Source organism: Nelumbo lutea, chromosome 1 (assembly GCF_056320005.1).
Source record: "Nelumbo lutea isolate HS-2025 chromosome 1, American lotus-T2T, whole genome shotgun sequence".
Classification (NCBI taxonomy): domain Eukaryota; kingdom Viridiplantae; phylum Streptophyta; class Magnoliopsida; order Proteales; family Nelumbonaceae; genus Nelumbo; species Nelumbo lutea.
In genome coordinates this window covers 159,020,852-159,165,030 of record NC_142684.1, presented here as the reverse complement: position 1 = coordinate 159,165,030, position 144,179 = coordinate 159,020,852, and the positions used below count along the sequence as shown (strand labels likewise).

General features: G+C 40.0%; 3 protein-coding genes, 2 long non-coding RNA genes and 2 pseudogenes across 6 annotated transcripts; 4 read left to right on the top strand and 3 right to left on the bottom strand.

Annotated features, from left to right (window-relative positions):
• Positions 1-33,035: 33,035 nt before the first annotated feature.
• On the top strand, positions 33,036-38,045 carry LOC148878674 (hypothetical protein At1g04090-like). The gene is made up of 2 exons (XM_088958412.1): positions 33,036-33,647; positions 35,708-38,045. Exons 1-2 carry the CDS (start codon positions 33,545-33,547, stop codon positions 37,306-37,308), a joined length of 1,704 nt encoding a protein of 567 aa, XP_088814538.1. The 5' UTR covers positions 33,036-33,544; the 3' UTR covers positions 37,309-38,045.
• A 44,157-nt stretch (positions 38,046-82,202) lies between these two features.
• LOC148878673 (uncharacterized) lies at positions 82,203-108,018 on the bottom strand. Its single transcript, XR_016099578.1, has 3 exons — positions 107,957-108,018; positions 107,782-107,866; positions 82,203-82,796 (listed from the first exon to the last, which is right to left on the bottom strand). It is a non-coding gene; the product is annotated as an uncharacterized LOC148878673 (long non-coding RNA).
• A 2,982-nt stretch (positions 108,019-111,000) lies between these two features.
• LOC148878672 (cytochrome P450 71A1-like) lies at positions 111,001-112,995 on the bottom strand. The gene is made up of 2 exons (XM_088965578.1): positions 111,874-112,995; positions 111,001-111,704 (listed from the first exon to the last, which is right to left on the bottom strand). Exons 1-2 carry the CDS (start codon positions 112,783-112,785, stop codon positions 111,090-111,092), a joined length of 1,527 nt encoding a protein of 508 aa, XP_088821704.1. The 5' UTR covers positions 112,786-112,995; the 3' UTR covers positions 111,001-111,089.
• A 6,382-nt stretch (positions 112,996-119,377) lies between these two features.
• LOC148878671 (cytochrome P450 71A1 pseudogene) lies at positions 119,378-129,088 on the top strand (annotated as a pseudogene).
• On the top strand, positions 128,983-129,955 carry LOC148878670 (cytochrome P450 71A1 pseudogene; annotated as a pseudogene). The gene has a single exon (XR_016103372.1). The product of XR_016103372.1 is annotated as a cytochrome P450 71A1 pseudogene (transcript).
• Positions 129,956-131,130: 1,175 nt separating this feature from the next.
• Positions 131,131-133,393, top strand: LOC148878669 (uncharacterized). The gene is made up of 2 exons (XR_016103375.1): positions 131,131-131,902; positions 132,932-133,393. It is a non-coding gene; the product is annotated as an uncharacterized LOC148878669 (long non-coding RNA).
• A 4,353-nt stretch (positions 133,394-137,746) lies between these two features.
• Positions 137,747-143,692, bottom strand: LOC148878668 (cytochrome oxidase complex assembly protein). The gene is made up of 4 exons (XM_088973022.1): positions 143,661-143,692; positions 143,094-143,228; positions 141,364-141,551; positions 137,747-138,155 (listed from the first exon to the last, which is right to left on the bottom strand). Exons 1-4 carry the CDS (start codon positions 143,690-143,692, stop codon positions 137,959-137,961), a joined length of 552 nt encoding a protein of 183 aa, XP_088829148.1. The 3' UTR covers positions 137,747-137,958.
• Between the last annotated feature and the right edge of the window lie 487 nt (positions 143,693-144,179).

Genomic DNA, 144,179 nt, shown 5'->3' with positions numbered 1-144,179 from the left:
CTGGAGATAGAGATGAAAAAGATGGTCCCACATGAAGCAAAGCCGTTGATAGTGGGTGGGTGTCTATTTCCGCTAAATTGAAAATGTTAATTCGACTTTTGAAGGGTATTTTCGTCAAATAACACTTTCTGTTTATCGAGTTAACGGAGAAGGGGAGCTTTGTCATGGTTATAGTACATGGGTCTTTGTCATAGACCATATAGTACACAGGAGGGTCTTTGTAAGTTACCCAAAACAAAATGATGGTGCGCAATCCGGCCGGTCCTATCTGTCAATGACTTTGCCTCTGATTGGAGCAACGGGGAGCCTGAAACGGAGAAGATGAGGGAACTCCGGGGGGAACCTAGTGAGATTGCTCCGAAGCTCAAGTTAGTATTCTCTCAAAGGCAAGATAAAACCAGATGGCGCAAAGTTTGCATACATTGTTGTTGGGGGTACGGGGCCTTTTATAACCACTTTGCGCACCCACTCCGATGCCTCTGTTAGGTCGGGTATGATTACTTCTGTGTTTCTGCCAGTTCGGGTGTCATCCTCTCTGTTGGGACAGAACCGCCACTGCTCCTTGTTGGAGCCGTCTCTGTAACTGGAGATGGTGGTAGCAGGTGGCGGTGGCAGGTGGCCGTTTGAAGTGCGGCTGTCAAGCGTTAGATCCCAAGTCAGTCAGGTGCGTCGCCCCTGGATACAAATTTCCTCGGTGTCAGGCATGGTACGGTTGTTCAGTTTGGTGTCCTGGAGGTGAGTGTTGGAGTGGTGAGCGAGGTGAAGTCTTGAGTTCGGAGGTGTGTCTCGAACTGCCATAGGACAGGGCATTTCGGGTTACTGTCCTTTGAGTTTGGCTCAGGGCTTAAGGGAGAATTCGGGCTCTTAGTAGGGAGTTTGGATTGTTGGTAGGGAGTTCGGACCGCTGGTTCCTCCCTTTGGTGCTCTCGCCTTAGGCACACTGTTGTGCCAAGTTGTTACCTTTGCCACGTGTTGAGTAATTACGAGGTTGGGCCTTAGGCGCACTGCAAATGGTATCTCTTTGTCCTAATCCAAATTCAAATACAATCTGATTAGGTCAATCTGATTTTGATTTATTTATAATTCGATCAAACATGGGTAAAGATTAACTTCAGATTTGGATCAGAACATATCCGATTTGATGTTGCTGTTTGTGAGTGAAAACATTAACTTTTCATGAATGCATTCTTGGTTGTTGCAGATTTTTCAAAATTTTCTCTGTTGGGTCCCAAACATACATTAACATGTAAACAATTTCTGTTTTCGCAAGAAAACTTTTTAGATTTTCCGAAAGTTTCATTTTGTTGTTATTTTCAAAAACCAGGAGTATTATCTATTATGTAAGTGAAGCATCCACAACACCCTAATCTGAAAGCTTGACAACAGAATCTTTAATCCTCAGCATGTTTTCAGTCTTTTTCGGTGCTTCCAATTTTTGAAAATAAAGGTATTTGGAAGATGCATCTTAATGAGATGTTAATTACTCAAAATGTACAAATGGGATAATTCGTGGTGGTTGCAAATAATGGCTGTATTTTCAAAATTAGGGGCCTAGAAACCTCTTTTCTGTACACGTGTATCTTCTCTCTACTGGGTCATGGATCATCATTAAATGGGTCATCACATGGGCTTGCCGACCCGATTGTATTAGTTTTGTGCAGCACTACTGGGGCCCGCCCTTGCATCTTGAGTGTTTGTACACAAAAAGGGAAAATGGAAAAGGGAAGAAACAAGACAATATTTTGTTCTTTGGCACTTAAATAGTTTACTTTCAATAGTTTGTGTTTTAGCTTCATAATGTGGATACTTTTGGCGTCCACTAGTGTCAGTCTAGTGATTTGAAAATTGAACAGGATATTGAATTGAACCCTTTGGACAAGATTCAAATTATGATAAAAGATGAATGCAAAAATACTTTAAACAAATTTATTGGGAAACCTTGGAAGTTACAATTCAAGTAGTTCAATCCAAGTTTTTCTAACCGCTGTTGATCCGGACAGTAGGACAGTTTGGCCTGGGAACCGTTCAGATAATTGGTTCCATTTTTATCCTAAATCTAGTCTTTGGTAAAAAATTGTTGAAAAAGTTAATAATTTGTTGATTTGGACGATCGAATTGTAGATCCGTTGACCCATTCAATAGTTTTGATTTTTTTTTTATTTTTTTAACATATTTATCAGAATGGACTGTCTATTTGAACCGGATGATCGGACTGTCAACTGAAAACCGGTGGCCAAAATGATTCCATTTCCAGGTCATTTTTTAAAATGTTGGTCCAATCTCCTGGTATGCTTGTTTCTTGAATCTTATACATCAGAGTTTGATGCTTAATAGATTTTTGCAAATACACACCTAGGTTGTTTTTGGTATCATTGCCATTTCAGGCTGAAAGGATAGTAGTGTGGGTGGTAAAAGTTTCAATGGTTAGAGAAGAAACCTGTTTGGTTAACAGCAGTGCTGAGTAAGAGTTTATAGTAAATGTGTGTTTGGTATGTCCTGTTTTAGGTTGAAGTGTTTAAAGTAAACATTTTAGTTCTTATGTAACACTAATCACACATTCAATTACTTACTGTTATGCCAATCTAATTGACAAGAATTTTCTAAATCAGATTTTATTTTTCTCCAATGTAACACGAATCACGTTGAAGTGTTGTATGATACGTGATGCACCGTATAAATTCATCACCACGCTACATCGGATGACAGGTGAGTGCCTTATCAGCTAAAACATCGTGAGACGTAATGGCTGTTGGATACCAAACATGCCCCTAGTCATAGTCATTGTAATGCTTAATATATACCCCTAGATATTTGCAAATATACAGCTAGCCATTGTAAGCATGTGTTTCGCCCGGGGCATGAAGGGTATGACGACTTGACATCACCCTCATCTTCCCTCGGCGGTTAGGGTTCCAAACTCAACAATAAAAAATTTCAAATCTAGTAATTCAACTTAATTACAGAAGTATCCCTATTGGCAGTGAATAACAATGCCACATCCATCATGTTTGGAAGAATCTAAAACTTCACATGATAACATGGATGACGTGGCTACGTTTTCCCACCAGTCAAATGGTCCTACAGTTGCCTAATTGAATTAAATATCTCTGCATTTCTAATATTTTTTCCGTCTTCTTTCTTTTCTCTTTTTTTTTTTCCTTCTTACATTGTCCACTTTCTTCTTTTATAAAGCTAAACATCAATCTCTAAATCATAAAAGTACCAAATGTAAATAAAGCATTTTGATGCAAATGGGATGCATGAGTGGGCGCCATGTCTTATCCTTTTGTGTTCTAAGGCCTCATCAACCCTTAAAGGTTACAACTAGTGGCCCAATATCCTAAAAGATGGATTGCATTGTTCTTATTTTCCTTTCAAATCTCTGCTCTACATGAAAACACACCTCTTCTCTTATCTTTTTTTGATAAGTAAACTTAAATAATTAAAACTAAGAGAAGAAAATAACACATCTCTTATCTTATGTCCACTATTAATATCATTGTTTGTACAACAAAAGAAAATCAATGTTGTTATTAGCAAGGGAATATGCGTTTTTGTATTCCCATCAACAGGGGAAAGAAAAAAGAAAAAGAGAATTCTTTTTATTATAAGAAAAAATTGAACATGTTGTACTCTAAAAACGAATAAATAAATTAAATGCAACTCTTATAAAAATAGTATTTATATTTTGGCAAGACAAAAGTTAGGGCTAGGGGATACATCACCCATAACTTGCCATCTGTTAGAATATAATCGAATAATCAGACCCAACTATTCAAATATTAAATTAAATTAGTATCCAATGGGGTTGAAAGTTTTGAATAATATTAAGCATTAATTCTATGTAAATTCTTTTACACATTTCAAATGATGCACAAATCAGATGGTTGAAAGACATAAACCCATTTTTTTGGTAGAACATAACTTATCTTATATATATAAAGCGAAAGGGGTGCTCTCCCCTTTCGCCAAATGCTAGTATTTCCCTTTAATATATATATATTAAATAAGATTCTTCATTGAAATTTTTTAAATTACAAAAAATGAATATATGGAATCTTATATATCTTATCTGCTACATGGTTTTCGGGTCGACGATTTGATCATTCGGTTCAAATAGACGGCTCGTTTTGACAACAAAAATTACAAGCAAAAATTTGAGTGTGCAAGGCCCATTAAGCAGTATCATACGTGTTATGTCATTCAAGCGTGTGACTTATATGACCCGAAAACAGAACCGTTCTGGCCAATGGTTTTTTGGTCGATGGTTCAACCATTCAATTTGAATGGATGGCCTGTTCTAACAAAAAAATATATATATATATATATAAATGGCCAAAAACCATTGAACAAATCAATGATAGCTCGACCGTCCAGTTTGAACGGACGACCTGTTCTGACAACAAAAATTATGGAACTGTTCTAGCTACTGGTTTTTGGGTCGACAATTCAACTGTCTGGTTTGAACTGACAACCCGTTCTGACAATAAAAATTATAGGCAAAAAAATTGAGTGTGTGAGGTCCATTAAGCAATATCATACGTGTTATGCCATTTGAGCGTGTGACTCATATGACAAAAAAATGGAACCATTTTGGCCACCAATTTTTGGATCGACGGTTCGATCATCTGGTTCGAACGGACGGTCTGTTCTGACAACAAAATAAAAAAAAAGATTACCAAAAACCATTGAACGGGTCAACGGGTCAATTGCTTGGGTCAATGGGTCGTTAACTGGTTCAATGGTTTTTGACCATGGATCGGGATTGGGGTAAAACAGAACTGGTTGCCTGGACAATTCCCAATTAAAAAAATAAAAAAATGATGGTTTGACCGTCCGGTTTGAACGGACAACCCGTTCTGACAACAAAAATTACAGGCAAAAAATTGAGTGTGTGAGGTTCATTAAGCAGTATCAGTCGTGTTATGTCATTCGAGCATGTGACTCATATGATCTGGAAATGAAATCGTTATGGCCACCAGTTTTTGGGTCGACGGTTCAACCATTCCGTTTGAACAAATGACCCATTCTGACAACAAAAATTATAAAATGGCCAAAAACCATTGGATGGGTCAACGATTCGACCACCCGGGTCAATGGGTCGTTGACCGATTCAATGGTTTTTGGTCAGGGATTGGGATTGGGGTAAAGCGGAACCAGTTGCCTGGACGGTTCTCGGACCGAAATGTTCGTCCATCCGAGTCAATGATGGTTCAAAAACCATGGCTTTTTATGATTTTGGATTTTCACTATTTAAAGGTTTGTTCTACTATGGACTTTATTCGAGCGTGTGCAGTATATTCCTTTTTTTTTCCTTTTTTGTATTTGGTTTTCTTCTTCAATATCCTCCAAAATGGTCTAAGGTTTACCACCATTTTGTTTATTCCCTTTTGTTTTTTCTTTGGGTTTTCTTGTGCAATGTTTTTATTTTTTATTTTTTATTTTCTTACAAGATGATCTGTTTTGTCTCTTTTTTTGATTGCATGTATGTTTAGCTTCGTTCCAAAGCGGAACTTTGGACTCAATTTTTTGATTTTTTTCGTGGTTTTTATAGTTTGGTGAACTTACCACCATTTTTTTTTGTGTTTAAGGTCACTTTGGATTTATCTTTCAAGGTTTTGGAATCTTTTGCAATGTTCACCCTTCCCATGACTATGACTACAAAATTATTTTGTCTAATTATTGACATCTAGAAAAAATGACTCGAAGCAACGGGTTTTAATATAACAAATAGCAATATTATAATAACAATATCTTTCAAGGTTTTGGAATCCTTTGCAATGTTCACCCTTCCCATTGTCTTTTTTAATATAACAAATAGCAATATTATAATTCCATTTCACCCCCTGCGAAGCAGCGACCCCTCCGTTAATTTTTTCTTATTCTAAATGTCGTGTTTTTTCTTCTGTCATTGTTTAATGTCTCATTTTTTGTATTGGTTTGTAGTACTGTCCATCCAATGGGGTTGAAAAAAGAATCTAAACCCCAAATCTTTCTCTCTCTCTCTCTCTCTCATCTAAATTCTGGAAAATATTTGGTTCTTACCCACTTTGGAGGACAAGCGCCCAACTAAATGCATTTTATTAATTTTTGGGTTAAGGGCTAGGGGATTAGATATGAAAATCAAAGAGATGGTCAGATGAAAGAATCTATCCATGATAGTTGATGCGGCACGATCCGGGCATTCCTAGCAGGCTGCTGATTGGCTCCTTGTTGGCAATGGATGGCACCTGAGAAGATGGAAAGGAAGGATTCCCGGGAATTTTACCTAGTAGGAATACTCCGATGTTTAAGTTAGAATGCAAGAAAGAAGGGAAAGAAGAGTCGGTAGCTAAGAGTGTAGGTCGCGCTTTATCACTATACTCGAGAGATTAGAAGTCTCAAGAAGAAGTTTCTCCTTTGCCCTGAGGGCTTTTATAGGGGCGTTCTTGTTAGATCGGGCATAACCGCCACTGGGCCCCTGCCACAGCCGTTACTTGCCAGGGCTGCGCAAGTGGCCGTTGTGACGTACTCCCCGCCCGGGTGAGTGACACGTCTCCAAAGTGATAGGCACGCCTCCGCCTGCTGAGAGACGTGGGTGTAGACTGTCGAAAGGATAGGGATTGTGCCGTTAGTAAGGGATGTGGTGCAGTCTGATCGGTACGGTCAGTAAAATAGAAGCTTCTTGAGGAATGCTCGTGTGGTCCATTTGCGAGCTACTTTGCAGCGAGCTCGGAATACTTCAAGAGTACCCTTAGTAGAATTGGTCCTCGGGATGACTTGTCTACTTGGGAGCTCGGGCGAGGTGGTTTTCTTAGCTCGCGAGCTAAAGTTGCCTCGGAATATCCCTTTAGAGGTAGCTCGGGGAACCCGGAGCTCGCGTTGAGGCGAGCTCCTCCTTTTGCATGCTACGATGTAGCGAGCTACCTTATGGGCCCGTTACTTGGTTGTACTCGGCCACAATACTTAGCTATCGCTTACGCTGAGTCAGTGTCCATGGGTCGTCGTATCGTAGGTTGAGCCAAATCGTCCTCCATCAATTGCCTCCCACTCCTTGAGCTGAGAGTGTTGCCTTAGCATGAGGAGTTCATGAAGCGTGATGGACTGATTTGATCAAAATTTAAACTTGATTGACTACTCATATTAAATGCATTCGCGAGAATCAAGATATCTTTTGACTTTTCTAACTTTTCAGATTCCGAAAACATGCTGAAGTGGCTCTTAACTCAAGACATCGTGCAACCGCCATTACCTTAATCATGGAAGATGTGCTGCCAATCACCTTTGATTTTCAGAAGGCGTGCGGTTAGTGTGCCTTCGAGCTGTTGGATCTACTTTGATCTGGGCTGTCGATTCGGATACCCGTACCATGTTCGTACCATGTTCGTCACTAGGGCAGTGTCCAGGATGATGATGCTCCCTCAAGCTCGAGGGGAGCTTGGGAGCAGGTCCCGGGGGCCAGGGAGGTCTCTGATGAAGAAGCTTTCATTTCGCGGGGAAGGTAGCTCGATTCTTTCGGCCCTTCCTCCATGACAGAGGGGAGGCTTAGGTCTCTAATTAGCTATTTCCACCTTCCTAGGGACCTCCTCTACTGCATCCCCACTGGTAACTTTCCGTGGGAGCATGGTCCCAACGATATAGTCATTTACTAGGATCGACTTGAGGCTGGCCTGCGTCTTCCCCTGCACCCCTTGATAGTGGAGGTGCTAAACCACTTCAACGTCACTATTGACCAACTCCATCCCAATGCCATCCAAAACTTGGTTGGGATGATATCTTTGTGCTATGAATACTGTCTTCCCTTGAGTCTGGACATCTTTTCCGCTATCCTATGTATAAAGAATGCCACTCCCGGGGCTTTACCGGAGAGGCGTCTCTACTACTTCTCTCCCCGTCGTGGCTACAAGCTCTTGCCTGAGCTCTTGAAGAAAATCCCCACCTGGAAGCGAGATTATTTTTTGGTCCGCAACCCCAAAGGGTGGCCCTTCCCTACTTCTTGGAGGGGCGCCATCCAGGACTCTGGGGTTGAGCTGGACCCTGAAACTCAGAAAATGATGTTGTCCTGGGCATTAGTAGGCTTCCTCTATTCGGACTACTTGGCTGAGGATAAGCTTGTGCAGGCCAGCCTGAGCCCGGGTAGGTTGTCCTTTTAGGTCGCGTGGTTTTTGTCATGACATTGTGCTCATATGCATATATATCTTGTTCTTACCGAACTAACACTGTGATTTCTTCTTGGCAACCATCATGTCTGGTATCGACTCGCGTCGCCTTCTTTCAAGCAACTAGAGGCGTAAGGTAAAGAGGTTGTGCCCCGACAGGACTCCCACCTCAGGGGCACTGAGTTCGGAACTACCGAGCTGACTTTCTCCTCCCCTCCGCCTAAATTCCCGCTACCTCCATCCGAGGGAGCTAGTGGGGCTGGCCTCGAAGGGGGCGAGCTCCCGCAGCAGGGGTGACTCCCCGTAACCCTCTCCAGCCATCCCCTTACCCTCCGTTCCTAGTGGGGAACTAGGAAGGGGTGAACGACTACACTGTGGCTCGACGGAGGAGCCAGAAGGCGATTTGCAACGATGAGGTCGCCCATTGGGGGAATGTGGAGCCCAGGACCTCGCCGTGTTTGCCTCCTCCCACTGCATGGTGGTAAGTAATTCTTTCCTTTCTTCTCTCATTTTGCTTCCTTTTGCTATCCTCTAATCCTCTTTTGTTGGCAGGTGAATACCGCCATCCATGCTATGGCTCTCCAGACGTGCATCCACCACGTCGATGCCATTGACCAGTGGGCTACCAATCAGAAGCTCCAGGGTGAGCTCGACCGGATTTGAGGCGAGCTCCATCACACTCGCAAGGGGAGTGAATTTCAGGAGTTGCTCGTCCGCGACCAGGAGGCTCAAATTGCCTGACTTTTTGAAGAGAGCACGCGTTACAGGAGGAGTTGTCGACGGTGGCGGTGGAGAGGGAGCTCCTTCGGCAGCAGGTGCAGGACTTGAAGTCCACTCTTCTAGATTGGACTCAAAATTTTGACTAGATGGTGGAGGCCGAACGAGAGAAGGAGGTCTGAGATTTCAAGGACTCCCAGGAATATCACGACCTCCGGGTGGAATATGGCTCGAGTTCGTATCGCTCTGCCAGTGGTTGGTTCGGAAGAAGTTCTCCGGGCTCAACCTCGACAGCATCACTATGAAGGGCCTGTCTCTCGAGACGGTGGACCAAGTGGAGGAAGAGGAGCCTGACTCTCCGGAGGACGAGGATGAGGAGGCGAATCCCTGAGGTGGTGTTTTTCCTGGACTTCTGGTGGCTCCCGGGTGCCAAAACCCGGTCTTTCAAAGATCTTTGGTTGGGCGGTTGTGCCCTATGATTGTCAAACTTTCCCGAGCTGCTTAGCTCCGGTTATTGCCTTGTCATTTTTCTCTTTCTTTCTTCTTTCTTTTTTTTTGAAATGGTAATGAAATTTCTCCCTTTTTCTTCCAAGTATGATGTGCTCTCTTTATCTTTGCTAAGGCGATCTCAACACCCAAGCTATTAGAACTACATACCCAAAGTAGGACCTCTCGATCATCGTTGTCTTGGACTGTCCCTTAAATCATTTAAGGCATCTCTACGGTGCACGACGAAGTGGTTACCACGTGTGCCCGAACTATACACGTCGATTATTCTTTAGTTCGATCATCATACTGGAACAAGCTATGCTTGGAGGGGTTTAGGCCCGAGCTGCTCATGCTTTTCATACTTTACCACCATCGTTGAAATGGCTAAGTCTTTCTTGATGCCGAGGTGTTGGTTAGCTCAGTGCCTTAACACGTAAGCCAGGGTTGACTTGTGGTCTGCCCTTGAAGTTCGCCCATGTCATGGAGATGACTGTGTCTTATTGCGCCGATGTCATGTTAGCTCGGTATTTTGGCCCTTAGGCTCTGGAAGTGACTTATAACCCACTCTTGGAGTTTGCCCATGCCATAGAGGCGACCGGGTCCTATTGTGCCACGGTCATGTTAGATCGGCATTTTGGCCCTTAAGCTCGGGGAGTGGCTCGCAACCTACTCAGTTGTTACAGATAGTATTGTCTTAAGTTGACAATATTCCATGCCCAAGGTACTTGTTTCCCTTCGAGGGTCTCGAGCTCGTATGTTCCTTCCCCGAGCACTCTTTTCATCCAGTAAGGTCCTTCCTAGTTGGACCCGAGCTTGCCAGCACCGGGCTCAGGTACCATAACTTTATGCTGGACCATGTTGCCGATGCGGAGGTTCCGTTCTTGACCCTAGTGTTATAGTTCCAAGCCACTCTCTACTGGTAAGCTGCAGTCCTGATGTACGCGAGGTCCCTTACTTCATTGAGGAGATCGAGGTTGGTTCACAGCTCGTCCTCATTCGTCTTGTCATTGTATGCTTCTAGTTGTAGCGTAGGTACTTCGATTTCTGTCGGGATAACTGCTTCGGTGCCATAGGTGAGGTTGAAGGGAGTTTCTCCTGTGGCGGTCTTTTTAGTGGTTCGGTAAGCCCATAGAACACTAGATAGCTCATCTACACACAACCCTTTAGCTCGGTTCAACCGTGCCTTCAGTCCATGGAGGATGGCTCTATTTGTGACCTTTGCCTGACCGTTTTCTTGAGGGTGTGAAACTAAAGTAAAATTCTGTCAGATTCCCATGTCTTGGCACCAGTTTTGGAATTTGATGTCCTCAAACTACTTGTCATTGTTAGAGATCAGTACCCAAGGTAACCCGAAGCGACACACAATGTTCTTCCAATGTTTCGAGCTATAATCATTACAAGGGGTTCGACTTCTACCCACTTGGTGAAATAATCCACTGCTACCACTAAGAATTTCCTCTGGCCTGTTGCTGGCGGGAACGGTCCAAGCATGTCGATGCCCCATTGTGCGAAAGGCCACGGGCTGGTGAGATACTTGAGGTCGACAGCAGGTTGGTGGTGAATATTGGCGTGCTTCTAGCATTTGTCACATTTTCTAACGAGCTCAATGGCATCTGCTTTCAATGTTGGCCAATAATACCCCGGTCGAAGTGCCTTTTGGGCGAGGGCCCTGCCCCCCAAGTGTTCGCCGCACAGACCCTCATGAGTGTCACAGAATACGAGCTCGGCTTTGGTAGTTCGCAAGCAACACAAGTAGGGGAGCGTGTAGGATCTTCGGTATAGCCGTTTGTTTATCATGACGTATTTGGCTACCTGGCGCTGCACCCTTCTAGCTACATTGCGATCTGCAGGGAGGGTCCTATGTAGCAAGAAGCTCGCGAGCGGGTCAATCCAGCTCGACCCTACTTGAACGACAGGAGTGACCTCCTCTGCCCCCCGAGAATGCTAGGCCGAGGCAGGTCCTCTATGTACACGGTTCTCATGGTGATGTCGCTGGTGCTGGCTAATCTGGACAGGGCATCGGCCTCAACGTTCTCTGACCTAGGGATTTGCCTGATGAAGTGTGACTGGAAGTTGAGTAGGGCCTCTCTGACTTTGGCTAAGTAGGCGACCATGGTTGGCTCACGAGCTTCATACTCGCCAGCTGGTTGACAACGAGCTGGGAGTTCCTATAGATAACAATGTGCTTGGCTTTTACTTCTCTGGCTAAAGCTAGTCTAGCTATCAACACCTCGTATTCTGCTTCATTGTTAGATGCCGCGAACTCGAAGCGTAGCGCGTACTCCAATTTTGTGTCACTTGGGCCGTGTAGAACTATTCCGGCTCCGCTGCCCTATTGGTTCGAGGAGCCATCTACGTGAAGGATCCAGAGCCCCTCATCCTAGCTCGCGCTTGGCCTAACTAGGAGAGATGCCACACTGGCTGCTACCTCACGGGGCTCAAACTGAACCAACCTGGGAGCTTCGGGCTCACCCGAATTGGGGACCTCATGCTCAACTGGCTTGGGAACTTCGGAGCTGAATGTGCACTCGACGATGAAATCTACCAAGGCTTGGGCCTTAATGGCAGTTCGTGGCTTGTACTGAAGGTTGTACTCGCTGATCTCAACGGCCCACTTCGTTAGTTGACCAGAGACCTTGGGCTTAAGTAAGACTTGCCTCAGAGGTTTTTCGGTGAGGACGGTAACAATGTGATCCTAGAAGTACGGGTGGAGCTTCCGAGCTGCAATTACCAGTGCGTATGCTAACTTTTTTTATCTCCGGGTATCTCATCTCTACTCCCTGCAATACTTTACTAACATAATAGATGGGTCGTTGGACTCGATCTACTTCCTTTATTAGTACCGAACTGACTACTTCATCGCTCGCCGAGAGGTACAGTTCTAGAACATCGCCCTCCTCGGGCCGGGTTGAGATCGACACACTAGCGAGGTATTTCTTGAGCTCGTCAAACGCGAGCTGGAAGTCTTGGGTCCACTCGAACCCTCTACTCTTAATTGCCTTAAAAAATGGCAGACAGCGGTCCACCGACTTGGACATGAAGCGGCTCAAAGCGGCTATGCGGTCATTCCACCTTTGAACCTCCTTCAACTTCCGGGGTGGTCTCATATCTAAGATGGCCTTAATCTTATCCGGGTTGGCCTCAATGTTGTGCCGGTTAACGATGTACCCTAGGAATTTACTCGAGGTAACACCGAAGACACACTTGTTCGTATTCAACTTCATATTAAACTTACTCAAAATTTTAGAAACAGAATGCAAATCTTGAATTAATTCATGCGAAAATTGGGTTTTGACGACCATGTCGTAAATATAACATTCTACTTTTCTACCAATTAATGGCTTGAACAATTTATTTACAAGCCTTTGAAAAGTCGCCCTTGCGTTTTTCAACCCGAAGGGCATAACCTTGTAACAGTATAGACCGAACTCTGTGATGAAGGTGGTCTTTTCTTCAACCGCCAGGTCCATCTTGATTTGGTTATAGTTCGAATAGGCATCTAAGAAACTTAGCAACTCATGCCCTGAGATCGCATCTACCAAGCGGTCAATTATGGGGAGTGGGAAACAGTCTTTTGGGTAGGCTCGGTTTAGGTCGGTGTAGTCGATGCACATGCGCCACTTGCCGTTAGCCTTCTTCACCAGAACAGGGTTAGCTACCCAGCTCGGGTAATGGACTTCTCTTATGAAGTCAGTTGTGAGGAGCTTTGCGACCTCCTCATCGATCGCTTTTCACCGCTCTGGGGGTAGGTTGTGTTTCTTTTGTCTAATGAGCCTAACTACAAGACCAGTATTGAGCTTGTGAGTTATAAGGTCAGGGTCTATACTAGGCATCTCTGCCGCAGATCATGCAAAAATATCTAAATTTTGAAGTAAGAAACTTACCAGTTCGGATCGTAGAGTTCTTGGACGGAAGCACCGATCTGAAGCGTTCGAGCTGGATTTGCTGCCGAAGTCAGTACAACGACTACTTCTTCCGTGGGTGCAGCTTGTTCTTCGCCTTGCTCCGTCGGCCGCTCCAGTTCGAGGTCGTCGGCCAGTTTGGTCTTTCCCTTCAGGGCAGCAACATAGCGGGACTCGAGCTGGTCGCCCCGCTCTACCCCCTTACCGAAGTTTGTTGGGAACTTCATTGCCAAATGATAAGTGGAGACCATCGCCCATAGAACATGGGTGATCGGACGACTTATTATGGCGTTGAATGGGGAGGGGGTCACGACCACTAGGAAGTCGTGGTTGAGTCTGACTACGCAGGGCCATGTGCCGACTTCCACAGGTAGTGTCACTTTCCCAAGGGGCCTGACTTCTTATCCGCTGAAGCCCACCAAAGGAGTGTTTGCGGGCCTCAAGTCACTTCCCTGCAACTGAAGGTGGTCGAATGCGGCTTTGAAGAGAATATCTACCGAGCTACCTGAGTCAACGAGGGTGCGCCTGACCTCAAAGTCATTGATCCTTAGCTTTATGACAAGCGCGTCGTCGTGGGGGTAATGGACCCCTCACGCATCATCCTCCGTGAAGAAGATTGGTTCTTCTATCTTTGGCCGCTTCGGAGGAGTTTGTTCTTCCCTGGCAGCTTCGCGAACTGACATCCGAGCTGTTGTTGAGGTACAACCCTCAACAATCGAGCCTCCCACTATCACGTGGATGGTACCCCAAACCGGCCTCTCTTCTAGAGGCTGCCTCTGTGACTGTTCGGCTGGCCTGCTGCTGGACTCGGGAGCATCTTTACCGCGCTCCCCTTGTCGACCTGCCTTATTATTATTATTATTATTATTATTATTATTATTATTATTTTGTAGAAAATTCCTTAAATATCTGCGACGGTTAGGCTCCTCTATCTCGTTGCGGAGGTTCTTACAATTTTCGGTACTGTAACCGTGATCTCTATGAAAACTACAGTACAAGTTCTTATTTCTCTTATTGAGATTCCCTCTCAGACGAGGTGGCCACTTCACATATGGGGCGTCCTTGATCGCCATCAGGATTTCGGCCCGCTTCGCGTTCAGTGAGGTGTAATCAGTTCGGTCCGCTACAGGGGGTCGGAACGACTGACCCGGCTTTGCCCCTCGAGTTGCATCCTTTTTCTTTTGGCTGTCCCCTTGGCTGGAAAGCTCTCCTTCTCTTTTACTCTTCTCGGGCGTGCCCTCATCCTTCTGGTTGATCTCTTTCTCCGTGGCTATAAACCTGTCCGCGAGCTTAAGGAATTCGGTTATGGTCGCCAGTTGGTTGACGACCATGTGCCATTTGAACTCTTTATGTGTCATACCCTTCTTGGCTGCTGCGAGGCGTACGACGGGGTCCAGGCGCGGTATTTGCATGCATGCATTGTTGAACCGCTTGATATAGCCCCATATGGACTCTCCCTCTCTCTGTACTATGTTAAGGAGGCTTTCTTCAGTTCGCGGGCACCGCTTGCTAGTCACGAAGTGGGACATGAAGGCCTGCGCGAACTGCGCCCAACTTCTCATCGATCTGGGTGCCAGGTTCTGGTACCACGTACGGGCCACTCCTCTGAAAGTGGTGGAGAAGGCCACGCACATGCACGACTCACTGGCTCTCGCCAGGTGCATTTACGACTGAAAGGCGTCCCCGTGGTCATTTGGGTCGAGCGACCCGTCATAATTGTCGAGAGAGGGAAGCTTGATGTCTTTAGGCATTGGAACTGCCAGAAGCTCGGGAGATAGAGGGATGGAACTGAAAGGAGGGTGGCCTTGACTTCGCCCGAGCTTACCTCTTCTCTGCCTTCGAGCTCGGGCAGGTTGTGGGTAGCAGATCGACGAGCTCAGTGGCAGCGTCTCTGCTTCTTGGCGGGCTCCACATTTGTGTTGCTCACTTTCGTGCTATCGGGAATGGTTTGTGTAGGAAGTAGCTCGGGCCGCTGGTGATGGCTGCAGACAGAGGGATCCTGCTTGGAGTTAGTAGCCAGGATCTCGAATCGGTTCTCCAGGAGCAGGGTTTCAAACTTCGACTGCCGAGGTGACGTAGACCTGGCGAGTTGGGGTCCTCCCGACCTGACCACCCATGGCGAGACTGGGGTAGCCGGTCTCTCTTGTCTGTCACGGGAGGAGGCCTGGCTCTTAGGAGGGTTTTGGGAGGCTTTTTCTTGGCGAGAAGGGCGTTCATCCTGGCGACCAGTCCTAACTCACTGTGGAGCTGGGTGCCGAGGAGGAAGCTGCGGTTGCTGAAGCTGAGGTTGAGGCAGCTAGGGGAATTGCTGCTGTTAGTGGTATTGGGAGACGTGGTGCAGCACTTGCTGCTGGTAAACCTGGTGTTGCTGGAGCTGCTGCACTTGGGCTTGCATGGCCCGCATGCACTGCATCAGATCGTCGAGTTGGTTCTGGCTGGTCACCAGAGGGATGACAGTCGGTTCAGCAAAGGTCGTTTCAGCAGAGGAAGGAAGGGGAATAGCCACAGGCGCCGTTGCTTTCGGCATGTTCAGGTTGGGGACTCCGTCCACCGAGAGGGGAATGGTAAACTGCCCAATGCAGACCGTGGGAACCTGGGGTTGTTTCCTAGCATTTTCCATCTCCATGCTACGTCTGACATTGCTTGAGGAAGCCATGATTGCCGAGTTTTCAGAGAAGAAAGAACTGTGAAGGTTTAGAGGAAGGCTTTTAGAAGCATTCCCACAGACGACGCCAAATGATGCGGCACGATCCGGGCACTCCTAGCTGGCTGCTGACTGGCTCCTTATTGGTAACGAACGGCACCTGAGAAGATGGAAAGGAAGGATTCCTGGAGATTTTACCCGGTGGGAATACTCCAATGTTTAAGTTAGAATGCAAGAAAGAAGGGAAAGAAGAGTCGGTATTTAAGAGTGTAGGTCGCGCTTTATCACTATACTCGAGAGATTAGAAGTCTCAAGAAGAAGTTTCTCCTTTGCCCTGAGGGCTTTTATAGGGGCGTTCTTGTCAGATCGGGCATAACCGCCACTGGGTCCCTGCCACAGCTGTTACCTGCCAGGGCTGCGCAAGTGGCCGTTGTGACGTACTCCCCTCCTGGGTGAGTGACACGTCTCCAAAGTGATAGGCACGCCTCTGCCTGCTAAGAGATGTGGGTGCAGACTGTCGAAAGGATAGGGATTGTGCCGTCAGTAAGGGATGTGGCGCAGTCTGATCGGTACGGTCAGTCAAATAGAAGCTTCTTGAGGAATGCTCGTGTGGTCCATTTGCGAGCTACTTTGTAGCGAGCTCGGAATACTTCAAGAGTACCCTTAGTAGAATTGGTCCTCGGGATGACTTGTCTACTTGGGAGCTCGGGCGAGCTGGTTTTCTTAGCTCGTGAGGTAAAGTTGCCTCGTAATATCTCTTTAGAGGTAGATCGGGGAACCTGGAGCTCGCGTTTTGTGAGCTCCTCCTTTTGCGTGCTACGATGTAGCGAGCTACCTTATGAGCCCGTTATTTGGTTGTACTCGGCCACAATGCTGAGTTATCACTTACGCTGAGCCAATGTCTACGTGTTGCCGTTTGGTAGGTTAGGTCATCGATAGTATTTGGACTCTTATTGAACTCAACCTATTGAAATTAATCCTTACACTCCACTCTCAGAATGTAGTATTTGGGCCCATACTAGACCGAAAGGTCTAAATTGAATGCTGATTCATAATACATTTTTAGAATATTTAATGTAATTTGCATTTTGGCAAATGCTACCGTGAAGTTTAAGTTTACTTTTAAGTGAACCCAACGTCGGTGAATGGTGAATCACACACCTCATGGATTTAGTAAATTGCCCACTTTTGACATCGGCCCACAGCCCACTTGGATCCAGAGGCTGAGGTTTGGCTTTATCTCTTTCCAATGGAGGTTAACAAATCCTTCACGGTTTTGAAAAATGGACCGGAGATTGAACCGTTTTGACCACCGGTTTCTGGGTCAAATGGTTTGACCATCTAAAGTCTGGTTGAACGGGTTTGGAATATAAAACTGGACCCAAACTCCTGATCGGTTCTTGGGTCAAATCAGTCAGACCATTCAATTTGGTCTGGTTTTCAAAACCATGCTATTCATCAGTGGCGGGGCCAAGTATATTGGTGGAGGGTCCTTGACTTACTTAATTGAGACTGGGTCAAAAATGTAATAAAGTGAGTTTTTGCCACTTTTCCAAGTGGTAAGTCTTGAAGCATTTAGGGTTATTTTGAAAAAAAAGAAATATTTAGGATGAAATTTTTATTATTTTTTAATTTGGAGAATACTGAATTAGCACTTTTTATTTATGCTTGAATCATAATTAAACCCATTTATCTAATAGAATGGATCCATTTCGATGCAACGCCTTGAAAGGATATGAAATACTTTTTTAAAGGGAAAGGGAGGGAAAGTTATATAAGGTTTGTAAAGGTTTTTCTTTCTTTTTTTTCATTTTCTTTGAAACCAAACACATACTTGGAGAATGTTTAATCATTAAAAAGAGTTTAAATACAAGGAAGAGATAATTTTGTTGAAGAAAAAAAAGTCAGCTCATTATTTGTAGAAAGAAAGAATTTTAAGAATTGAAAACAAGTCAAGGAGAGAGGTCAACCTCGTGAGTGGATTCCTGAATTAATCAATTAATTTCTTATAAGAGATCTCCTACACTCAAAGTAAACATGATTGGCTGAATACAAGTGTATGCTTACTAAAAAAAGTCGGAGAAAATATGGATTTGCCCAATGCATAGTTTTGATTTACACCGCAAAGTTATAAACATTCAAAAGGACCATAACCCAGATTCTATGCATCAACGTCCGCCCGTAAATTGGCATCAATTCTGAGATTCAAAAGGACCATAACCCAGATTTTATACATCAACGTCCGCCCGTAAATTGGCATCAATTCTGAGACCCTGGGGTGATTGGTCATTCTTCCAAAAAAAAAATCACTTGGTGGATGGTGACAGAGATCAAACTAAAGCACCCAAATAATTAACAAATCCATTGCTTAATATCACCTTGTGATTAAAAACAATGTTTTATAAATCAATATGGAACCAGAATCCTTTGGACATTTGTTTCTAGCTCAGCGGTTCGACTATCCGGTCTGAATGGATCAGTCTGTGACATTAAAAAAAAAAAAACTTGGCCCAAAAACCATTATTTGAGTTGAAGGGTTGATGATTTGACCATCTGGGTCAATGACTTGTTAAACAATTCAATTATTTTTGAAAAAAATAATGGTTTAGGGCTGAAATGGAATTGATACCCGGGCCAAACAGTCCGACTATCAGGATCAATGACGATTTATAAACCTTGATTAAAAATTTGGTCGCAACAGTTTTTTTTTTTTGTGAAATTCATCTTTAACATCATAGGATGCTTCTCATTATCTGAATTGATCAATTGATACCCAGCCACCAGTTCATATGGGCTTTTGCATTTTGAGTGCACGTTTGGAGGGCTTTTGGATTTGTGAGGTGGGCTCCATCTCAAAGTATATAAGCAGCTCAGTGTTTGGTGAAAAATTCGGAAAGCCCAAATTTGTTTTCATTCAGCCAAACAGACAGCTGTCTACTAAAACCATTTTGATTTTTCAGTAGCAGCAGCTTCGTCCCTCCAAAACGGACCCTAAGATGAGAAAAATTATCCAACCACCCAGCCATGTCAGACTTCACCTTCAATCCCCCTTTACATGATCACCCAGGTAGTTGGAAGCTCATTGAACCCATTAAATTAAAAATGGGTCCACGTGGGTCCAAGAACTTTGAATGTGTTTTAGCTCTATTTGCTTTTCTTGTGGCAGGCAACTACTCTTTAAATGGGAAAGTTCACGGGTTCCCCATGTAAAAGACGCCGTATTTCTTTATTTATTGCTTATTCAGTCCTCCCAAACACTTCCTAAGATATGAATTAATTATCCACACACCCGCGTTTTGTCCTGTTATGTCACCATGACTTGACCTTCAAGCTCCAATCCCCCTCCCAGATTCTTCCACATTGTCACTCAGGTTATTGTTGGAAGCTCATTTAACCATTAAAAGCAATTCGTTAGCCATTTGAGTTTGATTTGTAAAAGTTCAATTTGACTCGATCTAAGTAAAGCTTTGAGCTGAATTTGATCCGGGTGATACTGGCTGCTTCATCAGCGAATGATACGTGGTGCGCCTCAAGGGCGTTGTTGCTGTTGCTGCCAAATATGGGGCAATAAGGTGATTTTTCTAGTATTCGAGGCTGATAGGTCCGATTTATGAATAGGAGAAGAGTACATGCAGGTGTTATTTCAGAGGTGAAGGCTCCAATAGTCAAGTTAGCTGGATGCTTAAAGAGGGTCACACTAGGCAAGAGATAAAAGTTAATAATTTAATCCTTAATAGCCCAATATAGTCATTAGGATTCTTACCTTGAGATGAGTGCTCCTTTTATAGCCAACTTGCCTTGGGAGTTGTTGGAAGTAGTTGGTGATGTGTGGTTAAGATTTGATCTGATGTTATGTGGTGTAATTTGAGGCTCGCCAAATATCCTACATCACTTTTCATCTTGGCCTAATATAAAGGTATCATTGTTATTTCCCGCTAATATTACTGCGAATCGACTTGTTCATGGGCTGGGTAGCCTGATGGCCCGGTCCGCACCCATTAAGGCTGCGTTTGTTTAAAGTGTAAATGAGTACTAGGGTAAATTTTACACCCGATTGGTAGAGCTGTTAATATACCTCATCAATCAGTGTAAAAGTCCATTCTTATCGGAGAATACATCCAAAATTAGCCAAAATTTTACATCAATAAAATTGATGTGAATCTACCTTCCTCTGTCCAATGGTTACCTTGCGCCTCTTCTGTCCAACACTGCATGTCTTCATTCAAACCAAGAGAGAGAACCCGTGCGACGACAGCATCCCCAACCGGCGAGTTCGGCTTCCAAAGCCCAATTCCACTAATACTACTAGTCTGCCATCCATCCACGTCGGTGCTTGCACCGCTGATCGGGGACTGACAAAAATGGGTTCCCACCTCTACCAATTTTGATTCCAAAGCCCAACTCCACTAATAGTACCGGTTTGCCATCCATCCACACCGGTGCTTGGCACCACTGATCGGGGACTGACAGAAATGGGTTCCCACCTCTACTAGTTCCAGTTCCAAAGCCCAACTCCACTAATACTACCAATCTGCCTTCCATCCACACCAGTACTTGGCACCGCCGATCGGTGATTGACAGAAATGGGTTCCCACCTCTACTAGTTCCGCCTTTCTTTACTTGCTTTTTTCTCTCTTGCCCTTTTGGTTCACTCCGGGCTGAATCTCGACCCTTTAGATTTCGATGCTCTCTTTCTTGTCCACAAAGACTTGGGTGGTTTCAATAGTCAATGCTACTTACTAGAGAACCCGTGTTATTCACCTCTGGTATTGATGGAGAGTGATTTGATCCGACCTCCTAAGAAGGTGACACGTGGACGTGACTTAGCATAAGTAACAACTCAGCATGACAGCCTGGCTACGACTGAGTAACGAACTTGTTAAGGTCCTCGCAGGACAGTTCGTTACATTACAGCTCATCGCGGAATGAGCTCGCTATAGCGCGAGCTCATGGACCCCGGTGTGTGGAAAGGGAATACTCCAAGACAAGTCTATCCCAGCTCGAGAGCTGAAGAGAACCAGTTCGCTCCAATACTTAGGCAAGAAGGCTGCCCCAAAGGCAACCTCAGGTCGAATCAACTCAGGACACATCCAGGAGCTCGATGCAAGGCAGCTCGCTACAAAGCAGCTCACCGTTAAGCAATGTGGCGTTCTCAGGAAGCTTCTTATCTGATGAGACTGTACCCGTCAAACTGCATCACGTCTCCAGATTGACGGCGCAGTCCCTGCTAGCCCAACAGACTGCACCCATGTCTCTCGATAGGTGGTGGTGCGTTTGTCCTTTCCGAGTCGTGTCTCTCATCTGATTGGGCAGTACTCTGCAATAGTTACCTGCGCAGTCCTGACAAATAACAGCTGCGACAGAGGGCCATTGGATGTTACGTTCGATTTGACAAGAACATCTGCATTTAAAGGCCCCAGGGTCGAAGGGGCGAAGGTACCTTGAATTAAGTACCGTCCGTCACCAGCTAGGAGTGCCCGGATTGTGCTGCATCATTTGGCGCCGTCCGTGGGAATGCTTCAAAAAGCCTTCATCTAATCTCCAAAACTCCCTCTCAAAAACTTAGCATTCATGGCTTCCTCTAGTAATGCCGGATGTGGTGCTGACCAGAACGCTTCTAGGGAACAACCTCAGCTCCCCACTATCTGCATTGGACAGTTCACCGTCCCCCTCTCCGTGGACGGAGTTCCCAGCTTGAACATGCCTCACACAGTGGCACCTGTGAACGCTCTACTCCCTTCCACGGTTAGAGCAACCTTTACTGAACCTTCTGTTGTTCCCCCATTGAGCAACCAAAATCAGCTTGAAGACCTGGTGCAGTGCATGCGAACCATGCAAGCTCAAATGCAACAATTCCAGCAGTTTCAACTCTACCAGCAGCAAATGCTACATCAAGTTTCTCAGTACCAGTACCAACAGCAGTTCCCTTCACTACCTCAGGCCCAACAGCCGCTTCCCTCTCGGCATCTGGCCTCGAAGCAAGCCAAGCCCTCCTGCCGGAGCAAACGTCCTCGCCGGGGAGAGGCCTCTCAAACCCAAAATCCTTCCAAAAGCCAAGCCTCATTCCACGGTAGGAAGGAGAGACCAGTCACCCCCGCCTCGTAGCTTGTAGGTAGGTCGGGGGCCTCTCAACCGGTTAGGCCCGCATCACCTCAGCACTCTCAGTTTGAGCTCCCGCTCGCAGAAAACCAGTTCGAGGTCCTAGCCGCAGACTACAGGCAGGGCCCTTCGGTTCACAGCTATCATCAGTAGTCCGAGCCCATCGAGCTCGGTAATACTGAAGCCAGCAGCACAAACGCCGAGCTGACGAAGCAACAACAGAGGCGCCGACGAGCTCGTCGAATTACTACCCGCATCCTACCCAAGCTCAAGGGTAAGGAGGAGGTAAGCTCAGATGAAGTAAAAGCTACTCCTCTCCTTTCAGTCCCTTCTCCTCTGTCATAAGAACTTCTTACGGTCCCTATGCCAAAGGACTTCAAGCTTCCTCCCCTGGATAAGTACAACGGATCCTTCGATTCGAACAACCATGTGGACGCCTTCCAGTCCCAGATGCACCTGGCAAGGGCTAGCAAATCCTGTATGTGTGTGGCTTTCTCCACCACCTTCAAAGGGGTGGCCTGCACATGGTACCAAAACCTTGCACCCGGATCGATAAGAAGCTGGGCGCAGTTCATGCAAGTCTTCACCTCTCACTTTGTCACCAGCAAGAGGTGCCCAAAAACTCAAGAAAGCGTCCTTGGCATAGTCCAGAAGGAAGGGGAGTCCATTCGGAGTTATATCAAGCGGTTCAATGACACTTGTTTGCAAATACCCGATCTGGACCCCACAGTTCGTCTCACCACGGCCAAGCGAGGCATTGTTCATAAAGAATTCAAGTGGCATGTGGTAGTTAATCAGCCCAAAACTATGACCAAGTTTCTCAAGCTCGCAGATCAATTTATAGGGATAGAGGAGGAAATCAACCAGAAGAACGCAAGTGCGCCCGAGAAGAGAAAAAGGGAAGGCGAGTCCTTGATTCAGGGGGACGTTAAGAAGAAAAAAGACCCAGTTCAAGGGGCAAGGCCGAGTCAGCCTTTCCGAGTTCCAGTAGTCGAAGGAACGGACTAAACGCCCTTGAACATGAAGCGGGCCGAGATCCTTATGGCAATCAAGGATGCCTCGTATGTGAAGTGGCCACCTCGGTTGAAGGCCGATCCTAGTGTAAGGAATAAAAATTTGTATTGTAGTTTCCATAAAGACCACAATCTTAGCACCGAAAATTGTAAAAACCTCTACAACGAGATAGAGGAGCTCATCCGTCATGGATACTTGAAAAATTTTGTACAAAATAATAATAATAATAGTAAAGCGGGTCGGCAGGGGGAGCGGAATAGAGATGCTCCCGAATCCAGCAGGCAAACAGAGGAACCGCAGAGGCAAGGAAGAGAGACCAGTTCGGGGGACCATCTATGTAATTGTTGGAGGTTCGATTGTCACGGGCTGTACCACAGCTGCAGCTCAGACATCAGCTCACGAGGCCGCTAGGGAAGAACAGAACCCACCAAAGCGGCCAAGGATGGAAGATCCGATCTTCTTCACAGAGGACGATGCGATCGTCATAAAGATAAAGCTTAATGACTTTGAAGTCATGCATATCCTCGTCGACTCGAGCAGTTTGGTAGATATCCTCTTCAAAGCAGCATTCAACTAGCTCCAACTCCAAGAAAGCGACCTAAAGCCCACGAACACTCCCCTGGTAGGCTTCAACAGAGATGAAGTCAGGCCCCTGGGAAGGATTACAGTACTTGTGAAAGTCGGCACCGAGCCTAGCATTGTGAGGCTCAACCACAACTTCTTAGTGGTCGCAACACCCTCCCATACAATGCCATAGTAGGTCAGCCGATCACCCATGCCCTACGTGCAGTGGTCTCCACTTACTACTTGGCAATGAAGTTCCCCACGGACTTTGGAATCGGGATAGCGCGAGGTGACCAGCTTGAGTCTTGCAAGTGCTACGTCACTACCCTTAAAGGGAAAGCCAAGGTGGCCGACGACCTCGAGCTAGAGCGACCTACGGAGCAGTGCGAGGAGCGAGCTGTACCCACAGAAGAGACTGTCTCCATCCCGGCATCGATGAAGGACCTAGCTCGGACACTTTAGATCGACGCTTCTATTGAGGAGCCCTTGCGATCTCAACTGGTACGCTTCTTACTTGAAAATTTAGATGTTTTTGCATGGTTCACGATAGAGAAGCCCGACATAGACCCCAGCATCATAACTCACAAGCTTAATACTGATCATGTAGTTAGGCCCGTTAGACACAAGAAACGCAACTTAGCCCCATAGCGATGGAGGGAAGTTGACGAGGAGGTCTGGAAGCTCCTCACAACCGACTTTATCAGGGAAGTCCACTACTTGAGCTAGGTGGCCAACCCCATTCTGGTAAAAAAGGCTAATGGTAAATGGCGCATGTGCGTTGACTATACCGACCTGAATCGAGCTTGCCCAAAGGACTGCTTCCCACTCCCCAGGATCAACCATCTGGTGGACGCGACCTCAGGGCACGAGTTGCTGAGCTTCCTAGATGCCTATTCGGGCTACAACCAGATCAGGATCGACCCAGCTGAGGAAGAAAAGACTGCCTTCATAACCGAGCTCGGTCTGTACTGTTACAAGGTCATGCCCTTTGGGTTGAAAAATGCTGGGGCAACCTTTTAGAGACTTATGAATAAATTGTTTGAGCCATTGATTGACAGAAAAATAGAATGCTATGTAGACGATATGGTCATCAAGACCCAGTTTTCGCATGATTTAATACAAGACTTGTATTCAGTTTTTGAAATTTTGCATAAATTTAACTTGAAATTGTACCCCGATAAGTGTGTCTTCGGTGTCATCTCGGGTAAATTCCTAGGGTACATCATTAACCGGTGCGACATTGAGGCCACACCGAATTAAATAAAGGTCATCCTAGACATGAGACCACCCCAGAAACTAAGGGAGGTTTGGAGGCTGAATGGCCGAATAGTTGCAAAGGTTTTGAATGGACCGAAGAGTGCCAGCTCGCGTTCGACGAGCTCAAAAAGAACCTCGCTAGTATACTAATCTTAACCCGGCCCAAGGAGGGCGATGTTTTAGAGCTGTACCTCTCGACAAGTAACGAGGTGGTCAGCTTAGTACTGATAAAAGAGGTAGATCAGGTCCAACGAACTATCTACTATGTTAGTTAAGTATTGTAGGGAGCAGAGACGAGATATCCAGAGATTGAAAAGTTGACATATGCACTAGTTATCGCAGCCCAAAAGCTCCGTTCGTACTTCCAAGCTTACACTATCATCGTCCTCACCAATAAACCTCTGAGGCAAGTTTTGCTCAAGTCTGAGGTCTCCGGTAGACTGACGAAGTGGGCTGTTGAGCTCAGCAAGTACGACCTCCAATACAAGCTGCGAACTGCTATCAAGGCGCAAGCCTTAGCAGATTTCGTCAGGGAATGCACTTTTAGCTCCGAAGTCCCTAGGCCGATCGTGCACGAGGCCCCCAGCTCGGGTGATCCTGAAGTTCCCAGGCCGATAGAGCTCGAGCACTGTGAGGTGGCAACCAGCGCGACATCTCTCCTAGTTAGGTCAAGCGCGAACTGGGATGAGGAGCCCTGGATCCTTCACGTAGATGGCTCGTCAAACCAGTAGGGCAGCGAAGCCGAAATCGTTCTGTACAACCCAAGCGGCATAAAATTGGAGTACGCACTAAACTTCGAGTTCATGGCATCCAACAATTAAGCGGAGTACGGGGTGTTAATAGTTAGGCTGGCTCTAGCCAAAGAAGTGAAAGCCAAGCATATCGTCATCTGCAATGATTCCCAGCTCGTGGTCAATCAAGTCACAGGTGAATACGAAGCTCACAAACCAGCCATGATCGCCTACTTAGCCAAAGTAAGAGAGGCCTTGCTCAACTTCTAGTCACACTTCATCAAGTAAATCCTGAGAATGAAGAACGCTAAGGCTGATGCCCGGTCCCAGTTTGCCAGCACCAGTGATAATACCATGAGAATCATGTACATAGAGAACCTGCCTCGACCTAGCATTCTCGAGGGGGGTGGGGGGGAGAGGAGGTCGCTCTTGTCGTTCAAGAAGAGCCGAGCTGGATTGATTCGCTCATGAGCTTTCTGCTAAATGGGACCCTCCTTGTAGACCGCAATGCCACCGGAAGGGTAGAGCGTCAGACGGCCAAATACGTCATAATAGACGAATGGCTGTGCCGAAGATCGTACACGCTCCCCTACTTGCGCTGCTTGCGACCTTCCGAAGCTAAGCTCGTGCTCCGCGACACTCATGAGAGCCTGTGTGGCGGACACTTGGGGGGTAGGGCCCGCATCCAAAAGCGCTACGATAGGGGTATTATTGGCCAACAATGAAAGCAGATGCGATCGAGCTCATCAAAAAGTGTGACAAGTGCCAGAAACACACCAATATCCATCATCAGCCTGCTGCCGAACTGAAGTATCTTACCAGCCCGTGGCCTTTTGCACAATGGGGGATCGATATACTCGGACCGTTTCCACCAGCAACAGGCCAGAGGAGGTTCTTAGTGGTAATAGTTGATTATTTCACTAAGTAGGTAGAAGCCAAACCTCTCGTAACAATCACAGCTTGGAACGTACAAAACATCTTTTGGAAAAGTATAGTGTTCCGTTTCGGGTTACCTCGGGTATTGATCTTTGGCAACGGTAAGCAGTTCGAGGTCACTAAATTCCAAAACTGGTGCCAAGACATGGGAATCCGACAGAACTTTATCTCAGTCGCACACCCTCAAGCAAACAACCAAGCGGAGGTCACGAATAGAGCTATCCTTTGCGGACTGAAGGCATGCCTGGACCAAGCTAAAGGACTATGGGCAGACGAGCTACCCAATGTTCTATGGGCTTATTGGACCACAATGAAGGCTACTATAGATGAGACTCCATTCAACCTCACCTATGGTACTGAAGCAATCATCCCAGTCGAGATCAAGGTTCCCTCACTATGACTAGAAGCATATGATGACAAGGAAAATGAAGATGAGCTACGCACCAACCTCGACCTGCTTGACAAAGTACAAGACCTTGCATATATTAGGACCGCGACCTACCAGCAGAGAGTAGCTCGGTACTATAATGCTAGGGTCAAGAAGCGGAACCTCCATGCCAGTGACCTGGTCCTTCATAAAATTATGGTGCCTGAGCTCAATGTCGGTAAGCTCGGGCCAAATTGGGAGGGACCCTACCGAGTAAAGCGGGTGCTCGGGCAAGGAACATACGAGCTTGATACCCAAGAAGGGAAACAAGTACCTCGGAGATGGAATATTGTCAACTTAAGGCAATATTACCTATAAACTACTGAGTAGGCCACGAGTTACTCCTAGAGCCTAAGGGCCAAAATGCCGAGCTAATGTAGACCTCGGCGCGATAAGACCAAGTCGCCTTTATGGCATGGGCGAACTATTGAGTAGACCACGAGTCACTCCCAGAGCCTAAGGGCCAAAATGCCGAGCTAACATAGACCTCGACTCGATAAGACCCAGTGACCTCCATGGCATGGGAAAACTCCAAGAGTGGACTATAAGTCACTCCCTCAGCCTAAGGGCTAAAATGCAGAGCTAACTAAGACCTCGGCACTATGAAAGACCTAATCGTTTTGTCGGCAAAGGCTAAGTATTAATACCGAAGGCATAGGCAGCTAGGGCATGAGCCCTATGCCAACTTAACCCAAGTACGTACAACTCAGGCTTACTATGATAACCACCTCGGGGTATACCATAAGACTACCCCAAGTATGGAGGAACAGCTCAAGGTAACAACTACCGAAAGATCCTACTTTGTACATGTAGCTCTACCAGCTCGAGTGATAAAATCGCTTCGGCAGGAAGTAAAGAGCACACAATACTTAGTAGAAAAAGACAAAATATTTCATTACTAATTTTTATAAACAAAAAAAAAAAGAAAACCGGGCCTAACAGCTAGGGAGAAGTTCATTAGAACACAAATAAAAAACAGGGCCTAACAGCCCGAGAAAGTTCATCAAGAGAAGAAATATTTAAAACCAGTTCCAAACACTCGAGAACAACCAAAATTCACTAAGAAGAAAGAAAAAGAAGAGCAACAACCGGCCTCAAGGATCCACCACCTCCACATCCTCGTCATCCTTTGGAGAGTCAGGCTCCTCCTCCTCTATCAAGTCCGCCATCTGTAGATCCAGACCCTTCATCGTTATGCCCTCAATGTTGAGCACAAGAACTTCTTTCGGACCAGCCAGCGGCAGAGTTTAAATCCAGAACGGTAGGAGCTTGATCTGTACTCCACCTAGATGTCGTAGTACTCCTGGGAGTCATTGAAGTCCCACACCGCCTTAGCTCTCTTAGCCTCCACCATGGTGTCAAAGTTTCAAGTCTGATCCTGAAGCGTGTACTCCAAGTCCCGGACCTGTTGGCGAAGAAGCATCCTCTCTGTTGCCACCCTCGATGACTCCTCCTGTAGCGAGCACTCCCCTCAAATAGCAGGGCGATTTGTGCCTCTTGGTCCCGGACGAGCAGTTCTTGGGCCTCACTCCCCTTTCGAGCTGGAAGGACTTCACCTCAGGCCTGGTCGAGCTCGCCCCAGAGCTTCTGCATGATCGATCTCTGAGCAAGAGCGTCGCTGGAGTGAATGTTGGTCTGGAGGGCCATGGCGTGGATGGCGGAATTCACCTGCTCGACCAGAAAAGAAAAAAGAAGGAGAAGGAAAAACAAAAGCAGCCACTTACCACCATGCAGTGAGTAGAGGCTAGCATGATGAGCTGCTTGGGGTTCATCCCTCCCCAGTTGGTGACCTCATCGTGGGAGCGAAGCCACGGTGAAGTTGGTGACGCTTTCCCACACTCCGATTGGGAACCGTGGGAAAGCGAAGGGGTGGGACTACTCAGGTGGACGGAACTGCCCTTGCGCTGGGACCTCGTGCTCTTCTACGCCACCTTCTGTGGCTACTCCCTCGAACGGGACCAGTGGGACCTCAGGCGGTGGTGGAACGAAGCTGGATCTGCAGCCTCGAACTCGGCGCTCCCAAAAAATGGAAGCTCGGTCAGGGCACAACCTCTTTTCCCTGTGCTTCTGGTTGCTGGACAGAAGGCGACGTGCGTCTACACTAGACATGTCGACTGCCAAAAATCACAAGGCATTAGTCTAAGCAAAAACAAAAAAAAATTTACAAGGCATTGCATGACCTCAAAGGCAACCTACCGAGGCTCAGGCCGACCTGCGCGAGCTTGTCCTTAGTCAAGTAGTCCGACCAATGGAAGCCAACCACTGCTCAGGATTGCAACGTTTCCCAAACTTTGGGATCCAAGTCAACACCCGAATCCTGGATGGCAGCCCTCCAGTGGGTTGGGAAGGGCTACCCTTCGAGGTTGCGAACTACAAAATAGTCCCGCTTCTAGGCCGGGATCTTATTCGGCAGCTCGTGCAGCAGCTTGAAGCCGGGACGGGGAGAAAAATAATAGGAACGCCTTTCTGGAGGTGCTCCGGGAGAAGCATTCTTGATGGAAAGGATGGTGGAGAAGATGTCAAGGTCAAGAGGAAGACAATATTCAAAAAATAAATAAATTGTCCCAACTACATTTTAGATTGAATTGGGGTGAAGCTGGTCTATAGTAATGTTAAGATGGTTTAATACCTCCATTATCAAAGGGTGCATAGGAAGATGGAGGCCAGCGATGAGCTGCTCCTGGAAGATCACGATCTCATCGTGACTGTGTTCCCAAGGATAGTCATCGGATGAGAGATTATAGATGAGGTTTTTAGGGAGGTTAAATTGGAAGCCCAAGGTCTTGAGTCTCTCCATCGACATGGAGGAAGGACCAAAGCTGTCTGACTCCCTACCTTGGGAAGTAGAAGCCATTTGGCCGGAGGCCTCTTGATCCTTCGAAGCTTGCCCCCAAACTCTCCCTGAGCTCACAGGGGCGTCATCTTGGTTACCACCCTGGGGAATGACGTTGTACGGATACCCAGACATGCTGACAAAGTGATAAGACTCACCAGGGAAAAAGTTGAAACGAAAAGATGGTGTGAACAGGAGAAGAGCTCGAGCAGCTAGGTGAAGGCGCGACCTTAGAATCTGAAGGCATGGCAAGTTGGCGTGAAGGAAATGAGGCCTGGGGCCCTCCTATTTATAGCCATTGTGCCCACAAAACCGATGGCTCAGATTAAGGCAAATCTGACGGTTCACAGTCAAGCTGATCGCACATCTTCTGAAACCGAAATGTGACTGGCTGCACGTTTTCCATGATTAAGGTAATGCCGACTGCATGCCTTTCGGAGGTGAGAGCCGTTTTGGCACGCTTTTTGGCATTCGAAAAGTCCAGAAATCGCCTGACATCCATGTGTGTATTTAATGCGATTAGTCAATCAAGTTTGAATTTCAGGTCAAATCCACCCGTCACACTCCATGAACTCCTCGCGCCAAAGTAGAAACCTTAGCCCGAGGAGTGGGGGGCAATTGATGGAGGGTGATTTGACCCGACCTCTTAAGAAGGTGACACGTGGATGTGACTCAGCATAAGCAACAAGTCAGTACGACAACCTGGCTACACCTGAGTAGCGAGCTCGTTAAGGTCCTTGCAGGACAACTTGCTACATTATAGCTCGCCACAATGCGAGCTCATGGACCCCGGTGTGTGGAAAGGGAATACTCCAAGACAAGTCTATTCCAGCTCGCGAGCTGAAGAGAATTAACTCACTCCAATACTTAGGCAAGAAGATTGCCCCAAAGGCAACCTCAAGCGGAATCACCTCAGGACACATCCACGAGCTCGCTGCAAGGCACCTCGCTATGGGATAGCTCACTTCAAAGCAGCTTGCCGTTAAGCAATCACGTCTCATGACTGACGGCTCAGTCCCTGCTAACCCAGCAGATTGCACCCACGTCTCTCGACAGGTGGTGGCGTGTCTGTCCTTTTCGGGTCGTGTCTCTCATCCGATTGGGCAGTACTCTGCAACAGTTGCTTGCGCAGCCCTCGCAAATAACGGTTGCGATAGAGGGCCAGTGGCGATTACGTCCGATTTGACAAGAACATCTGCATTTAAAGGCCCCAAGGTCGAAGGGGCGAATGTACCTTGAATTAATCTCGAATCTTACTGATCTTGCGCTATGTACAGTCTTATCTCTCTTCGCACCCTTACAACTCTCCCAAGTATTCTAATTTAAGCATCGGAGTATTCCCACTGGACGAGCTCCCCGGGAATCCTCCACCTTCCTCTTCTAAGGTACCGTCCGTCGCCAGATAAAAGCGAAACGTCCGCCAGTTAAAAGTGCCCGGATTGTGCTTCATCAGATATCTTCTGTGAGAGGAGATTCTCTGGTGACTTGCCGGTGCTTCCCATCACAAGAATTGTCTTGGAATCGCAGCAGTTCCATGGATTCTTTTCTCCTGCAACCACTCGTCTCACGGAACTCAAAGAGCTCTTCTCCTAACAATCACCTCGTTGACAAAATTCCTTGACAAATCATCGACTGCCGGAAATTGCAAATCCTAAAGCAGCGATCCCTTGATCGTTGACAAAATTCTTCTCCTCTTGCAAATCGTCTAACGGAACTCAGAGAGCTCTCTCTCCTGCAATCGTTGACAAAATTCTTCTCCTCGCTCGTAAGCGATCCCTTGATTTTCGGGTGATCTGTCCAACGGTGAAAGCATCGGCTATCACTCTCTTGAGACCTGGTTTTTATGCGAAAAGTAGCAGCAATAAATTTTTTTACACCCTAAACAATCAAAGAAAGTAGATGTAAATTTTCAAAATCAATCGGTTTTAATTTCGTAAAATTTGAATTTACACCTCAAACAAAATGCAACGTAATTTAAATGGACTCATGTGAGTCCAAAAAGTTTGAATATGTTTTAGCTTCAATTGCTTGTGGCATGCAAATACTGTTTTCGGGGGGTTCATGAGTTCTCTGTGCAGAAGACAGAAGACGCCATGATTTCATTATTTATTGCTTCATTTGAAACTTGAAAAATGAAAACCTCAAGCTTCCACGCTAGCAGGGGCGGTGGGTGCTGGAATTAAGTTGGTTATTTTCAAATTTCAATGGTCCCCCCTCTTTCTCATTAGTTTACATCATTTTGTTATGAGATTGTTAAATTTTCATTTCTTCATCAAGCCGGCCATCTCGACTTTATCCTTATTCGGTCTCATCTTTGATGCTCCCCCCTCAGGCCTTCATTATCTACCTGATCATATTTTAAGGGCGTGTTTGGTCCGTGGTTGCTTTTGTGTTTCAGTTGGTTTCAGGATAAAAAATCCTATTTTATGCTTTGGCTATGTCATTTTCATTTAAATCATTAAAAAAGTATATTACGCTTAAGCCATAAAGAAAGGGATCAAATCAGCCCCTCCACCTCCATCCACACATACACACATAAAATTGTTCCTCACAACGTCCCACAGCACATTGTCACCAATGTATATTATATTATTGCAAGAAAAACTTATAACAAATCAACTGTCATCAAAATTCATTTGGTTTTGATTGATTCCTACCTTATATCATATATTTTTCTTTTTGATAAATATCATCTCATTGATTATCATTTTTATGATATCGATTGATTGATTACAAAGTTATTTTTTGATATATAGTTGAAAATATTTTGTATGAGTACCCAAAAAAAGGATACATCATTTGTGATTGTGCGTTTTTCAAATTTCATATTTATTTGGAATGACCAAATGGACCCTACAAAAACTGCTATATGCCAAAATGGGGTTGGCAATTCAGAACCGGACCCACCATGAATCAAATTCAACGGTGTCCTAATTGGGGCTTGACCCGGCTCCACCGAATAACCCATGACATCGCCAACCCCACCAACCTTTATAATGGCGGGCCCCATATTTACCACTTCCCTACATTTCCACTTTAACAAAGCAATCTTGCTTCCGAAAAGTTATCAGGACAAGTCCTCTTGAGCAATCATCATCTCATCAACCACAAGATTGTCGAGAAAAAGAAAAAACTTTCTGTTACAACGCAATACACAGAAATACGATGTACGATTTGGATTCCATACGATCAAGATGCAACGAATGAAAATGATCAGGACTTCGCGTGACAAGTACGCGCTCTCCAGTCGTTTCCATCTGGCTCCCAGTTGTTGCAGTTCTTCCACCAACAAATGGGGAGAATTTAGAAGTGACAAATAATATAAGAGTTTGGAGGAAAATGAGGAAACTAGTAGGAAGGAAGGATAAAAGGCTTGACCTTCAAAAGTAACTAATTTAACCAACCAACCTTGGGATCATTTTCTCCTCTCTTCGCCCAAACACCAATTCAGAGGAAAGTAGAAAGCAATCTTCTTTCTCAATTCTCAGAGATCTTCAAACCCTTTAAAGAGCTTTCTGGAAGAATCCGACTTATGCTCTTCTTTCTCTCTCATTTAATTGGTTTCAGTCACAGAGGCAGGGCGGGTTGTTTGGGGGGAGGGAGAGAGAGAGAGAGAGAGGAAGACCTGTAGTTTCTTCCTCTTTTCTCTTTCAGGGCCTCCAGTGGTGACCGTACAATTCCATGGTATTTGGACATATGCTTAGAATAGGAAACGGCTTGCGGACAACGGAGAGAAGACCAAAACCTTGAAAAATCCGGCCAGCTTTGGAGGGTTTGGAATTTTAGATAAAAGATGTTTGTGTGCAAATGTTTTTATTGGACTAGAGTTTCCGATTGCTTTTTGCACGAGCCGGAGCCTCATTCGCTGCCGACGCCGGTCCCGGAATGGCCTGAAGGTATGAATTTGGAGAAAAGTCTCTCTCCCTCTCTCTCTCTCTTGTGAATTAAGGTGTTACATTTGTCTCTTTTTCTGGGTTGTTTTATTTTTTCTTTCTCCTTTGTTGATGGCTGTGGGGTTTGCTTGAATGTGTCTTGCCTGTGTAATTTGCATCAATTGAAGCTGAGGATTCTTTCTCCTTTCTTCTTTCCTGAAAAGAATTGTTTCTAGACTTTTAGTCCATATGGGTATCTGATTTCATTGTTGGTGTTTCTGTGTTGTTGCATGATAACATGCATTAGAGATGGATCGTGGGTTTTGACCTGACATTGTTGCCCTTAATTAGTTCTTTTTGTTCTTGTCCGTGAGAATGGGGATATCTTATGGGATTATTGGGTATTTTCAAATCAAAACTGGGTTTAAATTTATTAGCTTATGTTTGTCTACAAAGAAACTCTGGTTCTGTTGCCAACAAACATCCCCCCGCCCCCCAAACCCAAAACAAGGAAATAATAAGATGATATAAAATAGAGGTTTGTGTGATCGATTTTGATATGGGATCTGAACTCTACTATCTTTTGCAGTCTGGTATTTTGATTATTGTCAGTTTTTTTTATATAGCATGCTGTTCTGTCTCTTTCCGCTTTTCTTTAGATAGTTCGACTGGACAGATTGGGATATGGCGCCATGAGTTAATTAGATAATTTATGTAGGAAATTTGCTTCTTTTCTTTCTTTACTTTTGGGATGTGATAGTGTGGTTCTAGGTAACCATACTGACACACTGAATTCCCTGAACTATATACCAAATCATTCAGACATGAATGTACTGGGATGATGGGTTATAACTCAAAATGTTATAGCAAGCAGACTAGCTACCAAAGGACTAACAACCAACTTTATATAATCATCTTTGACTTATAGAATGAGAGTTCAATTGCTGACCAGGTCGTTCATCTTGTTTGGTTGTCTTTGATTACTCAAGTAGCATACTTTAAAGGTTATGGTCCACTGACAAAGTTGTCTACCAATGGTGGACTCAATTTTGATAGATAAATGCTGCATTTCCATCTTCCATCTTACATAGAAGAGAAAAATTGCATATATTAGCTCTCTTTTCCGATAATCTTTTAGTGGTTAATCTGTTGCGTATGTCACACCTGAATGGAGCATATTCAGGTTTCCTTTTTATCACTGATGAATTCTTAGAACATGCAATGTTGTATATGCTGTACTTTTAGGCTTATCTGTTAGTACGCTAAGTTTGTATATTTTCTCTATCCTATGCTTCTACTGTGGTTCTTCATAGGGGAGAAATGGTGGAATTGGATTCATTTATCTGAGCCCAAATAGTTAGATAAGGCTTTGTTAGGTGAAACATGCATGCCTCTATCTTTGTTAATACTTTTTTCTTTTTTAATGGTTGAGAACTTTAAACCAATTGGTGCTTTTGCGCATCTGCGCCATTGATGGATGTGAGTCAGATTTGTACCATTTAGATTGTTCAAAACTCCTTTTGATATTTTACTTGGTTCTGAATGGGGATTCCTCATGTTATGTTCCCTGTGCTTCAATGATGATTAATATAGGAGCTTTCATAAGTTGATTTTCAGTAGTGTATGTCTTCTTTGTTTTGTTTGGAATATTTAGGTGGATAAAGTACAATTTTTCTAAACAGTCTATCCACATACGTTTCTTCTTTAACTAAATTATGCAAATACATTAGCAATCTGTGCCCTGGTATTAAAACAGTGTTCATTTTATTACGTTCACTTGTTTAAGTCATATTCTGTTGTAGTTATTGGGATTCTATTTTAGGAGATAACTCATCTTACAAAATTTCAGGGATATTCATATGACAGTGGGTGTTGTAGAAAATAGCATTACATCTTCAGTTACATTAATTGCATTTATTTCAAATCAGAGTATATAAAAACTTGGTATTCTGTAGAATGGTTTGACAATGAAAATGTTAAGATATTAAATAATTATAGCAATCCTGGGAAAGTCTTTTAGGAATTTTATGATTGTAAAACAAAGTTAGCTTGAAATTCTGAATCATTATTGGCTATCATTCCAGGCAAAGGTTTTGGTACTGGAAGAATATGTCTAGGAGAAATAGAAGTTCTTAAGGTCACCAAGTTTGAGAGTGTCTGCAGCTGTAATGTTCTGAATAACAGGAAAAAAGGTGTTACATTCTATAAGCCCATAATACCAGATGGATTTTTCAGCCTTGGTGATTACTGCCAATCAAATGACCAACCTTTGCGGGGGTTTGTTCTTGTGGCTAGGGACATGGTTGCTCCTGATACAGAATCTAGTCAAATTAAGTCGTTTAGGGAATTGCCAGCTCTTAGAAAACCTATTGACTATAAATTAGTTTGGAGTACAGATGAATGCAGTGAGGAAAATCATTGTGGTCGTGGTTTCTTTTGGTTTCCAGAACCACCAGTGGGTTACAAAGCTATGGGCCATGTGATTACCAGTAAGCCGGAAAAGCCTGCACTTGAAGAAGTGAGATGTGTTCGAGAAGATCTTACTGAGACTTGTGAGAACTCTTGTTTAATCTTTAATGCAGATTCAAATATTTGCAAGTTCCCACTTCAGGTCTGGAACACAAGACCTTGCAACCGGGGGATGCTGGGAAGAGGTGTTTCTGTTGGGACATTTTTCTGCAGTAGCTGCTCAGGTTCTGACAATGAGCTAGGCATTGCATGCTTGAGGAATTGTGATCCAAATCTACATGCCATGCCAAATATGGAACAGATCCATGCACTCATCGAGCATTATGGGCCCACTCTTTTCTTTCATCCTGATGAGAGTTATTTGCCCTCTTCTGTGCCATGGTTTTTCAAAAATGGAGCTTTGTTGTATCGAAAAGGTGGGCCATTTGGTGAGCCTATTGACTCTAGAGGCTCCAATCTGCCGAGTGGTGGGAGTAATGATGGGGAGTATTGGATAGACTTGCCAAATAATGAACAGAATAGCATCAAGTATGGCAACATAGAGAGTGCAGAACTGTATGTTCACGTGAAACCGGCTCTTGGAGGAACCTTCACTGATATCGTTATGTGGATATTTTGCCCATTCAATGGACCAGCCACAATGAAGTTTGGGGCAGTGAATATTGCACTTGGTAGAATAGGGCAGCATGTGGGTGATTGGGAGCATTTCACACTACGTATAAGTAACTTCACTGGCGATCTCTGGAGCATGTACTTCTCTCAACACAGTGGAGGAGAGTGGGTGGATGCTTGGAACTTGGAATTCATCGAGGGGAACAAGGCGATTGTTTATTCATCAAAAAGCGGTCATGCAAGCTTTCCGCATCCTGGGACCTATCTTCAAGGATCTACAAAGCTGGGTATAGGAGTGAGGAATGATGCTGCACGAAGCAACTTTTGTGTGGATTCTAGCAAAAAATATCAAATTGTTGCAGCAGAGTATCTTGGAGAAGGAATTGTTACTGAACCGTGTTGGTTGCAGTATATGAGAGAGTGGGGTCCGACTATTGTGTATAATTCAAGAACTGAACTGGAAAAAGTAATCAGTTATCTCCCAGTCTTGATCCGGTTTTCAGTGGAAAACATTTTTGATAAGTTCCCAGTAGAGCTTTATGGGGAGGAAGGACCAACTGGACCCAAGGAGAAGAACAATTGGGTGGGGGATGAAAGAGGATGACTAAAAACCCCATCGTCCAGCCTCACCGGAAGTTCCCTTGTATTGTTCTATACATGGAAATTCAACAATAGTCAGTGTTGTAAGAGTGTACATTGTCATTCATGTTAATGTATTTCAGATGATTGAGTTGAGGCAGAGAGAGAGAGAGAGAGAGAGAGAGAGAAATCTGCTTCTTTATGGCCCAAGTTTTCCAAACAAGGAGAAAATTTCTCAAGTCTTGCATGTTTACAAGTGTAGAGAACCTGATAGTCTTGCATGTTTCAGAGACTACATGAGAAAACTGTCTTGCTGGTTCTGGAAAGAGATGCTTTTGATGGTTTATTGGGAAAGCATTTGGCTGCAAATTCTGTTAATGTTTTCCTTGTCCAAGCCCACCATATATCTCTTGTTCTTAACTGAACTAAGTAGCAATGTCAAAGCATCCACAGAGAACCATCGATTTCTTTGCACATCAATCAACAGGACTGGACTGGTTGCTGTTGCTTCATAGTTTATATTAGCCTTACTAAAAACTAATGGCTGAACCATGTCATGTCAGGCTGCGAGGTTTCTTCCACCCCCAACCCAAACGCTTAATTCAAGGTGACGAGATGTGCTCCTTATAAATGGGCGCTTCACAGATACATCCACCGTGCATTGGGAACATCTCCCTTAAATAATAATTTATAAGTGATTATTGTTTATGAATAAGTACTTATTAAATAAGCAGTTTCTGAGATCAATTCAACATCCACCAATCCAGTGTTTATGAATAAGTACTTATTCCTAGTCAATATTTTGTTTTAACAATTTTTTTGGGGTGTTCTTTAGTGTGAATTCTTTTTCTTATTGTGGGTTCTAAAAACAAATTAAAAATAATCTGATTTGGTAATAAATCATTTTTTAAATAAAAAAATTTAAATCATACAATAATATCTCATACATCTTCCATGAATCATACAATATCTGTATTGCAACATTGTTTTTGTTTTAAAAACCATCAATTTGATGGTTTCAAAAATTGAATTGTTTTTTAAAGAAAACCAACTTATTTATTGCTTCTCTAAACAAAAATACTGTTCAGGAATATGTTTTTATATTTTTTTTGCTGATGTGGCAATTTAAAAACAAATACTTGATCCATATATATGCCAGGTCTAATCCCTCTCAAGCCATAAAAGAAGAAAAATGAGAGGTGTAGGTCTATTGCAAATACAGGTGTATATAATAGGCCATGCAACCGATCATGAGTGAACACGATAATGTTCTGTACACGTGGGACCTGGTGTAGAACACTAGTGTTCACTTGTGATTAAGGCTGCATTTGGAAATGATGCAAATGGAGTGTCAATCCCGGTTCATAGTAAATTTACACTCCAGTTCACTTTTGTCTGCGTTTAGTAATATTACATTTATGCATTGACAAATGACAGATCAATGCAAAAGCATGTTTTATTAGAATTCATGTTTGCATCAATTACAGCTAAAAGTCTGCTTGGTAAGAAGATAAATTTGTTAGTGCAAAAGTAATCCAATTTTTACTATTTATATGAACCATTTTACACTACATATTTACTTTCACAGTTACTCTACGTTTGGTTTGAAGGAAAAAATAAGGAAAGAGGAAAAGATAAGTAAATCTATACAAGATTCTTACTTTTTCCTTCAAACCAAACATAGCCTTAAAGTTTAAAGTATGACTAAATTGCTGAAAGCTCCATCCATACCTACATAATTTTGCCAATGGCAGCCAGCTGATCAGCTCCCCTAAAGTTTAATTATAGCAGCATTTGCAACTACACCTCTTTCTTTTTGTTAGCTTAAAAAGACAACAGAAACGATAACAGTGTTTTCTGTTATCTTTTTTATGCAGATGTAACAGTGTGGGGATGATTGGCATTGGTAATTAAAAAGCAAGATATGGATCAGCAATTGTCAGTCAGAAACTCAAGGGAGGTCTCAGCAATTATCCTCAAAGTATATATACATATATTTTCAAGCCTTAAAATCATTGATACTCTCACCCAGGTTTAGAGTCGGTCACCAATTCAGGCGTGCCTCACCAAATACCAAATACCAAATACCAATGAGATGGATTCAGAAATCACAAACCATGAACAGGCCGATTACATTCTAGAAAATGAACTATAATATTTTAGTCCCTCTTAACAAAATTCCACTTAACCCATTCCAAGGAGTAAGCTTCCTGCAATTCTGCAAAATGTCATAAAAAAGAATCATACTTTTGCATGCATGAACCAGTGGGAATGAAGGGTGAAATACAACTTGAGATCTAGTCATTTGGTTTGTGGGATGAGAAAGGGAAATATGGAATATTTTGGAGTATTCTTCCCTTCCCGTGTTTGGTTTGTGGGATGTCATAAAACGAGATGGAAAAAAAGGTGGGATTATGGATCCCAATTATTGGGATGTAGAATCTCACCATTTTGGTGTGAAACATGTGGGAATGGAGGGTGAAACTTATTTAACAATAAAAAACACATACCTTGTAGTGTTTGTAAGAGTAAATAAATATTAGAACCATGACCCATTAAAAATTATTAATAATTTAAAAATATATTTTAAAATAATTAATAAAATATTAACTCATTAAAAATAATTCAATAATTAACTAATGTGTCAGAATAAAATATTAAAATTATTAATTAAGTGATAACTATTAATAAAACAAAATATTAATAATAAGATATAAACTAATAAAATTTAAAATATATAATAATAATCAATATATAATTAAAAAATGATAATAAAATAATAAATCATAAAACTATTATTATTTAATTAATAATTAACAACAAAATTGTCAATAATTAACCAATTAACTAATTGGTGATGAATAAAATAATTATTTTATTATTAATAATCTAAATAAAAATAAAATAATTAAGCATTGAAAACATTATTAATAATTAATATTAAAATATTAATTAATGGATAATAATTAACTAATTAATTAATAGTTTGAAATAATTCATAGTAAAATATTAAATAACAAAAATGTATTATTAAATAATTAATAATTAATCAATATTTAACAATAAATAGTCAATACTTAACTAAATAAGTAGTTAATGAATAAATAATAGAAAATTTTAAATAATTAAAAACAACTAATAATGCAATTAAAAATGTTATTTAAGTAATAATAAATGTTAATAAAATAATTTTCTAAATAAAAATTAAAATATTAGTTCCTAATGAATATTCAAATGACTAATTGTCAATATAATTAATTATAAAAATTAACTAATAAAATATTAATAATTAGTAATTAATTGTAAAATATAAAATCGTAAAACTATTACTAATTACCTAATTAATTAATAATTGCTATTAAGGTTGATTTTCCCACTAGTTTCCCTTTTAGAACCAAATAATGGAACATGAAAATTTTCCACCAATTTTCCTTTTCTCATCCCATCCCACCAAAATCGTCCCTCAAACAAAACTCCGCCTAGCAAAATGTAAATCAATTAATACCTTTGCAACCCTTAAGTGAAGGATAGCAAAAACCTCTGAAAATAACCGAGCTACCAGGAACCTTCCATTACTATCACTAATCCAAATATCATAACTTGGGTATAGAGCTGCACATAAGTCAGATCAAATCCTATTTGAATCCGATTTCGATCAATCCAGTAAGATCGATCTGGATTTGGATACCTCTCTTGGTCCTAACAAATAGTAAAAGTCGATCTATTGATTGTTTAGTTAATGGATCAAATTCGAATATACCCCGATCCAATCTGTTATGAAATTAATTTATATTTTATATTCATATATTATATAATTATATTCTATATACTATTTATATAATGATATTATCAAATTCTTTATTACAATTTAAATTGAATCAGATATCTGATAATATATTCAAATTCGAATCGTAATCATAAAAATCTGATAAATTCTTATTAGATTCGGATCAATCTAATTTTTTATCTAATAGAATTAGAAATACCCTTTACCGAATCCGATTCGAAGCTCTACTTGCACAGGAACTAGGAGAATTACTTCCATCCACCCAAAATTTTCAAAACATATACATGTGAGGGGATGGCTAGTGATCTGCGCGGCTTCCTCAAAGCTGGTTGGTGACATCTATATCTAAGCATGCATTCATCTGATTTTGGATTAACCTGTGATGGAGAGTCAGGTCAAGATTAGAGTTAGTATTTTTAATTAAACAGCTTGTTATATATTATTCCTCATCATCCAAATAAACAAGGCGCGACAATTAATTAATTGATCCTACCGGTTGGGTTGATGGATAAATTGTGAGCCTAAGATTTAAACCAATCTAATAAACTGGTCCAACCTAGGAGGGGGAATTTATTAATCACTTTAGTAGCTGTTTGGCATCGTTGCCGTTTCTTGGAGCAATGGTGCAATATTAGTGTTACATTGGAAAAAATGGTGCTCTAGGAAATGGGCACTTGTTTGGAACCGTTGTGCTCTAAGTCATGTCTTGGAAATCAGGAAGCCATAGGTTGGAGTAACGTTAAATTTGGCGTTTCCTGAAGCTGTAGCTCATTGCTGTCTACAGGGCAGTGATGTGGCACTGGATAATGGGTATCAGTATTGAAAATGTTTCCTGTAGAAATGATACCAAACAAAAAAAGTTACTGTTGCTCTAGAAAATGTTCTACCTGAAAGCAATGACTTCAAATAAAAATAAAAACACCGTTTTTCAAGCCACATCAGCAGCACCGTTTTTTCAACTGTAACTGCAACAGCTGCAACTCCAAGCCACACATCGATGCTGCAACTAATTTGAACCTTGCAGATCTATAGAGTTCACAATAAATTGTTATCATCATTTTCTGTGGCCGATGTTTGTAAACTAAAGCTTGGGCTGATCTAGGTTACGTTGTATTATATCATTGCTATTTCTATTTGAAAAATTTTGGGGTTAATCAATATAGAAATTAATTGACATACAACTGTTATTTTATACAGTTTACAATTGAAATAGGCATACGAAGCCGCAAATTGACCTTAATTGTTATGTGAGATATATCACTCTAACTAAAGTGTCCCTATGAATGATTTGGGGCCGAGGAATCATCAGAATCATTACAAATTTGAGCTACGCTAGACATGTTCATGGGTCAGGCCGGGTTTTGTTTATGAATTAACAGAATACATTCAAGCCTAAACCCGATCTTTGCCTGATCATTGGGCTTAGGTCTTGATCCTAAGCCTGACCCTCATATAAAGTGCGAAGCCCGAGCCTAGATAGAAATTTGAAAACATACATTTTTTTATTTAATAAAAAAATACTTTATTTATATTAAAACCTCCAAAACTCAAAAATAATAAACATTTCACTCCTACTTGAAAGAAAAAAATATTATGTATATATTTCGTATTAAATAAAGTATATTAAAAAATATTTAATATATAGTATCAAGTTAGAATTGGGTTTTTTGAAAAAGCCTGAGTCCGATCCAAAAAAAATCAGACCTAGTACTTTAGGCCTGAGCCGGAGCCCATTGGGCTACTCGGCCCATAAACAGGTCTATCTGTCGTCCTATTATAAACAAAAACATCTCAAAGGTCAACTTACCCCTCCCTATAATCTAAGGAGTAGTGTTGGATTGCTTAGAGTTGAAGGAAAAAATGGGCAGAGGAGTTAGTAATAGGCACATGTGTTTTGGCGAACTGGCTTGGTAATGAGGCTCATTATTTAGATATTGGTTTTGTTTCCCTTGATCTTTGTAATCTTCCCTAGGAATTAGATTTTATTTGTTTGAGTCATTTTTAAGGCCCACCTCATTTAGTCATCCTCTTCTTCTTTGTTTTTCTTTCTTTTATCGCAGTTAATATGGTTTTAGAGCATGATGTGAAGTTCTTTTTTTTTTTTGTTTAATTATTTCTTTGCTCTCTTGGATTGAAACACAAATCACAATTTATAGACTTGATTTGAGAGAATCGTAGGACTTTCCATTCTGTTTTTTCTTCTTGGTTGTGTGCCAAGAAAACCCAGAAGCTTAATTGTTAGATGCTGAGGAGTTTAGCTAGGGACTTTTCGTGGATTGTATAATCTTATTGTGAGGAGTTTAGCTAGGGACAAAGGGGACTGAATAATAACATAGACCATACGAATTTCCCAATGACAATGACTGTGAAACATAGGGCGGATGGTACAGTGTAAAGATACAAGACTCATTTAGTAGCAAAAGGGTTTACATAGGTATATAAAGTTGTAAGTACCTTTGCACCCATGCCCAAAATTAAATTTATTAGAGTTTTACTTTCTTTGATTGCTAACCTAGATTGGGAGATTCATCAATTGGACATTAAGAGTGCTTTCTTGAATAGTGGTTTAGAGGAAGAAGTTCATATGATTCAACCCCTTGGCTTTTGTGCACAAGGTATTGAAAGAAAAATGGGTAAAAGAAATCTTTATATGGTTTGAGGCAGTCACCAAGGATTTAGTTCAATAGGTTTCATTTTTTATGGAGGGTAATTTGACCCGACCTCCTGAGAAGGCGACACGTGGACGCGACTCAATGTAAGCAACAACTAAACATGACAACCTGGCTACAACTAAGTAACGAGCTCATTAAAGCCCTCGTAGGACAGCTCGCTACATTACAGCTCACCACGGAATGACCTTGTTACAGCACGAGCTCAAGGACCCCGGTATGTGGAAAGGGAATATTCCAAGCCAAGTCTATCCCAGCTTGCGAGATGAGAGAATCAGCTCGCTCCAATACTTAGGCAAGAAGACTGCCCCAAAAGCAACCTCAGGTGGAATCACCTCGGGATACATTCAGGAGCTCGCTACAAGGCAGCTCGCTATGGGATAACTCACTACAAGGCAGCTCGCTATGGGATAGCTCACTACAAAGCAGCTCACTGTTAAGCGATGCGGCGTTCTCAGGAAGCTTCTTATCTGACAAGACCATACCCGTCAGAATGCATCACGTCTCCTGACTGACAATGCAGTCCCTGCCAGCCCAGCAGACTGCACCCATGTCTCTCGATAGGTGGTGGCGTGTCCGTCCCTTTCGGGTCGTGTCTCTCATCCGATTGGGCAGTGCTCTGCAACAGTTACCTACGCAGCCCTGGCAAATAACGACTACGATAGAGGGCCAGTGGCGGTTACGCCCGATTTGAAAAGAACATCTGCATTTAAAGGCCCCAGGGTTGAAGGGGCAAAGGTATATTGAATTTAACTGATCTAGCACTATTTGCACTCTTAGCTTTCTTTGCATCCTTTACAGCTCTCTCGAGTGTTCTAACTTAAGCATCGGAGTATTCCCACCGGGCAAGCTCCTCGGGAATCCTTCATTTGCCTCTTCTCAGGTACCGTCCATTGCCAGCTAGGAGCCAGACGTCCGCCAGCTAGGAGTGCCCGGATCGCGCTGCATCATTTGGCACCGCCTGTGGGAACGCTTCAAAAAGCCTTCCTCTAATTTCTACAACTTTCTCTAAGAACTCAACATTCATTGCCTCCTCTAGCAATTCTGGACGTGGTGCCGACCAGAACGCTTTTGGGGAGCAACCCTAGCTCCCCACTGTCTGCATTGGACAGTTCACCATCCCCCTCTCTGTGGATGGAGTTCCCAGCCTGAATGTGCCTTTGACAGTGGCACCTGTGAATGATCCACTCCCTTCCACGGTTGGAGCAACCTTCATTGAACCTTCCGTTGTTCCCCTAGTGATCAACCAAAACCAGCTCGAAGACCTGGTGCAGTGCATGCGAGCCATGCAAGCTCAAATGCAATAGTTCTAGCAGTTTCAACTCTACCAGCAACAAGTGTTGCATCAAGTTTCTTAGTACCAGTATCGACAGTAGTTCCCATCACTGCCTCAGGCCCAGCAGCCGCTTCCCCCTCGACATCCGACCACAAAGAAAGCCAAGCCCTCCCGTCAGAGCGAATGTCCTCGCCAGGGAGAGGCCTCTCAAACCCAAAACCCTTCTAAAAGCCAAGCCTCGTCCCATGGCAGGAAGGAGAGACTAGTCACCCTCGCCTCGCAGCCTATAGGCAGGTCGGGGCCTCCTATCCGGTCAAGCCCGCATCGCCTCAGCACTCTCAATTCAAGCTCCCGCTTGCTGTAAACCAGTATGAGGTCCTAGCTGCAGATTACAGGCAGGGCCCTTCGGTTCACAACTATCATCAGCCATTCGAGCCCATCGTGCTCGATAATACTGAAGCAAGAAGCACCAATGTCGAGACGACGAAGTAGCAGCGGAGGCGCCGACGAGCTCGCCGAACTGCTACCCACATCCTGCCCGAGCTCAAGGGTAAGGAGGAGGTAAGCTCAGATGAAGTAAAAGCTACTCCTTTCCTTTCAGTTCCTTCCCCTCTGTCCCTATGCCAAAGGACTTCAAGCTTCCTCCCCTGGATAAGTATGACGGGTCCTTCAATTTGAACGACCATGTTGATGCCTTCTAGTCCCAGATGCACCTGGCAAGGGCCAGCAAATCCTCTATGTGCGTGGCTTTCTTCACCACCTTCAAAAGAGTGGCCTGCACTTGGTACTAGAATCTCGCACCTAGATCGATAAGAAGCTGGGTGTAGTTCGTGCAAGTCTTCACCTCCCATTTTGTCACCAGCAAGAGGTGCTCAAGAACTTAGGAAAGCTTCCTTGGCATAATCCAGAAGGAAGGGGAGTCCATTCAGAGTTATATCAAGCGATTCAATGATGTTTGTTTGCAAATACCTTACCTGGACCCCACAGTTCGGCTCACCGCGACCAAGTGAGGCATTACCCACTAAGAATTCAAGTGGCATGTGGTTGTTAATCAGCCCAAGACTGTGACCGAGTTCCTTAAGCTCGTGGATCAATTTATAGGGATGAAGGAGGAGATTAACTAGAAAGGTGAACAAGCCCCTGAGAAAAGAAAAAAGAAAATAGAGCCCTTAACTCAGGGTGATAGCAAGAAGAAGAAAGACCAAGCTCGGGGGGCAAGGCCGAGTCAGCCTTTCCGAGCCCCAGTAGCCAAAAGATGGACTACACGCCCCTAAACGTGAAGCGGGACGGGATCTTTATGGCAATCAAGGACACCCTGTATGTGAAGTGGCCACCTCGGCTGAAGGCAGATCCTAGTGTAAGAAATAAAAATTTGTATTGTAGTTTCCATAAAGACCACGGTTATAGCATCGAAAATTGTAAAAACCTCCGCGATGAGATAGAGGAGCTCATCCGTTGCAGATACTTGAGAAATTTTGTACAAAATAATAATAATAATAAAGCAGGTCGGCAGGGGGACCAGAGTAGAGATGCTCCTGAATCCAGTAGGCTGGCAAAGCAACCACAGAGGCAGCTCCCTGAAGAGAGACTAGTTCGGGGGACTATCCACGTGATCGCTGGAGGTTTGATTGTCATAGGCTGCACTTCGGCTACAGCTCGGACGTTAGCTTGCCAGGCCGCTAGGGAAGAGTAGAATCCCTCAAAATGGCCAAGGACGGAAGACCCGGCCTTCTTCATAGAGAATGATGCATGTGGGGTCCATTACCCCCATGATGATGCGCTCATCATAAAGATAAAGATTAATGACTTTGAACTCAGGCATGTCCTCGTTGACTCGGGGCAGCTCGGTGGATATCCTTTTCAAAGCAGCATTCGACCAGCTCCAGCTCCAAGAAAGCGACCTGAAGCCCGCAAATACTAACTTGTGGAAGTCGGCACATGGCCTAGCATTGTGAGGCTCAACCACAACTTCTTAGTGGTCGCAACCCCCTCCCCGTACAATGCCATAGTAGGTCGGCCGATCACCCATGCCCTACGTGTTGTGGTCTCCACTTACTATTTGGGAATGAAGTTCCCCACGGACTTTGGAATCAAGATAGCACGAGGTGACCGGATTGAGTCTTGCAAGTGCTACATCACTGCCCTCAAAGGGAAAGCCAAGGTGGCTAATGACCTCGAGTTTGAGCGACCTACAGAGCAATGCGAGGAGCGAGCTGCACCCACAGAAGAAACTATCTCCATCTTGGCATCGACGGAGAACCCAACTCGTACACTTCAGATCGACGCTTCCATTGAGGAGACCCTGTGATTTCAACTGGTACGCTTCTTACTTAAAAATTTAGATGTTTTTGCATGGTCAGTGGCAGAGATGCTCAACATAGACCCTAGCATCATAACTTACAAGCTTAATACTGATCTTGTAGTTAGGCCCGTTAGACAGAAGAAGCACAACTTATCCCAGAGCGATGGAGGGCAGTCGATGAGGAGGTCGGGAAGCTCCTCGCGGTTGACTTTATTAGGGAAGCCCATTACTCGAGCTGGGTTGCCAACCCCGTTCTGGTAAAAAAGGCTAATGGTAAATGGCGCATGTGTGTCGACTACACCGATCTGAACCCAGTTTGCACAAAGGACTACTTCCCACTCCCCAGGATCGATCGTCTAGTGGACGCAACCTTAGGGCATGAGTTGTTGAGTTTTGTAGACGCCTATTTGGGCTACAACCAGATTAGGATGGACCTAGTTGATGAAGAAAAGACTTCCTTCATAACCGAGCTAGGCCTATATTATTACAAGGTCATGCCCTTTGGGCTAAAGAATGCCAGGGCAACCTTTCAGAGACTTGTAAATAAATTTTTTGAGCCATTGATTGGAAGAAAAATAGAATGTTATGTAGATGACATGGTCGTCAAAACCCAATTTTTGCATGATTTAATACAAGACCTGCATTCAATTTTTGAAATTCTGCATAAATTTAACATGAAATTGAACCCGAATAAGTGTGTCTTCAGTGTCACCTCAGGTAAATTCCTGGGGTACATTGTTAACCGGCATGGGATTGAGGCCAACCTGGATAAAATAAAGGTCATCCTAGACATGAGACCACACCGAAAACTGAAGGAGGTTCAGAGGCTGAATGGCCGAATAGCTACTCTGAGCTGCTTCATGTCCAAGTCAACAGACCGCTACCTGCCTTTCTTTAAAGCAATTAAAAGCAAAGGTTTTGAATGGATCGAAGAGTGCCAGCTCGCATTCGACGAGCTCAAAGAGTACCTCGCTAGTATACCGGTCTTAACCTGGCCTGAGGAGGGCAATATTTTAGAACTATACCTCTCAGCAAGTGACGAGGTGGTCAGCTTGGTACTGGTAAAAGTGGTAAATCGGGTCCAAAGAACTATCTACTATATTAGTAAAGTGTTGCAGGGAGTAGAGACGAGATTTTCAGAGATAGAAAAGTTGGCCTATGCACTAGTTATTGCAGCCCGGAAGCTTCGTCCATACTTCCAAGCTCACACTGTCATCGTCCTCACCAACAAACCTCTGAGGCAAGTTCTGCTCAAGCCCGAGGTCTCCAGTAGGTTGACGAAGTGGGCCGTTGAGCTTAGCGAGTATGACCTTCAATACAAGTTGCGAACTGCTATCAAGGCCCAAGCCTTAGCAGACTTTATCACGGAATGCACTTTCAGCTCCGAAGTCCCCCGGCCAGTCGAGCACGAGGCCCCCAGCTCGGGTGAGCCTAAAGTTCCCAGGCCGGTAGAGCTCGAGCACCGTGAGGTGGCAACCAGCGTGACATCTCTCCTAGTTAGGTCAAGCACGAACTGGGATGAGGAGCCTTGGATCCTTCACGTAGATGGCTCATCAAACCAGTAGGGCAGCGAAGCCGAAATTGTTCTATACGACCCAAGCGACACAAAACTGGAGTACGCACTACGCTTCGAGTTCACGACATTCAACAATGAATCGGAGTACGAGGCGTTAATAGTCAAGCTGGCTCTAGCCAAAGAAGTGAAAGTCAAGCATATCATCATTTGCAATGATTCCCAGCTCCTAGTCAATCAAGTCACAGGAGAACACGAAGCTCGTGAACCAACCATGATTGCCTACTTAACCAAAGTAAGAGAGGCTCTGCTTAACTTCCAGTCACACTGCATCAAGCAAATCCTGAGATCGAAGAATGCTGAGGCCGATGCCCTGTCCCTGTTAGCCAGCACCAATGATAATACCATGAGAACCGTGTACATAGAGAACCTACCTCGGCCTAGCATTCTCGGGGGGGGGGGGGTCATAGGAGGTTGCTCCTATCGTTCAAACAGAGTCGAGCTGGATTGATCTGCTCGCGAGCTTCCTGCTACATGGGACCCTCCTTGCACACCGCAATGCCACTAGAAGGGTAGAGCGTCAGGCGGCCAAATACGTCATACTAGACGAATGGCTGTACCGAAGATCTTACATGCTCTCCTACCTACGCTGTTTGCGACCTTCTGAAGCTGAGTTCATGCTCTGCGACACTCATGAGGGCCTGTGCGGCGGACACTTGGGGGGCAGGGCCCTTGCCCAAAAAGCGCTACGATAGGGGTACTACTGGCCAACAATGAAAGCAGATGCGATCGAGCTCGTCAGAAAGTGTGACAAGTGCCAGAAGCAGGCCAATATCCACCATCAACCTATCGCCAACCTGTAGTATCTCACTAGCCCATGGCCTTTCGCATAGTGGGGGATCGATATACTCAGACCATTTCCACTAGCGACAGGCCAGAAGAGGTTCTTAGTGGTAGCAATTGATTATTTCACTAAGTGGATAGAAGCTAAACCTCTCATAACAATCACAGCTCAGAACGTACAAAACTTCTTTTGGAAAAGTATAGTGTGCCATTTCGGGTTACCTCAGGTACTGATCTCTGACAATGGTAAGCAGTTCGAGGATATTAAATTCCAGAACTAGTGCCAAGACATGGAAATTCAACAGAACTTTACCTCAGTCACACACCCTCAAGCAAACGACTAAGCGGAAGTCATGAACAGAGCTATCCTCCGCGGACTGAAGGCACGTCTAGACCGAGCTAAAGGACTATGGGCAGACAAGCTACCCAGTGTTCTATGGGCTTATCAGACCACAGTGAAGACCGCTACAGGCGAGACCCCCTTCAACCTCAACTATGGCACTGAAGTAGTCATCCCAGCCGAGATCGAGGTTCCCTCGCTATGACTAGAAGCGTATGATGACAAGGCAAATGAAGATGAGGTACACACCAACCTCGACCTACTTGATGAAGTACGGGACCTTGCATACATTAGGATTGTAGCCTACCAACAGAGAGTAGCTCGGTACTATAACTCCATTGTCAAGAAGCGGAACTTCCGCGTCGGTGACCTGTTCCTTCGTAAAGTTATGGTACCTATGCCCGGTGTTGGTAAGCTCGGGCCAAATTGGGAAGGACCCTACCGATTAAAGCAGGTGCTCGGGGAAGGAACATACGAGCTTGAAACCCTAGAAGGGAAACAAGTACCTCGGGCATGGAATATTGTCAACTTAGGGCAATATTACCTATAAATTGTTGAGTAGACCATGAGTCACTCCTAGAGCCTAAGGGCCAAAATGCCGAGCTAACGAAGACCTCGGTGCGATAAGCCCCAGTTGCCTCCATGACATGGGCAGATTCTAAGAGTAGACTATAAGTCACTCCCTCAGCCTAAGGGCCAAAATGCCGAGCTAACGAAGGCCTCGATGCGATAAGACCCAGTCGCTTCCATGGCATGGGCAAACTCCAAGAGTGGATTATAAGTCACTCCCTCAACCTAAGGGCTAAAACGCCAAGCTAACTAAGACCTCGACACTGTGTAAGACCTAATCGTTTCATCGGTAAAGGCTAAGTTTTAATACCAAAGGCATAGGCAGCTCGGGCATGAACCCTATGAAGTATAGCTCACCTCGGTATACTAGTTGAACCCAATAAGGGACAACCTACGTCAACTTAACCCAGGTTCATACAACTCGGGTTTACTATGATAAGGGACAAACCACCCCAAGTACAAGGGAACAGTTCAGGGTAACAATTATTGAGAGGCCTTACTTCGGGTATGTAGCTCTAACAACTTGAGTGATAAAGTCGCTTTGGCAGAAAGGAAAAACATCTCATTACCAGTTCTTAAAAATAAAAAACCGGGCTTAACAGCCCGAGACAAGTTCATCAAAAACAAAAAAAAAAACCGGGCCCAATTGCTCGAGAGAGTTCATCAAAAAAGAAATATTTAAAACCGGGTTCAGACACATGGGAACAACCACTTCAGAATTCATTCAGAAGAAAAAAAAACAAGAGCAGCCAGCCTCAAGGATCCACCGCCTCCACGTCCTAGTCATCCTTCGGAGAGTCAGGCTCCTCCTCCTCAACCATGTCTGCCGTCTTTGGATCCAGGCCCTTCATCGTTATGCCCTCAAGGTTGAGCCCGGAGAACTTCTTCCGGACCAGCCAGCGGAGAGTTTGAATCCAGAATGGTAGGAGCTCAAGCTGTACTCCACCTAGAGGTTGTGGTACTCTTGGGAGTCCTTGAAGTCCCATATTGCCTTAGCTCGCTCAGCCTCCACCATGGTGTTGAAGTTCCAAGTCCGATCTTGAAGTGTGGACTCCAGGTCCTGGACCTGCTGGCGAAGAAGCTCCCTCTCCACTATCACCCTCAACGACTCCTCTCGGTAGCGAGTGCTCTCCTTAGACAGCTGGGCGATCCGTGCTTCCTGGTCTCGGACGAGCAGCTCCTAGGCCTTGCTCCCCTTTCGAGCTTGAAGGACTTCACCTCAGGCCCGGTCGAGCTCGCCCTGGAGCTTCTGCACGCTTGACCTTTGAGCGGGAGCATCGCCGGAGTGAATGTTGGTTTGGAGGGCCATGGCGTGAATGGCGGAGTTCACCTGCCAACAAAAGGCCGAGGTAATAAAAGAAAAAAGAAAGAGAAGAAGGGAAAAGAAGAAAAAAACATTCACTTACCACCATGCAGTGAGCTGAGGTCAGCCTGGTGAGTTGCTTAAGGTTCATCCCTCCCCAGCTGGCGACCTCCTCATGGGTGACCGCCTTCCGACTCCTTCGTGAAGCCACGGTGAAGTCGGTGACGCTTTCCCACTCTTCGATAGGGAACTGCGAGAAGGCGAAGGGGTGGGACTGCTCAGACGGAGGGTATTGCCCTTGCGCCGGGACCTCGCATTCTTCTGTGCCACCATCTGTGGCTACTCCCTTGAACGGGACCAGTGGGACATCAGGCGATGGTGGAACGAAGGCTGGATCAGTAGCCTCGAACTCAGCCCTCCCAGAAGTGGAAGCTCATTCAGGGTGCGACCTCTTCGCCCTGCGCTTTTGGTTGCTTGACAGAAGGTGGCACGCATCTACACTAGACATGTTGGTTGCCAAAAATCACAAGGCATTAGTCCAGCAAAAAAAAATCACAAGGCATTGTGCGACCTAAAAGGCAATCTATCGGGGCTCAGGCCGGCCTGCGCGAGCTTGTCCTCAGTCAAGAAGTCCGACCAATGGAAGCCAACCGCTACCCAGGATTGCAGCGTTTCCTGAACTTTTGGATCCAAGTCAACACCCGAATCCTGGATGGTGGCCCTCTAGTGGGTTGGGAAGGGCCACCCTTCGGGGTTGCGAACTACAAAATAATCCCGACTTCCAAATCAGGATCCTGTTTGGCAGCTCGTGTAGGAGCTTGAAGCCAGGACGAGGAGAGAAGTGATAGGAACGCCTTTCTAGAGGTGCTCCGGGGGAAGCATTCTTGATAGAAAGGATGGTGGAGAAGATGTCGAGGTCAAGAGGAAGAGAATACTCATAAAACAAAGAAATTGTCCCAACTACATTTTGGATTGATTTGGGGTGAAGTTGGTCTATGGTAACGTTAAAATGGTTTAAAACCTCCACTATCAAAGGATGCAGAGGAAGACGAAGGCTAGCGATGAGCTATTCCTCAAAGATCACAATCTCATCGTGACTGTGTTCCCAAGGATAGTCACTGGATGGGAGACTGTAGATGAGGTTTCTGGGAAGGTTGAATTGGAGGACCAAGATCCTGAGTCTCTCCATCGATGAGGAAGGACCAAAGCTGTCTGGCTCCCTACCTCGAGAGGTGGAAGCCATTTCACCGGAGGCCTCTCGAGCCTCCGGAGTCTGCCCCCAAGCTCCCCATGAGCTCGAAGGGGCGTCATCTTGGTTACCGCCCTGGGGAAAGACATTGTACGGGTACCCAGACTTTGCTGACAAAGCGATAAGACTCACCAGGAAAAAGTTGAACTGAAAAGACGACATGAATAGGAGAAAGCTCAAGCAGCTAGGTGAAGGCGCGACCTCAGAATCCAAAAGCAAGGCAAGTTGGCATAAAGGAAATGAGGCCTAGGGCCCTCCTATTTATAGCCATTGTGCCCACAAATCGACAGCTCAGATAAAGGCGAATCTGATAGTCCACAGTCAAGCTGACTGCACATCTAACCCAGGATTAAGGTAACGCTGGTTGCACGACTTCTGGAAATGAGAGCTGTTTTGGCACGTTTTTTGGCATTCAAGAAGTCCAGAAATTGCTTGACATATGCATGTGTATTTAATGCGATTGGTCAATCAAGTTTGAATTTTGGGTCAAATCCACCTGTCACACTCCATGAACTCCTCGTGCTAGGGTAGAACCCTTAGCCCAAGGAGTGGCGAGCAATTGATGGAGGGTGATTTGACCCAACCTCCTAAGAAGGTGACATGTGGATGTGACTCAACGTAAGCAATATCTTATCATGACAGCCTGGCTACAACTGAGTAACGTCCTCATTAAAATCCTCGCAGGACAGCTCACTACATTATAGCTTGCCACAAAATGAGCTCGCTACAGTGCGAGCTCAAGGACCTCGGTATGTGGAAAGGGAATACTCCAAGCCAAGTCTAACCTAGCTCGCGAGCTGAGAGAATCAGCTCGCTCCAATACTTAGGCAAGAAGACTGCCCCAAAGGCAACCTCAGGCGGAATCACCTCGAGATACATACAAGAGCTCGCTACAAGGCAGCTTGCTACAAGGCAACTCACTATGGGATAGCTCGCTACAAGGCAGCTCGCTATGGGATAGCTCACTACAAGACAGCTCACTATGGGATAGCTCGCTGTTAATTGACGCGACGTTCTCAGGAAGCTTCTTATTTGACGAGACCGTACCCATCAGACTGCATCACGTCTTCTGAATGACGGTGCAGTCCCTGGCAGCCCAACAGACTGCACCCACGTCTCTTGACAGGTGGTGGCGTGTCTGTCCTTTCTGGGTTGTGTCTCTCATCCGATTGGGCAGTACTCTGCAATAGTTACCTGCGCAGCCCTAACAAATAATGATTGCGATGGAGGGCTGGTGGCGGTTACGCCCAATTTGACAAGAACATCTGCATTTAAAGGTCCCAGGGTCGAAAGGGTGAAGGTATCTTGAATTTAACTGATCTAGCACTATTTGCACTCTTAGCTTTCTTTGCATCCTTTACAGCTCTCTCGAGTGTTCTAACTTAAGCATCGGAGTATTCCCATCGGGTGAGTTCCCCGAGAATCCTTCATTTTCCTCTTCTCAGTTACCGTCCATTGCCAGATAGAGCCAGACATCTGCCAGGTAGGAGTGCTCGGATCATGGTGCATCAATTTTGCTATTAAAAAAAATAGGATTTAAGTAGTGCCAGCCATATCAAACACTTTTTATGAAGAGAGGGCAAGAAAAGATCACAATGTTGATAGTATATGTTGATTACATAGTAATTATAGGTGACTAAATTTCAGAAGCCTAGACAATTGAAGGATTTCTTAGTTACTCGATTTTAAGTAAAGGATTTAGGGCCTTTTACTATTTCCCCGGAATTGAAGTTGCTCATTGTCAAGAAGGAATCTTCATTTCACAAAGAAAATACATACTAAATCTATTGGAAGACATAAGGAAGTTAGGGCCAAAGCCTATTAACACTCCCATTGACCCAAATCATAACCCAAGTGAGACTAGTAATGATCATATTAAGGATGTCAACTTGTCAAGTAATACTAGAGACTAATTGGAAGACTTTTATACTTATCTATGACTAGGCCATGTATTGCTTATGTTGTGGATGTACTTAGTTTATGCATGCTTGTAAAGTTGCTCACTTAGAAGTTAAGAGAGAGAATCGTTAGATATCTCAATAAGAAGGGCCACTTAAAGGTTGAAGTATACATTCATGTTGACTGGGTTGGATCAATTCATGATAGGAGGTCTACTAGTGGGTATTGTACCTTTGTAGGAAGTAACTTGGTTATTTGGAGGAATAAAAAACAAAGTGTGGTAGTCAAATCTAGTGTAGAAGCTGAGTATAGAGCCATGTCTCATGGAGTTGCAGAGATCTTGTGTACAGAGAATATGTTGGACGAACTAGGCTTTGGTGTCAATAGTCTTATATCACTTAACTGTGATAGCAAATCCACCATTAAAATTATAGTCAGCCTGGTCCTTCATGATAGAACCAAGCACATAGAGGTGGGTAAACATGTTATTGGAGAGAAAATTGAAAGTAAGGGTGTCAATGGACCGGTTTTGTATTGGACCCCATCTAGTCCAAAATCAATTTGGACGGACCAACAAGACATATTGGATTGGACCAATCCGGTCCAAAATATTTATTAGATTGGATTGGACATGGTCCATCTGTAACAAATTTATATTGGATTGGGTTGGATTAAGCCAATATCTGGTCCATTGATATAAGATAAGAATATGTGTCAATGGATTGGGTTTGGGTTGAAACCATTCTAAATCAAAATGAATTTGATCAAATTGGACGGTTTAGATATTGAATTGGACCAGTCTAAATTAGTCCAGAACATTCATTGGATTGGATTCGATCTGGTTCATTTATAATCGACTCACATTGGATTGGATAAGATTGGACCAAATCCAATCCAATTGACACCCCTACTTGAAAGTGAGGAGGTGTATACACTATATTTCAGTTCCAAAGATCAATTAGCAAATGTTTTTACAAGGGGCTTCATCACTTGCGGCATAATGACCTTTGTGACAAGTTAAGCTTAATAAATATCTAATGTCCCAACTTGAGGTGGAGTATTGAGTATTTATTTTTGTATATGTCGTAAGGCATTAAGTCATTTTACTCTATATTTTTTATGTTGTTTTATTGCACTATTATAAAAAAAAAAAAGAGGTGTTGCTAGCCTAAGTTTTTTAAGGCCCTCATTCTCTTATCTTCTTTCCTCTCTTCTCTGTTTTTCTTTCTTTAGTTAATAATAAATATTCAAATAAAAACAAGCAAACAAACCATAATTACTTTACAAACAATACACTAGAAGGCAAATTAAACACATATTATACTAACAATACATTACATATATTCAAAATTTACAACGAGACTCATAGGGTGAGCCCCTATTAAAAGTTGAGCCTGACCGCCTATGGGAGTCGGTTTACAAAACACATGATACATAAATGGACCATGTTGGCCCTCCTAAATACATAACTAAAATTGGTGTTAAAGGTTGGTATAAGGTTGTTTTGGAGGTCATTGAGAGAAATTGATTGATAAGCCCAAGCTTATCAACCCAGCCCCAACCTGAGCTTAGCGCAACACAACTTGAACTGGGCCGGGTTAGTCGAGCTTGGTTGGGTTTGAAAGAATTTATATATATATATATATTGAAAATTTACAAAAATAGATTCATACATAAATATTAAAGATATATTTATTACAAAAATACAATAAATAATTACTGAATATACAATAAATATAAAATTTTAGTATATATAAATATATAATAAATATAGATTCAGATTTTAAAATTATTATTAATAGATATCAATTTTCTGAAAGTTATTTTTTTTATTATTAGTACATTAATAACTGCAATTATTATTCTATTTTTTTAATATCTATTAAAAACAATTTTTTTGAGAGTTCTTACCTATTTTTGTTATTTGAAAGCTTCAATACCTCAATTAATTAATCCATATTTCACTATTTCAATAATATTTAAAAAATTAAATTTATTTATATATTTATTCTTATTATCAAATATTATTAAACCTGTTATAATTGTTTTTGTGTTTTTGATAAAATTTTTAAGGTTATTACATAATTTCTTTATTTAATCTATTTTATTTGTTTTTAAATAATAATTAAAATATGATTTAGTTATTATTTTTTTAATATATAAAATATTTAAAATTAGTTTTTTACAGTATTATATTCATCTATTTAAATAATATCACTATTTAGTTATTTCAATATTACTTATTTATTGAATTTCATAATCCATAAAATTATAAGTTATACTATTATTACATAATTTTTTTATTAATTTTGTAAAATATAAAATTATTATTAATATTTTATAGAAATTTTCTACTTTTAATAATATTTTTAAATTTATTACAATTTTTTTTATTTTAACTATTTAAAATTTCGTTATTTAGGTAATTCAACTATTTAAAATTTATTGCATAATTTTTCTATTTAATTTTTATTTATTTTAAAGTTATTACATAATATTAAATATTTTTAATAATTTATTATTTATAATATTTAGTTATTGAAATTTTTAAATAATATTTTTTTAATTTTAAAATTTTATTTATTTGAAGAATATTTAAAATGAATATTTCATAAAATTATAACTTATATTGTTAGTGCACAATTTTGTTATGATTTCCATAAAAGTATAAAATTATTAATAATATGAATATTATTTAATTTATGATAATTTGTTTTGTTTTTAATAAATATTTTAAAGTTATTATATAATTTTATTTTAATATTTAATTAATTCTTGAAAATTTTAGTTCAATCTTTCTTTTGATAGATATAGATGAAAAGTGGAGGAGATGATGAATAGGAATTAGTGATAATTTATGAGAGAAACTCTACTAAATTAGAGATAATTTAGAAAATAAATAGGAATTATAGATAATTTAGGAGAAATTGGGGGATAGTGGTGCCACTTGACTAGATTATATTAGATTTTGGTAGAGAGAGATTTTAGAAATAGTTTTAGGAAAGGATATCCAAAGGAATAAACATAGAGGAAATAGGGGTGGGCCTGGCAAGATGAGGTGCCATTATGAGAGAAGGAGAAGTGAGTGATGAGGTGGCTTCATGAGGGAGCAAGGAAGGCTAAAATTAGAGGGGCTGAGAGTTCTCTAAGGTAATTAATGGAGAAAGCTTAGGCCATGATGTGGCATCATTCTACTTTAGTATATATTACTAGTCGGAACCGTGCGATGCACAAGATTTTTATCCAAATTGCAAATTAGAGTTAATAGGCTTTTAAAGAACCCTAGATAGTTATAAGCACCTTTTCACAAAATTTCAACACAGATATCCCCCATTTAACCCTTCATCACACTAAGAATTTAATTTAGGCTATCTCATTGGCCAAGATATTTATTTCTTAAATGCCTTTGATCATACCACTTATGGACCAATCAAACCTCACCAAATGATCCAAGAAATCAATCCCTCTAGAAACCCCATTGTAAGCACTTGATTTTTGCTTAATTTACCATCAAAACCCCAATTTAATCTGAACACCTGATCAAACCGTTCCATCCCTTCATCACACTAAGATTTTAATTTAGGCTATCTCATTGGCCAAGATATTCATTTCTTAAATGCCTTTGATCATACCACTTATGGACCAATCAAACCTCACCAAATGATCCAAGAAATCATCCCTATAGAAACCCCATTGTGAACACTTGATTTTTTCTTAATATACCATCAAAACCCCAATTTAACCTAAACACCTGATCAAACTGTTCCAATCCTTCCGAATTACCTAGAAAACCCCAAACACTGTCATTAGAACTATGACGTCCTAAAATATCTACCCGTGAAATTTCAAACCCAAGATTCCCCTCCATTTATTCTTTTATGAAACCAAGATTCCCTTTCAAATCCTTTCGTTTGCTTGAAGCACCCACAACCCAAATCTCCTTGATCCTAACACCTATGAATCAATTAGACCATACAATTAAATCCTAAACACACCAAAAACATCTACCCATAAATATAACGATTTTCTAATTTTAATAAAATTTTTAATTTTATTACATAATTTCATTATTTTAACTATTAAAATTTTGTTATTTAGTTATTTTAACTTTTTAAAATTTATTACATAATTTTGTTATTTAAAATTTTTCATTATTTAAATTTTATTTAAAGTTATTACATAATATTAAATATTTTGTTATATAATATTTTTAATATTTTTATTTTTAATATTTAGTTATTAAAATTTTTAAATAACATTTTTTAGTTTTTAGTTTTTATTATTTGAATAATATTTAAATATTATAATTCGTAAAGTTATAATTTATATTGTTAGCACACAATTTTGTTATGAATTTAATGAAAGTTTAAAATTATTGATAATTTGAATATTATTAAATGTATGATATTTTTTGTTTTAATAAATATTTTAAATTAATTACATAATTTTTTAAATTCAAACTTTTTTGATAAATACAAATGAAAAGTGGGGGAGAGGATAAATAGGAATTAGAGATAATTTAGGAGAAAAACTCTACTAAATTAGAGATAATTTAGGAGATAAATAGGAATTATGGATAATTTAGGAGAAAGTGGGGGATAGTGGTGCCACTTGGCTAGATGTGATTAGATTAGATTAGGCTTTGGTAGAGAGATTTTAGAAATAGTTTTAGGAAGGGATATCCAAAGGGATAAAGATAGAGGAAAGAGGGGTGGGCTCGAGGTGTCAATATGAGAGAGGGAGAAGGAAGTGATGAGGTGGATTCATTTGGGAGCAAGGAAGGCTAAAACGAGAGGGGGAGTTCTCCATTAGGGTAATGGAGAAAGCTCAGGCCATGGTGTGGCATCATTCTATTTTAGTATATACTAGTAGGGACTTGTGTGATGCATGGGCTTTGTTAAAAGAATTTTCAGGCAATAGTGCTAGGGGTGCAAGTTAGGTATACCCAATTCAAGCCCAACCTGATTCAATCGAAGCTTTAGCACATGTTGGGTTTGAGTTTTTGATCTTTAAGATGGGCTTGAGCCAAAAAAAAAGGCCTAAACTAATCTGATTACATTGGGCCTAAGAATTGGCTGGTTGGGTCCAGCCTATTCTTGAAATAAACAACTCGCACACACTCCCTTTCCAAAAAAGAACAGTACACCAAGCACTATACTTAGATTTATTGGATTTGTTGCTAAAATATCAGTATTAAACCTGAAACTCCCAGTGGACAGCTAGTGACCCAAGGAAACGAAAGAATTGGTTACATTTTTCATAGATAGGACTAAGAAACTAAACAAAGTTCTTTTTGTATCACTTCACCCTTTTTCTTTTTCTTTTTCTTTTTGATTGACTTGATTATAATATATATATATATATATATATATATATATATATATAGCTCAATATGCCCAAGTCCTAGCCTAGCCCAAGTAGGGCTGGCAACAAAGTGGGTTTGGAGAGGGTTTTGTAAATTCTAGGCTCTACTCGCCTAGCGGGTTAGATTTTGAGAATCCAAACCCTCCCCGCACATAAAATTGCAAAACCTCCCTGTATTCAAGGGTAGGGGTGGGTTAGGTTTAAAACTCCCATATAATTTCCAATTATATAAAAGCAATAAATAAGTAAAATAACATAAATAAACAACAAAATTTCCAATTATTTCATTAAGGTGTACAAAGAACACATAAGCTATCAATTATCCTTTACATCTATTTCAAAATATTATTAAATTTAATACTTAGTACATAAAGCTTATCTACTTTCCAATAATATGCAGGTTAAGGGTATTGGGTTTAGCATAATATTGTACCCTACCTATAATGTATGGGTTGTAGAATCCCAAAACATAACTTGCCCCAAAATCCACCCTTCAAGTAAAAAAAAAAAACTTTTGAGGTGGGTAGGGTAGAAATTGCCATCCCTAAGCCCGAGATGCTTAGTTAAGGTTGAATTGGGCCTAGGTTGGACCAATCTTGAGCTTAAGGTTTGAGACTTAGGATTGGATTAACCCTTAACTTGACCCAACCCACTCAAGTTGCACCTTGCAGGGGCCCATACAATGCACGGGCATTGTTAAGCGAAAGCTAAACAATAGAAGCATAGAGTAAACAATTATTTTATATTTTAACATTTTAAATGATTAATAATTAGTGATATTTTATATACACTTTAATAATTTTTTTCCAATACAAAAATAAAAATAATTAATTTCAGCTAGGTTGTTCATCAAACCGGTGACACAAACCAACTCCACTACAGTTGGTTGGTTTCCTAGTATTTTTAGTGGGTTCCAGTTAATTTCCCAACCTAAATAGGTCGGGTCAATTTCGATTTGGCCATTTGAAATCGACAAAAGCCAAATCGACTTGACCATATATTATATTATATTATATATATAATATAATTTTTAATATGGGAAGTGAGAAAATTACTATATTCCTTAGTCTAAAATATTTTATATTTTAAATTTTAAAATTTTAATTTATTTTTAATAATACCACTATAATTTTTAAATTTAATTATTTAAGTTTAAATATTTTGAACCAACTAACCAAACCAAAAATTGACCCAAACCAATATAACCCAAGTTGGATATTTTCACCAATGGTTGATTGGTTTCGAATGACCAACTCCCACACCCAACTAGGTCAATTTGGTTGACCAAATAACTTACGACTAAATCGAACCAACCCGTGAACACTCCTAATTTTAACAAAACTAATAGTTTAATCTCTAATAAGTAACAATAGTTTAATCTCCAATAATTATTGAAAAATTTCTATTAAATAACATAACAAAAATATATTTATACTTAATTATTGAAAATATACTTACCACAAAAATAAAATAAATAATTACTATACATACAATAAATATATATTTTAGTATATATTAAATATATGATGAATATAGATTAAGATTTTAAAATTATTATTAATAAATATAAATTATCCGAAAGTTATTTTCTAGAATAATTAATTGATATACATTAAATAATGTTTTATTATTAGTACATTAATAATTGCAATTATTATTCTATTTTTTAAAATCTATTACAAACGTTTTTGAAAGTTATTATCTATTTTTTTATTTGAAAGCTTCAATACCTCTAAATTATTTAATCTATTTTTCATTATTTCAATAATATTTAAAAAAATTAAATTATTTATATTTTATATTCTTAAACCAAATATTGTTAAATCCATTATAATTGTTTTTATGTTTTTGATAAAACATTTAAGGTTAGTACATAATTTATTTATTTATTCTATTTTATTTTTTAAAATGATATTTAAAATATGATTTAGTTATTAATTTTTTAATATTTAAAATATTTAAAATTAATTAGTTATTAATTTCATAAAATATAAAATTATTATTAGTTCAAATATTATAAAATCTATTATAACTATTTTCTACTTTTAATAAAATTTGTAAGTTTATTACATAATTTTGTTATTTTAATTATTTAAAATTTAGTTATGTTAAATATTTCATTATTTAAAATAATTAGTTATTTAATTATTTAAATAAAATGTAAAATATTTAAAACTTTCATTATTTTAATGTTATTACATAATAGTAAATATTTTGTTATATAATATTTATCTATTTTTAATATTTTGTTGTTTATAATAATTAGTTATTGAAGATTTTAAATAATATTTTTTTATTTTAAATTTTTATTATTTGAATAATATTTAAATTGAATAATTCATAAAATTATTGTTAGTACATAATTTCTTTATGAATTTAATAAAAGTATAAAATTATTTATAATATGTATATTATTAAATCTATGATGATTTTTTTTTATTTTTTTAGTAAATATTTTAAAGTTATTTTATAATTTCATTATAACAATTAATTAATTCTTAAATGTTTTAATTCAAACTTTGTTTTGATAGATATAGATGATAAGTGGGGGAGAAGATATATAGAAATTAGAGATAATTTAGGAGGGAAATTCTACTAAATTAGAGATAATTTATGAGATAAAGGAAAATTATATATAATTTAGGAGAAAATGGGGGATAGTGGCACCAGTTGGTTAGATTTGATTAGATTTTGGTAGAGAGATATTTTAGGAAGGGATATCCAAAGGGATAGACATAGAGGAAAGTTGAGTGGGCCAAGCATGATGAGGTGTCATTATGAGAGAAGGAGAAGGGAGTGATGAAGCGGCTTCATGAGGGAGCAAGGAAGGCTAAGATGAGAGGGGGTGAGAGTTCTCTCTTTGGGTAATGGAGAAAGCTCAGCCCATGATGTGACATCATTCTACTTTAGTATATATATAGATATGGGAAAATTCTTGATCAGTACATTGTATATTGGCTCAAGTGACAATTTGGTCATCGAACTTTAAAATGCAAAAATTCAATACCCGAATTTACAAAATGTGACAATCTAGTACTTGCCATTAATCAACCGTTGACAAAAAACTGAACAGTCCCAAATCCTAGCCTCTTCTATTAAAAAAAGTTGGTGATTGTTTAGAAGAATCTAGAATTTGGGACTGTTCATTTTATTGTCAATGTTTGGATGGTTGATAAAGAAAATTAGATGACATTCTTATTGTATTTTTGACTTTTCAAATGCCACTTAATGGTTGATTAACGAACTGATTAACGGTAGATACTGGACTGTCCCATTTTGAAAGTTCGAGTAGTAGATTGTCACATTTTGAAAGTTCAAGTACTGAATAATCGCATTTTAATGTTCGGGGACCTAATTATCACTCAAGCCAAAATACAGGGCTGATCAGGAATTTTCCCTATAGATATAGATAGATAGATTCTTTTGGCTTGAAAGATTAGACATGGAATATAATCCAATCCGTAGTTACTTAAATTTTGGAACTTGGGAATTAAGTACAATCTTTTTTTAGAAAGCCCCTAAAGAAAAATTCATTCATCATGCAACAAAACGAGTTACTGATGGGTCCTGCATGGAACTATTTTATAAAACTGGCACACGTGAGAAAAAGTTATAAAATGAATATTTGGTAAAATTCAAATAAGTATAAATTTTAATTTAATTTAATTATAGTGAAGCACAAATAACCTTTATAAATTGAATAATTGGATAACTTCGCCATGGACATGGAGACCTTACGTGTGTCTCAAGGTCCATTCTCCATAAGATGGACATCAATTGGAAAATTTTAATCTTTCTGCTTTTGTCATGCAGAAGTATATATATATTAACATTATTTCTATATATCCGAATTATATTATTGGTTTTTCCATTTTGATGTATTTGAAAAAGAAGTCATCAACCGACTTCTCCCTCTCTAATCCACACCTTTAATAGGGGTGAGCAAAAAAAACCGAAAAATTGAACTGACTGAAAAAATCGATTGAAATTGAATTGATAAATTGGTTAATTGAATCGGTCTGTTCGATTTCGGTTAACCAATATAGAAAACCGACCGATATACATATATTGCTATATATTTTATATATATTTATGTATATTATATATGTTTTATAAATTATAAATTAATAAATATGTATTACATATAAATATATATTAATTCGGTTACAAAATTAACCTAAAAAAATGACGAACCAAATTCATAGTTAATCGAACCGATTAACCGATTAACCAATTGATTTCGATTCGGTTTCAATCATCCGTTATCCAAAAACCAATAGTAGTAATTCGGTTACAAAAAACAATGCCCCCGTGAGCATTCCTAACCTGTAAGCACTGATTTTAGTTATAGATTTAGGGGGCTCGCGGTCTATTATGATCATTTATGATCTAACCCCATCTGGCCCCTGACTATCCCATGATCATTCATAGTCTAACTACAATCCAAGTTCCACTCTAAGATGGTAGACAAAATAATTATAAATGGGCATCTAATTATTTTTTACTCTCTATTATTTTTAAATATATATCTAATTAGTTAAAGTTAATTTTATTATTTGTATTACTAAAAGTTTAAAACTATTTATAGAGTTGTCTTAAATCTAATTATTATTACATAGAAATTAAATATATGGACTTCAAATTAACAAAAAATAATTTTAAAATTAATAAACTTTTGTTGTCTTCCATTAGTCAAATTAATTTTAATATTTTTTGTTAACTTTTATTATCTTTAACTGAAATTAAAACATATTTTAAATTTACAATTTATTTACTAATAAAACTAATAACTAGTATAAAATTGTATAGTTAATTATAATTATAATGTTTTACATATTTGTTATTATAATGTTAGTAATATTAATTATTCTTATGTTGCTATCTATAATTTTTCTATTATTAGTTTCTTAGATACCATTCTTTTAGTCATCTTATTTTAATAATCAAGTTTCAACTTGAACTTTAGTGTTTTAATACATTTAATTCATTTTTATTTCAATTTATTAATATTAAATTTAGCTATAATTTTTTAACTTACATAATGTAGAACTTTTTTATATTACCTAGGGGTGCAACTTGGGTGGACCTAACCCTAGCTTGACTCATGGTTTTTCATAGGTTGGGCCTAAGCTTTTGGATTGTGGGTTGTGCCTGGGTCAAAAAACTCAGGCTTGACTTGAGTTATGCTTGGGTTAAGGTCTCGGGTAGCCTGGGCCTGATCCAACCCTGTTTGAACATAACCTGGGCCCAACCCAACTCGAACCTGTCCATAGAAATACATACATATGTGTATTATATTTATATAAAACATCTATTTTTCTAATTTTACCTTGGGGTGCAATTTGGGTGGACCTAACCTGAGCTTGACCCATGGTTTTACATAGGTTGGGCCTAAGTTTTTGGATTGTGGGTTGTGCTTGGGTCAGAAAACTCAGGCTTGACTCAGGTTAGGCTAGGATTGAGGTCTCAAGTAGCCCGGGCCTAACCCAAGCCTCTTTGAACACAACCTAGTACCAGCCCAACCCGGAATGGCCCAAAAGAAACACATACATATATGCATTATATTTATAGAAAAACATCTATTTTTCCAATTTTATATTCATGCATAGATTTATAAAATATGTATATGTACATTTGTAAATGAAATTTGTACATGTTTTCAATCAATTTTATTCTTAAATTAGGCCATAAAGCCCAATAAAAACATGAATATATATCTATATATATATATATAATATTTAATAATATTAATATTATTGATAATTCTATATATATATTTTAAAAATCATCATTAAATTATGTAGTAAAAATATAAACTATAATTTTATGAATTATTCAATTTCAATGATATTGAAATGATAACAATTTAACATTAAAAATAAAACATTATTTAAATATTTCAATAACTAAATATCTTAAATAACAAAAAATTAAAAATAGCTAAATAATTATATAAAAATATTTAATATTACGTAATAACATTAACATAAATAAAATTCAAATATTGAAAATTTTTAATTATTTTACATATTAAAATATTTAACATGAATAAATTTTAAAAAGTTTAAATAACGAAATTATGTAATAAATTTAAGAAATTTCTTAAAAGTATAAAAATAATTATAATAGTTTTCATAATATTCATATTAATAATAATTTAATATTTTACAAAATTATTAACGAATTATGTAATAATAGTACTTATTATAAATTTATGGATTATTAAATTCAATAAATAACTAATATTTAAAAATAAATAAATAACAATGTTATTTAAATAACTAAATAATATTGTAAATAACTAATTCCAATTGCATCAATTAATAATTATAGAAAACAACTTTGAAAATAACTAATACTTATTCATAATAATTTTACAATAATAGTGTATATTCATTATATATTTATATGTACTAAAATTAATATTTATTTTATTTTCAGTAATTATTTATTATATTTTTTGATAAATGTATTTTCAATAATTATTTAATAGAAAATTTTCATTTATTATTGGAGATTAAACAACTATTATTTAACTTTTGAAATTTAATTTATTGTATTTTTGTTATAAATTTATTTTTAGTAATTATATATTTTTTATAATTTATATATTAATATTTATTAGAGATTAAACTATTATTTGATATTACACTATTTATTGACTAATTTAATACATTTTCAGTATTTATTGTATTTTTATTAGATATATATTGTATTTTATTATAAATTTATTTTCAATAATTGCGTACTTTGGCTATAAATTTTCAATAATTATTAGACATTAAACTATTGTTATTTATTAGAGATTAAACTATTAATGTAGTTGAAATTTGGAGTGTTCAAAGATTGGTTTAGTCTGTTCAATTGCAGGTTGTTTTGGCAACCAAATCAACCTGGTCAAGTTGGGTGTTTGTCACCCGAATTTGATTGACCATGAGTGAAAACCCACCAACTTAGTTGGTATTGGTTTGGGTCTATTTTTTGTTTGGTTTGTTTGTTCAAAAGATTTAAATTTAAATTTAATAAATTATAGTGATATTATTAAAAAATAAATTAAAAAACTTCAATTTCATGATATAAAATATTTTAGACTAAGAAATATGGGATTTTTTCCACTTTTCCATATTAAAAATATTGGTCGAGTTGGAAAGTCGCTAAACCAAAGCCAACCGGAAATGCTAGAAAACCGACCAACTTGGGTTGAGTTTGATCAGATTGGTTATTAAAATGTTAAAATATAAAACAATTATATACTCTTATGTATTTCTATTGTTAAACTTTTGCATAACAAAGCCCATGCATCGTATGGGTCGCAGCTAGTATGTGTATACACACTAAAGTAGAAACATGCCACATCATGACTTGAGCTTTCTCTCTTATCTCAATTGCAAACTCTTAGGCACTCTTCATCTTAGCCTTTCCTGCTCCCTCATAAAGCCACCTCATCACTCCCTTCTCCCTCTCTTAATGAATATTTAACTTATTTAATTAATTATTTGTATAAGTTAAAATTATTTAATGATATTTCTTTAATTAATTAATAGTATTAGCAACACATTATTTAACAATATTTATTAATTAATTACAATATTTATTTAATTAAATACCATAATTCATAAAAAAATTGTTAATTAATGAATTACTAATTAATTATATCAAAATACCGTTAATTAATTAATAGTATTTTCATAAATATTATTTATTAATTAAATAAATACCATAATTAATAACAAAATAATCATTAAAAATACTATAATTAATTATGGTATTTATTTATTTAATTTATGTATTTTGGTAATTTTGGTAAGCTTGGGGGGTATTTTAGTCAATTTGTTCTAAGGAGGCCAAAACAAAATTCTAATCTAGTGGTGGGTATTTTGGGTAAACAAAATGAAGGGTGGAGATGGATTTGAATATATACAGTGGTTTTGCATATACGGGCCAATGAGATTGGCTAGAACAAAATCTTTTTATATGGAGCCTACTCACATGGATCCCGGGAATTAAAACATTTTGCAAATCTTTTGAAACCGTACATATACATATATGTATATATATTAATTTTGCAAAAAAAAAAATCAACGATTGAAATCAACTGCTGGTAGTTTGGTTTCCATTAGAGAGAGTGCATTCCCGATCATTACCATTGTCCGACAAAGGGGCTGATCCTGTCACTATGACCACTCACTCAGATGAATTCTCAGACTGCCCCAACATGTCCAAGTTTTGACCCCCACTAAGGATCTCACTGATTGACACATCAAAGACAGCCTGATCCGACACCTAGTGATGTGTCATAATCGAGTCTAGGGGTCAGGTGTAACTTTCCAGTTTTGCCCATCTGTCTCCAAGGTCTAGGGCAATACTGGAAATCTGGTCCGGTTCAAGGGTTCAAGCAATCTCATACTGCATGTGCCTTGGGTCTTATCCTGATGGCCGAAACAAGTCATCCCAACACTTGGTGGCACATCAGTATCAGCCTTGGCAGGATAAATCTCCCCAGACTTATCCAATGGTTGTGAACATTTAAACTAACACAAGTTTCTATAAGTGTCCAGTTTTAGGGTCTTACACAAAATTATACCAAACAACATGAATCAAACATGCACTTTTATTTATTTCCACTAAATAACAAAAGTACATAAAATTCGATTGAAGCTAAGGGCATACAAGACTATCTAACAACTCCCACTTGCACTTAGGTCCAATCTAGTACAAGCTGGACTCCCATACTTTCCACGTGTTTCTTGAACACCTTCTGTGTCAATGGCTTAGTCAATGGGCCTGCCACATTATCTGTTAATGCTACCTTCTAAATTAGGACGTCCCCTCTACCAACAATCTCCCGCAGTACTTGATACTTCCTCTCGATGTGCTTTGACTTCGAGTGGGCCCGGGGCTCTTTAGCCTGGGTGATCGCTCCATTGTTGTCACACAACAACGGGATGGATGATGTGCTGGACGGAATCACTCCCAATTCGTGTATGAATTTCTTCATCCACACAGCTTCCTTGGCAGCTTCACTTTTGGCAATGTACTCGGCCTCGGTTGTGGAGTCTACAGTGGACCCCTGTTTGCTGCTTTTCCAATAAACAACACACGATCCTATCGTGAAAACATACCCAGATGTAGACTTTCTATCATCTGGATCCTACTAGAAATCGGCATCGGTATACCCCAGAACTTGTAGTGAACTACCATCGAATACCAGACAAAACTCTTTTGTCCTTCGAATGTATTTAAGTATGTTCTTCACAGCAGTCCAATGCTCCTGCCCTGGGTTAGCCTGGAATCTACTTACCACACTCACCGCCTGAGCTATGTCCGGGCGAGTGCACAGCATGACATACATGATGCTCCCTACGGCTGAGGCATAGGGAACGTCTCTCATGCCCTCAATCTCCTCAGAAGTCTTGGGAGACATCTTCTTGGAGAGAGTTACTCCATGTTTGAAAGGAACATTTCCTTTCTTGGAGTTTTCCATGCTGTACCTTTTGACAATTTTGTCAATGTAAGCAGCCTGGGATAATCCAATTATCCGCTTCGACCTATCTCTATAGAGTCGAAAACCCAGTATGTATGAAGCTTCTCCAAGATCTTTCATGGAGAACTGTTGTGACATCCATACCTTGACCGAAGTCAGCATTCCTACATCATTCCCAATGAGTAGGATATCATCCACGTACAATACTAAAAAAGTAATATTCTCCCCACTGGACTTCCTGTAATCACAGGGCTCATCCGGATTCTGCTCAAAGTCAAACATTTTGACGGCAGAATCAAAACGGATGTTCCAACTCCTAGAAGCCTGCTTAAGTCCATATATGGATTTGTTGAGTTTACATACCATATGTTCCTGACCAACAACAATAAAGCCTTGCGGTTGCTGCATGTAGATATCTTCACTAAGATCTCCATTCAGGAACGCGATTTTGACATCCATTTGCCAAATCTCATAGTTATGGTATGCTGCTACAGCTAGCAGGATCCTAATGGATTTAAGCATGGCCACGGGCGAAAAGGTTTCCTCATAATCGATGCCTTCTTTCTGAGTATACCCTTTCGCCACCAAGCGAGCTTTGTAGGTCTCAATCCTGGCATCGGTATACCCCAGAACTTGTAGTGAACTACCATCGAATACTAGACAAAACTCTTTTGTCCTTTGAAGGTATTTAAGTATGTTCTTCACAGCAGTCCAATGCTCCTGCCCTAGGTTAGCCTGGAATCTACTTACCACACTCACCGCCTGAGCTATGTCCCGGCGAGTGCATAGCATGGCATACATGATGCTCCCTACGGCTGAGGCATAGAGAACGTCTCTCATGCCCTCAAATCTCCTCAGAAGTCTTGGGAGACATCTTCTTGGAGAGAGTTACTCCATGTCTAAAAGGAACATTTCCTTTCTTGGAGTATTCCATGTTGTACCTTTTGACAATTTTGTCAATGTAAGCAGCCTGGGATAATCCAATTATTTGCTTCGATCTATCTCTATAGAGTCGAAGACCCAGTATGTATGAAGCTTCTCCAAGATCTTTCATGGAGAACTACTATGACAGCCATACCTTGACCAAAGTCAACATTCCTACATCAATCCCAATGAGTAGGATATCGTCCACGTACAATACCAAAAAGGTAATCTTATTCCCACTGGACTTCTTATAAACACAAGGCTCATCCGGATTCTGCTCAAAGTCAAACGTTTTGACTGCAGAATCAAAACGGATGTTTCAACTCCTAGAAGCATGCTTAAGTCCATATATGGATTTATTGAGTTTACATACCATGTGTTTCTGACCAGCAGCAATGAAGCCTTGCGGCTGCTGCATGTAGATATCTTCACTAAGATCTCCATTCAGGAACGCGGTTTTGACATCCATTTGCCAAATCTCGTAGTTATGGTATGTTGCTATAGCTAGCAGGATCCTAATGGATTTAAGCATGGCCACGGGCGAAAAAGTTTCCTCATAATCGATGCTTTCTTTTTGAGTATACCCTTCTTCCATCGGGGCCCTTCTTCCTCTTGTAAATCCATTTGCAACCAATTGCTTTTACCCCGGAGGGCGGATCTAATAGAGTCCAGACTCCATTGGTCTCCATCGAGTCCATCTCAGCTCTCATGGCCTCCACCCACTTTTGGGAATCTATGTCTAACAAAGCTTTCGCGTAAGTCACGGGATCCTCTTCACTAGTCAAGGCTTCCACCAAGTAGGTATCTTGGTCATAACCATATCGGACTGGTGGTCTGGATACCCGGCTGGACCTTCTAGGTTGGTCACTACCTGGAACTTGTAGGACATCTCCCACTGCTCCTGAGCTCTCCTCATCAAGAACTATTTCCTGATGGTGAGTGTCCATGATGTATTCGGATTCTAAGAATTGGGCGTTTCGACTGCAGAACACTTTCTGCTCACTTGGGTCATAGAATAGCTAACTCACTGAATCCTTTGGGTAGCTTATAAATAGGCAACGACTGGTTTTGGATTCCAACTTGTCCGCATTTGTTCTTTTAACATGTGTAGGACAACCCCAAATCTTCAAGTGTCTTACACTTGGCTTCCTTCCGGTCCATAGTTTATATGGAGTTTTTGGAACTAATTTGGTTGGAACCCGATTCAGCACGTAGATAACAGTCTCTAATGCATAGCCCCAAAAGGATGTGGGTAAATCTGAGCATACGAGAAGTGACCAGGCCATGTCCAACAAGGTCCTATTCCTCCTCTTGAAACACCATTGAGTTGAGGTGTAGCAGGAGGAGCTAGTTGTGACACTATCCCATTGTCCTTTAAGTAGTCCTTGAATTCGTCAGAGAGATACTCGCCACCTCGATCCGATCGAAGGGCCTTAACTTCTCTCCCTAACTGTTTCTCGACTTCCTGTCTGAATTCTTTGAACTTTTCAAAGGATTCAGACTTGTGTCTCATTAGGTACACGTAATCATATCGTGAAAAATCATTTGTAAAGGTGATGAAATACACGTGTTGATTCCGTGTCCTAACACTCAGGGGACCACATACATCAGTATGTATTAGGTCAAGTGTGCCTCCAGATCTTTCATCGTCAAATGGCCGCTTAGTCATCTTACCTTGAAGGCAAGGCTCACAAGTGGGAAGATTTTCTACGGTTAGAAAATCCAAAGGACCATCCTTTACCAGTCTTGTGATTCGGTCAACACCGGTATGGCCAAGTCGGTAATGCCAGAGGTACGTGGGATTAACTGTATCACAATTCTTTTTCTTGGGATTTTTGATCGACGTAGTTTCGGTTATGTTAGTTTCTAGAGAATGATGTAGAACATAGAGACCATTCTCCAGTTCCCCGGATGCGATGAATTTGTTATTCCGTTTAACAGTAATCATATTACTAAAATAAATAGTATATCCATCAACACACAATTTAGAAACCGAAATTAAATTTCTTCTCAAGTTCTATACATAAACACAATCTTTAAGTACAAGGACTCCTTCTCTAAAAACTAATTCTACAGTTCCTATCGCCATAGCTGCAACACTTGCAGTCGTTCCCAAGAATAGTGTCACTTCGCCATCACTCAATCTTCTGCTAACTTTGAACCCCTGTAGTGAGTTACAAGCATGAGTTGAAGCCCCAGAGTCAACACACCAGGACACAGAAGTAACTAACATATTAGTTTCTATGACACAAGTTTCGATGTTACCTTTCTTAGATTCCAGGTAGGCAGGACAGTTCCTCTTCCAGTGGCCGGTTTATTTGCAGAAGTGACAAACATCAGATGCCTTGTTCTCCTTCTGCTTCTTGGGTTTGGCAGCTTTCTTCTGGGGCTTCTTTAACTTTCTCTTTTTCTTGCCCGATTTGTTAGCTTCAGCAAGCATAACCACAGGCTCATCCTTATTTAAAAGATCCTCAGTCCTCTACAACATATTGCTGAGTTCCTGGACGCTGACATTCAGTTTATTCATATTGTAGTTCATAGTGAACGCATTGAAGGAAGAGGGCAAAGAATTCAGGATGGCATCCACTTGCATGCCAAGATCTAGCCCAGATCCAAGAGCTTCAAGTTCGTTAATGTATCCCATCATCCAAAGACAATGGTCATGAACTTTCTGCCCCTTGGACATCTGCGCGGTCATGAACAATTTCAGGACCTTCTGTCGAGTAGAATGGTTCTGCTCTTCATACATTGTTCTTAGACTGTCCAATATGTCCTTGGCTAGTTCGATCTGATCGAACTGCCTCTGTATTGAGTTGTCTAATGAGGCAATGACAAAGCAGTGGGCTAGGGAGTTCTTATCCTCCCAATCTTGGTAGTCCCTCCTGCGGGCCTTAGAAGCCCTATCACCCAAACATTCCGGTGCAGGATTTTTCACAACCTTAGTTTGATTCATGTTACCTACGTAGATATGGCTTTTAATCTATGTTCCATTCTCATTTATTCATCTTTGAGATTTTCCCTCCCTTCTCAGTGACGGAGACGACGGAATGTCTCTGGAAATGTGGGAAATCACATAGGGTGCGTGAAGCCAACTATTTCAGCTGCATAACCCCACCACCTTTCTGTGACGGATCATATCCACTCATCAGATGAGTTTCCCTTTGGCCTCTGTCAGACAAGGTTCAAAGCCGTTTTCAGGTAAACCTTTTTGTCTAGTGAGTGCATACCCATCATATTCAGGTTACGCCAAGGTACCGTGAGAGAGTTCCCATTTTCTGGTGAAGCCCCTCCCACATCGGTCTATGACGCCCCTATCATCTAATGAAATACTCTAACAGATCCAACAGCAAATGGATAGCCCAATTTTATGGTGTGTTTCCTCATTACTGATGGACCCATCATCGTGCTAATGACAGAAGGCCTTTAGAGAGTCCATCAAATGGATCTCCCTATCACACACACTCATATTTGCTTGGAGGGAACAAAATTACGCCCTAGTTCTAATTTAGGTCAAACCAAAGTGGCTCCCACTGACTTTCATAAAGTCAGATTTCTGGTGGGCCTCAATCAGCTAGGGGTTCCGTACGCATCCCTTTTCAGGGTTGTGGGGCCACCAAGTAGAGAGGGGATCATCCAATGACCTTAAGAGACACCATGGCAATGATGTGCATTCAGCCATGATGTGCGCAAGAGCCACTAACGAGTCAACATGGGCCAAGTGCTTATGGCCCATGGTCGCAGCACATCAAACATCCAAACATCACATGTAAAGGAGGAATGGATCCAATCAATTAACTACTATAAAGCTCATCGAATAGCCCATTTAAAAACTTAAAGCATTAACAATTAATGTCTACTAGGTATATGGGCTGAATAGCAGTTAGCAGTTTGCCCCATACAGCTTTTCTCACAATAATGGGCTTTTGCAGTTTTAACCCTTTAAAACTGGGCTTTACAGGTGGGCCAAACTAATCCCTGTAATTGAACATCAAATTTGGAATAACCAGTGTGAGAAATATGGACTGAAAAACAGCCCCCTTCGAATCTCAGATTCGGTCCAAATAGTTTTGGTCCAATCTAGTCTGAAATGGTCCAAAACTGATTTTCAATTCAAGAATTAATTCATGAGAGATCTGAAATTAATAATTTTTGATTTTAGACAATCACAAATCAAACATGGACTGTTCATACCACCTGCAAAACAGAGGTTAATAAAAAATGTTACAGTTTCATAAACTGTAAACCGCAGTAGGTGATTTCTCCATCTGCAAATCTCCAGCGCCGCCATTTTCTTCCTTCTTCTTTAATCAAGAAAATAAAAAATATAAATCCTATTTCTATTAATTAATTACATTCTTGATCAAATCCTATACATTCAGTCTAGAAAATAAAAAAATTATTTACAGACCGAATTGAATAAAATAAATGAAAAAGGGTGCGCAGACCATTTGCGCCAAAACTACACTGCGATCTCCAGGTTCGAACAGTCCATTAAACCAAAATTAAATAAAGAACAATTCTAAATAAATTTTGGATTTAACAAAATTAATTTCAGATCAATCGTCATTAACCAAAAACCATTTCTTGAAAAAAAGAAAGCAATCTGCGTAGATCTTGGCAGAACATCATCTGTCCATCTGCGCAGGGTCAGATCTGATTTTCTTTTGGTTCAAGATTTGAACCTGTGGCTCCACTGAAAGAATGGTAGGATCCATCTAATGGACGCTGCGTCCTACACACTAGATTATTCACAAGAACCCTCTGGAAACCTTGAACACCGAATCCTTTTGTCTTTCTTGCAAGACTGTAATCAAGAACTAATTTCTTGACTTCCTGTTGCTGCAAAGATCCAATCTTCCAACAGGGAGTGGCAGCGGCTGGAGGAGGAGAAGTCTAGGGATGAAGAGGGCAGAACTGTCTCATCTCTCTAGAGTCTATGAGAGATCTGATCTCAATTCGCAGGATGTGTTTCTTGCTTACTCAAACCCCTAGTTCAAAATATGATATTTTTGCTAGGATTTTCTCATCTTTCTTCTTGATTAAGAAACCTCCCAATATTTTGGGAATTATCCCAATCCAAATCAGTATTTGGATAGGGGTTAATCTTAATCCTATCTGCAGATTAAGTTAGCTAACTCCTGATCTTATCAGGAGGTTACCAGATTCAAATCTAATTTGAATTTGGTCTATTAGAGTGGATAAGGTTAAAGACCCAATCCTTTTACTAACATTAATCTCAGTTTGAAATGGGTTTTTGGCCCATTAAGTGTTTAGTGTTTAACCAGTTTCCAATCTGCTGTCCAGTTGGGATTCTTTGTATGGCGTGGGACCCAAGCATTGATCTACACACCAGCCACATGGGGTCAGCCCAGCCGAATTCACTGAAAGACTCAGTGACCCCCTTGAGCCCATCACATGGACCCTATGGGCCCAACACTTACATTAAGTGGTCCCTGGGCCATGCCATCTTATAAAAACCCAGGGACTGTGGGCAGGTGCAAGATTAGCCCATCAGGTATTATCCTAAATGGTCTTACACTTAACCTCTCAGCCCTTAATGATCAAGCACTGCCCGACAAGAGAAGACCTCTCCCTCGACTGCAAGGAACAGTGTCGCACTCTCTACTCACATGGATCCCGGGAATTAAAACATTTTGCAAATCTTTTGAAACCATACATATACATATATGTATATATATTAATTTTTCAAAAACAAAATTCCAATGATTGAAATCAACTACCGGCAATTTGGTTTCCATCAGAGAGAGTGCATTCCCGATCATTACCATTGTCCGACAAAGGGGCTAATCCTGTCACTATGAGCACTCACTCAGACGAATTCTCAGATTGCCCCAACATGTCCAGGTTTTGACCCCCACTAAGGATTTCACTGATTGACACATCAAAGACAGTCCGATCTGACACCTAGTGATGTGTCATAATCGAGTCTAGGGGTCAGGTGTAACTTTTCAGTTTTGCCCATCTGTCTCCAAGGTCTAGGGCAATAATGGAAATCTGGTCCGATTCAAGGGTTCAAGCAATGTCATACTGCATGTGCCTTGGGTCTTACCCTGATGGCCAAAACAAGCAATCCCAACACTTGGTGGTACATCAGTATCAGCCTTGGTAGGATAAATCTCCCCAGACTTATCCAATGGCTGTTAACATTTAAAACTAACACAAGTTTCTAAAAGTGCCTAGTTTTAGGGTCTTACACCGAATTATACCAAACAACATGAATCAAACATGCACTTTAATTTATTTCCACTAAATAACAAAAGTACATCAAATCTGATTGAAGCTAAGGGCATACAAGACTATCTAACATGCCCAAATGCAATAGCATGAGTGGCCCATACTTTTGAGACAGGGCCTTGTGAGAGCAGTGGGGGAGTGCACCAAGTCAATGAAAATTGCCGATGACTGGAATCCCCGAAGGAGATAGTGGCAACTTGATCGAACATCTCCGGAGTCTGAACAGAAAGACGAGAGAAGAGGAGAAGAAGAGGGAGTGACAAAAGGGGCAACAGAATTACTTGTTGCTCGGCCATTGGAGTACTGGTGTGCTCCAGGCGTCAGGTTAAGGTGAGAGGTTGGCAAGCCTCTATTTTATCATGCACATAGCAGAATACCATATTTTATCATGCACAATCAAAACCATGGTTTTTAAAAATGAACCGATGATCGAACTGGTCTGGGGTCTGGTTATCGGTTCGAATGATCCAATCGTACAACCCAAATGGCCGACCCGTTCTGACAAAAAAAAGTAAAAAAAATGGAAAACGATCAAAACCGTTCAAATGGTTTGAACGGTTCAAACGTTTAATCAGCCGTTTCAGCAGTTTGCTTACCAAAATCAACAGTTTTAAGGAAAATAGCGATTTTGGAGGAAAATGGAACTTGTCAGTTTTTCCGGTCTGACCATCCGATCCGATCCGGTTTTGAAAACAGTGATCAAAATGATCTCACTCCATTATATTTACACTTTTTATGAGCAGCTGATATCCATAAGGACTCAGCTTACGTATCAATCCGTTGAAGTCGTCCTCTCCCGCTCACCTGGCTCCAACTAATTTGACCATCAAAGTCTAAGTCGCTAGCATATGGCATCTTACTTTCTTCAAAGTCTAAGTGGCTAACACATGGCATCCTACTTTTCTTAATGCAGCATGTTATGTATTAATAATTAAAGATGTTATGTTAAGTGCCGTGTAAACTTGGTTTTTCTTTATGCATCATTTTATGTTACTTTTAATAATTTCAGATGTTGAGGAATAGATTCATGGATCAAATTAGACTATTAATTAAATAATTAATAAGTGTGGCATGGCATCTTACTGTAATATTTTTTTTGATATAAATAGCGGGACCCGTGATATGTACGGATTTCAAGTGAAAGTTAAATAATAGAAATATAAATAAGAGACGGTAATTGTTTTATAATTTGATTTTTAAATAAGTAATAATTATTTATATTTTATATACTATTTATTAATAATTTTTTTGTAATAAAAAAATAGAAATATTAACTCCATTTAGGGATGTTCATCAAATAGATAAAATTGACTAAACTATATTTCCAGTTAGCAGTGCTCACGGTTCAGTTAACCAAACTATAAACTAATTTTTGAAACCGAACTAGGGTTACCCGTAATTAAAACTGAACCAAAGCCGATTGGTTAACCGTTTAACCGTTGGTTCAGTTTGTCGGTTTTTCGGTTTTTTATTATTTGCAATATTTATTATAAAAATATATAAATACATAATAAAATAGTAAAAAATATAGTATTTGCAATATTTATTAAGAGGTACATTGTTATTGGTGAACTTTTCTTTTCTTTGAACTTTGAATGGAAAGAATGTTGTTTTGAATTCTGAAAATTGTCAAATATCCATTTTAACCCCTAATTTGAGAATTTTTTTTGTTTTTTATGTAATTCAATAGAAAATAATATAAAAATAGTATAATGGTTAATAATTATTGCTAAGTAACTAATATATTTGATAATAATTAATTAAAAAATAATATTTATTAATTATTAATAATTCATAAGTCATTAATACTTTTTTGTAATTCCTTAATAATTAATTAATTATTATTATTAAATAATATCATTACTAACTATTAATAATTAATAATTATGATTATCATTTATGGGTATTTTTAATTACTATTAATTAATAATAATTATTATTAATTAATAAATAACAATTACTAATTCACTAATAATTATTCTTATTAATTCATTATTATTACTATTATTCGTAATTAACAATTATTATTATTACTAACTTTTACTAATTACTAATTATTAATTATTAATTATTTTTAATAACTATTAATTATTAAACTTATTATTAATAATTAATATTTAATAATAACTATTTATTAGTAATTATGATTAATTCAAATTCAATTTATTATTAATTATTAATTCATTGTTAAGTAATTATTTGTATCATTGTTATTACTTAATTATATAATTATTCTAATTATTATTATTATTGTTATTATTATTAATTTACTATTGTTAATGACTAACATTATTAATTATTGATTAAATTATTCATATTCAGTAATTTTATTATTAATTAATTTCAATTTTTGTTAATTTACGCACTACTGTATTAAAATTATTAAAAATTGTATAATACTATATATTATTATTATTGATTATTAATTTTTAAAAATATTAAGTACTAATTAGTCATTAATGAATTGATATTAATGTTATTATTAATATTATTTATTAATAAATAATTATTTGTTAATTAATAATATTATTATTTTTATTATTATTATTTTTATTATTATTATTATTATTATCATTATCATTATCATCATCATCATCATCTTCATCATCATCATCATCATTATTAATCACTAATATTATTACTTACTTGATAATTAGTATTATTAATAGTATTACTAATTAATATTATTCATATTACTATTAACGAATGCAAATATTATGATTAATTAATTATTATGTATGAATTAATAATTCATTATTCATTAATTATTAATACTTATAAATCAATGTTAAGTATTAATTATTAATTCATTGTTAGTTATTTAAATAATTATGATTAATGAATAATTGATTATTATTAATTTATATTTAAAATAATTATTATTTATCAATATTATTAGTAAACTTTTCATTGTTAATAATTATGATTTACTAATTATTAATATTATTAATAACTGTATAATAGTATTATTAATTATTAATAATATTAATAACATTGATTAAAAATTAATCATTAATGAATTAATTTTAATATTACTTTTGGGAATTATTTTGAATTAATTATTCATCAGTTAATTAATATTATTATTCTTAATTATTTATTATTGAATATAGATTATTAATATTTGTATTAATTAATTTTAATATTATTATGAATTATTATTTTTTGTTACTTTATTCTAATATGATTAATTTTTTAATATAACATTATTATTTTTAATGATTATTAATTAATATTTTAACATTATTAATTAATCTTAATGTTATGATTGCTGAATTAGTAATTATTACTTAAAAGTTAGATGTTAAATAATTATTACTAAATATTAATTAGTTAGTAATGAATTATGGTTATTTATTAATTGGTTATACCAATTAAAGTAATATCATTATTAATTATGGTTTATGTTTAATTAATTATAAACTTTTATATTAGTAGTAATTGAATAATAATATATAATATTATTAGTAATTGTACAATGCTTTATAATTATTTTGTAATTGTATAATATTATTATAATTGCTAATTAATTCTTAATTCTACCAAGAATAGAACAATGTATAGTATGGCAAATATTATGGCCTAAATATTAAACAATTCAAGATAATCAATACAAGTAATCAAAGTTTTATCAATGTTCAATCTCAATATCCACAACGCGACACAATGCTATATAATATTAATGCACCATATCATCTACTGCATCATCTAATGAGCAATATGCTAACATAATTGAAACATGAATTCAGGATCCCCAAGTGAACCAATATCAATGTCAAGATCGTAATCATCTTCTTCGCTAGTTGATTCTTCATCCCCGTCCCCTCCAACACTACTGCCTTTATATTTTGTGAACAGTTCATCCCTGATACTCTCCCTTCTTAAATAGTTGTGGAGGGCAAAACATGCAATAACCACATCTCGTTGAATTGGAAAGGGAAACGGTGCCATTAATTTTAGAATTTGAAATCAGGCTTTCAAAACCCCAAAAGTCCATTCAATTACATTTTGTAATTTTGCGTGGGCTTGGTTAAACCTCTCCTCCTTGGTTCTTGGTCATCTACGACGAAAATTTGATATTTAATATCTTTGTTCGCCATATTGAGGTATGAAATAACAAGTGTGTGGAAATTCCTGATCACACAAGTAGTACTTATCTACAACAAGTGTGACAATATTGTTAAGCTTGGCATGTGGGAATGATTTTAAAGTGTTGTAACCTCAAAAGACTTGAATTTAATGCTTACCCGGAGGTGAGAACGGAAAGTGGTGATGGGGCTCAGTAACAGCGGTCCTTAAAATCCTTGCATCATGTGCAACTCCCTCCCAATCAACCACAACATATGTAAATATCATACTAAAATCACAAATAGCTAGAACAGTCTGGTAACATTACTTCCTACCTCTAGTTTTGTAAGGCATTGACTCATCTGGTGTGACGATTGCGGATATGAGTGTACCACCCAATGCATCGACAACACCTTTATACAAAATTATAGTACTGTTAATAAATGAATTGAATCATGCTTAAAATATATAATTATTTTAAAAATTTGTACTTGAAATATCTATCAAATCCTTCAATGGTGACCAGTATTACATGGGCTTAGATGATCCCGAGTTGGTGCAATCATTTCACTTGCAAAAGCCATCATCGTATCCAATACCTCATGGAATACGCCATGCACAGTATCTTTGGAATGTTGAAAATGATGTTTTATTATGGAAAACCATTGACTTTGAAAAATGCATGAAAGAAATATAGCCATCTTTTCTTCAATAGTAATATTACCGATATCATGTACCCAACCCATTACTCAAAAATGACAACACAACCGCCTAAATGCATCTACTTTCATTCAAAAAATCTCACGTGTCTATTCATCTCGAACCTCAAGTAGCTCCATAGTATATCGATGTCTACTAAGTGAAGTTTCATTGTTTGGCAAAGACGTTAAATTTAACATACGAGAAGCAATGCTAGTAAATGGATGTATTTTTCCTAGCCCATTATTAGGTGAAATGTATACACTACATTAAAGGTCCCCAAAACTGCCACAATAAACTTTACCAACAATTGGCAAAAAGCTGCTAAAAGAACTGTCGCTAGAAGTTCTAGCGGCAGTTTATATATAGCCTGCTTTTTTAATTTATTTCTAATTTTCTTTAATTAATATGTTTTCTCTACATTCATTTGAATTAAAATGAAACACAAAAAATAAAAACATTAATTACAAATAAAATTTAAAATCTATTATCCATTCAAAACTTGTGAATCAAATACACTTTATTTTCAAATTGACAAATCCAATGGATGGATTCCAGCAATTGCTCCTTTACGATTAAATCTTTTATCAACAAACTAAATAGTCAGGTGGATCCTTCCCAGGATTGGTGCTGGATGTGGTCAACCACAGCTTCATCCAAAACCATCTTTTTTTTTTCTGTGGACTGCTATCTTGGACAGAATTTTCATGGCTAACAATCTTCATTTGAGAGGGATGATCATTCCCAACCAATGCAAGCTTTGTGGCCTTGATGAGGATTGAGGAATCAATGCAACATTTGTTAATGCTTTGCAAGTTCTCTTTCTGTGCATGAATACATTTCCTTAAGTTGTTCGGGGTAAGCACAACTCTTCCATTCTATATTTGTAGCATGGAGGTGTAAGGCTTTTAACCCATAAGAATGTAATCTTTTTACCAGACCCTACCACTCATAGATTGACTCAATTCCTGCATTGCAAAAATTAAAATTAAGAATCAGTTTTTTTATCAATAAAATAAGAATATCAGTCGCTGATTTGCACCATCATAATCCAAAAGGAGAAAGTGAACAACATAGAAAAAGACCATGAAAATCAAAGGAAACCAACAATTGGAATGACATTAAATGAAAATGAAAGTTTGAAATTAAATGCTTTTAATTACCACTCTCACCCAATTGTATAGGAATTGGCAATATAAAAACAAAATGCAGTGAGCAAAAACAAACCATTTTTTTTACGGATCAAAAAATGAATCATATTCGCCAGGTTATTATTACAATGGTTTCCATCACAAAGAATGAACTATAGGCCCATTCAGTTTAGGTGCAGCAATGCTCAAATTTACTAGCAGAAATTATAATTCATTCAAATGGCCTCCGTGTGTAGCTTTGGAAAGGTTACTGTACAGGATGGTCTCTAAATGGTTTAACCATCTCTAATAGAACATGGATGCAGTCCAACCGATGCACATAAAAAGGAGTAAAGATTACTGACATCAAGAATCTTCAAACTAGTATAAGCTCTACTGGATGTCAGGAATCACCCACGTATTTATGGAAAGTTTATATGATTGTTACTATTCTAGAAAGTAGATAGTAGCCACTAGAAGTCATGCAGCCCAAGTGATTGGATCAACTAGTTGATGTAAGCAATCAAAAGCTAAATCTCAAAGAAATTTCACAATTTTTGAATTGTGTATAAGGTCATCTCATACACTCTTGACATATGGGATACATGTATCTTCTCAGTTCAGGAACAAACTACTCAGGACCTGATTCAGAAAACACAATAAAGTTTCTTGATGCTTCATGTATCAGAGGAATGAGCCCCCAAGAAAACAGAAACAAGAAAATGAAAAAAAAAATCCTTTAGGTCAACGGTTTCACATGGACCTCTCCTTTCTTCACATGGACCTTATTGCAGCTTCATGTGAGCACTTGATATCATCAACAATAATCTGTAGGTTGGGTTTCACATTCACTGTTGCACAGGGCTCAAGTAGGAGGTTTTTTGTCAACTGCCCAACATCTGTCTGTTGTGCATATCTATAGAATAAGGAAGCAGGTAATCAAACATTTCTTTATTGAAAAACAGGGAAGTAAGCAATATCTAACTTAATGATTTCTTTACCAAAAATACTTGAATAAGCGCTTATTTTTAAGCACTCCAAAACATGGCCTTAATAGATCAATCAATTGTTAGGCATCTATTGGATTGGGATGTAATTCTAAATTTACACCAAATGAGATATTTTTCTTGTAATTTCTAATGGGCATTAAACAATCCCTCACCACTCTCCTTGTTTGTTCCCTAATATAAACCCAAAGTGTAGAATGCCAAACATTTTCTGGATTGACAGTAAACCTATTAGTTGGGTAGGTACAATCAGCAATAAATTTTACAAAATAGTCAAGGATAACTTTCTGCAACTACAAGAAAAATGGGTTTTAGTGATGGACGTTAGTGGTTTTCGTCACTATAAATAATTCTATAGTGACGAGTTTCAAGTTCTGTCACTAAAAATACATTATTTAGTGACGAAGAAATTTTCCGTCACCATAAAAAGATTATAGTAACGGATGATTGAAGCTCCATCACCAAATTGTACTATATAGTGACGGAAAATTGAATGTTCGTCACAAAAACATAAAATCTTGATATATAGTGACGGATAATTGTCATCTGTCACAACTGATAAACTTATAGTAACGGGCCACTTAATCATTCTCACTAAATATTGAATTATAGTGACGGACAATTAAATCATTGTCATTAAATGGTAAATTATAGTGATAGATAATTGAATGTCCATCACAAAAGCATAAAATCTTGTTGTATAGTGACAGACAATTGTCGTCCATCATAACTAATTGACTTATAGTGGCGGATGACTTAATAGTAACGGGCAATTAAATATCTATCACAAAATCATAAAAGTTGATTTATAGTGATGAATAGTTTAATATTAGTCACAAAATCTTTATTTATAGTTATGGGTGTATTTATTACAAATTTTTTTTATCTTTAATAACAAACAATTAATGTTTTTTCACAATTTAAAATCACAATATCTTTATTTTGGGACATTTTTTGTGGTGACATTTTCTCATAATTTTTGTTTAAAGGATATTTTATTTAAAATAATATAATGAACTGGATATTTGAATTGATATATTTAAACAATGGGCAATAGGTTAATCATTTAGATATTTAAAAAAAGTTTTGGTAAAATTCCATTTAGTTCTACATAAGGATACTCTTAAGTCAAGTTTTTATAGACCATTAATAGCTTTTAATATTAAGGAGGCTTGATTGGTCCATATATTATGCTTGATAATATGTCTAGGGCTTGGCATTTGAGTTTGCTAGCCAATGAATTAATAAATTATAAGAAAAATAAATATAAAATGTTAATTTATTTTTGTAATAAAAATTGTAGAAAAATATGCAATTTTTTCTTCTAAAATTCATAACCAAAGTATACCATATATTTCTCTCTTTCACCTCTCTCTCTCTCTCTCTCTCGTATGTGTGATATATATATATATATATATAGCGACACTCCGTGTGATGCACAGTAAAATTTGAAAACCAAATAATAAGATTGGAAGAAGGTAATTCATAGTAAAATAATAAATGCGTAATTACTATTCATTTAAGGTTAATTAAGCCATAATTATTGTTAATGAATTATTTTTATTTTGTAACTAAATTTAAATAATAGTTGTTAGTTAGTAGTAAAATAAGTAAATTATTGTTTTATGATAAGTATATGAATGGTGACTGAGAGGGTTTGGGGAAAAGACCCACCCCGACCTCGACCACTATGAGGTATAGTTTATGAGCGAGCCCCTACAACATAGGGCCCCCTCCACTAGTAAATATATTAAGCTGAAAGGTGTACGCAATAAGGCCTGAGGATGAGGGAAATGCACTCTAACAATATTTTTTGCCTTTTTTTCATAGAAATTACAAGAATGTCACTCTATACCAACTATCTCTCCTTTGCTTTTCTTTCTTTCAAATTACAAGAATGCCACTCTCTCTCCTACCAATTCTCTCTCTTTTTCTTACAAATTACAAGAATGTCATTTCTCTCTCTCTCTCTCCTTGTAAATTACAAGAATGCCACTCTCTCTCCAATTAAGGGAGACCTCAGCTCGGCATCTCAGCTGCTAGGGGACTTGCAATCAAAGTTAGTCGAGTTCGAGCCGATTAGAGCTCGAAGTTCTAAGTTCAATCTCAAGTCTCTAATTCGAATCGAGCTCGAGCTAGATGACACTTCGATGATTGAGGCAGACCTCGGCACGACACCTGCTACTAAGGGAGATCTCGGCTCAGCACTTCGACAACTTAGGGAGACCTCAGCTTGGCACCTTTTCAACTAAGGGAGACCTTATCTCGACACCTTGCCTGCTAGGGAAACCTCAACTCAACACTTCAGCAGTTGAGGGAGACCTTGATTTGGCACCTCGGCAATTGAAGGAGACCTCAACTCGAAAACTCGGCTCGAAACCTCGGTTGCTTGAGAGACCTGCAATCAAAGGTAACCGAGCTCGCACTTTTGAGCTTATGACTCGAGCTCGAGCTCAAGTCTCTAATTCGAATCGAGCTCGAGCTTGATAGTTTATGAGCGAGCCCCTACAGCGTAGGGCCCCCTCGGTTTGGCACCTCTGCAATTGAGAGAGGCCGCGGCTGCTTAAGAGACCTGCAATCAAAGGTAGCTGAGATCAAACTTTCGAGGTTTTGACTCGAGCCAAACTCGAGCTTGATCTAAAGTCTCTAATTCGAATCGAGCTCATGCCTGATCTTCTGCCATCTCTCTCTCTCTCACTCCTTATAAATTACAAGAATGTCACTCTCTCTTCAACTGAGGGAGACCTTAACTTGACATCTCGGCTGCTAGGGGCCCTGCAATCACATGTAGTCGAGTTCGAGTCGAGCCGAACTCAAACTTCTGAGCTCAAGGGCAAGTCTCTAATTCAAATCGAGCTCGAGCTAGATGACACATCGACCACTAAGGAAGACCTTGGCTTGGCACCTCGATCACTAAGGGAGTTATCGGCTCAACATCTCAACAACTAAGGGAGACCTCAACTTGGCACCTTGTCTACTAAGAGAAACCTTATCTCAACACCTCACCTGCTAGGGAAACCTCAGCTCCACACTTTAGTAGATGAGGGAGACCTTGATTTGGCACCTCAATAATAGAGGGAGACCTCTGCTTGGAACCTTGGCTTTAAACCGAGCTCGAGCTCAAGTCTCTAATTCGAATCGAGCTTGAGCCTGATAGTTTATGAGCGAGCCCCTAACATGCCAGGCCCCCTCCACTAGTAAATATATTAATGTGAAATGTGTACGTAAGAAGGCCTAAGGATTAGGGAAATGGACTCTAACAATATTTTTTGCCTTTTTTTCATAGAAATTATAAGAATGTCTCTACCAACTATCACTCTTTTTCTTCTTTTTTCTTTCAAATTGCAAGATTGCCACACTCTCTCTCTCCTACCAACTCTCTCTCTCTCTCTTTCTTACAAATTACAAGAATGCCATCTCTCTCTCACTACTACTATCTCTCTCTCCTTATAAATTACAAGAATGCCACTCTCTCTCCAACTTAGGGATACCTCAGCTCGTCATCTCGACTGCTAGGGAACTTGCAATGAAAGGTAGTCAAGTTCGAGCCAATCCGAGCTGGAACTTCTAAGCTCACGCTGAAGTCTCTAATTCGAATCGAGCTCGAGCTAGACGACACCTCGACCATTGAGGCAGGCCTCGACTCGGCACCTCGATCACTAATGGAGATCTCGGCTTAGCACCTCGACAACTTAGGGAGACCTCAGCTTGGCACCTTTTCAACTAAGGGAGACCTTATCTTGACACTTCGCCTACTAGGGAAACCTCAGCTCAACACTTCAACAGTTGAGGGAGTCATCGATTTGGCACCTCGGCAATTGAGGGAGACCTCAGCTCGGAACCTCGGCTCGACACCTCGGTTGCTTGAGAGACCTACAATCGAAGGTAGCCGAGCTTGCACTTCTAAGCTTATGACTTGAGTTGAGCTCAAGCTCAAACTCAAGTCTCTAAATCAAATCGAGCTCGAACCTGATAGTTTATAAGCGAACCCCTACATCGTAGGGCCCCCTCTACTAGTAAATATATTAAGCTGAAATGTGTACGTAAAAGGCGTAAGGATAATGGAAATAGAATCTTACAATATTTTTTTGCCTTTTTTCCATAGAAATTAAAAGAATGCTACTCTCTACCAACTCTCTCTCTTTTTTTTTTCTTTCAAATTATAAGAATGCCACTCTCTCCTACCAACTCTCTCTCTCTCTTTCTTACAAATTACAAAAATGCCATATCTCTCTCTCTCTCTCCTTATAAATTACAAGAATGCCACTCTCTCTCCAATTGAGGGAGACCTCAGCTCGACATCTTGGATGCTAAGGGACCTATAATCAAAGGTAATCGATTTCGAGTTGAGTCGAGCTCAAACTTCTAAGCTTAAGCTCAAGTCTCAAATTCATTCGATCTCAAGCTAGATGACCCCTCAACCATTGAGGGAGACCTTGGCATAGCACCTTAATCCTTGAGGGAGATCTCGGATCATCACCTCGACAACTAAGGGAGACCGTCGCTCGGCACCATGTCAACTAAGGTAGACCTTAGCTCGACACCTCGCCTGTTAGGGAAACTTCAGCTCGTTAGTTTAGTGGCTGAGGGATACCTCGATTTGGCGTCTTGACAATTGAGGGAGACCTCTCTTAGCACCCAATTTTTGCTCGCCCCCCTCTCTAATCCACTTTTCATACTCCAAATGCCCGATTAGACCTTGCTAACATCCTTAGCGCCAAAATCCAAAGAAACCAAATTTTAACTCAAACACCCTCAAATCCACTGTTAAATCCATAAGATTCCCTTTCGATGGTCCTGATTATGCCACATCACCATGCCCGTTACCCAATCTGACCACATCACATGAAACCAAACCTTCAAACAACCAATCACACCAAATTTCAGCCACAAATTCTTTGATCTCACCATTCATCCACCAGAGGTTCAATTTTGACACATCTCACGCTACAATACTAATCGAAAAAAAAAAAAAAAAACTATAATCCACACACCTTTTACATGACCAAACCCAAACCTTATAATTCAAATCCTTGTCACTTTACCAAGCTTAAACCTAAAATTCTCCATTTACTCATCCGCCAAACCGATTCCATTTTGAACATTCTCATTAGCTGAAAGACCCATGGCATAAATTTCCAAAATTCCAACACCCTTAAAACCATCAGACACTCCCGTTTGACCCCAAATATTCCAAGACATCCACTGCCCAAATTTCAGATTCAAAAATCCCCATTTCTTTCCTTCATACGTAAAGATTCCAAATCGACCACTTTCATTGCTTGTTACACTCAAAATCTTAGATCTCAATCATGACACTTCTCCCGAGACATTCAAAAATCCCCAAAATCTTCAACAACCACTTGATTGACTACCCACCAAATTTTAGACCTCAAAATTTCCATTTTGCCATTTATCCAAAAAGATTCCAAATTGACGTTCCTCATTAGCCACCATTCTCCTAACCCGAGAGCTTCATCACGATACTCCATCCAGGACCCCAAAACCTCTATCAACTTCCCAATCAACCATCCACCCAACTTCAGACCTCAAAATACCCATTTTGTCCCTTATCCAAAAAGATTCCAAATCGATGATCCTCATTAGCCACCATTCTTCTAATGCGAAATCTTCATCGCGATACTCCATCAAAGTCCCCAAAACCTCCATCAAATTCCCGACCGACCATCCGCCTGATTTTAGACCCAAAAATGACCATTTTACCCCTCATCTAGAAAGATTTCAAACTGGATGTTCTTATCGGTTGCCACTATCAAAATCTTAGATCTCCATCACGACAGGTCCCCCAAGATGCTCAAATCTTCCTAAAACCTCCATCAAACCCCCGATCGACCATCCACCAAATTTCATACCTTAAAATGACTGTTTTGCCCTTTATTTAAAAGATTCCAAATCGACAATCCTTATTGGCCACCACTCTCTTAATCTGAAATCTTCTTTGAGATACTCCATCCAAGACCCTGAGGCCTCCACCAACTTCCCGATCAACCATCCACCAAACATCAGACATCAAAATACCCATTTTGCCCTTCATCCAAAAAGATTCCAACTGAACCATCCTAATCGCCCGATATGCCCCAAATTTAAGATCCACCATCACACATCATTTGACACCTCAAAACCCCACCAAAACATCCCGATTGATGATCCGTCACATTTCAGACCCTAAAATGACCATTTTACCCTTGGCTTAAAAAGATTTCAAATGGACCATCCTCATCGCCCGATGCACCCCAAATTCAAGATCCATCGTCACACATCATCTAACACCCACAAAACCCGTCAAAACCTTTCAATCATTGATTCATTGAACTTCAAGCCCTGAAATTACCATTTCACCCCTCATCTATAAAGATTCCAAATTGAGGGCTCTCATTAGCCGCTACTCTCCCATTTTAAGATCTACATTGCAGTACACCCTCTGATACACCTAGACCACATCATCACTTTCCTAGATACTCGGATAAACCCTCCTCCATTTTTAGACTCAAAATTACCATTTTACCCTTATATCAAGAAAAATCCTGATTTAACAGTCTATATTGCAAGACACACTCCAAATCATGATTTCTCACTCTGATACACTCCAAGTCATAAAACCCCATCATTACCCTTTTCGAACACCTTGGAACCCCCTTGGAAAATTTTGTTACAAATTTACCCATTTTACCCCTCCATCTATGAAGATTCCAATTTGTGCGATCTTGTTGCTCGAAATAAACCCTAACATTGTGAGTTTTAATCTCAGCCCCTGAATCCTACACATCATACCCCCTTGGACTTGCCATCTCATTACCAAAAAACCCCTTTGGATTTCTTTTCATTTAAGTCCTTACACACTTTTGGAAATCACCCTAAAGCCCTCATTAAACCTAGAATCAATCCTAGCCCTAGATTTGAGCCCCCCTTGCTTCTACACCCTAGGATCGGCCTAACCCTCACTTCCACACCCCAAAACCCTAAATTCTAAAACCCTAGTTGCCCCTCTCCATTCCCTCTCAAAATTCGGTCAAAGCCTCTTGAAATTCAAATTTAAACTTTAAATTTAAATCATCCCCAATTCTATCCATAAATGGGGGAGACAAAGGGGGAGACCCGGTTACTAAGTGTTAGGTAAGTGTCTTTGGCATTCCCTTTTCCATTTGACGTGAATCTCGGCACTTGACTTAGGTGAAGAGACCCGGTTACTCAGTCTAGGGTGTCCATTGACCTTTTATTCCTTTGTTTTTTTTAGAACTGTTAAGGGTAGTCCACTATCTCTTAACAATTTGAAGAATTTTTTTGTCTAATTTCTCAATCTTTCTCTTCTTATTTTGATTGGGGCAAACTTGGGAGTATTTTCCAATTCTTAAACGGTTTCGACAATATTCAAATATGACCTATTTTGATTCCTATCACTTGCTACCAATTTCTACAGAATTCAATATTCTTTTATCAGTTTCCTTAACTTTTTCTGTTTGGGAATCTCTTTTAATGGAAAATTTTAAAGACTTTAGTGAAATTTTAATTCTACATATCTCAAGGCCTTGCTTCACTTTTTTTTTCAATTTTTTCTCTTTCCTCACCCCCTAACTAACTTAAATGCCATTGTCCCTAATGGCATGAGTAGAATGATGCAAAGAAGATTTGGGCCAAAGGGAACAACGAGTAGGGTTTTACTGAGGGGTTCAAGGTTTGCAATCTATTCTCAAATCAAGAAAAGAAACAACAATTCTAACACTATAGTCAAAAATCAACTGAAAACTACATAAGGTTGCCTCTCAACCAGCGCTTAGTTTAATGTCTTCAGCTGGACACATTCATGCACTATTCCCATCTATACTCCTCGACTCACTTTCATCTTTCGACAGACAGGGTTCAGATTAGGCTGAACACGGGGTAGGCAGGCCATCTAAAAGATCATCTACTACATCCACCTTGCACTTATCTTCCCCTAGGTTTGGATACTTAGAGGCACTGAAAATGTTTAACCGGACTTTCTGCTCCCCTAATGAAATGTCCACTTTTCCCGAATTATAGTTGAGATTTGTATCAACTGTTGCTAGAAACAGACATCTTAAGATTATCGAGATGTGGTTCAGTCTCTCGGTTAGGGTCATATCTAGGATAAAATCGAATGGGAAGTGACAACCTTCTACCCTAACCATGACATCGTCAATAACACTTCGAGGAGTGTTGACTGACCAATCAGCGAGTTGCAGAATTTTTGGGGTTGATTTTAACTCGCTAATCTTGAACCTATCATAAATGGATGGAAGCAGATTTATACTGGCCCTAAGATCCTCTAGTGCCCAATCGAAGGTGATTCTAGAGATGACACAACTTATGAGAGGATTATTCTTCATGGGGCCGGTCATGGGGCCGGTCGTGGCTCCATCATTTGAGTACACAGCTGATGGTGTGCAATTCGGCCGATCCTAGCTGTCAATGATCTTGCCTTTGGCTAGAGCAGAAGGTGCCTGAAACGGGGAAGAAAGCGAGTATCTCCGGGGAGGGACCCGGTGAGAGTGCTCCAAAGCTCAAGTTAGTATCCTCAAAGGCAAGATAATAAACCAGATGACGCAAAGATCACATTCCTTCTTCTTGGGGGGAAGGGGGCCTTTTATAACCACTTCGCACACTCACTCCTAAGCTTCTGTCAGGCCGGGTATGATTACCCCTGTGTTTCTGCCAGTTCGGGTGTCATCACCTCTACTGGGGTAGAACCGCCACTGCTCTCTTTGTCGGAGCCGTCTCCGTAACTGGAGATGGTAGTGGCAGGTGGCCGTTGAAGTGCAACTGTCAAGCGTCAGATCCCAAGTCAGTCAGGTGCTCCGCCTCAGGATACGGACTCCTTTGGTGTTAGGTACGGTTGTTTAGTTCGGCGTCCTGGAGGCGAAGTGTTGGAGTGGTGTGCAAGGTGAAGTCTTGAGGATGGAGGTGTGGCCCGAACTACCATGGGGCGGGCCAGTTTGGGTTGTTTCATAAGTCTCTGGGTCTAAGGGAGAGCTTGGGCTCTTTGCGGGGAGCTCGGGCTCCTTGTACGGAGTTCGTACCGCTGGCTCCTCCTTTTGGAACTCGCACCTTGGGCGTGCTATTGTCCCGAGCTATTGCCTTTGCCACATGTTGAGTGGTTACAAGGTCGGGCCAAATCTTCCTTCATCAATTCCCCCCCACTCCTCGCACAAAGGGGCTTGCCCTAGTGTAGGGAGTTCGCGAGGTGGCAGGTGGATTTGACCCATACTTTAGACTGGTTTGACTGATAACGCAAATTGCATGTTTGTTAGGATTTTCTCTAGTGCAAAAAGTTGGAAAAATGCGCCAATCTGTCTATAAATGCTGACAGATGTGACAACGCGCATTTATTTCAAAATTCAAAAAACACGTCGCTGGGAGATGTGACAGCGGGCGTCTTTTCAAATTTGAAAAAATGCGCCGCTGCCACCTTTAACATGGGGAGACGTGTGCTGGCACTCTTTCAGTTTCAAAAATGTGTGACCAATCACGTCTTGCTCTCAGGAGACGTGCGATCAGCACGACTGCAGGTCGTTGGATTCGCTTTGATCGGAACCGCTGATTTTTGGCTACTGTGGGTATAAATAGTGGGGGACCCCAGTCACTTGGACACTCCTACGTTTTGCTTCTTGAGCTTGCGTCCAAGTTTCAGCTCGCATCCAAGCTTTTAGCTCGCGTTCAAGTTCCCGTAGTCCGTTTGCTTTTTTCAGGTGAGTACTTTCCTAGAATCCTTCTCCTCCCGATGTCTATCTCATATAGCTCAGATAGTTCTTCGAGTAGGTTAGATGTAGGTTCTACGAACTGAGCTGCATCCCCCGACAACCCTAGTGAACCCGAGGTAGAGCTCGAGGAAGAGTTCGGACCCATAAGCCGAGTCGCCTCGGGTAGTTTGGCATCCTCCTCCCGTTAAGGTCGGACGCTAGACAAGTTTGGGCCCTCAACCATGACGCCTGAGGGGCTTCACTCCCTTATTACCCAGTTGAACTTGCCTAGGAAGTACACCTATTTTATATCCTCGAGCAGTTTCCCTTGGGAACACGGTCCTGATGAGATCGTGATATTCCAGGAGTAGCTCGTTGCTGGGTTGTGCCTGTCGTTCCATCCCCTCATTGTCGAAGTCATGAACCACTTCGGCGTTACTGCCGGCCAGCTTCACCCGAATTCTATTCGTAACTTGGTGGGGACAATCTCCCTATTTTGCGAATAGATCTTGCCTTTGGACTAGAGATTTTTTCTTCCATTCTAATGCTTAAGAAGCAAGCGGGTCCCCTTCCCGGGCGTAGGCGGGCGTATTACCTGTATCCTCGCCCAGGTTTTAAGCTTATACACGATCTTCCCAACAAGATCCCGACATGGAAATGGGACTACTTCGGGGTGTGAAGTGCATTGGGGTGGCCGTTCCAAACCGGGTGGGGGATGGCTGCCCTTGATGCTGGTGTTACGCTTGATAGGGAGACAGAGAAGGGCCTCCGGCAATGGGCACGGCTTGGGCTAAAATGCCACCATTATCTGATGGAGGCCAAGCTCATCGAGGCCGATCTGAGTTTGGGTAGGTTCCTTACTCAGAGGCTTTGCCTTTTGTTTTGCTCTGTTCTTTCATTTTTCTGATGCCAAGCTCTTTTGCAGGTGTGATGGACTCAGAGAAGACTCGTGGTGGGAACCTGTTTCACGCCATTAAGAGGAGGAAGTGAGTCGCCAAACGAACTCGTGCCGAGCTGCCCCGAGATGCAAAGCCCGAGGTACCAGACTACTCGTCAGTGGATCCGCCCATGGAGCCCGAGATGGCCCTCCAATGCAAGAAGCGACAGGGGCCCCTTATGCCGAGGCTACTTACACGGGGGCTCCTGCTTACTATGGGTCTGCTTATACGCGAGTTGGGCCCTCAGGCTCGGGAGCCCAAGGCAAGTTCAGGAGCGTGTTGTCACCGAACTACGCTCTTCAGAATAGTAGGGAGGCCATTTACCCTGAGGAGGTCACAACATGGACCGATCTTCCTTTGAACCAGGTGGCTTGTCATGTTGTCACTCATGCCATGGTGGTAAGTCAGCGATTTCTTGTTGGGCTCTTTGCTATTATCTTTCTTGCTATCGTTCTTTCGATCATTTGTTATCTTTCCTTTTGGTAGGTGAATTCTTCTATCCATGCCTTGGCGGCCCAAGTGGAAAGGAGCTCGAGGCAGGCACAAGCTGCCGAAGAGGCTTCCTGCGTTGCCGAGGCAGCTTCTCGAGCTGCTGAGGCGGCTTCTCGAGCTGCCGAGGCAGCTTCTCGCGTTGCACAGGCCAAGCTGGCGATGTCTCAGAGAAATACCGAGGCCATGGGAGTCGTGGTGAAGCATATGGCGGACCTGAGGCTGGATTTGCAGCATCAGGTTGAATACCTTCAGGAGGATATTAGGGAGAGGACAAAGATCTTTTCTCAGGGCATCGAGGATGCCAAAAAGAAGGCCATCGATGAATATATCGCCTCGTCGCGTTTTGACGACCTGATGGTGGGCTCGTACAGAAAGGTCTTTAAACTGAGCTGGAGGATGATCCAGAATACGTACCCCGAGCTCGATATTAGCGCTATAACCACTTCGCGCATTACTCAAGAGATGGCCAATGTTGCTGAAGGTGAGCCAGATTCTGAGGACGAGGCAGGACCTTTGGGTATCATTGAAGTGCCTTCTGATGGTGAAGAAGTACCTCCGGGCCTATGAGCTCACTTTTGTTGTTGTTGTTAGTTTTTTTTTTTTTTGGAAATGTACACAAAGTATTTGGCAATGGAGTGATTTTCTTTTGGTTAAGTGTTGGTCACTCTTTCCTCTGAACTAGTTGTATTGCCAAACTGACCATATGCCGATGCCCCTATTAGTTCGTTGTTGGCACATTGCCTGAGCTTTTAGTTGGCATTTTTTTTTGCCTTTGTTTGCCCATGCCGAGGTCCTTGTTAGCTCGTCATCCTAGCCTTTAGGCTCTGGTAGCGACTTAGTCCACTTCTCTTGGTGGTCTATAGGTAGTATCGCCTCAAGTTAATAATGTTCCACGCTCGGGATACTTGTTTTCCCTCTAAGGTTTCAAGCTCGTATGCCCCCTCGAGCGCTCTCTTTACTCTGTAGGGCCCTTCCCATATCGGTCCAAGTTTGCCTACGTCGGGCTCAGGTGCCAAGACCTTACGAAGAACCAGATCGCGGACGCAGAAGTTCCACTTTCTTACTCTGGCATTGTAGTACCGAGCTACTCTTTGTTGGCAAGCTGCGGTCCGGATGTACGCGAGGTCTCTTACCTCATCCAGTAGGTCGAGGTTGGTGCGTAACTCATCTCCGTTTGTCTGGTCATCATATGCTTCTAGTCACAGCGTAGGTATTTCGATCTCCGTCGGGATTACCGCTTCAGTGCCGTAGGTGAGGTTAAAGGGGGTCTCTCCTATGGCGGTTTTTTCCATAGTTCGATGAGTTCAAAAGACGCTTGGTAGCTCATCCATCCACAACCCTTTAGCTCGGTCTAGTTGCGCTTTTAGTCCGCGGAGGATAGCTCTGTTTATCACTTCTGTTTGACCGTTTGCCTGCGGGTGTGCGACTGATGTGAATTTCTGCCGAATTCCCAAATCTTGGCACCATTCCTGAAATTTGATATCCTCGAACTGTTTGCCATTGTTGGAGATCAGTACCAGAGGTAACCCGAAGTGACATACTATTTTCTTCCAAAAGAAGTTCTGTACGTTTCGGGTTGTAACTGTTGCAAAAGGTTCAACATCTACCCACTTTGTGAAGTAATCTACCGCCACCAATGGGAACTTCCTCCCACCTGTTGCTGGCGGGAATGGACTCAGGAGGTCGATGCCCCATTGCACAAAGGGCCATGGGCCAGTGAGATACCTGAGGTCGGCGGTGGGCTGATAGTAGATATTGGCATGCTTCTGATATTTGTCGCATTTTTTTACAATCTCAACAGCCTCTGCCTTCATCGTTGGCTAGTAGTACCCTTGTCAAATCGCCTTTTGGGCGAGGGCTCTACCCCCCAAGTGTTCGCCGCACAGACCTTCATGAGTGTCACAGAGTACGAGCTCGGCTTTGGCAGGTATCAAGCAACGTAGGTAGGTGAGCGTGTAGGACCGTCAGTACAACTATTCGTCTATTATGACATATTTGGCTGCCTGGCGTTGCACCCTCCTGGCTGCATTGCGGTCCGCAAGGAGGGTTCCATCTAGCAAGAAGCTCGCGAGTGGGTCGATCCAGCTCGGCTCTGCTTCAAGGACGGAAGTGACCTCTGCCCCACCGAGAATGCTAGGCTGAGGTAAGTCCTCTATGTACATGGTTCTCATGGCGTTGTGACTGTTGGTGGCTAACCGGGACAAGGCGTCGGCCTCAGTGTTCTCTGACCTCAGGATTTGCCTGATGAATTGTGACTAAAAGTTGAGCAGAGCCTTCTTTACTTTTGCTAAGTAGGCGATCATAGTTAGCTCGTGTGCTTCGTATTCACCCGTAACCTGGTTGACCACAAGCTGGGAATCACTCCAGATAACTGTGTTTTGCTCTTACCTTTTGTTCTAGGTTCAGCCCGGCTATCAATGCCTCGTACTCCGCCTCGTTGTTGGATTCTGCAAACTCAAAGTGTAGTGTGTATTCCAGTTTCGTGCCACCCGAGCTGCACAACACTATTCCAGCCCTGCTGCCCTGTTGGTTCGAGGAGCCATCTACATGAAGGATCCAAGGCTCCTCATCCCAGTTCGCGTTAGGCCTAACGAGGAGAGATGCCACCCTGGTTGCAACTTCACGAGGTTTGGACTCTATTAGCTTGGGAGATCCGGGCTCACCCGTACTAGGGATTTTGGGCTCGACTTGCCTAGGGAGTTCGGAGCTGAACATGCACTCGGCGATGAAATCTGCTAAGGCTTGGGCCTTAATAGCAGTTCACGGCTTATACTGGAGGTCATACTCGTTGAGCTCGATGGCCCACTTTGTCAGCCGACCAGAAACCTCGGGCTTGAGCAGGACTTGCCTCAGAGGTTTGTCAGTCAAGACGATCACAGTGTGAGCCTGGAAATATGGGCAGAGTTTTTGAGCTGCAATTATCAATGCATATGCCAACTTTTCTATCTACGGGTATCTCGTCTCTACTACCTACAAAATTTTACTAACATAATAGATGGGCCATTGGACCCGATCTACTTCTTTTATTGGCACCAAACTGACCACCTCGTCGCTTGCCGAGAGGTACAGTTCTAAGACCTCACCCTCCTCGGGCCTGGTTAATATCGGCACACTAGCGAGATAGTTTTTTAGCTCGTGGAACGTGAGTTGACAGTCTTGGGTCCATTCAAACCCTTTACCTTTGATTGCTTTAAAGAAAGGCAGACAACAGTCTGTTGATTTGGACATGAAGCGGCTCAAAGCGGCTATGCGGCCGTTTAGCCTTTGAACCTCTTTTACTTTTCGGGGTGGTCTCATATCTAGGATGGCCTTTATCTTGTCTGGGTTGGCCTCAATGCCATGTCGGTTGACGACGTAGTCCTAGCCTTTAGGCTCTGGTAGCGACTTAGTCCACTTCTCTTGGTGGTCTATAGGTAGTATCGCCTCAAGTTAATAATGTTCCACGCTCGGGGTACTTGTTTTCCCTCTAAGGTTTCAAGCTCGTATGCCCCCCTGAGCGCTCTCTTTACTCTGTAGGGCCCTTCCCATATCGGTCCAAGTTTGCCTATGTCGGGCTCAGGTGCCAAGACCTTACGAAGAACCAAATCGCGGACGCAGAAGTTCCACTTTCTTACTCTGGCATTGTAGTACCAAGCTACTCTTTGTTGGCAAGCTGCGGTCCGGATGTACGCGAGGTCTCTTACCTCATCCAGTAGGTCGAGGTTGGTGCGTAACTCATCTCCGTTTGTCTGGTCATCATATGCTTCTAGTCACAGCGTAGGTATTTCGATCTCCGTCGGGATTACCACTTCAGTGCCGTAGGTGAGGTTAAAGGGGGTCTCTCCTATGGCGGTTTTTTCCATAGTTCGATGAGTTCAAAGGACGCTTGGTAGCTCATCCATCCACAACCCTTTAGCTCGGTCTAGTTGCGCTTTTAGTCCGCGGAGGATAGCTCTGTTTATCACTTCTGTTTGACCGTTTGCCTGCGGGTGTGCGACTGATGTGAATTTCTGCCGAATTCCCAAATCTTGGCACCACTCCTGAAATTTGATATCCTCAAACTGTTTGCCATTGTTGGAGATCAGTACCCGAGGTAACCCGAAGTGACATACTATTTTCTTCCAAAAGAAGTTCTGTACGTTTCGGGCTGTAACTGTTGCAAAAGGTTCAACATCTACCCACTTTGTGAAGTAATCTACCGCCACCACTGGGAACTTCCTCCCACCTGTTGCTGGCGGGAATGGACTCAGGAGGTCGATGCCCCATTGCACAAAGGACCATGGGCCGGTGAGATACCTAAGGTCGGCGGTGGGCTGATAGTAGATATTGGCATGCTTCTGATATTTGTCGCATTTTTTTACAATCTCAACAGCCTCTGCCTTCATCGTTGGCTAGTAGTACCCTTGTCAAATCGCCTTTTGGGCGAGGGATCTACCCCCCAAGTGTTCGCCGCATAGACCTTCATGAGTGTCACAGAGTACGAGCTCGGCTTTGGCAGGTCGCAAGCAACATAGGTAGGTGAGCGTGTAGGACCGTCAGTACAACTGTTCGTCTATTATGACATATTTGGCTGCCTGGCGTTGCACCCTCCTGGCTGCATTGTGGTCCGCAAGGAGGGTTCCATCTAGCAAGAAGCTCGCGAGTGGGTCGATCCAGCTCGGCTCTGCTTCAAGGACGGAAGTGACCTCTGCCCCACCGAGAATGCTAGGCTGAGGTAAGTCCTCTATGTACATGGTTCTCATGGCGTTGTGACTGTTGGTGGCTAACCGGGACAAGGCGTCGGCCTCAGTGTTCTCTGACCTCAGGATTTGCCTGATGAATTGTGACTGAAAGTTGAGCAGAGCCTTCTTTACTTTTGCTAAGTAGGCGATCATAGTTAGCTCGTGTGCTTCGTATTCACCCGTAACCTGGTTGACCACAAGCTGGGAATCGCTCCAGATAACTGTGTTTTGCTCTTACCTTTTGTTCTAGGTTCAGCCCGGCTATCAATGCCTCGTACTCCGCCTCGTTGTTGGATTCTGCAAACTCAAAGTGTAGTGTGTATTCCAGTTTCGTGCCACCCGAGCTGCACAACACTATTCCAGCCCTGCTGCCCTATTGGTTCGAGGAGCCATCTACATGAAGGATCCAAGGCTCCTCATCCCAGTTCGCGTTAGGCCTAACGAGGAGAGATGCCACCCTGGTTGCAACTTCACGGGGTTTGGACTCTATTAGCTTGGGAGATCCGGGCTCACCCGTACTAGGTATTTTGGGCTCGACCTGCCTAGGGAGTTCGGAGCTGAACATGCACTCGGCGATGAAATCTGCTAAGGCTTGGGCCTTAATAGCAGTTCGCGGCTTATACTGGAGGTCATACTCGTTGAGCTCGATGGCCCACTTTGTCAGCCGACCAGAAACCTCAGGCTTGAGCAGGACTTGCCTCAGAGGTTTGTCAGTCAAGACGATCACAGTGTGAGCCTGGAAATATGGGCGGAGTTTTTGAGCTACAATTATCAATGCATATGCCAACTTTTCTATCTACGGGTATCTCGTCTCTACTACCTATAAAATTTTACTAACATAATAGATGGGTCATTGGACCCGATCTACTTCTTTTATTGGTACCAAACTGACCACCTCGTCGCTTGCCGAGAGGTACAGTTCTAAGACCTCGCCCTCCTCGGGCCTGGTTAATATCGGCACACTAGCGAGATAGTTTTTTAGCTCGTGGAACGTGAGTTGACAGTCTTGGGTCCATTCAAACCCTTTACCTTTGATTGCTTTAAAGAAAGGCAGACAACAGTCTGTTGATTTGGACATGAAGCGGCTCAGAGCGGCTATGCGGCCGTTTAGCCTTTGAACCTCTTTTACTTTTCGGGGAGGTCTCATATCTAGGATGGCCTTTATCTTGTCCGGGTTGGCCTCAATGCCATGTCGGTTGACAACGTACCCTAGGAACTTACCCGAGGTGACACCGAAGATACATTTGTTTGGGTTTAGTTTCATGCTAAATTGACGCAGAATTTGGAAGACAGAATCTAAGTCTTGTATTAATTCATGTGAAAAATGTGTCTTAACGACCATGTCGTATACATAACATTCTATTTTCGTTCCAATTAAGGGTTGAAACAGCTTATTCACGAGTCGCCCTAGCATTATTCAGTCCGAAGGGCATGACCTTGTAGTAGTACTGGCCGAACTCGGTTATGAAGGTGGTTTTTTCCTCATCGGACTGGTCCATCCTAATTTGGTTGTATCCCGAGTAGGCATCCAAGAAGTATAGCAACTCATGTCCTGAGATCGCGTCCACTAGGCGGTCAATTCTGGGCAGGGGGAAGTAATCTTTCGAGCAGGCTCGGTTCAGGTCGGTGTAGTCGACGCACATGCACCACTTGCCATTTGCCTTTTTTACCAGCACTGGGTTGGCTACCCAGCTTGGGTAGTGAACTTCCCTTATGAAGTCTGCTGCGAGGAGCTTTTCAACCTCGTCGATCGCCCTCCAGGGTTCTGGGGCTAAGTTGCACTTCTTCTGTCTAATGGGTCTGACTACAGGGTCAGTATTAAGTTTGTGAGTTATAAGGTTGGGGTTAATACCGGGCATATCGGAAGTGGACCATGCAAAAATATCTAAATTTTGAAGTAAGAAACTTACCAGTTCGGATCGTAGGGGTTCCTAGATGGAAGCACCGATCTATAGCATCCGAGCTGGGTCCGTAGTTGAAGTTGGGATCGCGATCGTTTCTTCTGTGGGCGTAGCTCTCTCTTTGCCTTGCTCCGTAGGCCGCTCCAGCTCATGGTCGTGGGCCACCTTGGTTTTTCCCTTCAGGCGGCAACATAACACTTGCGGGACCCAAGCAAGTCGCCCCGTGCTAATCCCACACCGAAGTCTGTAGGGAACTTCATTACCAAGTAATAGGTGGAGACCACTGCCCGTAGGACATGCGTGATAGGCCGCCCTATTATGGCATTGTAAGGGGAGGGGGTCGCAACCACTAGGAAATCGTGGTTGAGTCTGACCGCACAAGGCCATGTGCCGACTTCCACAGGTACTGTTATTTTCCCGAGGGGCCTGACTTCTTTTTCATTGAAGCTCACCAGAGGAGTGTTCGCGGGCTTCAACTCGCTTCTCTGCAACTGAAACTGGTCAAATGCCGATTTGAAGAGAATGTCCGCAGAGCTGCCTGAATCAATGAGCACACGCCTGACTTCGTAGTCGCTGATCCTTAGTTTGATGACAAGCAAATCATCATGGGGGTAGTGGACCCCTTGCACATCGTCTTCCGTGAAGAAAATCGGTTCCTCCGTCTTTGGCCTCTTTGGAGGGTTCTGCTCTTCTCGGGCAGCTTCGCGAACCGACCCTCGGGCTGCTGTTGAAGTGCAACCCGCGACTATCAAACCTCTCACTATTACGTGGATGATTCCCCGAACTGGCCTCTCATGTGGAGGCTGTCTTTGCGGCGGTTCAGCTGACCTGCTGCTGGATTTGGGAGCATCCTTACTGTGCTCCCCTTGCTGACCTATCTTATTATTATTATTATTATTATTGCTATGCTGTACAAAATTTCTCAAGTACCCGCGACGGATGAGTCCCTCTAGCTCATCCCGAAGATTGTCACAATGCTTGGTACTATGACCGTGATCTCTATGGAAACTGCAATACAAGTTTTTATTTCTCTCGTTTGGGTTCCCTTTTAGGCGAGGTGGCCATTTTACGTATGGGGCGTCTTTGATCGTCATCAAGATCTCAATTTGCCTCGCGTTTAAGGGTGTATAATCTGTCCGAGCTGCTAAGGGTTCTCGGAACGGCTGGCTCGGCTTCGCCTCCCGGGCCGGGTTTTTTCTTTTGTCATCTGGGTTGGAGGGCTCGCCTTCTCTTTTCCTTTTCTCGATCCCGCCTTCGGTCCTTTGGTTGATCTCTTCCTCTGTTCTCATGAATTTATCCGCGAGCTTGAGGAATTCGGCCACGGTCACGGGCTGGCTAGCTACCATGTGCCATTTGAACTCCTTGTGTGTTACTCCTCTCTTGGCCGCCGTGAGCTGTACTGTGGGGTCCAGTTGCGGTATCTGCAAGTACGCATCATTGAACCGCTTGATGTAGCCCCGGATGGACTCTCCTTTCCTCTGGACTACTCCAAAGATGCTTTCCTCGGTTCTGAGGCACCGCTTACTGGTAATGAAGTGTGCGTTGAAGACCTGCATGAATTGGGTCTAGCTTCTTATCGACCCGGGGGCCAAGTTCCTGTACCAGGTGCGGGCCACCGCCTTGAAGGTGGTGGTGAAGGCCACGCACATGCGGTGAAGACCTGCATGAACTGGAAGGCATCGATGTGGTCATTGGGGTTGAAGGACCCATCATACTTGTCTAAAGGGGGGAGTTTGAAGTCTCTGGGCATGGGGAGTGCATGGAGTTCTGATGAGAGGGGGAAAGGAACTGAGAGAATAGGGGTAGCTTTTTACCTCATTCGAGCTTGTCTCTTCTTTACCTCTGAGCTCGAGCAGGACACGGGTGACAGCTCGGCAACTTCGCCGGCATCTTCGTTGCTGGGTGGGCCTGGTACTAGTGCTGCTAGCCTCTTTGTTGCCGAGCTCGATGGGTCCGAACTGTTGGTAGTCCGCCGCTAGGATGCTAAATCGGTTCTCTGTTAGAGGGAGCTCAGGTTTGGAGCGCCGAGTTGCTGTCTTGGCGGGTGAGGTTCCCGACCCGCCTACGAGCTGCGAGGCGGGGGTGATTTTTTTTTCCCTCCGGCATGGAGATGAGGCCTGACTGTTAGGGGGGTTCTGAAGTTGGGAGGCTTCTCCTCGGTGATGGCGTCCACCCTTAGGGGATGCCTTAACCAGCTTTGGAGCAGGGTGCTGAGGTGGAAGCGAGTATCTCCGGGGAGGGATCCGATGAGAGTGCTCCGAAGCTCAAGTTAGTATCCTCAAAGGCAAGATAATAAACCAGATGGCGCAAAGTTCACATACCTTCTTCTTGGGGGGAAGGGGGCCTTTTATAACCACTTCGCGCACTCACTCTTAAGCTTCTGTTAGGTCGGGTATGATTACCCCTATGCTTCTGCCAGTTCGGGTGTCATCTCCTTTCCTGGGGCAGAACCACCACTGCTCTCTTTGTCAGAGATGTCTCTGTAACTGGAGATGGCGGAGGCAAGTGGCGGTGGCAGGTGGCCGTTGAAGTGCGACTGTCAAGTATCAGATCCCAAGTCAGTCAGGTGCGCCGCCTCAGGATACGGATTCCTTTGGTGTCAGGTACGGTTGTTTATTTCGGCGTCCTAGAGGCGAAGTGTTGGAATGGTGTGCGAGGTGAAGTCTTGAGTTCAGATGGAGGTGTGGCCCGAATTTCCATGGGATGGGCCAGTTCGGGTTGTTTCATAAGTCTCGGGGTCTAAAGGAGAGCTCGGGCTCCTTGCGGGGAGTTCGGGCTCCTTGTAGGGATTTCGGACCACTGGCTCCTCCTTTCGGAGTTCCCACCTTGGGCGTGCTATTGTCCCGAGCTATTGCCTTTGCCACGTGTTGAGTGGTTACGAGGCCGGGCCAAATCTTCCTTCATCAGCAACTCTTTTAAAAACTTGGCATAGAATGGGATATGTTGGATCACGTCGAGGAGAGGAAAGTTAATATGGACTTCCCTGCTCTCCTCGTTGCGGGTCTTTGTTCTTTAGAACTGGCCTGACTATGAGTGCAGATAGAAAGGGAACTACGGGATTGTTCACTAAAGGTTCTTCTTTTGAAGTTTCCTTTCCTTCTTCTTCTCCCCCCAACTTAGGGTCTTCCTACTCCTTTTCTTCCTCATTAACTCTCTTTTTCTCACACGGGTCCTCTAACATCCTCCCACTCCTTAAGGTTGTAACAGTTTTGGCATTTTTAGGTTGAGGATTCTTAGGAGGTGGTTGAATTCGTTGTGGAGAAAAACCCGGTGGCTGATTTCTAGGACTCACAACTGGTTGACTTGGTAATTGCCCTACTCCTCTCCTCTTTTTGGCTTTGACTAGCTGTCCTATTTAGGATCAACTGCTGGAGCTTCATGAATTGGTTATTGACGGTACGGGTTTGAGGAGGTTGTGGGTAAGCCTGATATGGTTGGTTCCTAGGGTACACCTACTGGAATGAACTCTGTACTTGTGTCCTTTGAAAATTTTGGGCCATTGAGCTAGATGGGTGGTATTGCTGTTGGGACTATGTATAGGTTTGACATGGTTGAGCTGTTTGAGTCCCAGGGTTATCATTGTACTCCCAACGAGTTTGGGCTTCAGACCATTGAGAGTGCAAATCTGGTAGGGGGTTTTCTTGGACTTGGGCCATATAGTTGAAGTTGGGCTGATTTTTCCACCTAGGGATATATGGACTAGAGAATGGGTTAGCATTGGGTTGGAAAAATCTATTTGCCACATGTACTTATTTTGGAATAATTGATTGACATGGACCCGCCGCAAGGCATTGGCTAACATGATGGGTCAGGCTTGCACAGATGGAACATGATGGATAGGATGACAAGGTTGGGTATGGGCCACTTTGTTGACGACGTGCAAGGACTTCGTCAAGTCTTTGGGCCATACCATTAATCTTGTCCAATTATTGTGCCACGTGGTTCCAATTTATTTGTGGCTGAAGTTGGAAGTAATTTCTCATTTCACAAACTCCGGCCATTGAATTCATTTTCTCTTATTTTGTTTTAACCCCCTTCATCTTCTTTTTTTTTTTTAATTTGAAATTTAAATTTTTGAATTTTAATTTCAAATTTAGATTTTAAAATTTAAATTCTGCAATTTAAACTCAAATTTAAATTTTAAAATTTTTTATTTTATTTATTTTATGTTTTTTATTTGAAATTTAAATTCAAATTTAGATTTTGAAACTTAAATTGTTAAAATTTAAATTCAAATTTGATTTTTACCTTTATTTTGAAATTCGAAATTTATATTTTTTAAATTTAAATTCAATTTTAGATTTTGAAATTTAAATTCCTAAAATTTATATTCAAATTTGAATTTTTTATTTTTTTTATTTTCTTCTTTTTTTATTTTTTGTTATTATTTTTATTTTTTTTAAAGGCAAATAAATCAACTACACGACCTAGGGTTTCCTAAACTAGTGGTTTAACTAATGTGAATTCTTTTAGCTTCACTTGGAATTACATCATTTCCTTTGGTTATCCAGGTAAGAGTTGGGGTGATGTGGGAGGCTCCCCTCGCTCTCACAAGGACCTAATTAAGTAACCACAAATCCCGCTTTGGCTTAGCTGTTTAACCTCTTTCCTTAGACACCAACCGCCGGTTATCAAAAATAATTTCAAGCTCTCCTTACATTCAACACCTTTGAACCAAATGTGAGGCTTCCCTGAAGGATCTTTCTATCTGGATTTTAAATTAGGGTTAGGGTGAATTGCACGTGAATGGTGGTGATTTTTTGGACAAGGAAGGGTGATGAAATCCCCAACTTATCTTATTTAGGTTGGATGCCTTTAAGAAAAAAATAAACACAATAAAATGCAAATAACTACAATGCATGAACAATTATTTCTATAATGCAATTCAGCAATTAAACCTAAAAGAATAAAGCAAACAAATAAGCAAAAGGAACAACTAAAATAATAAAAAGAGCACCTAACACATTCACAACTAACAATAATAATTTCAGCAAATAAACAAACCTAAATGATGCATGCTCTAGAATATCATACCCTAAATAATGGAACGAAAATGCAAGAGAAATATTCAATTTTTGTTTTTTAATTCAAAAATTAAACTTTTGGGAGTTTAAATTCAAATTCAGATTTTGATATATAAATTCCTAAAATTTAAATTCGATTTTTTAAATTTTTTATTATTTTCATAAATTTTATTATTCAAATAATTAAGATTTAAATTTCGAAATTTGAAATCAAATTCAAATTCAATTTAAAATTTAAATTTAAATTCATATTTGAAATTTAAACTGAAATTTGAAAATCTAAACAATTTCCAACTTAACAATTAATTATTCAATTAAACAACTAAAAGAAAAGAAATTAAATAAAGAAGTAGATAATAATTGCAAACAAAAAATAAAACAACAATTAATTCTGCTAAATAGAATTAATAACTACCAAAAATAAATTCCAACAAATTAGTTGCTAATTTAAAAATTAAACTGAAAATTAAATGATCAAAAATAAAATTATGCAAGAAATAGATAAAACAAAAGAAAAAAATACAAATCTAAAAAAATAAACTGAAAAAAATTGCTGAAAATTTATTTATTTATATTTTTTCGTGTTTTAATAAAAGAATAACACAAATCTAAAAATTAATACGAAAGGAAAAAAATGCTGAAAAAATAATATAAAATAAACAATTTTTTTATTTTTTTTTCTGTTTTTGCTACTGCTTTTTTTCTGAAATAAAAGAAAGAAATGAATCTAAAATTTAAATCAAAAATAAAATAAACTAAACAAATGAAAATTATGCTGCAAAAAATAAAATAAAATAAAATAAACGTTTTTTTTTGTTTTTTTATTAAATCTGAAATAAAAGAAAAACACAAACCTAATAAAGCAAAAAAAAATCGAACAAAAAATTAAAATAATGAAAGAATAGATCTAGAAACAATATGGAAGCAAAGTAATACTAAAAAAATCGGATCTAGAAAAAATTAATTCAAAAATCACTACTCTACCAAAATAAAGGATTTTTAAAATTAAAAATAAAAAATTAAAAATAAAATGGGGTGACTACACCTGAAACACAATCCAATTTCTCTTCTCTCCTCTTCCGTCCTGTAGTCCCACAATGCTCCGGTACCCCACCTTTCGCTATTCCATCCTGTTGAATCAAAGAGAAACAAGAATTAAATTGAGATAATGGATCAAGTAATAAAATGCAAATAAAAAAAATAATGAAACAGATCCAGACAAAGCAAATAAAAAAATTTCTCCGTGCTTCCCCGGCAACGGCGCTAGAAACTTGGTGTGTCCGGAAGTGCGTCGTTAAACACTTTGGAACACTAGTTTAAACATTTATAATTTTTACCATTTCTCAAACAATTACTAACATAGTAAATGGGTGAAAATAGGTCATATCCACAGGGAAGCAAGTGAAAAATTGATATATACTTAGATCTAGACAAGAGAATGCAATCGGGAATGGCAGAAAATACAAAAATAAAATCTATTATTGTTGAAATTAAATGTTCAGAATTTAAACAAGACAATAAATAAATATCAGAATCTAATAAGGTATGGGAATCAACAAATGAAATAAAAGAAATAAATAAAAAAAACAATCCAGAATCCGGATCCGGTGGTAGTAGATGTAGATCGGCTAGACAGCTTGTAGAAACCCCTCCTGACAAGAACTGGGCGTCCGTCCTTTCTACAACCCCCGAACCCCTCAAGACACCTTAGCCTTGAATCGATCAAATTCAAATCTACAAAACAGAGAAACGAACAAGAATTAAATCTAAAATATTGTAGAAATAAAAATAACAGAAAAGAAAATAAAAAAAAAAGAATGGTTGATTAGATCCAATGGAGATAGCTGCAGAATGGTTGAACAGCTTGCAGGAACACTTCCTGACAAGATCTGGGTGTCCTCCCCTTCTACAATCCTTGAATTCCTCAAAAAAACCTTAGCCTTGTTAACAGGGTGAATTGATCAACCCCTTCTCTAAGGCCCCTGGGGTCTTTTTTATAACAAATGGTGAATATAATTAGAATTAGAAAGAAAGACAGTGACAAAGAAAGGCAGTGACATCAACAACATAACAATTGAACAAAGAAAGAAAGGCGGTGACGTGAACAACAAAACAAAGAAAGAAAGGCGGTGACGTGAACAACATTATTTTCACTTTGTTTTTGACTTTAGAAGGTAGACTTTTAAGCAAGCATTAAGCCATATTAATGGGTTTAATTAAAAAAAAAAAGCTATATTAATGGGAATTTCGGTCCATTTAATTAACATTGGTTTTTGTCCTACCATGCCAAGGTGTATTGCTAAGTAAATAAATTATAAGAGTTTATCAAAGTTGCTCTTGGTGTTTACTGTTCAGGAATATATTAATGGATCAAATAGACTCTTCATGGGGCACGTTAATAATTTTTTTTAATCTTTTCACTTGAAGATTAGACCTTGAATACAATCCAATCCATAATTACTTAAAACTTGGAACTTGAGTAGTCGAGAGTCGAGAGAAATCAATCTATAATTAATGGTGGGTCCTATATGGCATTATTTTATGAAAACTGTACGTGTAAAAAAGTTTTATAAATTAATGAAAAGACATTATAAAATGAATAATTGGTAGATTCTATATAATTATTAATTTTTTGAAAAAGGAATGTACGATAAAATTTAATTTAATTATACTAGAGCACAATTCAGCCTTTATAAAATGTGAGTGTTTCAAGGTTCCATCTTCAATAAGATGACGTCAATTAAAATAGATAATAAATTTTAGGGAGAATGATTGGTATCTCCAGTGTCAGAATTTGTAGGTTTAAAGTAAATTTGGGATAGGTGTTAGTTCAAAATTGATGTCAATGTAGGGGCGGGTATAGGATGCATAGGATACAGTTTTTGAACATTTTAAATATTTATAGCTGTGCAGTGAAAATCCCATTTCTGCATTGGATGTATTCGTACTTCTCCATAAATTCTAATCTTTCTACTTTGTAATGGAAAAGTGCATTAACATTATTTTCATCCCATTGCTGGATTTCTTTCGATGGATTTAATAGTTGGAATTTGCATGGGTGCCCATCCCAGCATGTACTTGAAACATTTCCCCTATCAAGTATGGGAGATGTACATATGAGGCACGGAGTGAGATCTGTTGGGTGCCAATCTGAGTTTTGATAGGGGATAAGTTGAGTTCAAATCAGCCCCTACAAGATTGCTCCCTATAATGTCTCACAACACATCCCCGTCATGCATTGGGAATACTTCTCAATGATGATATTGTCACTGTGGGGAGCAATCTTGTGGGGGCTGATTTGGTCTTGGATAAGTTTGATATTTGATATTATCCAATCATGACATCAATTAATCTGAAAATGGTGTTAAAATAAGGACAGTTGATTTAATTGGGATAATGGGCGATCCCTCCCTCGTGATTTCTTGGTTCCTATGTTGGATTCTGATGTAATTGACATTTGAGTTGAATGAATTTGTTTTTGGGCATTTTAAAAGAAAAAATTAAGGGTAAAAGATAGGGATAGAAATTTCATGGGAATTTTTTGGTATCTGACCGTCTTGATCCTAATAAGACCCATTTATCAAATTCCAACCATTCAACTTTCATGTTTATTTGTTTATCTATTTACCCTTAAGGTTTAATAGATAAGAACAAAAGTCAAACACCTATTGGGTAACTTTAGGGGTTTTTTCGATTTTTGGTTCTTTCAAATTATAAACTTATTTGTTTATCCATTCTTTTATATCACTTAGTTTATTTATTTTTTGACTTGTACTATCTTTGTTTTGTTTTTTATGTAAGGAAGAATTTTATGTAATATTGGTTCTTGTTGAATGTTGTTAGTTGATACTGAACTTTGAAAAATATCTTTTTATATACTTAATAATGAATCAATAAATAAAGTATCAGTATTAAGTATCAAGTATCATATCAAAAAGATACAAATATAGAGACGTTTTGAAAACACGTGGAAAGGGACAAAAAAATATAGAAAAGCTTTGATACACTAGAGAAACACATACAAATTTTATAAATACATTAATAACACTAAATTTAAGATTAAATAACCATAAATAATGCATAATTACATAAAATTTTATATTGTATACAAAAAATTATATTACAATTAACATAACGGATATCAAACAACTACCATACACAAAACATATATAAAAATACCAAATTACTCATATGATGTGCCATGGTGTTGGCTCCACCATTAAATGGAGGAACATCAATAGTTACACAGAAAGCAAAGAGTTGAAAATCGAAGGGAATTTATTCAAGATATAATAAACCTGTAAGGTAAGTAGATAATCATTCATAAATCGTACGTGGGTATTGTCATTAATTTTACTTGGAGAAGTGAAACTGGGGAGCAAGATGAAGAGGAGTCTTTTTGTGAACTGTGAGTCCAAAATCTTCATCAATGTCCAGCTCTTCCAATTTTGATTTGCCAGGTAACTCCCAATCAAACCAATATAAGAGGTTGGCAAGAATTAGCTCAGTCGATGCCAAACCAAACTGCATTCCAGGACAACCACGTCTCCCCGCACCGAAAGGAAGGAAGTGAAAGTCCCGGCCCTGAAAATCAACTGGGTTGTTTATAAATCTCTCTGGAATGAACTCTTCTGGGTTCTCCAACAGATTGGGGTCTCTTTGGATTGCCCAAACATTAATGAAGACTCTTGTTTTAGCTGGAATATGGTAATCATTGACATTGGTAGCTCTAATGGACTCTCTCGGAATCAACAAGGGAGCAGGAGGATGTAATCTTAGAATTTCTTTGATAACGGCTTTTAAATAAGCCATTTGCCGAATATCATCTTCTTCAACCTTGGATTTTTTACCCACAACAGATCTTACGTCCTCTTGGACTTTTCTCATTACTCTGGGATGCCTGACAAGCTCCGCCATGGTCCATTCTACGGTAATGGCCGTCGTATCACTTCCACCAATAAACATGTCCTGCAAAAGTTTTGTCTAATCAAATATGAGAAAATTGTTTAACAAATCTATATGTCGATCCTTTGAAGTGAAAAAAAAATAAATAAATAGCTTGAACATAAAACTGCATTTCTAGGTTGAAGTGCGCTTAATTACTGTTTGGTGTTTCAGAAACAGAAATGAAAATTACCAAAATGATAGCTTTGATGTTGTCTCGAGTGATAGGGATATCGAGAGTCGTATCCTTCTGAGCTTGGAGCAAAATATCCAGAAAGTCTTCCCCATCCCTCTGGTCGCCCTTGCTTCTTTGCGTAGTACCAACTTGATGATGTTGGATCACTTGATCCAGGAGCTTATCCAACTCTTGAGACGTCCTCTTTAGCCTCCCATCCAATCCAGTGACTGTATCAATCCATCCTAAGTAAGGGAAGAAATCCCGAACACTAAACACTCCCAGAAGTGACATTACCTCCCTCGTCAAATGCCCAATATGTCTGCTATCATCATCCTCTGCTTCAAACTTGCTACTGAAAGCAGCTCTAGAAATCAAGTTATGGGATAGAATGGAAAGAAACTCGCTTAGATTAACTGAGCTACGTAATTGGCAGGAGTGAGATATCTTCTTGATCAAAAGAGCAGCCTCTTCTTCCCTTGTGAATCTGAATGACTGCACTCTTTTGACGCTGAGGAGTTGGAGGACAGATATCTTCCTCACCTGTCTCCAGTACTCACCATATGGTGCAAACCCCACGTCGGTGCAGCCATAGAGAAGCGTATGTGCAGCAGTTGTAACAGGCCTATTTGCAAAGTTAATATCTTGGGTCTTAGAGATCTCCATAGACATGTCTGCAGAGGAAACGACCAGAACCGGGACACTGCCGAAATGCAATAGCATGAGTGGCCCATACTTTTGAGACAGGGCCTTGAGAGAGCGGTGGGGGAGTGCACCAAGTCGGTGAAAATGGCCGATGATTGGAATCCTCGGAGGAGACGGTGGCAACTTGATCGAACATCTCCGGAGTCTAAACAGAAAGACAAGAGAGAAGAGGAGAAGAAAAGGGAGTGACAAAAGAGGCAACAGAATTACTTGTTGCTCGGCCATTGGAGTACTGGTGTTCTCCAAGCGTCAGGATAAGGTCAGAGGTTGGCAAATGGTCCTAAACAATAAATATTGCACTCTAGCTAGCTCTTGCAAAGAAACAAAAAACAAAAGATGTATTGCACTTGCACACTCACACCGCGAAGGAGTTGATGACAAATACGAAAGCCGCCCCTACTTAATTTTATCTTGACGCTCGTCAACCATCTCGGGTTTAATAATTATCTCGGCATGATTAATGAGAGAAATATGAATAACTAATTACTTCTCCTCATTGCCAAATTTATCGCCCACATGTTTGAAGAAAACAATCAAAACACCTAGAATGTTTTATTTGGGTGGGTATTCAGCGTAGAGTGTTTGAGAATGCTAGAGAACAGAGAGCGAGAAAGTTAGACAGTTTTGAGAGTTAAATCGTGGGTACCTGCTTTAATAGAAGGGGGGCGACTTCATATTAGGCACAGGTAGTCATAAGCTTCATTTAGCATCTCAGAGATCTTTGAGAGGACGTGTTACATCGGCCCACCACGTTTGGAGATGGTTTACGCACAAAGGAATTAAGTTTATTCGGTTGTCTCCGAAGTACACACAGGCTAATCCTAGCCAAGATGGTAGTAAATGCTCTCCAAGGTGCATGCGAGCGTACGTAACACCGAGATATTATGCAATAGTTCAAAGGTGCCATCTAACGTGACGTCAAGTAAGGCCAAACTACTGAATTTATGACAAAATCCAAATCATTGAAGCTCAAACTTATGGCATATATGTTGCAGTAGATCCAGAATGCTCTAAATATGTCGGTGCATTGTTGAGAACTCCAAGGGGTTTGACAGTTGTCAAGTGTCACTATCCAATTGCATTTTAGGAGATTAGCACTACTTCGGAGGGTATTTTTCTCAATCCATTTGACTCATACACCACGCATAGATCATAGCTGTTGATAATTACACATGACCAAATCAGCAGGTGGCTAACAACAGTACACCCAATGTGGGTCCACAATGGACCACATGTGTATGACGTGTCAATCATGGGGCGAAGCAAGCAGATAGTAGCTCATTCCCAAACCCATAAATGAGAAATTGGGATTCGCTCCACATAAAGCAAGTCGGGCAATCACATCCGAATCGTGTATTACTTACATTTTCCTATAAATAATAAATACAAAAAAAATAGAAAACATTTTTAATGAATCATTATAAACAGGTTGTTTCATAATGTGGATGAGAAATTGGTGGGTATGAAATGGTTTACATCACATCACACCAAAATCCACACATACACCGGTGTTTGGTAGGTATTCTACAGCACATTTTTTGATTCCATATATTTTATATACATTTTACGGGAGATCTACATAATCAATCATAAATGTCTAATTTTTGTATTGTATATGGTAATAAATTGAAAAAAGAGACATCAATATGTTGGCAACAATTGCATTTTTTAAATAATTAAAAAATATTATTTTAAATATTGAAAATAAAAAAATAATATTTAAATATTATTTTATTAATAAAAATATTAAAAAGTAATATTTAAAAATGAAAAAAGAGTTGAGAAGGAGAACCATCAAACTTGTATAAGAATTAACATTAAAAATTATTATTTTAATGATAAAATATTAAAAATTAAAATTTATTAAAAAATTAAATAAAATAAGAGTAATTGAACAATCGTAACACAGGTGCATTACATTAAAACATTCCAACAAATTGTCCACACCATGGTGTGGACCATCCACGAGAAACTATTGTGGATAATATTTTGGGGTGTAGCTTGTCTTTATCCATACTATTTTGTGGAAGGTGACCATCTACACGTAGCAGAATTCTATATTTTATCATGAACAAAATCAAAATCATGGTTTCTAAAAATGAACCGGTGATCGAACTGGTCAGGGGTTCGGTTACCAGTTCGAACGGTCGACCCGTTCTAACAAAAAAATAAAAAATTTAAAAAAAAATTAAAAATTTGAAAAACGGTCAAAACTATTCGAACGGTTTGAATGGTTCAAACAGTTAATCAGCCGGTTCAGTGGTTTGCTGACCAAAATCAACGGTTTTGAGGTAAAAAGCGGTTTTGGAGGAAAACCGGACCCCTGACCAGTTCTTGGCATGCCTCTGACATTTGTTGCACTTCTTGACAAGCTCAAGTGCATCCGCCTTCACTGTGGGCCAATAATAGCATTGCCTTAACACTTTCTGTGCGATGCCTGCCCACTCTCTTCTTGTAGGATGTAATTCTTCATGTACACTCGATGGATAAGTTCTTCGATCTCATCACGGAGATTCCTACAATTTTTCATATTGTATCCATGATCTCGGTGGAAGTGGCAGTAGACATTCGGGTTTCTTGTTGTTGGGTCTCCCCTTAGCCTGGGAGGCCATTTGACGAAGGATGAGTCCTTAATGGCCATTAAGATCTCTCCTCGCTTATCATTCAAAGGTGTATAGTTCGTTCTTTCTACGAGCAGAGTCCTAGAACGCCGACCTGATTTGTGGTCATACGAGGCGGACCTACTTCTTGACTTGCTTCTTCCCCTGCTCGGGGATTTGCTCTTCTTTCTTTTTTGCCCGCCATTGCTTGTTCCTTCATTCTCTCTCTTCGTCTTTTCAGCCGGTGGATTGTCAGTCTTCTGGTTAATCACCTCCTCAGTACCGATGAACTGGTCTGCCAACTTAGGGAACTCGGTGATATCTTTCGGTTTGTTGGACACCACATGCCACATGAACTCTTAGTGAATGATCCCTTTCTTTACAGTAGTGAGATGCACCACAGGATCGAGGTCTGATATCTGCAGGCAAGTATCGTTGAAGCACTTGATATAGCTTTTGATTGATTCTCCTTCCCTCTGTACCACGTTTAGAAGGTTTTCTTGTGACTTCGGGCATTTCTTACTAATGATGAAATGCGTAGTGAACAGATCAGAAAACTACGCCCAACTTTTGATGGAACCTAGTGCGAGGTTCCGATACCATGTTTAGACTACCCCCCTGAACGTGGTGGAGAAGGCCACACACATGCAGGATTCGTCAGCCCTGGCTAGGTGCTTCTGAGACTAGAAAGAGTCCATGTAATCGTTGAGGTCAAACGATCTGTCATACTTATCTAATGGGGGTAGCTTGAAGTCTTTCGGCATCGGGATTGCTAGGAGCTCGGGAGACAGAGGAGATGACCAGCAAAGTAAGGGAGGCGCAGTCTTTGTTGCCACCGAGCTCACTTCTTCCCTTTCTGTAGCTCGCTCTGCTTGTTGGCTTGGCTTCGCTGGCGAATTGTTTCTGCTCGAGGAGCGACGTGTCTTGCAGCATCGCCGTTGCCGCATCTTCACCGGCTCAGCATTGGGCCACTTTGTTGACGACGTTCAAGGACTTCGTCAAGTCTTTGGGCCATACCATTAATCTTGTCCAATTGTCGAGTCACGTGGTTCCAATCTATTTGTGGCTCGGGTTGGAAGTAATTTCTCATTCCACTAACTCCGGCCATTGAATTCAATTTCTCTTATTTTGTTTTAACCCCCTTCCTCTTCTTCTTTTTTTTTTTTTGAAATTTGAAATTTAAATTTTTGAATTTTAATTTCAAATTTAGATTTTAAAATTTAAATTCTGCAATTTAAACTCAAATTTAAATTTTAAAATTTTTGATTTTATGTTTTTTATGTTCTACAACCCTTGAAATCCTTAAAAAACCTTAGCCTTGTTAACAGGGTAAATTGGCAAACCCCTTCTCTAGGGCCCCTAGGGTCTTTTTTATAGAGAATGGTGAATATAATTAGAATTAGAAAGAAAGGCGGTGACATGAACAACAGAACAAAGAAAGAAAGGCGGAGACATGTGAACAACAAAACATTTTAACAAAGAAAGAAAGGCGGTGATGTGAACAACATTATTTTCACTTTGTTTTTGACTTTAGAAGGTAGACTTTTAAGCAAGCGTTAAGACATATTAATGGGTTCAATATAAAAAAAGCTATATTAATGGGAATTTCAGTCCATTTAATTAACTGTGGTTTTTGTCCTACCATGCCAATGTGTATTGCTAAGTAAACAAAATATAATAGTTTGTCAGAGTTGCTCTTGGTGTTTACTATTCAGGAATATATTAATGGATCAAATAGACTCTTCATGGGGCACGTTAATAATTTTTTCTAATCTTTTCACTTGAAAATTATGTTGGATAGTTTTTGTATGCCCTTAGCTTCAATCAGTTTTGATGTACTTTTGAACCCTAGAAGTTTTAGCAGACAACTCTGCATTCTTGAGATATGATCTCAGATAACCCTAAAGAAGAAAATAACAGTTTGTCATCTTCTTCTCTAGCATTCTCCTCCAGCAGCCACCGCCACCCTCTTCTGCCATTTCGAGTTCTCAATTAGAGATGATCAAGAAAGGTTCTTGATTGTTCGTGTGGTGCTCACGGTCTTCAGTCGAGTTCTTCAAAAGAGCCTGGTTCGTGGGACGAATACTGCTGGTTCGGCTCCATCATCACTATGTCATCTTCAGTGGGAGCTGATCTTGGGATCTTCTTTGGGCGTGAACACCAACTTTGGGAGATACTACTTCTCTAGATCAGGTATAATTTCTCACTCGTCTTTTGGTTCAAATCTGGTTTGGTTTGGTTCAAATAGAATCATTGAATTTTGATTCTAAAATCAGGGAATGCGATTCCTAGTTGAAAGGAATGTAGGAAATTTTTGAAATTTGCCCACCCATTTCACAGCAGTTTTGGCGTCCATACGATGGATCCTATCATTCTTTCATATTAGACCTTGAATACAATCCAATCCGCAATTACTTAAAACTTGGAACTTGAGTAGTCGAGAGTCGGGAGAAATCAATCAATAATTAATGATGGGTCCTACATGGCATTATTTTATGAAATCTGTATGTGCAAAAAAGTTTTATAAATTAATGAAAAGACATTATAAAATGAATAATTGGTAGACTCTATATAATGATTAATTTTTCGAAAAAGGAATGTACGATAAAATTTGATTTAATTATACTAGAGCATAATTCAACCTTTACAAAATTTTAATTATATATTGTATAATTGGTTGTAAGTTGGAGATGGACACCGAACCATGAGTGTTTCAAGGTTCCATCTTCAATAAGATGACCTCAATTAAAATAGATAATAAATTTTCGGGAGAATGATTGATGTTAGAATTTGTAGGTTCAAAGTAAATTTGGGGTAGGGTTAGTTTGAAATTGATGCCAATGTAGGGGCGGGTATAGGGTGCATAGGATATGGTTTTTGAACTTTTTAAATATTTATAGCTGTGCAGTAGACATTCGGGTTTCTTGTTGTTGGGTCTCCCCTTAGCCTAGGAGGCCATTTGATGAAGGATGAGTCCTTAATAGCCATTAAGATCTCTCCTCGCTTATCATTTAGAGGTGTATAGTTCGTTCTTTCTACGGGCGGAGTCCTAGAACGCCAACCCGACTTGTGGCCGTACGAGGCGGTTTCTTGACTTGCTTCTTCCCCTACTCTAGGATTTGCTCTTCTATCTTTTTTGCCCGCTATTGCTTGTCCCTTCATTCTCTCTCTTCCTCTTTTCAGCCGATGGATTGTCAGTCTTCTGGTTAATCTCCTCCTCGGTACCGATGAACTGGTCTGCCAACTTAAGGAAATCGGTGATATCTTTTGGTTTGTTGGACACCACATGCCACATGAACTCTTTATGAATGATCCAATTTTTTACAGTAGTGAGATGCACCGCTGGATTGAGGTCTGATATCTGCAAGCAAGTATCATTGAGGCGCTTGATGTAGCTTCTGATTGATTTTCCTTCCCTCTATACCACATTCAGAAGGCTTTCTTGCGACTTTGGGCATTTCTTGCTAGTGATGAAATGCGTAGTGAACAGATCGAAAAACTGTGCCCAGCTTTTGATGGAACCCAGTGCAAGGTTCCAATACCATGTTCGGACTACCCCCTGAACGTGGTGGAGAAGGCCACACACATGCAAGATTCGTCAGCCCCGACTAGGTGCTTCTGAGACTGGAAAGAATCCACGTGATCGTTGGGGTCAAATGGCCCATCATACTTGTCTAATGGGGGTACCTTGAAGTCTTTCGTTATCGGGGCTGCTAGGAGCTCAGGAGATAGAGGAGATGACCGGCAAAGCAAGGGAGGAGCAGTCTTCATTGCCGCCGAGCTCACTTCTTCCCTTTCTTTAGCTCGCTCTGCTTGTTGGCTTGGCTTCGCTAGCAGATTGTTTTTGGTCGAGGAGTGACGTGTCTTGCAGTGTCGCCGTTGCCGCTTCTTCACCGGCTCAGCATTGGTGTTGTTTACCTCGGTCTGATTTGGCATCTCGGCATCATTACGGATATTGTCGCGAGGTGGATCCTGATTCCTTCTTGCCAAGTTCTCTTGGTTGTGGAGTTCGCACCGACTATCATGAGGCACCGAAGGGTCATGCCTCGAGTTCGCACGAGGTGAAGTCTGACCCCTAGGAGAGACCGGCACTTACGAGGTCCCCTCACCCCAATGGGGGGATCAACGGACATTTTGGCTAGTTCCAGGCCGGTTCTGGTTCTCGCCCTAGCGCAACCCTGGATAACTTGGCGGAATTGGTTGTTGGTTCGGTTGCAATGGAGGGAACTGATGCTGATACTGCTGGTACAGGTAGTACTGATGATATTGTTGAAGTTGTTGGACCTGCTACATCTGAATCTGCATTGCCCGGATGCACTGAACGAGGTCACGGAATTGGGAGTGCTCAATTCCAGGGGGGACCACGGACGGCTTAGAGAATGTCATGCCCATTAGGGGAAGCGATACGCTTACTTGCGTGGTGCCCTGTGGTACCACGCAATGACTGAATATATTATAATTCTATGGATGATCTATCATATCCACAAAGAAATTGAAATTTCTTCTTTAATGACTATTTTTTTAATATATTATATAATGTTTATTTATTTTTTATAACTTTTGGAAATGAATAATAAATAAAAAATATTTAAATAATAAATAATTATTAACTATGTTTTCACACAAAAGTTGTGCCAATGCATGTTTTATGGTTAGATAGGAGAGTTGGGTTTTTCCCATCACATAAAACATTAAAACTTAAGAATTATAATTTATAAATTATACTTAGACATAGGATTTTTAATGAAATTATAATAAACTACAATATATTTCTTCATAAAACCATTAAAATTTATTAACTTAACGTATATACACCTCATTGAGGTCATATATATAGTGTTTTTTATATATTTTTATGATTTATTAAAGTATTTATAGTGTTTCCAAGCATATCTATATGTATCTTAGTTTTTTCTCTGATACGCATGCGTATCCAAGGCGTATCTCGATACGTCTCTTAAAATTGTCGTTCCGATACATTTGGCATTTCCAATACTTTGAACCTTGATTTGCACACATATGTACATATATGCAAGTTTATATATGTATGTGAATATATAGAGTGATGATGTGGAACAAACTAACTTGTTTGACCAAGATTGTTGAACCGGTTTTCACTAATGGTTGGTTAGTTTCAAGTGACCAACTCCCCAACCCGACCATATTAGTTTGACAATTTGCAACCGAATTAAACCGACTAGTGAACACTCCTAATTTCAGTTAAATTGATAGTTTAGTCTACAACAAATAACAATAGTTAATCTTCAATAATTATTGAAAATTATAGGGAAAATACAGTAAATAATTAATAAAGTTTCAATACCTCTAAATTATTTAATCTACTTTCACTATTTCAATAATATTTAAAAAATTCAATTATTTAAATTTTATATTCTTACTATCGAATATTATCAAATCCATTTGATGAGGGCAGATTTGGCCCTCCAATAAAATTGTGACACGTGGCACCTCGTGACAACTAGGAAAACACCCAACCAATAAACTTACGAAGTTGGTGACCCACCCGGGCACCTGTCTGGCCGGCCTGGTGTGACCTGCGCGCAGCCTGACACGCGCCTGCGCGACCTGCGCGCGGCGCGCATGAACTGCACGGCGCGCGCGGCCTGCGCGAACTGTGCACGGCCTGCGCGACCTGGCCGACCTGGACCAGCCTAACGCATGATCCGGCCAAGGCGCCAGCTTGACGACCTGATCTAGACACTGACCCACCGACTGACACAGGCGCCAGCTTGACGACCTGATCTAAGCACTGTCCCGCCGACTAACACAGGCGCCGACCTGACAACCTAGCCTAAACACTGAACCGCCGACTGACGCAGGCACCCCTCTGACAACCCGGCCCAGGCGCCGACCTGGCCGCCTGACACAAGCGCCAGCCTGACGACCTCGAGGAGTTCACCACCGTACCCCGGTTCTGACCGGATGCGACGAGTCTTACCGTTTGGAGGCTTTTCACCCACCTAACCCGCGAAGACTCCGGTATATAAAGACCTCACCCCTCAAAGGGGAATGGGAGGGAAAGGAAAGGGAAGTAACCCTGCTCTCTAGCTCTCTCATATTATCTTCAAAGCTCTCTACAATAAGAGTGCTAACTTAAGCATCGGAGAGCCCCCACCGGGAAAGTACCCCCGGGACCTCTGGTTCAGTTCTCGCAGGTCCTTCAGCTCTCGCCGCCTATGAAAAGTAGGAAAAGATGTAGTTCTCGGAAGTCCCTCAACTCCCGCCACCTACAAGGAGGAGGAAAAGATGGAATTCTCGGAGGTCCCTTAGCTCCCGCCACCTACAAAGAGGAGGAAAAGATGGAGTTCTCGCAGGTCTCTCAGCTCCCGCCACCTACAAAGAGGAGGAAAATATGAAGTTCTCGCAAGTCCCTCATCTCCCGCAGCTTACAAAGGAAAGAAGACCGCCTCATGCTGAGGGCAGTCGGATTGCGCCGCACTAGGGAGCTCCAACATTCTCTAAGGCATCGACCGCCTAGTAGGGAGTTCGCCACCAAGGCAGTTCGCCCCCAGGCAGTTCACCACTAGGGAGTTAGCCTCCAAGGCAGTTCGCCACCAGGGAGTTCGCCACCAGGGAGTTCGCCCCCAGGCAGTTCGCCACCAAGGCAGTTCACCCCCAGGCAGTTCGCCACTAAGGCAGTTCGCCCCTAGGCAGTTCGCCACCAAGACAGTTCGCCCCCAGGTAGTTCACTACCAGGGAGTTCGCCCCCAGGCAGTTCGCCACCATGGAGTTCGCCCCCAAGCAGTTCGCCACCAAGGCAGTTCGCCCCCAGGCAGTTCGCCACCAAGGCAGTTCGCCCCCAGGCAGTTCGCCACCAGGGAGTTCGCCACCAGGCAGTTCGCCCCCAGGCAGTTCGCCACCAAGGCAGTTTGCCCCCAAGCAGTTCGCCCCCAGGCAGTTTGCCACCAAGGCAGTTCGCCCCCAGGTAGTCCGCCACCAGGGAGTTCGCCACCAGGCAGTTCGCCACTAAGTAGCTCATTACTAAGGTACGCCACCACCGGGTCGAATAACGAGGTACTTTGCCAAAAAATTTTACATCACAAAACATTGGTACGTGGCCGAAAACGGTTACATCACCATTATAATGAATTTTGTGTTTTACATAATTTCATCATTTAATCTATTTTTTAAATAATGTTTAAAAAATGATTCAATGGTATTTTTTATTTTAAAACATTTAAAATTTATATATTTATAATATTACTTAGTTATTTGTTAAATAACATATATTTTATACTCTTACTATTAAATCTATAATAATTATTTTTTGGTTTTGACAAATTTTTAAGGTTATTACATAATTTCTTTCTTTAATTACTTTATTTGTTTTCAAATAATATTTAAAATGTGATTTGGTTATTTATTTTTTTAATATTTAAAGTATTTAAAATTAGTTATTGACAATATTATTTATCTAGTTAAATGATATCATTACTTAGTTACTTCAATGCTACTTATTTATTGAATTTCATAATGTATAAAATTATTATATAATTTCGTTATTAATTTTGTAAAATATAAAAACTTTATTAATTCAAATATTATGAAATATATTATAACAATTTTATACTTTAAAAAAATTTTAATTTTTTACATAATTCCATCATTTTCGCTTTTTAAAATTTAGTTATGTTAACTATTTCGTTATTTAAAATACTTAGTTATTTAAATATTTAAATAAAATGTAAAATACTTAAAATTTTCATTATTTAAATTTTATTTATTATAAAGTTACTAAATATTTTTTATATATTACTTAGCTATTTTTAGTATTTTTTTTATAATATTTAGTTATTGAAAATTTTAAATAATATTTTTTAATTTTAAATTCTTTTTATTTGAATAATATTTAAATTGAATAATTCATAAAATTATAACTTATATTGTTAGTACATAATTTCATTACAAATTTCATAAAAACATAAAATTATTTAATAATATGAATACTATTAAATTTATGATAATTTCATTATTATATTTAAATAATTCTTAAATTTTTTAATTCAAACTTTCTTTTGATAGATATAGATCAAAAGTGGGTGATAGTATAAGTAGGAATTATAAATAATTTAGGAGAGAAATTCTCTACTAAATTAGAGATAATGTATGATATAATTAGGAATGAGAGATATTTCACGGATAGTTTTAGGAAGGCATATACAAAGGGAATAAGCATAGAGAAAAGAGGGATGGGTCAAGCATGCTAAGATGTCAAAATGAGAAAGGGAGAACGGAGTGATGAGGTGGCTTCATAAGGGAGCAAGGAAGGCTAAAATGAAGAGGGTCTAAGAATTCTCGATTGGGGTAAGGGAGAAAGCTCAAGCCATGACGTGGCATGTTTCTACTTTTGTATATACTAGTCAGAACACGTGCGATGCACAATATTTTTTAACCAATTTGAAAATTAGAGTTAATGGGCTTTTAAAGAGCCCTAGATACCTATAAACACCTTATTACAAAAATTTGTTACAGATATCCCCCATTTTTCCCTTCGTCCCACTAATATTTTAATTTGGGCTATCTCATTGGCCAAGATATTCATTTCTTAAATGCCTTGATCATACCATTTATGGACCAATTAAACCTCACCAAATGATCCAAGTAACCAATACCTCTAGAAACCCCATTGTGAGCACCTGATTTTTACTTAATTCACAACCAAAACCCCAAATTAACCTAAACAGCTAATTAAACCATTCTAATCCTTCCAAAGTACCTAAAAATTCTTGAACACCGTCATCAGACCTAGGACTTCCTAAAATATCTACCCCTTAAATTTCAACCCAAGATTCCTCTCTGTTTATTCTTTTATCAAACCAAGATTCCCTTTCAAACCCTCTTATTAGCCTGAAACACCCACAATCCAAATCTCCTTAATCCTAACACTTTTAAATCAATTAGACATACAATTGAACCTTAGACACACCAAAAAATCTACCCATAAATTTTCATCCCAAAATTCCCCCATTTGCCCCATCATCAAACAAATAATCCATTTCAGACGCTCTTGTTGACCCAAACTTCTATGGTTTTGGCCCTCCAAAACCAACCAAATGTTTCCATAAGATCCTAGACACCTAAAAAACTACTCACAAAAATTTAACCCAAAATACCTTTGTTTTCCCCTCCACTACACCAAGATTCCACTTCAAAGCTTCGCATTATAATAGTTAAAGTGCTTTTCGAATATGCCTGATCTTGGCATAATTGGGCCAATCTGACCCTACCAATCAATTCATAATGCTCAAAAACAACCTTGCAAAATTTCAACAAAAAATGCCCTCATTTTCCCCTCCATCACACCAAGATTTTGTTTCAAAGTTAATAAATTAATCGAATCACTACCCCTCTAAATCTGCCTAATCCGAGCCTATTTAGGCCAATCTGGCCCCACCAATCAATTAAAAATGCCTAAAAACCTCACCTTGTAAAATTTTAGTCAAAAATACCCTTTCGAATTCAGTTTCTTTGTTATATTTTCTTTCTTCTTTCTCATTTTTTCCATTCTTCCTTGATGTATTTCAGCTTGTAAAATTTCAGTTCAGCAATCTAATTCTTTTTTATTCATTCAAATGGTCATGAATTGTACTTGAAGTTTCTTGAATAAGGGTGTTATTGTAGATTAATTAGGCCAACTAACCTTCAAAACTCAGATCTGAATTCTCAAATCTGAGATTGCAAGATCTGAATTGCTTTTCAGATTGGCCGAATTAATCTACAACTTGGAATTCCTAGAGTGCTTGAGAGAGACTCTAGGAATTCAGATCTACTATTCAAGAACTGAATTGAGTGCAAGGTTAGAGATAACTTGCACAATTCAGTTGGTGATCAATTCAGATTTGAATTGATGCCTTAGAAGTGTTTGAAGAAATGCATGCATGGGGATTAGATTCTTGCTAGAGATAGAAGAACCGTCACTCATGCATAGGATGAACATGCGCTTGAGAGAGGCTATTCATGACCTTGGGGTTTCACCAAACCAAGGCTCAATCATGATTTATTTGAATGATCCAAATTGATAGATTACTGAATTCTGAGATTGACATTTACTGCTTACTCTTCTAACCTGATTTGAAGGCAATTGGGCCAATGATTTAGATAGATTTTAATTTAGGATTTTTTAGCTTTCATTAAAGTTTTGATTTATTTGTTGATCAGATAAGAAGTGCTCAATTTAGTATTGGTAATTGTTTCCTAAATACTCGTGGGAACGATACTTCACTCACTACTTTATTACTTGAACGGCTAGTGCACTTGCTAGTGTCACAATGAGCCACACATCAGTTGACAAGGTGCCAAGTTGAGGTCTCCCTTAGTTGTCGAGTGCTAAGCCGATATCTCCCTCAGTGATCGAGGTGCTGAGTCGAGATCTCCCTTGGTGGTCGATGTGTTTTCTAGCTCAAGCTCGACTCGAATTAGAGACTTGCCCTTGAGCTCAGAAGTTTGAGTTCGGCTCGGTTCGAACTCGACTACATGTGATTACAGGTCCCCTAGCAGCTAAGATGTCGAGGTGAGGTCTCCCTCAGTTGGAGAGAGAGTGATATTCTTGTAATTTATAAGGAGTGAGAGGGAAAGATGGCAGGAGATCAGGCATGAGCTCGATTCAAATTAGAGACTTCAGATCAAGCTCGAGCTCGGCTCAAGTCAAAAGTTTGGAAGTTTGAGCTCATTTACCTTTGGTTGTAGGTCTCTTAAGCAGTCGAGGCCTTTCTCAATTGTCGAGGTGCTAAATCAAGGTCTCCCTCAACTGCTGAAGTGTCGAGCAGAAGTTTCCCTAGCAGGCGAGGTGTCGAGCTAAGGTCTCCCTTAGTTGACAAGGTGCCAAGTTGAGGTCTCCTCAATTATCGAGGTGCTGAGCCAAGATCTCCCTCAGTGACTAAGATGTCGAGTCGAGGTCTCCCTCAGTGGTCGAGGTGTCATCTAGCTCGAGCTTGATTTGAATTAGAGACTTGAGCCTAAGCTTAGAAGTTCAAGCTCGGCTCGGCTTGAACTCGACTACCTTTGGTCGTAGGTCCCCTAGTAGTTGAAATGTCGAGCCGAGGTCTCCCTCAATTAGAGAGAGAGTGGCATCCTTGTAATTTATAAGGAGTGAGAGACAAATGGTATTCTTGTAATTTATAAGAAAAAGAGAGAGTTGGTAGAAGAGAGTGGCATTCTTGTAATTTAAAAGACAAAAAAAAGCAAAAGAGAGATAGTTGGTAGAGAGTGGCATTCTTGTAATTTCTAAGAAAAAAAGGCAAAAAATATTGTTAGATTCCATTTTCCTCATTCTGAGGCCTTCTTATGTACACATTTCAGGGGGCTTGCTCATAAACTGAGGCTCGAGTTCGATTTGAGTTAGAGACTTGAGCTCAAGCTCAATTTTATTCAAAAGCTCGGAAGTTTGAGCTTGGCTACTTTTGATTGTAGGTCTCCCAAGCAGTTGCGGTGTCAAACCGAGGTTCCGAGCCAAGGTCTCCCTCAATTCCCGAGGTACCAAACCGAGGTCTCCCTCAGCTACTGAAGTGTCGAGCTAAGATTTTCCTAGTAGGCGAGGTATCGAGCTAAGGTTTCCCTTAATTGACAAGGTGCCGAGCTGAGGTCTCCCGCAATTATCAAGTTGAAAAGCCGAGATTTCCCTGAGTGACCAAGGTGCTGAGCTGAGGTCTCCTTCAGTGATCGAGGTGTTGTTTAGGTTGAGCGCGATTCAAACTAGAGTCTTGAGCTTAAGCTCAAAAATTCGAGCTTGGCTCGAACTTTACTACAAACAAACTGCTTTAAGCTAGAGTGAAACACGGCAAGTGAGAAATTTTGTTTGGGAAAAAATTGTTGATAATATAAAGGAGAAACTTATTTTGGGAGAAGAAAGTGTTTAGTGAATGATGTTTTCCAGAAAAAACTAACACTCCACAAAATGAAGTAAATCCAATTGGGATGTTTTAAAAAAAGGAAAGAAAATCAACAAATAGACAAGAAAAGAGATTGTTGAGAGACTTGCCATGTGGCCTAATGAAATTACTGGATAGGGTAAAAGAAAGAATGAGACAGCTAAAAAGGGATAAATGCGAAAGGAGAGATGAGAGTAGGGGGGAAAAGGAGAAGGAAAAGGGTGCTGATGTGGGATTAATCGCTTTATAAAATGATATAGATATAGATAGATTAAAACATAGGGAAAATCCATGATACAGAAAATGTATGGTATAAGAAGAGTTTTGACCAATCAAAACCCACACATGAATTTTGATAAATAACACCTGATTGACTACCAGGTTTATCAATTCCGTTAAAAGGCCGGCAATGTAGCTGCTTGTATTTATTTAAAGTTAATTGGTAAAGAAGTGTTATTCAAATTCGATCGTACGTTAATAATATTTGAATAATCCAAATCGAAATATACCAAATCTCGAATTAAAACTGATTTTTTAGTGTCTTTCGTTCTCGGTTTTGCGCAATAATCCAACTATTTGTAAAACACTAAAATCTCATCATCACAACTGTGCATTGTTAACATATAAATATAGATTTAGTGGCTGAAATGTTGTGACCGAAGTGTAACGACAAATTTTTGTGAGGACAAAATTCCATCTCGTCTTTCTTATCTCGAGATTTAAGCAGTCCAACAAATTTTTGTACAAGCCTATAATTGGGCAATGGTTTTGATTTGTCATAATTTCATCAATTTGACACCATCTAAAAACAGAGGAGGTGAGTGGTGCATCTTACCTAATACAAGTATACCACTCCCCACCGATTTTATGCCCACAACTCTCTACCCGCCTAACTAATCGATGGCGGAGCAGCAAGGAATTCTGTTTCCTCTCTTAGTCACTCCCTATTCTTTTCCTTTTCTCTTTTGTCTTCCTGTTCAGACTCCGGAGGTGTTCGGTCAAGTTGCCACCGTCTCCTCCAGGGATTCCAATCATCGGCAATTTTGACCGACTTGGAGCACTCCCCCACCACTCTCTCAAGGCCCTGTCTCAGAAGTATGGGCCACTAATGCTATTGCATTTGGGCAGTGTCCCGGTGCTGGTCGTTTTCTCTGCAGACATGTCTATGGAGATCTCTAAGACCCAAGATATTAACTTTGCAAATAGGCCTGTTACAACTGCTGAACAGACGCTTCTCTATGGCTGCACCGACGTGGGGTTTGCACCCTATGGTGAGTACTGGAGACAGGTGAGGAAGATATCTGTCCTCCAACTCCTCAGCGTCAAGAGAGTGCAGTCATTCAGATTTACAAGGGAAGAAGAGGTTGCTCTTTTGATCAAGAAGATATCTCACTCCTGCCAATTACGTAGCTCAGTTAATCTAAGCGAGTTACTTCCCATTCTATCCCATAACTTGATTTCTAGAGCTGCTTTCAGTAGCATGTTTGAAGCAGAGGATGATGATAGCAGACGGATTGGGCATTTGACGAGGGAGGTAATGTCACTTTTGGGAATGTTTAGTGTTCGGGATTTCTTCCCCTACTTTGGATGGATCGATTCAGTCACCGGATTGGATGGGAGGCTAAGTAGGACGTCTCAAGAGTTGGATAAAACTCATGGATCAAGTGATCAGAGATCATGTTAGTACTACTGATGATCAAAGAAGTTAGGACCAGAGGGATGAAGAAGACTTTCTGGATATTTTGCTCCAAGCTCAGAAGGATTCAACACTCGATATCCCCATCACTCGAGACAACATCAAAGCAACCATGTTGGTAATATTCATTTCTGTTTCTGAACCACCAAATATTAATTAAGCACACTGGTTTCATCTTCTCAGCTTAGGCCTCCTTTAATTTCTCGAATTGTGCTATATATCATTTAGAAATCGATCCATGCGTCGACCTACAAATGCAATTTTGTACTCATTTTTACTTTTAAACAAACCTTTTGGCTTTTGCCCTCCACATAATATATATTTCTTATCTAATTTGCTGATTATATATCATGTTCCCACTACTTATTCACTGGACATGTTTATTGGTGGAAATGATACAACGGCCATTACTGTGGAATGGAGCATGGCCGAACTTGTCAGGAATCCTAAAGTGATGAGAAAATCCCAAGAAGAAGTTAGACGTGCTGTGGATAAGAAATCCAAGTTTGAAGAAGATGACATTCCTCAAATGGCTTATTTAAAAGCTGTTATCAAAGAGACTCTAAGATTACATCCTCCTCCCTTTTTTGGCTCCAAGAGTCCATTAGAGCTACCAATGTCAATGGCTACCATATCTCACCTAAAACCAGAGTTTTCATCAATGTTTGTCCAGGCAATCCAAAGAGACCCCAAACTGTGGGAGACCCCAGAAGAGTTCACTCCAGAGAGATTAATTATGAACAACCCAGTCGATTTTCAGAGCCAGGACTTTCACTTCCTTCCTTTCGGTGCAGGGAGACGGGGTTGTCCTGGAATACCTTTTGGTTTGGCAGCAACTGAGCTAATTCTTGCCAACCTCTTATATTGGTTTGATTGGGAATTGCCTGCAGGCAACACAAAAATGGAGGACCTGGACGTTGATGAAGATTTTGGAATCACAGTTCACAAAAAGAATCCTCTTCATCTTGTTCCAAAGGTTCATTTCTCTGAATGAAATTAATGACAAGAACCTCGATATGAGTGTTGGGATTTATCTTCCAACTATTCTTTGTTTTCCGTGCAAATGTTAAACTACTTCATCATTCAAACATAAGAAAGCTTTTAGTGCTTCTGCTTGATGGATGTTCGGATGTTCCTCAGTTTAATGGTGGAGCAAACACCATGACACATCCTGTGCCATAGGATCAACTGAGCTATGATTTGGTATTTTATGTATTGGTAATGAATTACAAAATCCATGTGGGAATTCAATGATTGAAGTACTATATAATTCTGTACTATTTAAAAAGGTAATTCTTCTCTCCATAGTTTGAATAGTTCAAGATAATTAGTTTGTATTTATCTCTAATTCTCCATGCAATTGCATAAACTTCGGCAAATTAAGAAGATTGACAGCTTTAGGGTTGTTCTACATCACCAGCCACCTCGTTTGCTATGGCAAAAACAGCTAGCTCAATGGCCCTTAGAGTTCTTCTAACCCTATAAGGTAGCTCATTGCACGAGGCTCCTGCATATGTGGAGTCGTCTGGGGAGAGACAGATATATGCGGCCTTACCCAGCAAATACACAAAGAGACTGTTTTCAAGATTTGAACCCTCATCATCCAGTTATCTTCTTCTAATCCTGTTAGAAATTAAAAGAAAATTGGAGAACTATAAACCGGTCCCTTGGGCCCTGTTTGACAACGTTCCACGAGAATGTTTCACAGGTTTGGTACAAGAAAAACATAAAAAAAAAAAAGATATTCTCGCATGAGAACAACATCCAAAGAATGTGTTTTTTGGGAATGAAAAATCAACACACCCAAAGAATGTATTCCTAGGGAATGTGTGGTTCCCACAACGTTAACCCCTATTAACAAATACATGCTAACGACTCCCACGTGAGAGAAGGGGTATTTTGGGCATTTTGCACTAAATGATAGAAAGAAGCCCTACCAAACATTTTTGTTCGGCAATGAACTCCAACTTGCTGCTACAAATCTCAGATGAAGGAGAGACTCCCTTGGCTCCAAATGCCCAAATGGTAGAAAGAACCGGTGACATTTCCAGTTAGAAACGCGTCGGTAGGTATGTTGTTTCATCACCGTACCTGGTTTTGTATTGTGTGCTCTGTTTTAAACCCGCCTTTTCTCTGGCCAGATTCACCTAAAATCGTTTTTGCTCCCAATGCAAAGATGAATTATAAACCATCTCTAACCGATGCAATCTGAAATTGTTTTTCTTATATTATTTTGTTTGCATTTGTTATATGTTATGACGAATGGGTGTGGTTTCTTCTCTAATTCATCAATGGTTATATGTTATGCCCAATGGGTGGAGTTTCTTCTCTAATTCCACCAGTGTGTTTTGTTATATCTTTTGTTATATGTTGAATATTGATGAAGGAAGATTTGGCCCGACCTCATAGTTATGCAACACGTGGCAAAGGCAACAGCTCGGCACAAAAGCACGCCTAAGGCGTGAGCACCAAGGGGAGAAACCAGCAGACCGAACTCCCCTACCAACAGTCTGAACTCCCTACTAGGAGCCCGAACTCTCCCTTCGGCCCCAAGCCAGACAGTAACCCGAACTGGCCTGCATGTAGTAGTTCAGGACACACCTCACCGAACTGGCCTACCTTATAGCAGTTCGGGACACACCTCACCGAACTGGCCTGCATGTAGCAGTTCGGGACACACCTCACCGAACTGGCCTACCCTATAGCAGTTCGGGACACACCTCACCAAACTGGCCTGCCTTATAGCAGTTCGAGACACACCTCACCGAACTAGCCTACCCTATAGCAATACAGGACATACCTCCAAACTCAAGACTTCACCTCGCTCACCACTCCAGCACATCGCCTCCAGGACGCCAAAACCGAACAAATCGCACCATGCCTGACACAGAGGAAGTTCGTACCCAGGGGCGGCACACCTGACTGACTTGGGATCTGACGCTTGACGGCCGCACTCCAAACGGCCACCTGCCACTGCCTCCTGACACCGCCATCTCCAGTTACAAAAAAAGCTCCGACAAAGAGCAGTGGCGGTTCTGTCCCAACAGAAAGGACGACACCCGAACTGGCAGAAGCAAAGGTAATCATACCCAACCTGACAGGGGCTTCGGAGTGAGTGCGTGAAGTGGCTATAAAAAGCCCCTACCCCCAACAACAAGGTATGTGAATTTTGCATCATCTGGTCTTTACTTTGCCTTTGAGAGAATACTAACTTGAGATTCAGAGCTATCTCCCCGGGTTCCCCTCGGAGTTCCCTCATCTTCTCCGTTTCAGACTAAGACCGGCCGGATTGCGCTCCATCAAATATCATGAAGATTGTCCTTTGTTATGTGTTATGAACCTTTGTTCATGTGTTGGATTGTTATGCCTTTTGTTATGTATTCTATTATCAATTTGGTGCAGGATGAATATTTTAAATTTGAAAAAAAAATAAAAATAGATAAAATAATAAAGGAATTAGCATATTTATATGAATGAAAACATAGGATTGGGAATTGGCAGCTCATATTAAATAAGCAAGTATGGTATTGGTAACAAATAAAGAAGCCAAAGGTTAAAATTTTTAGTTTGATGGATTAAGTTCTATACAAAAAAACAAGTATGCTATTTGTTGATTAAGTTCTATACAAATCAGGAACAAGCTCCCACACTTATCATGACCAAAAGTTGATTTTAGCTGATGGGGATTTCAGTTCTCTTCTTCTTCTTTTTTTTTTTTTTTTGTTGATTATCAACTGAAAGTTAATTATAATTACTAAAACAAGCTGATGGAAATCAAATGGAATAATCTCTCACACCCATCATGACCGAAACTTGTTCTCAGCTGATGGGGATTTCAGTTCTCTCTCTTTTTCTTCTTTTTTGATTATCTGATCATAATGACTGAAATAAGATGATGCCAAAGGTTAGAAGAATACCCAGTCTACCCCTTCCAAGACTCCAATAACTAGGACCAACATTGGGTGATGGGCAAGGATCAAGTAATGGGTATTTCTTCTTTAGTTATGCAGAATATTTAGTGAGATAAGCTGGTATTGGTGGACAAAAGAGTCAAAACTTTATGTTATTAGTTAATTTATTGGATTTTTTGTAACATTTCTATGATAGTTTTTGGCATGTCGTGTTGTAACTTCTCTATTAGAATGTTTTTAGAATTGTGGAGTGATATGTGATGGGTTTACGAACAGATGGCATCAAGTCAAAAGGGGAAGGAGATTGCTACAAGTCAGGCTAATGATGAAAAGGACAAACGTTATGGTGTAGCAAGATGGAGTGTGAGAGACGAGAGGGTATTCATCGATCACCTTGATGCACGAAGAGTTCAAGAAGAGAAACCAACCAACCACAACCTTCAACAAAGCTGGTTGGAATGTGATTAGGAAGCAATTTCATGAGAAGATTGGTAATGATTATTCAGACATGCAGTTTAAAAACAAATTTAACAGGCTGAGATTGGTGTATAGGGAATTTGAAAAGTTACTTAACCACATGGGTTTGGATATGTGGGTGGATTTGTAAAACTGATGTTAAGAAATAGTTTTATTATCCAAATGTTATTTCTGTTCCCGTAGAACAAAAATTTGTTTTCGAAAAACAATTTGCCAAACGTATCTGTTATTCCTGAAGAGCAATAAATAAAATACTTATTCTGGAACAGGAACATGTGGGAACATTGCCAAACAGGGCCCTTTTCCCATTTTCTTCTCCATATCATATTTTTTTACTCTTACCAGTAGGACTTCTTTGTTCCTTGGGCAACTTGTTCACATATATGCTCTTTTATCCTTCCTTGTAGATAATCAAGAACAATGACCTTTAAGGATTGAGAGAAGTGGTTTTGGAACCTTTAGTATTGTAAGGTTCAAATATAGGAATGAAACAGATCCGTGATATATAGCAAATCAGTGATGAGGTTAATAATGTAGTCATATTAGTACCAAATATGATTTCACAAATAACATATAAGATCATATCACCTTAGTTATTCTTTATCATGGGAAATATTACTTTGACCCTGTTCTTATCTTCTATTAGAGTTATAGATCTAAACGATCAATCAAAATGCTCATAGAATCAATGGCATCATGATCTTCACTGGTGGATGAGAATATCAAAAATCAACTTCTATCTGTGAAAGAGAAATGGGATGGGCGAAGGAGGAGGAAGTATGAGAAGAGAGCAGAAGAAAATAATTATCTACCCATATCCGGGTTATAACTACATATATATATATATATATATAAGGAGATTGAAAGGTGGGGAAGCGTCTGAAGTGGCAACAAAGATGGAGCAATTTTGAATAAGAGAACAAATGGTTGTAGGGTTAAACTTACACGGTTCAACTATTGGGTATTTGGGTATACTGCAATAACTACAGCAAAGTGGCTATAGCAGATCCAAAATTTGGTAATTGCACAATCAAAATAACATTCTGTTACACAACATTTACAGAGTCAAAATAACAAGAAAGATCTTTTAAACTGGTCTAAGTAGTGATGCAATTTCCAATCAAAATGCTCCAGGGATCCTCTGATTCCTTCAACAACTGCTTTGGCATATGAGAAAACCGTGAGGCTTGTCCATCCATTCTGTTTTTCTAAAGAAGGCTTTGCAGAACTGTTTTGCATTCAGCTTCCATTGGACTGCAGACAAAATCAATTTTGTTACCCAAAGCACACAGGAAGTTAAAATTTTCATCCAGAACAATTATTCCATAAGTTCCTTGATTATTTGCAAGAGTGCCCCCTTCACAAATAATATGAATTGAACTTTCTTTTATTTGGTGGGGGTTACTTGGATTCTTGACTGTCTAGGGGAAGGTGATCTAAAGGGGGTTCCTGCTCAAGTGCTCAGAGTTAAGAGAAGAATTTTGCCAACTCTTGAACAGCTTGATGGATTTGCCTCAAAAGTTTTGATGGGCTTATTTGTCCTCTCTTGAACAAAAAATTGTTTCTTGAAATCCAGATGAAATACCAAGCTATAGCAAGCCAAGAAATAATTTTCTCAAGAAGGATTTTATCCGGGTATTTTTTTTCTGCCAAAAAGTTCAAAAACAAAACTTCCTAAATTTTGAGGGAAAAATAGACTAGGGACTAGAAAAGATGATGGCTTTGGCAAGGGGACAGGAGAAAAAAAAAGGTGATTGACCTCTTCAGGTTCACTCTCACAAACAATACAGATACTTTGGTTGGTTATCCCCCCGGCCACCAAGTCTGATCTGCATAGGACAAAGTTCCTGAGAAGCCTCCAGGAGAAGAGTTTGAATTTTGAGGGGATTTTTAGTTTCCAGATATATTTATCCCATTTGACTCCAGCTAAGAGATCAAGCTGCTGATTTTCCCATAAGGAGCCACAGAATTTCTTTGCTGAGAAGATTTCATTCATTGATTTCATCCAAAGAAAGGTATCTGTTTGTTCATTTGATATTGGGGTGATACTGTATCCTTGCATTGGTGTAAAAGTCTACAAACACTCCGATCTAATTGTCTGGGACTACCCATGGATCCAAGAACAAGAAATTTTCTATGCTCTTATTGGCCTACCCGAAAAAAAGGAATAAGCATCTGTTGGTCAAAGACCTAATAGATCAGCAAACGAATTGGGATTGTATTCAGAATATTCTTCCAAGCCATACTACTCTGTTGCAATCACATATATTCGTACTTTTATAGATAGTAGTAAGTATGCACATGATTAGCACGTAACAATTCTAGATGATGATAATTATAGTAATAATATGTCATTGTATTCAGAATACTCTTCCAAGCCATACTACTCTGTTGCAATCACATCTTTTCGTACTTTTATAGATACTAGTAAGTATGCACATGGAAATTCTAGATGATAATAATTATAGTAATAATATATCCAAATTTTTTTATAATTTTTTTTTTGTTTTTATATTTTTCTTGTTTTTTATTATTAAATGCAAATTGCAAAATTCAAATCTTATTACTTAAACACCTCATCCAAATATGTGATAAATCAAATCGAATTGTCAAGTTTCAAGTTTCATTAACATGCCTACCTACTTGGCTAAATTCTTCTTTTTGTAGTGTTTTATCTTTTTTGTTGTATTTTTTTTCTTTTGTCCATTTACTAAAAGAAATGTAAAACTTAAACAGAGGGAATGATGAAAAAAGTAGTAATTCAATTTATAATTTAAACCTCACAATTAAATTGAGACTAAACTCAAAAATAAGTATTTTGGTCACTGCTTTAAAAACTAGACCAGACTGAATGGTTGAACCATTTTGGCCCAGGAACTGGTTAAGTCACCATTTCCATTTTGGCCCTAAACCTCTACTTTACAAAAAGCTATTAAAATGGTTAGAGAATCGTTAACCCAGACAGTTTAACCATTAAAATGTTTGACCCAATTAATGGTTCTCATGTCGCTTTCAAATTAATTCCAATTTTTATTTATTTTAAAATAAAATTTAGAAAATAAATTAATTGAAAAAAAAAATTATATCTCATAATCTTGTTCAATTATTCCTGATGGCCAAAATTAGTTAGAGATAGATTAAATAATTTAAGTTACATTTTTCAACATTTACAATTAGAGAGATTAAATAATTTAAGTTGCATTTTTAACCTTTACAATTAGAGATGGATTAACTACACAAATATGACCATTATAAAATCCATTAAATCTTGCGTTAAAACTATAATAAATGAATTTTACACCCTTTCTCAAACAAAAGAAAAGAGGGTAATTTTAATTCAAAAAAAAAAGTTTCATATAAAATTCACACTTATATATATAGAAGGTAATTTTGGCATTTCTTGTGTAAATCTTTCTTCAACATCATGCCAAATATCTTTGGTAGTATTAGCATACACAATGCTGCTGTGGAATTCTCAAACTAGGGAGTTGAAGATTCATGAAATCACCATGGAATTGCATGGAAAATTTAAGTCATTGCAGCGTACTATTGATAAAGGCAAATTTATACTTCACCCGGAATGCATTCCGCATAGCTCAATACCAGGTGGGATAATTTTCAGCTGTCAGGAGACAAGAAATCAACAGTCCCCGGATTTTTTGAGGGGTGAAAGTAGTATGGGAGCTCAGGATTGAGATTTGAAGCCATGACAGAAAACAAAGATTGTCAAAGAAATGCAAGAAAAAAACAAGCTTGCCGGAGATCAAGAATTCAGGGGGATCAAGATCACCAGAGATGAAAGGACGATTGGAATCAACCAAAAATTTGCAGGAAAAAAATGAAATCGTAGCAGCAACAACAGCAGGGGGCCCCGCGGTGATCGGAGCTCTGATACCATGACAAACATAACAGAACTCAAAATGAGAAGAAAACCGTAGTGTATTCGTATGTAAATTGATACATATATATACAGATCCAGATTAACCAACTTTGCCAACTTGTATTGCCACGTCAATTTAATTATAACCGACAAACAGTTCGAATATTCTAGAATATAGTGGAAAGGAATATAAGAAAAAAAAAAACTAGATTCCGTTTGGAAGGAATACAAATACCATATATAAATTAATACAAAATATAAGGATTTACACTACATATATGTATTTGTATCCCTTCCAAACAGAGCCAAAAGAAAAACAGAACGTTTACAAAAGAAGAGAAACGTGGGAGGACTCTCCGTTTAACACGATTCCACAATTTGGAAAGCATCTCAATTCAAATGTCTTCGACAGTACAGTGAATCCAATAAGAGTTTCTCCGTTCGCTGAAATCAGCCACTATTGCCATTGATGATGAGTCGTGCAAATTAAAACGGACGACAAGAAACCCATTAACATCTTAAAAAAAAAAAAAAAAAAAGAAAAACATTAAGGTCTTAAAAAGAATAATACACACAATATAAAAATGGGGGCCAATTTTTAGACATTTAGGCGACGCTTGGTGACATTACAATAGAATGTTTCTAGCATTTCTTACTGCAAATCTGCAGAAATGTTGCCGCAAAGCATTACTTTTTTTTATTGGGCATCCTACAAGGCTATAATAACTAGAGCATTCACATTCGTCCAAGGAACTCAAATTCTATTTTACTATTTCTCTGATTTCACAACATTCAAAAATTTATTCAATGGATAAGCTTAACGCAACTCGTTGAAATCTAAAGGCATGCTTTGCCCAAAAATGGTGCCTCTGTTTATGGTAATGCTCTCACAGTTTGTTGTCTGTAGTGAAGGAAAAGGGGAAAATGCCCAACCAGAAACAATATTTCACCTTTGCTCTGATTGACTTTCTGATTCTTGGGCCTTGCAACTAGTGCATTCCTTGAAAGGAGTAGGTGGAATGTTGTCCAAAACACTAACTCGAAATGTCTGCTGCTTTTCTTCATTTCCAGGAACATGGAGGAGAGCTTCCATAATTAGAATGTCCCAATCTCGGGAACGTAAAATTGAGAACCATGAATCATCTGTAAATGGGAACTTAAGTAGGATTAAACTTCAGCAATAAAAGATATTTAAAAAGTCTTATATTTTTTCCTGTTTATAAGTACCATAAAAGGCTCCATGTTTGAAAGGAAAATGCTAGTATGTGGGAACACTGCTCATTCTATATGATAAGAGAATGAACAGTGACCACTGACCCCACAACCCTCCTTGTTGGCATGCGTGCCAGGCTCCCGCTTTATTACCTCAGGTTCCCATTAAATGCGAGGCTGGGGTGTTGCTACACCCTATAGAATGAACAGTGCTTCAACATGCTAGTGTAAACCCTATTTAAAAAGTTCAGTATTTTTCTCACAAAAGGTACCATAAAATGTTCCCAAACATCACAACTACTGTGTGGTTTTGGAGAGTTCCTGCTTCAATTAATTTAATAAAATGCCACATCAGAACATTCATCAAGAGATGATAGGTCTATACTCTAAGCGCTTCAAAGGAGGTTTATTTGAAAATCTGAATTACAAAAATTTTCCAAATTCAGGTAATTTCTAGATACATATTAATGAGCAATAGATCAGAAGTATTCTCAAACTGAAATAAAATTGCGATTGTATTCAGATTATTTTCAAGATAACCAAAGGGAGTGCTAATTAGAAGTAATGTAAAGGGGTTTTACAGATATTGGAACTCAATGGAATACATGCAGGATGTAAATGATACAAAATGATTAATTCAGGAAAATATTAATTATTTAGTATTTGGTTGTCAGTAAAATATGAAGGGAAGCAAATATTATCCAAATCTAGAATGAGACCTGGATAAAATGACTTGCATCCTTCCTAAAGTAATTTTACCTAGTGTTGAATGAGATAATGAAATTTACTTTTTATTTGATGGTTGTCTCCAAAAACCAGTATGAAATAGTTAGATATGAGTGGGACTCAATGGAGGTTTTTCTTTCTTAGGACGTTTTACCTAGAAAAGGAATTATATTTTTTCAACCAGTGTTTGCAAGATTTAAGGCAGGAGATGGATCCTGAATGTTCTATGGGAGGATGAATGGTATTGTGTTTATACTTTATTATCTAAGTTCAAAGACATTACCATAAACCAATGTTTTGAAATAAAAAACAATCGGACCCCAACTTTCTGAATGCCTTTTTGGGTAGAGAATTGGAGGAATGTGTTACTCTTCTCAGCAGGTTAGAATCTGAAGATGTTTCTCCTCCAGATTCAAGGTGGAAGGAATGTAATAATGGCTTTTACCCTGTAAAATCTAATTACAATGCCATAATAATAAATCAAGAGGAATTCTCTAATACTAATGGCACCTGGGGCAATCCCATTATGCAAAGAGTAGAGTTATTTGCATCACTGCTTGCTCCTGATTATTCTTATGGTTGATCATTCAAAAAGTAGAGGTTTCCTGCCTCCAGTATGACTAGTCTTTGTTAAATGTGTGGCTTTGAGAATATGTGGCTCACACACCATTCTTTCCACAGTTTTGAAGAGCCAATGGGAGGAGGAAAGAGTAGAAGAATGAAGGAAAGGCCACTTATAAAGGCTGAAAGAGAGATTAAAGAATGGAATATAGAAGACTTTGGTAAATTGGAGAAGATAAAATCTGAGATTTCAATACAAATAGAGGATTTACCAAAAAGAATGCAAATAGAAGAAATAGATAAAGGAGGCACTAGGAAAATTATCAACTGAAGAGCAGGTATTGAGATGAAAGTTGAAGGACAAGTATGATCAGATAGAAAGAGGAAATTAGCTGGATTTAGAAAAGATAGGCCATCACCCAAAGTTTGTCCCAACTATCTGCAGTCTTGGGAGAGGTGGACTGAATACGGTCCCCTAACCTTTGACTTTCTTTTTTTTTTCTTTTTTTGCACAAAGTGGTTGCTCAGACTTGAACAGTTGGACATGAATTCCCATGCTTGACAGCCTAAGATCTTACTATTACAGCAAGTACTAGTGGCCCCTAGCTGGAGATTAGAAATCCAGATACAAGTAGATCAAAGAAGGGGATGGAAATTCAAAATACTTTTACTCTTAGAAAAATATAAACAAAAAGAAGAATTTTGTATCCAGATTGGTGAAAGATGATTGGGTAATAGAAATTGTGGATGAGATTGAAAGAACTTTTGTGAACCACTTCAGGTTGATTGCTCTACAGAGAGATCCAGGGCACCAAAGCAAGACGGTTTTTCTATGGAATTCTACCAATGGCACTAGGAATTCAAAAAGATGAGTTAATGGAGTTTTTCAAAGATTTTTATCATAGAGACAGAATCAATCCTGGGATGAATGACAAATTCATGGCTTAATACCAAAGAAAGCTGATGCATGTCACTACAGAGACTTTAGGTCAATACGTCTTATAAGGAATCTATATAAAATCATAGCAAAAAATTCTAGCTATCAGATTGAAGTATTCCCTCAATTAGTCTCTCTGAAGCAAGGGACCTTCATTTAGGGTAGGCAAATTATAGCATAACCCTAAAAGCTAATGAATGTCTTCAAGAACTTTAACATTCAGGCTAAAAAAGATGGTGCAAAAACTAGAGTTGATTATGTAAATTGGTCCTTCTTGGAAATCCCTTATCTCCCTTCCTATTCACCCAGTCACCCTAATAAGAAAAAAGTGTTGAGAAAATCGATCTCTAGAGCAGATAGATTTGGATTAGTTAGGGGCTGGAGGGTGGGTAGGGAGCACAAGATTGGGACTTATTTGCAATTTGTGGATGATTGTATTCTTTTGTGTTAGGATGTGGGGGAACAAGGAGAAGGAATCTTTAATTATTGATTAAGTTCCTTGAAAGGCTTTCAAATCAAAGGTGTATTTTGACAAGAACTTTATAGTAAGCTTAAACATAGATGGAGTTTTAGAAAGGTTTGCCAATGTGTTAGGATGCACTATTTCTCAGTGTTTACCTTTTCTTCAGGGATGAAATTAAGAGGTTTAAATGGTTAACTGGCAGCATGACTTTGTGGATTCAATGAGTTAGAAGATCAGTTAATGGGATGACTGGTTCCTTAGTCAAGCAGGGGGTTAATAGGGATCATTTGTAATGGGATGACTTTGTAATTTGAGTTTTTCTATTTTTTGGGAGAGATTGCATCTCAGATCTCACTTCTCTCCTTAGGTTGCTTGTAATGCTTGTATATATTGATGTTTTTCTAGTAAAAATGTATAGTTATTTTCAAAGAATAGCGGTCAACTGTACAAACCTCCATTTCGAACAGCTTTCAACTGAAGAACACCAGTTCCTTGTGGTCCAGAAACAGGAAATGTGCAAGATACAGAGTGCCTCCTGTGAGCTACTGCAAGTGATGCATTATACCATGGGCCCTTCACAATAGGCTCGCCAAGAGCATCTATAATTGTCTTGTTCTTACTTGCTTTCTCCATGGCCTTGCTGAAAGAATCCAGGCAATGGGAAATAAATAAGGTTCTTCCAAGAATTGCAATCAATAAAGAACCATACATTGTGAGTGAACAAAAAAATAAATAGGGAAGGAAGTTCACAGATGGGGTCCTTATCCTGAAGAAGAGGTCCTAATCATTCCTGAAGACAATTGGGCAACCCACCTAAAATCTTTTAAGGTGCCAGACTGAAATATAAAAACAGTGTCTTCCCATAATAGCTATATATGGGTTCCATATTGTATTGGATAATTAGATTTGTGTAAATTTCATGTTTAACACCTTGTCCAGCCATGTCCAAATCTGTATCTGAGTAACATACATATCCAAACAATCCTCTTCATAGGATGCCATATCTCATCAAAAGACCCTTCTCTTACTTCCTTCCATAAACCCTAATATAACAAGAGGAAACATGCTTGAAAATATTCAACCTAAAATCACCTTAAAAAGCTCCAGACAGCACATCATTAACCCCAAAAGAAAGCATGACCTCTAAATATCACAACGAACCCAGAGATGGAACCAACGGTTCTTGTCTCTATTTATTTGTTTATACAAGACACACATATATGCCAATCAAACAATTTTGACTCTTAAGGTGATCCAGTGTGAATAGAGGGGGAAATAGAGGAAGTGAGCCAAAAATTCTTAGGTGCACTGCAGGCCTTATTAGAGGTTAGTCTTTGGAGAAAAATAGAGGAAAAAGTTATGAGTCATATTAAATTGTCCCAAAAGGAACACTACACTAGCCTTGTTCAAGTTTCAATTCTCAAAAGGATTATGGAATGTGTGATTTCAGCAATAAGAAGAGGAAAAAAAAGAAGAGAGAGAAGAGGAAGTCAACAAGCAGAAAAAAAAAATATTGGGGCAATCTACCGTCTCATTGATATGTCATATCACAGATGAAAAATTGGGGCAATCCCCCTATCAGGTATGTTAATCATGACCAACTTGACTAAAAGACAACCAAACTTTGGATTTCTTTCTTTCTTTTGTTTGTTTGTTTATTTGTTTTGTTGTTGTTGTTGTTTTCTTTTTTTTTTTCTTTTTTTTTTCTTTTTTTGTGTGTGTGAATAGATCATCAAACTTAGAATTATAAACTTCTTTTGTGAGAATATCAGTAAATTGAGATTCTAGCTTCACAAGGAATACAACCATCTCTTGATGTCACTTTTTCCTTATAAAGTGTCAGTCTACATCTATTGCTTGGTCATATCATGTTGAACTAGATTACGTTCAATTTCAACTGTTGTCTGGTTATCACAACACAACCATGTAAGTAATTCAAACCTGATTCTCAAGTCACCTAGAAGAATTTTTAAACAAGTACCTCAGAAACTCCATGAGACATTACTCTGTATTTAGCCTCACTACTTGATCAAGCCACAATTTCTATTTTCTCCATGGGGATATTAGAATACGACATACAAAGATAAAATACCTTAACATAGAACGATTATCGTCAAGTGAACAAGTCCAGTCTGCATCTATAAAAACTTTATTCTAAAATACCCATTATAGCGCAACATACCTGCTACACCCATGATATATTGCAAGATCATCGAGAGCACTCAAAGCAACACCGCCAGTTATACTAATCAACGCAATCGACACTACTTTTCGACCCACACTCTTGCTCTTTCCTTTCTCCACGGAATTTGAAAAACTGCAAGAAGTGATTATTACAGTTGAAAATCAGTGAGTTCTTCTCTGATCAACTAAGCAAAATGGGTATTAAACATTGTTAGTTACTAAATCCGTTTCTCTTCTTTTTCCTATTAGCATAATAGGAGTTCAATTATTTTCTCTTTTACAGGACAAAGTTTAAGCTACCTCATATAAAAACACCAATGGAGATTATTCTGGTCAAAAACTAAAAAAATTCACTTCCCTCGTCAACTAAACATATTGGCGCTTTCGGCAACACCAATTAATTGACTTTTGTTCTTTATTCTTCATTACTAAACCTCTTGAGGAAGAAAATCTCGCCTTCAGCAGCCACACAAAAACCAGAATAAATCCCAACAGATATTGTCTATGTGAACATTTCAAAGTTTCCGAAACTGAAATGTTAGCCAGGTTTTGATCGATTTCTTACCTCGAATATTGGGCTGTTGGAGAAGATTTCATAAGCGCAGAAATTAACCTTCTCCTCAACATTTTCCCTCTCTCTCTCTCTCTCTCTCTCTCTCTCTCTCTCTCTCTCTCCCCTGAGTTTCTGAATTCTGACTGACTTGGAAAATTGGCATAAAAGAATCGGAAAATAAACAACTTTTTTCCGTAGTGTTAAATGTTAATGCTAAGGAAACGCATAATTAGTGCGCGTTAACTCGAACCATACATGTTGACGGCTTATCTGGAATATCACGTGGGTATAACTATATTCCAAATCAACTGTGTGAGTGTGAGATGCGTGGGCGGAGAACAACTGCCTCATGACCCGAACCGTATGTCCAGACGGCGAGGGTTATTGCAGTTTTTGGAATACGGTTCGGATCGGATGATGTCCAACTCCAATGTATCTCCTTCGATTGGCCATGAACATGATTTGAGTTTTCAGGGTCACTGTTACACACTAACATTTCAAAGAATTGGATTATTTTATTCCTATTTTAAA

Coding starts and splice junctions, on each gene's coding strand:
- LOC148878674 (XM_088958412.1), top strand. CDS start 33,545: ATGTTTGTGTGCAAATGTTTTTATTGGACTAGAGTTTCCGATTGCTTT. Junction 33,648..35,707: donor GGTCCCGGAATGGCCTGAAG/GTATGAATTTGG, acceptor CTATCATTCCAG/GCAAAGGTTTTGGTACTGGA.
- LOC148878672 (XM_088965578.1), bottom strand. CDS start 112,785: ATGGCCGAGCAACAAGTAATTCTGTTGCCTCTTTTGTCACTCCCTTTT. Junction 111,705..111,873: donor ACATCAAAGCTATCATTTTG/GTAATTTTCATT, acceptor AAACTTTTGCAG/GACATGTTTATTGGTGGAAG.
- LOC148878668 (XM_088973022.1), bottom strand. CDS start 143,692: ATGAAATCTTCTCCAACAGCCCAATATTCGAG. Junction 141,552..143,093: donor ATATATCATGGGTGTAGCAG/GTATGTTGCGCT, acceptor GGATTCTTTCAG/CAAGGCCATGGAGAAAGCAA. Junction 138,156..141,363: donor GAAAGCTGTTCGAAATGGAG/GTTTGTACAGTT, acceptor TCCCATTTACAG/ATGATTCATGGTTCTCAATT.